This window comes from Heterodontus francisci, chromosome 12 (assembly GCF_036365525.1).
Source record: "Heterodontus francisci isolate sHetFra1 chromosome 12, sHetFra1.hap1, whole genome shotgun sequence".
NCBI lineage: Eukaryota > Metazoa > Chordata > Chondrichthyes > Heterodontiformes > Heterodontidae > Heterodontus > Heterodontus francisci.
The window spans coordinates 63353517-63497695 of NC_090382.1; the positions used below are offsets into that span (position 1 = coordinate 63353517).

The 144179-nt window shown below is 42.9% G+C and overlaps 1 protein-coding gene across 2 annotated transcripts; it reads right to left on the minus strand.

Moving 5' to 3' along the window:
- Positions 1–3558: 3558 nt before the first annotated feature.
- Positions 3559–119912, minus strand: slc23a1 (solute carrier family 23 member 1). 2 transcript variants are annotated; one of them, XM_068043514.1, is made up of 15 exons: positions 119781–119912; positions 73502–73585; positions 66834–66956; positions 65641–65798; positions 59454–59542; positions 53693–53760; positions 49893–50074; positions 36380–36500; positions 28089–28245; positions 25883–26030; positions 25393–25498; positions 15943–16072; positions 14973–15116; positions 11911–12006; positions 3559–4616 (listed from the first exon to the last, which is right to left on the minus strand). In XM_068043514.1, the coding sequence occupies exons 1-15, from the start codon at positions 119811–119813 to the stop codon at positions 4369–4371; spliced, it is 1887 nt and encodes a 628-aa protein (XP_067899615.1). In that variant the 5' UTR covers positions 119814–119912; the 3' UTR covers positions 3559–4368. The 2 variants fall into 2 exon arrangements, with proteins under 2 accessions (XP_067899615.1, XP_067899616.1); XM_068043515.1 differs by lacking the exon at positions 119781–119912 and adding an exon at positions 79195–79318.
- Between the last annotated feature and the right edge of the window lie 24267 nt (positions 119913–144179).

Genomic DNA, 144179 nt, shown 5'->3' on the forward strand with positions numbered 1-144179 from the left:
GGCTGGAGCTGAGATGATTGACCTCCAACGAGCACAACCATCTTCTTTTGCGCTAGGTATGACTCCAGCCAGCAGAGAGTTTTCCCCGATTCCCATTAACCTCAGTTTTGCTAATGCTCCTTGATGTCATACTCGGTCAAATGCTTCAACTCATTCTCCTCTGCCTCTTCAGGACATTGTGTGTCCTTCGCCTATCCTCATCCTCTGCATATGAAGGCCTGGGGCTCAAGGTTGAGTATTTGTTGGGGAAAGAGTACTTGACCTCATGGAGGTATCTATTCGTTCTCACTCATTTTTGTGCTGGCAGTTCTCTAGAGAGCAAAGGTGAAGCATAGTTGTCCTTTTGCTGAATTTCCAGACTGCACCATTTGATGCTGACCAGAATCTGTGAGCGGGTTCCAGTCCTTGAAAATTTCCCCTCGGCAATGTTCCCCACTGCCAGCCTTTGCTGCTCAATGGTTACAACATCAATCTCTTCGGAGTCATTGGAGTGCAAAGAAACACTGCTTGCTGCCAAAGAACTTTCACCATCTGAATTTGGATCTTCAGTCTCTTGGTGTGGTGTCTCTGAGAAGGGGCTGATACTCTCCAAAGCAGAACCACTGAGATCCTGGAAGAACTGTGACTCAGTCTCAGACATATGGGGACTGGACATAGGGAGTGCATCTTCTGAGGTGCAGTACTGCATTGCCTTTGAAATCTCCCATGGTGTCGAACCAGTCGGGTTCATTTGTTGCAAGTCCTGGACTGACTGAATGCAGGTACCATTGGCTTCTTCTGCTGTAATGAGTATCTTGGTGATCTCATGGATAGTCATAATGTTGAGGTCCTTGCATGCTGGTCGTCCTGCCACCGCTGGTCCACTCATGTCTACCAGGTAAAATATTTGTGGCATCCAAACAGACTTGCCGTAGCTGCACTGCTTTATTAGCGTGCCACTGCAAGGGATGGGTGACCCATTGTATGCGGTTAACTTTGCAGTTGTCAGTTGTATTAATTTCCAATGACCCTGGTATATATCTTTCAGAATTCGGACTGGTAGGATATTTGCATTAGCTCCGATATCAAATCTTCTTCCTGAGTGTGTGTTTACCAACTTTGTTTGGGCACATGATAATAGCAGCAAAAACTTCCAGTTATTCGACTTCATTGACACAATGTGTCATGTTCACAATGTGAAATGCCTGCTGAGAATTGCTCCACTCAGTCTTTTCTCAGGTCTATTTTGCTGTGGATTTCATGTATCGGCTTGCATTTACACCAGTCTCTGGTGCTATCCTTGATGCTGTTGCTATGTTGCTGTACCTGTCTTCTGTTTGTTTGTGTCCGATTGTGACTTCTGGCTGTGTCTTTGAAGCCAGATATCTTGCATAGGTGGGCCCAAAGTGCTTTTGCTCCACATGCCTTGCACAGATCTTGAAAGGCAGGACAACTTGGCAGTGAGTGGGACCAACCACACTTAATGCACAGCTTGCTTGCTTTTTGAGACCTGGTTACTGTGCCGATACTGTCAGCTGCATCTAGTGCTTGCAGATGCAGTCGTCCAGCTACAATGGCTCGATATTTCCTGCCATCTGCCAGCAGCGCATCAATGCTGTGACCTTTCTCTCTCGCCTCCCCCTCACCCCAAAGAGGTCTTTTTGAAATGCTTCAATAGGTGTTGAGACAATCAGCATCTCAGTTTCTGAAAAATTGCATTCATTGCCTTTATTACAGCATCTACTGATGGATTGATCTATTGATTCCTGTGGCTGTTGGCTGTCGGACATCAGTTGCATCTAATGAATTCTAAAATTCACTCTTACCAGAAGCTGATCTTCTGGCACTTTCCATATTTTTGTAGAATGTTTCTGGCCCTCTTCAGATAAGCCGGAGGTATTGATTCTCTATAACCCTTCATTTCCAATTGCTAGCAGTATTTTCACAGCCCATTTCTCTGGTTCTGCAACCGCTTGGTCTATGAAGCATAACTGCATTCTTTGTTTAGAAAGTTTGAACTTGGATAGGATATCAATGGCCTTCCAGTTCATGCTCAGAAATTTGATATCTGTCCTTCTGCTGTTGTTTTGCTTTCTGTACTATATTTTAAAACTTTGTTCAGCTGTGTGTGCCTTCAGCACTGCTCTGATTAAGACTTTCCTATTTGTGGCTTAAAACCTGTGCTAAAACTTGTTCTATTAACTCTGCAAAGAATTTGTTTTCTAAGCTAGCTGCTTTGATGGATTGTAACTGGTGATTGACTGTTTTTTTTTCCTTTTTCAGAACTTTGCTTGTATGTTTACACAGTTGTTCAATAGGCAGTTCAAGCAGTTTGCCCTTTGCTTTGTTTATTACTAGAGTTTATTTATCTTCTTCATGCTTGACTGGTTTAATGATTTTTTTCAGCTTGAAAGCTTTAATGGAGACTTGGGGGGTTTCACATGCTTTTTTCACTATCAGACATTTTCTCCAATTTGCATACTTTTCAGGATTTTCTCCTTTTTATCCCCTCTTGCTCACACAGCCTTTAGAAAATGATTTTTTTTTTAACTCTTCAAAGGCTTGTTTTTTTCTAGACTGGAATTGCTCAACCACCGGCACAATGACTCACCCAATCGCTTGCTTTTCAGCCATGCTTCCATTCTATGGAGCATTTCTCAGCCTTCTTAGATATGCAGCTGTCTTTCACTCATTAGGTACTTGTTTTAAAGTTTCTTCACTTGTTTGCTCTTTTACCCATGGTCTTCGAGCTTGTATCTTGTCTTTTCACTACTGCTGCCATCATATCAGGAGTTCCTTTGTGTTATCTTAAGCAACACAATGAGGTACGTGGATTTCAGTTCCCAGAAGATCTCTCGAAGTTTTATTGAAAGCTAAACTAATAAACACAATACAGAGAAAACTATATACAAAACCTTTGTCAAAGGTATTACAGTGCAGAGAGAAGATGGCTTCTAGTCACATGACTACATCCTGGTACTTAGCTCATTAGCATATAGAGTTCTTAAAGGGACATCACTCTTAAAGAGATGACAACAAAACCCAATCGGCTTCCTTCAATTGGCCTTAAAGAGGCCTCAAGAAGTCACCCCACTATGCATCTCCCTCTCCTCATCCTGCCCCTGGAAAATGGCCAGGGGGTGCAGGATGGAGCCAGGCAATCAGCATGCAGGTTGGTGACACTATTTTTAGCACCCGCCTGCCACCGTTTCCAGCTCAGGCTCAAAATCCAGCCTAATGTGATGTAGTAACTGTCCAGAAAAGTTACTTCGTTCTCGAGTACAATAAACTGCGTGAATCTAAGGGTTTTCACTCAAAAAGGGTTCTTTGTGAAAAAAAAAATTCAAAATCTCAGCATATGTATATATTGAGTGGTAAAACCAGACAATCTGGAGAAGATAAATTTTAAAAATAACAGCATGCATTAAAATGTTTTAGTGAACGACTCATGTTTTCGGAAATTGTTAGACTGTTTGCCACTGACACGAAATCTACGAATGCATTATTCAAGAGAAGAACTTTTTTTCAAATCTACTAGGATATACAGGCAGAATTTATACAACTTAAAGACAAAAAAAGTGATGTGTTACATTCATTGTTTATTTTAAACAGTTTCAGTACATGTAACTACATAATAATTTAATAATCACTGGATAAAATCACTGAACATAGAGTTTCTAATCTGTTTAATTCCAGCAACAGGACTGCCCATTATTAAAAATGTTTAAAATGTTGCTACATAAAATTATATTTACAAATTTTAAACGTTTGAGATTATATGCAAAATATTTCCTTGGTAGGATAATTCCCTCAAACAGGTGAGATGTTGAAATTTTATCAACTGTAATGCACACTAGTCAATCCTCTAATATTTTGTCTTTCTAAACATTATTCTCCAGACTCTTGAAACCAACTGGATGTCAAAATATATATTTTGTTAAATGGAGAAAATTAATCTGGCATGCAGACAGTGCTTAGTTAATTTTGCCTGTCCCCACCCACTCCTGACCACTCCCACATCCAAAGTCTCCCTTTATGGAGTACAGTTGCCCTTTAATGTAGCATAGTGAGAAATATGGCTCTTCAAATAATATTTGACCTAGGCCTGAAGGCTCAAAAATCTATCTGTACTCTAAATAACCACTATCCTTGTTGACGCCATAGAAGTGTTTAATGTACTTATTTCTTTTCAAACTTAAAACCATTAAAATTAGAGACAATTAATAGTATACAAGATTATCTACTTGCTTTACTTACTGAAAAAGCATTTCATGTAAGTGATGCTAAAAAAAAAGTCTTGCTGATGACCCTACTGTAGGATCCACAGTGATAATACAATACTAGAGCAGCATATTAAAATGTGTTTTATTTCGCACCTTGAGCCAAAGCTCATACTTTGGTGCACACAGCAACATGGTCACCATTTTCTTTTGCATGTTCAGCCGAGTCAATATTGTGTTTTTTTCTTGAATAAAACCCTTTAAAAACTGGGCAAATAGGCATGCATTGTAAACACTGAACTTTCTTCAGTTGGTTCATCCCTATTGGAAAGTCATAGGTTTTCATATCTACAGATGTGTCACTATTTGCAAGTGCCCCTTCTTTCCATTGCACAAGTCCACGTTCCTCCTTTGTACCTAGTTAAGAAATATAATGTTTTACAAAACATTAGAAATGCATTACATACAAAATAATTTACATAGTGCTTTTAATATTGAAAATATCCCAAGATGTTTCATAACAAAGCGTGAAGGAAAGAGACTCCAAGCCATATGAAGAGAAATTGGCTACCTTTTTTCGACAAACAGGATTCTCTCTCTCCTCTCAAGACCAACCAGAAAAGGAAGGATAGGAGTTAAGCAGGTTTCCCAGATGAGCAGAAAATGGGAAGTGCTGTCCTGCAAACATGAGTGCTGAGACCTCTGTCATGCGAACAAGGAGCAGGAGTAGGCCACTCAGCCCCTCGAGCCTGCTCTGCCATTCAGTTAGATCATGGCGGATCTGATCGTAACCTTGACTCCACGTTCCCACTAACCAACTTAACATTTCACCCTCTTGCTTATCAAGAATGTATCTACCTCTGCCTAAAAAATATTCAAAGATTCTGCTTCCACTGTCTTTTGAAGCAGAGCGTTCCAAAGACTCGCGACCCTCTAAGAGAAAAAAATTTCTCCTCATTTCTGACTTAAATGGGCAACCCCTTATTTTTAAACAGGGGCCCCTCGTTCTAGATTCTCCCACAAGGGGAAACGTCCTTTCCACATCCACCCTCTCAAGACCCCTCAGGATGTTTCAATCAAGTCACCTCTTACTCTCCTAAATTCCAGCAGATACAAGCCTAGCCTGTTCAAACTTTCCTCATAGGACAACCCGCCCAGTCCAGGTATCAATATAGTAAACCTTCTCTGAACTGCTTCCAACACATTTAAATCCTTCCTTAAACCAGCACTGTACACAGTACTCCAGATGTGGTCTCACCAATGCCCTGTATAGCTGAAGCATAAACTCCCTACTTTTGTATTCAATTTGCCTCACAACAAACGATAGCATTCTGTTAGGTTTTCCAATTACATGCTGTACTTGCATACCAACCTTTTGCGATTCATGTACCAGGACATCCAGATCCCTCTGCATCTCAGAGCTCTGCAATCACTCAGTTAGATAATATGTTTTTTATTCTTCCAGCCAAAATGGACAATTTCACATTTTCCCATATTATACTCTAGATGCTCTTTGCTCACCCACTTAACCTATCTATATCCCTTTGTAGCCTCCTTATGTCCTCTTCACAACCTACTTTTCTACCTATCTTTGTGTCATCAGCAAATTTAGCAACCATACCTTCAGTCCCTTCATCCAAGTCATTTATATAAATAGTAAAAAGTTGAGGCCCCAGCACAGATCCCTGTGGTACACCACTCATTACATCTTGCCAATCAGAAAATGACCCATTTATGCCGACTATTTCCTTTTAGCTAGCCAATCTTCTATCCATGCCAATATGTTATCCCTTGCACCAGGAGCTTTTATTTTCTGCAATAACCTTTGATGTGGCACTTTATCAAATGCCTTCTGGAAATCTAAGTACAGTACATCCGCCAGTTCCCCTTTATCCACAGCACATGTTACTTCTTCAAAAAAAAACAACTCCAATAAATTGATTAAACACGATTTCCCTTTCACAAAATCAGGTTGACTCTGCCTGAATTTTAAGTGCCCTGCTCGAACGTCTTTAATAGCTTCTAATATTTTCCCTAAGATGTTAAGATAACTGGCCTGTAGTTTCCTGCTTTCTGTCTCCCTCCCTTTTTGAATAAAGGAGTTCCATTCACTATTTTCCAATCTAATGGAACCTTCCCCGAATCAAGGGCATTTTGGAAAATAAAACCAACGCATCAACTATCTCACTAACCACTTCTTTTAGCACCCTAGGGGACTTGTCAGCCCACGGCTCCAACAATTTGTTCAGTACCACTTCTCTGGTGATTGTAATTTTATGGAGTTTCTCCCTCCCTTTCTTTTCCTGATTTACAGCTATTTCTTGGATGTTACTTGTATCCTCTATAGTGAAGATTAATTCAAAATACTTGTTCAATTCATTTGCCATCTCTTTACTTTCCATTATTAATTCCCCAGTCTCACTTCCTATAGGACCAATGCTCAGTTTGTTAACTATTTTTAAAATATTGTTACAAGGTTTTGTTTTTGTATTATAAACTTAGAATTCTGTGTGTTTTAAAAAAGACTGAAAAAAGGATGTTCAGTGGACATTTAAGATACCTGAAAATAGTTGGAATTTTTGAAATGTTTTGAAAGGAAGTTCATAACTAAAGCTGAACTTTATGGGTGCTTTGAAAGGAAGTTGAACTTGTACAAGGACAGGAAAGCAAGCAATTTCAAGGAAACCACAGGGCAGTTCCTCAGAGCAACTACTTTGAGTGACAGAGGAGACAGTGCGTCTGGACATGTGACCATCTTCAGGAAGGTTTTTCCCCACTTTGGACCCTTTAAAAGCCTGTGAGTTGGACAAGGAGCAGGCAGTTGAAATCTGGCTGCGATCTGTCTGCAGATGGGAGAAACAGTCCTCTCTGTAAAGGAAGACTTGCATCTCTTGAAAAGAAATCCTGCATTGGAAATGTGGCTGTGATCTGGCTGGAGACAGAAAAAAGAACCAGGAAAAAAAAAGTTTCTTCTCTCTGTAGAAGACTGTTTTTCAGAGAAGAAACCCCGATATGTCAGAGATAGCAGATTCCAATTGCCTGCAGTCTTTGAAGAATCCCTGCCTCAAGAGTGGTTCCTGTTGCTTCCTGCGTTTTGAGATCCTGAAATCTCAAAGAAAGCTTCAACTACTAGACTGCTGCTTCAAAACCCAAGCTGATCTGTTGCTACACCTTTGCAGAAAAACCTGCGTGTCGCCTGCTGCAGACAAATTGCCTTGAATGCCTACCCATAGACTGTTCAACAAGCTCGCCTGGAGGGACTGCAAGTGACATCCGACTATTCGATTCGGGGACACCTCACCGTACTGAAAACATCCTACCATAACATTCACATACATATATGTATTTCGTTAGTAGCTAAGACTTATTATTTCTTTTCTAATAAATAATGTTGTTGTTTAAAGAAACCTGGTTTGGTGTGATTTATTCTGGGGGACAAAAAGAATGTTTAATTTGGCTATTCTTTGGTAGGTGGAAAACTTTGATATGTTGTGACCTGTGGAGTAGTGGGACTGAATTAACAGTGCATTACTCCCGCCTTGGTCATAGCAATATTTATAGAAACTATCTATTTTTATATTTCTAGCTAGCTTTTTCTCATACTCTAATTTTTTCCTCCATATCAATTTTTTTAGTCATTCTTTGCTGTCCTTTATATTCTGTCCAATCTTCTGACCTGCTACCCATCTTTGCACAATTATATACTTTTTCTTTAAGTTTGATACTATCTAACTTTTTTAGTTAATCATGGGTAGTGGGTCCTCCACTTGAAATTTCTCTCTCATTGGAATGTATCTATTCTATGTATTCTGAAATATCCCCTTAAATGTCTGCCACTGCATTGCTATTGACCTATCCCTTAATCTAATTTGCCAATTCACTTTAGCTAGCTCTGTCTTCATGCCCTTATAATTGTCATATACATAAATGACATGGGTGTAGAAATTTTCAGATATAGCTAATAAGCTGGAAGACTGCACCAAAACATAGGAAGACAAACAGGCTTGCAGAATGAGAAGATAAATGCCAAATAAAATTCAAAATAGCAAATTATGAGGTGGTTCATTTTAGTAGGAAGGATGAGGATAGTTATTTCTTGGAAGGTTAGAAGGTAAATGGGGTCATGGAGCAATGAGATCTGGGAATCCAGATACATAAAATTGCTAAAAGTAGAATGCAATTTGATAAGGCCATAAAAAGTCTAAACAAAGTGCAAGGGTTTGTTTCAAGAAGAATAAAATTCAAAAGCAAGGAGGTAGTTAAATTTATATGGAATCTTTTTGAAGACTGCACTTGAGTATTGTGCACAGGTCTGGTCTCCATACTACAAAAAAAGGACAAGGAAGCACTGGAGAAAGCACAGAAAAGATTTACACAGCTGTTCCCAGAATAGAAAGAAGGTATCTATCAGAAATATTAAGCAGGCTGGGACTCTTTACTTTGGCAGAAAGACCAAGGAGAAACCCAATTGAGGTCTTCAAAGTTACAGATAGGTAGAGAAAGAAAGAGTTTCCACTTGTGGTTGAGTCAAGAACAAGGGGCCATTAATATAAAATAACTATTAACACATCAAATAAAGAATTTAGGAAGCATTTCTTTACAGAGTGGTGAGAATGTGAAACTCCATCACACATGGAGGAGCTTAAAGCAGAAAACAATGATGCATTTAAGGAAAGGTTTGATACATGCATGAGGGAGAAGGGAATAGAGAGATATGGAGGTAGGGAATAATATGGGGTGGCACAGTGGTTAGCACCGCAGCCACACAGCTCCAGCGACCCGGGTTCAATTCTGGGTACTGCCTGTGCGGAGTTTGCAAGTTCTCCCTGTGATCACGTGGGTTTTCGCCGAGTGCTCCGGTTTCCTCCCACAGCCAAAGACTTGCAGGTTAATAGGTAAATTGGCCATTATAAATTGCCCCTAATATAGGTAGGTGGTAGGGGAATATAGGGAAGGTGGAGATGTGGTAGGAATATGGGATTAGTGTAGGATTAGTATAAATGGGTGGTTGATGGTTGGCACAGACTCGGTGGGCCGAAGGGCCTGTTTCAGTGTTGTATCTCTTAATAATAAATAAAATTGGAGTGGGGTTTAAATGATAGCATAGACCTATTGAGCTAAATAGCTGCTTCCTGTGCTTTAGAGTCTATGTAATTCGGATGGCTAACCAAAATTCTGGTTGAAAAGATGGGCTTCGAGAAGGCTTTCAAAAAGGAGAGAAAAGTGAAAAGATAATGAATATGTAGAAACATATTTAAGAGGGTAGGACTAAGGTGATGAAAACTCTGCTACCATGCTTGATGAAGTGAGGAAAGAGTCAAAGAACCAAGTTGGGAAGGGATGTGCCAAGCAGGCTGAAGGAGATTGCAGAGATATGGTAGGGCAATGCCATGGATAGATTTGAAGACAAGAATGAGGAGTTTGAATTTAATACATTGAGTGCCAAATCTGTGGAATTTTGTACAGAACAAAATATGAGCAAGAGTGCCTCGGCCAAATTGGAGTTCATGAAGGGTAGAAAACTAAAAAGGAGGGAACTGGAATAAATTGGGTATAAAGTTCATAAAAGCACGAATGAAGTTTAAAAACAGTGGAAACATTAAGGTAGGGGTGGAGGCAGACAATATTGCAAATATTGAAATAAGCTCTCTTGGTAATGGATGGGACAAAGAAAATTGAAAAGGATATGGAGAAAGGAAAAAGCAGTGGGATCAAAGTAATTGGGCAAATTGAAGAGCCAACACAGGTTCACTGTACCAAATGGCTTCGTGTTGTTGTAAATTCTATGACTGTCTGATAAGACCATTTAAATTATTCAGCACATTCCTTCCACAGACTATTCTATAATGAACACTGCAGAACTTTCCATCAGGTGTTTAGATGAGCTGGGTCAAGTGGCTCTCGTTCTCTCCCCTCCCTCCAAAAAACAGTAAAATATTAGGCAATTAAACTTACAACCTACATTCTTCATCCTTGAAGAGTTAACTTCCATGGTACAATCTTTTGGCGGTTGCAGGTCAGGATCTGCATTAATTTCCATCTGTGCTGACTACATTTACCCTCAGTCCCAATCCCTTATTACTCAAATCAAATTCCCTAATGGTTATCACTTTAGTAAAAAAAACTATATGCCTTTAACTGTTGGGCAAATGTCTGCTCCACATATCTATTTCACGGAGGGAATATTTTTCCTTGTAATTTTAAATCTTATTAAATATAGATTGGAGGAATCAAATATTGTTAGAACCATAGAAAAATTAGGGCACAGAAGGAAGTCATTCAGCCCATCGTGTCCGTGCCAGCTGAAAAAACGAGCTGCCCAATCTAATCCCACCTTCCAGCACCTGGTCCATAGCCTTGCAGGTTACAGCACTTCAGGTGCATGTCCAGGTACCTTTTAAAAGAATTGAGGGTTTCTGCCTCCACCACCTTTCCTGGCAGTGAATTCCAGATACCCTTTGGGTGAAAAAGGTTTTTCTTCATGTCCCCTCTAATCCTTCTACAAATCACCTTAAATCTGTGCCCCTGGTAATTGACCTCTCCGCAATGGGAAACAGGTCCTTCCTGTCTACTCTATCTAGGCCCCTCTTAATTTCGTACACCACAATTAAGTCACTCCTCAGCCTCCTCTGTTCCAAGGAAAACAACCCTAGCAGATCCAATATTTCCTCATAGTTACTACTTTCAAGCCCTCACAACATTCTTGTAAATCTCCTGTGTGCTCTCTCCAGAGCAATTATGTCCTTTCTGTAAGGTGACCGGAACTGTACACAATACTCCAACTGTGGCCTAACCAGTGTTTTATACAGTTCCAGCATTTCATCCCTGCTTTTGTATTCTATACCTCAGCCAAGAAAGGAAAGCGTTCCATATGCCTTCTTCACCACTCTATCTACCTGTCCTGCCATCTTCAGGGACCTGTGGACATGCACTCCAAGGTCTCTCACTTCTACCCCTCTCAATATCCTCCCATTTATTGTGTATTTCCTCGCTTTATTTTCCCTCCCCAAATGCATTACCTCACACTTATCCAGCTTGAATTCCATTTGCCACTTTTCCACCCACTCAACCAAACCATCGATTTCTTTATAGCGTCTATGGTTATCCTCTTCACTATCAACTGCACGGCCAATTTTTGTGTCACCAGCAAATCTCCCAATCATGCCTCCCACACTCAAGTCCAACGCATTAACATATACCACAAATTTGACAAAATTGACAAATCTTCAGTTACTGAATGGCATGTAAACCAGTGTTCGAATAATTGGCTTGTAACTGCAGTTGGATAGTCTTTACAATATATACACACACACAACATGGGAGAGTTGGTGGAGAAATAAATTTGGATGTGGAGGGGTTGAGTGAGGATGCAGTTGAACGTTGCGTTAATGACATGTGGCACAAGTCAAACTGAAAAAGATATGTAAAACATAACTCAAAAGCAATCACTGCAGGAAGAGGTACATCTTTCCTCCTTCCCCCTCCCCCACCCACCCTACCAATCCCAACTTCAAACTCTGGAATTGTCCCTGATGTTTCCATCACCACCCACCACAACACGAGACCTGGCTGTGATTATCGATCAAAGTGAAAGCATGCAACACCAGATGACTCAAACTGTAAGGATTTAACGGAAAAGTGGCTGCTTGTTTCATACAAATACATTTGAAATGTTAAATAAGATTTGGCTAAATGTGTAAAAAACGTGTACCTGGAATAGTATTATCCAAGATGAAAGCAAGGCACCCTCCAACAAACATTTCTGTTGTCAACAACACAGTCAAAATCTGATTAATTTCTGGAATGCCTGTAAGAGAAGAAAGTTCATGTCTAAATCTTATAAAATCATAACTAAAATGAAGAAATGCAGAGAGAGGATTCACTTAATATAGTACATGCATGCCTGCTGTGCTAGGAACTTAGAGGATTTTTTGCTGGATGAGTTCTGAGAAACCAAGGGCTGGATTTTCACTTCGGGGACAGGAAACAGAAGTCAGGACGGTTTCTGGGTCCCAAACCCACCCCCCAACCCGAGGGAAATGGAATTGAGTCACGATTTTTATGATGGGAGAGGGGAGGGGTCAGCCAGGGGTGGTGGGAAGGACCCTTTAATTGACGTGGATATGGGTTTGGCGGCCAACTGGAGTGCAGGCCAGATTGAAACTCCCCACAGCAGCCATTACTGTGGCCGCTGTTTCACTGCTGAAAAGAAAAAAAAGAGGACAGAGAAGATTGTTATTGAGATTTGGGCTGGATTGCTGTTTTCCATCATGTCTCAAGAGAGCCGGAGGCTGGAACCCAGGGCAGGGCATTCCCTTGTTTTTCAGTGACCTAGAGTGAGACTGGAGGCCATTCATTTCCTGGAGGGTGTGAGGAGGAGGGCACCCATTCAGACCAAACAAGCCTGGGCTGAAATCGCAGCCACAGTCAGCAGCAGAAGCATTGAAAGATGAACGTGGATCCAGTGTAGGAAAAAGTTCAATGGCCTCAATGACCTGGCAATGCTCTGGACTAGCCTCTGGCTATTCCCCCTTTAATAGACACACCAGCTGATGGGTCTCCTGGTGTATGCTGCTCCTGAACATGAGAGGAGTGTGCACCCATGGCAATTACTGACCACTCAGAATGGCTCAGAACCTGAGTGCTGCTGAGGACCTGCCAGCACTGAAACATGCAGCTTTTATTGATATGGGGCAGATGCCATTGGCCACAAAGGACATCAGTGTCTGATCACCCTCTCTTGTCCTTGCAGGCTCATAATGCCTGCAAGACAGCACAAACAGGTACCATACTTTCAAATCATAATGGCAATGGAAGAAGATCAAGCGATGGAAATAGCCAGGATTGCAGACCAGGAGGAAGTCGGCCCTGGCAAAATGGGCGCTCGTAGTGGAGATGATGACTACAGAGGACAAAACACTCATTAAGTGGGGTACATTACACTCCACCCCATCTGACAGCATGCCGAACACAGAGTTGCATTGAGAGGCCTCAACACTGCAGAGGCTTTATCGCTCCAAGACTAGCTCTCATGATCTCCTGCGTCTTCCATAGGTGCAAGTTATCCACCCCAGGAGACCTTATCCCTCTGTGGTCCCAGATGACCAGCAAGGAATTGAAGAAACGCCATCACACCATTCACTAGCACACAGATACATTCACCTCAGTGGCTCCTTGTGCACATTTAGTTAGTTCGGGTGGCACTGAGCAAGGATCACAGCAGTAGTGCGGTAGTGTTGGTCAGGGGCTGCAAGAAGTACTGAGTCTGTTACAAACTGCTGAATAGCTTGTGAACTGAAGTAACCTGAGCTCAGACACTGCTGAACTAAAGTAACCAGAGCTCAGACACTGGCCTGTGCTGGTAAAAACCAGTTGAACTAATTAATTTATGTGAAAGACAAGGGAGAGATCACAAGAATAGAGCCTTATTTGTACATGTAGTGATACCGGGGTCCTTGGGCCTGGGCCAATAAGGAGAAGATACGAACGAGGTGAGTAGGCCTAAACCAACAGGAAAGAGACAGCACAGCTCGAAGAGATAAGAAAGAGAATAAGTATGGAGAATCTCGGGCATAGAGCCAGCGAGAAGCTCCGGAGACCAACCATCGCGGAAGTGGAAGACCCTGCATCAGAAAGGCGGCAACGACATAAAAGAGAGAGAGAACGGAATGCCTGGCTAGTGTCAGCTCTCCCCTTTTTCGGGTATTATCCTTTGTTTTCGGTGACTAGGTCAGGGAAGGTCAGAGGAACCTAGTGGGTGTGCGTATCGATTCTAGCTAGCTTTGTCATAAACTGTATAACCCAGTTTGAGTGGCATGCTTTGTCTAACCAAGTGTATAAGCCTTATTCTTACATTGTACAACAATGTGAATAAAGTAAATTGATAGTTAAAGATAGGACTGAGTTTCCTCCTCTTTGTATTGAGCCATTAACCGTAGCCGGTGGATTAGGTGGAGGGTGGCTCTCCTGTAACCCTGATATCCCAAACACCCAGCCTGAGCCTGAATTAAGAGGACTTAGTCCCACGTGACGGCCAGGATCTAGTGGGCGAAGGGAATAAAGGGGCCAAAGGGGAGTTGGCTCCGCGCCACGGTTTACAGTAGTATCAGAGGTAGAGGGAGCTGTGGGCATTTCCCTGTGGATGAACAAGGACAGACACAGCCCAGCTCAGCTGAGCACAGATGCAGGGCCTCAGGAGTCACTGGAAAGGAAGTTCTACCCAGACCAGCAGCAGGAGATGTGCTCCCATATGTCAGAGTTCATTGAGGCATTGCAGGGTCATGGGCAGAGAATGGAGGTGTTCATCCAACTCACGTGTACCACAATGACTCAGGGCTATGAGAGCATGAGCTCCTCCATGGAGAGAGTGGCCAACTTCATGGAGAACCATATGTGGCAGCACTTGGAGTGCATGCAGGAACAGCGCATGGACATACACAGGGTATCTAGCCTTGACCAGTGGCACAGAGATGTTTTGAGGGTACGCCAGCTGGTGCTCCCCTCCAGCCATCTGGAGCACAGTACAGAGGGAGTGCTGCATTACCAGAGGTGCTATACTTCAGATAAGGCATTAAACCAAAGTCACATTTGCCACCTCAGGTGGGGATAAAAGGTTATGTGGCAGCTTTTGAATAGCACACGAATTCAGTGTACAACTTATTCTATTTAACATTAAAGGAACCATATGCCTTTACTTATTAGTGCAGCACTTTGGATCGTCCCTCCTACAATTACAATTTTTAGTAGAACCTGATTGTGTGTTAACTAGCTTACCTGTATTAATCATTGTAGGGTTTTCATCCAAGTAATTTGGTAGCGTTAAACCAAAAAACATGGAGAATCCCAAGACAAAGAGATTGCGGGCAGAATTCATGTCTACAAACTGAAGGTTGGAAAGTCCAACAGCTGTGATCATTCCTGGAAAACAACAAACATCACCTTAAATTATCAAAATGATCATACCAACAATTTCAAACATGATCTAAAATACATAACACAATTATAGCTGTTAAATGTCAAAGTTGCTTCCACCAAATCAGTTTTGCAAGAAAATTTATAGAATAATGGATGTCAAGGTGTTTATTCACTTAGAATCACTCAGTCCTGCATTATCACAAAAATGTTACAAATATAAGTGCCAAGAAGCCAACAATCTTTAGCTGCATTTACCACAAATTCAATGATACAAAAGGTTTCTTTTGACACTTAATGGGCAGGTCCGAGGGGATTTTTCCAATTGTCCACCATACCTTCAACAAATGAGTCAGGGAAACCTTGGAAAAAATGACTCTTTTACCAAAGGTACAGCAGACAAGGAGATGCACCCTCTCCATGTAATCTGAAACTAGTATAGCCAACTGTCACTTGAAAGGCTGAAGAATAAATATATATAAAGGGTTAAAGTATACATAGCCAAATGATTGCTATGGCATTTTAGTAATTTCTTCATGCTTCACCTATTACACATCCACATAATATCACAGCATTAATAAGTAAGCAGACATCAATATGGCTATAAACTTTATGAAGTTTATATGCAATTTCCCTGGCTGTATTTGTTGCAAGGTTATGACAAGTCACGATGTTAATACCACCTAACCTCAAAAGCACTATGAAATTTATTGGCAAAATTCATGGAGCCCCTCTGGCTTTACAGGCTCCTTGCAGTAAATGTCATCTTGAAAATATAGTTCATAAAACAAACCATGCAATATTATGTTACATGTTGGATACTTCAACTTACCAAACAAAGTACAGAACATGCCTCCAAGAATGGGATCTGGCAATGAGGCAAACAATGCAGTAAACTTCCCTACTGTCCCTAAGACCAACATAATAACTGCTCCATATTGGACCACTCGCCTGCTACCAACCTTGAGAAGCAGAACAACACTATTTAGAAAAGTTAAAACAATCGGATACCACTGATTTATGATGCTTAACTGCAAGAAAGAATGTAATTCTGCCAAAAACAAAACCAACTGAAGTAAGGCACTAAAGCCTCAATTTGATGTACTAAATTTCCATAAGAAATCTTAAGTTGGGTTTCAGTTTTCTAATGAAACCATTAATAACTCCTGATACAAATAAAGTGTTTATTGGAATGAAATGTTGAATTGAAAAAAAACAGTTCTGTGCTGTTAACAGAACAATAGCACAAATGTCAATGTTGATGAAACTTAAGAATGAACCTTAAACTTTAGTCAAGCATAGTTTTGGAAAAATTACAAAAGGTCAGATAAGTAAAGTTTACCAGTTTGTTTGTGCAGTCTTAATTGGCATTCTAATTAAAGAGAAAGTACTGGAGAGACAGGCTGAAGTAATCCTTCAATCATAAGTTGAGGTACTTAAAAAAAAAAGCAAAGAACTTTACATTAAAGAATGTTTGATAGAGTGAAAAGCATGTAAGTCTGGATAAGTTTAGAAGTTTAAAAAAGGAAAGTGAGTTTAAATGCAATCCAATAGTTGATGTAGTAATATAAGTTAGCTGATGCAAACAAAGTTATCAAGTAAGATGTTAGGAAAAGATGGCTAACAAACCAGGAAAAGTGACTTAACAGGTGCCTTATCAAATACATATCTACGAGGAAAATCAGATGGCTTCAATATCACAGCCAAAGTGCTTTCCTAGGCTATTGGTTGAATCATCAAACAGGATACACATGATTCAGATCAGTTACCAAAGGTAGTAGCTTAGCTCAGTTGTAGAACTTTCAGTTCTGAGTCAGGTCATGGGTCTAAGTCCAACTTCAGAGATGGAAACTACATCATCCAGAATGGTACTTCAGTACAATAGTATTGGAAGTGCCAACTTTCAAAGTTAGCAGTCAGATTTCTCTGCTATTTGAGATACTTCATTATGTGCACATTGGCTGCTGCATTTATACACAAGTCACTACACTTCAAAATAACCAAATTCTTACCTTCTATCTGAAGGCATACCTATGCAAAAATCCGAGTTTTGTAAAGCTTACGAACTAAACCTGGACCCTATGAATGATTATTTAAAAAGTATAAATTTTAATTGTAATTGTATTTACTTTCATTTCTCATCCCCTATAAGTTGTGCAGTTTCTTTGGCTGCAGAAACATGCCCCTGATGATTCAGTTTATTAAAACAATGAACAATTGCCAGATGGATCAGCAGGATCTAAGCTCAATCCTCATTCTGCATAGTGTTATTCATCTGCAGCTATATCATGGCAGATTTACTATATTTAAATCTCAATACTCTGATTGGGGTGGGCATGGATTTTGAATGCTATCCACTGATCCATGCTGGAAATGTGCATGTGGTGCTATTGGTTGGTATGTCATATTGAAAACATTACTTCACAAAAACTAGGAATTAAAGTCCATGGTTTCCATGAAGTTGTTAATTATGTAATTGAATAACATAGGGTATTTTGAAGGATGGGATATCAATTCTCCAAAGCTTGAATACATGATTCTAGATCTTGATACTGCATACAGAACTGCAGTGGCATAGATAGAGAAATTGTGCAATTTGATTCTTCATAATTTCTGTTTGGTACTCCAATTAGTCAAGTTATTATTAAACAGTTACAATAATTTTTAAGTAGCTACCATAGTCACTGACTGCATTATATGAGGGCTGAAAATAATGTTTGTTGGAGATTCTTGCTCCACATATAAAGTACTCGAGATTTTGTTCCATGCTGCAGAAATGCAATCATTAATCTAGTATTTCCACAGTGTGCTAATAAGTTGAAAGGTTGAAATATTGCAATATATTCACAAAATAAATTTTCAACTGGCATCATGAAGTCATTACAAATAATTAATCTACACCATGTTGAGGAGCTTTAACATGCAGCAGGTTCAACTTTTATATTAAAGTAATTCAATATAAATTATCAGTTAGCTTTTCAAAAAATCACCACCGAAGTGAATTGTTCTAGTTGCCAGATTGTTGTCAAGGGAACTTGACACACCAGCTGGATTCTGTTATTTCAGTGTATGTTCTTCACACCATTGTGTGCACATATAATGCTACTTAATAAACCCAAACCCTCATCTAACTGGTCTTTTATTTAAGAAAATATTTTCAAAAACTAATAATTACACTTGTATGAAATTGATGTTTACTGTGGAATATTCTTTTCAGACTCATTTGCCTCTAGCATTCCCTGCACAATTGCTAATAAAACAGAAATGAGACAAAGATCAAGATAAATCATTCTTCATCTTAAATTAGTTGGAAAGTTACAAAGCAGTAGTCAACGATTAACAGCTCATAGCAATTTCTAATTATATTATTTAATTTGCTTCGAAAGTATAAGCAGTGGCTGCATTTTGTTGTCTCTAGCACTGATTTGTAGCATAATTCCTTTGAAATCTGTCCTTTGGCCAATGAGGTTAAAACATTCAAATGATCAATATTAAATTTAGCCATTCAGAAAATCTACAAATGCAAGAGAAGTCTGAATAAATTTGGCCTCAGTATTAAATTCCAACATTTTAGGTAAAATATACATCAATAGATTATGTACTTCAGGATTGCAATTAGTTGAATAAGCACAGTTCACTCTTAAAATTTTATCGTCAAATTGCTCTACTCGATCTTTTTTCCAGTGATGTGCTTTATAAAAGTCAGTTAAATTACAAATAAATGTAGAATCCATTTAACAACTGTTTTTAATAAAAGCATAATGAGTGTCAATTGCATTATTAGCAGTATTGCTTGGAGGAATTCAGTTAACAGTTTTAAGGGATTTATTTTTGTTGTAATGCTTTTCCTGTGATTTTTTTCCCCCCTCCAGCCCGTTGACTTACTGTACTTGGATTTCCAGAAGGCATTTTAAAAGGTGCCACATAAAGAGGTTATTGCACAAAGTAGGAACTCATGGTGTAGGTGGTAACACATTAGCATGGATAGAAGATTGGCTGGCTGGCAGAAAAGAGAGTATGCATAAATGGGTCCTTTTCGGATTGGCAGGATGTGACTAGTGGAGTCCCACAGGGATCTGTGCTGGGGTCTCAACTTTTCACAATTTATATCAATGACTTAGATGAGGAAAGTGATAGTATAGCAGCTAAATTTGCAGATGACACAAGATAGGTAGGAAAGTATGTTGTGAAGAGGACATAGAGGTTGCAGACTGATATCGAGAGGTTGAGTGAGTGGGAAAAATCTGGCAGATGGAGTATAATGTGGGAAAATGTGAAGTTGTTCACTTTGGCAGGAAGAATAAAAAAAAAATCAGAGTATTACTTAAATGGAGAATGACTGCAGAATTCCGAGATGCAGAGGGATCTAAGTGTTCTAGTGCAGGAGTCACAAAAAGTTAGTATGCAAGTAGAGCAATTAATAAAGAAGGAATGCTGTCCTTTATTATGAGAGGAATTGAAAATGAAAGTAAGGATGTTATGCTTCAGTTATACAGGGCATTGGTGAGACCACATCTTGAATACTGTGTGCGCAGTTTTGGTCTTATTTAAGGAAGGATGTAAATGCATTGGAGGAGGTTTACTAGATTGATACCTGGAATGAGCAGGTTGTCTTATGAAGAAAGGTTGGACAGACTGGGCTTGTTTTCACTGGAGTTTAGAAGAGTGAGGGGAGACTTGATTGAAGTATTTAAGATCCTGAATGGTCTTGACAAGGTGGAAGTGGAAAGGAGGTTTCCTCTTGTGGGGGAGTCCAGAACTAGGCGGCACTGTTTTAACATTAGGAGTCACCCTTTTAGGACAGATGAAGAGAAATTTTCTCTGAGGGTTGTGCAACTTTGGAACATTCTGCCTCAGAAGGTGGCCAAGGCAGGGTCATTGTATATTTTTAAGGCAGAGGTAAATAGATTCTTGTTACGCAAGGGAATCAAAGGTTATCGGGGGTAGATGGGAGTGTGGAATTTGAGACACAATTAGATCAGCCATGATCTTATTGAATGGCAGAGCAGGCTCAAGGGACTGAATGGCCTACTTCTGCTCCTAATTCGTATGTTCGTATGTTCTCAGTGACCAAATGAACCATATAAATGGGAAGAGGGACATGGAACCCATCAGGTTTCTACAAATACATTGTTGAACTGATTGATTCTGTTAATCATTCAAGGGAAGAGTATCCAGTTTTTTTTCCCCACTGTGAAAAGCCTGGCTTCTGATTAACATCTTCCTATGGTGAAGCAACCAACATCAGAAACTAAGTGAAGAGAACATCAAATGCACTATACCATTGAACTAGTACATGATTAAATTGGCCAGAATCTACTGTAGTAGGGCATTCAATAGTGTCTGCCATTGGTTAGATCTTCCCCCTGCACCCTTCAGCTCAAAAAAAAACTTTTGCCTACAGGTTTGCTGAAGTTGTGCTGTTATCAGCTCACATTTAACAATCAGTCAATCAAACAACTGACAGGAGGCGGCTCCACAAACATCCCCATCCTCACCAATGGAGGAGCCCAGCATATCAGTGCAAAAGACAAGGCTGAAGCATTTGCATTCATCTTCAGCCAGAAGTGCCGAGTGGATGATCCATCTGTCTCCTCCCGAGGTCTCCAGCATCACAAATGACAGTCTTCAGCCAATCCAATTCATTCCACATGATATCAAGAAACAGCTGAAGACACTGGATACTGCAAAGATTATGGGCCCTGACAACATTCCGGCAATAGTACTGAAGACTTGTGCTCCAGAATTAACTGTGCCCCTAGCCAAGCTGTTCCAGTACAGCCACAACACTGGCATCTACCTGGCAATGTGAGAAATGGCCCATATATGTCCTATGCACAAAAAGCAGGACAAGTCTGACCCGGCCAATTACTGCCCCATCAGGCTACTTCCGATCATCAGCAAAGAAAAGTGACGGAAGGGGTCCTCGACAGTGCTATCAAGTGGCACTTGCTCAGCAATAACCAGCTCACTGAAGCTCAGTTTGGGTTCCACCAGGATCAATCAGCTCTTGACCTCATTACAGCCTTGGCCCAAACATGGACAAAAGAGATGAACACAAGAGATGCGGTGAGAGTGACTGCCCTGGACATCAAGGCAGCTTTGAGAGAGTATGGCATCAAGAAGCCCTAGCAAAACTGGAGTCAATGGGAATCAGGGGGAAAACGCTCCGCTGGTTGGAGTCTTACCTAGCACAGAGGAAGATGGTTGTTGGAGGTCAATCATCTCACTCCCAGATCACTGCAGGTGCTCGTTAGGGTAAAGTCCTATGCCCAACCATCATCAGCTACTTCATCAATGACCTTTCCTCCATCATAAATTCAGAATTTGGGATGTTCGCTGATTTCACAATGTTCAGCACCATGCACGACTCATCAGATACTGAAGCGGACAGTGTCCATATGCAACAAGACCTGGACAACATCCATGCTTGGGCTGATAAATGGCAAGTAACATTCACTCCACGCAAGTGCCAGGCAATGACCAGCTCAAGCAAGAGAGAATCTAACCACCTCCCCTTGATGTTCGATTGCATTACCATCGCTGAATCCCCCATTAACAACATCCTAGGGGCTACCATTGACCAGAAACTGAACTGAAGCAGCCACATAAATACTGTGGCTATGAGCAGGTCAGAGGCTGGGAATTATGCAACGAGTAACTCATCTCCTGACTCCCCAATGCTTGTCCACCATACAAGGCACAGTGGCGCAGTGGTTAGCACCGCAGCCTCACAGCTCCAGCGACCTGGGTTCAATTCTGGGTACTGCCTCTGTGGAGTTTGCAAGTTCTCCCTGTGTCTGCGTGGGTTTCCTCCGGGTGCTCCGGTTTCCTCCCACAGCCAAAAGACTTGCAGGTTGATAGGTAAATTGGCCATTATAAATTGCCCCTAGTGTAGGTAGGTGGTAGGGAAATATAAGGACAGGTGGGGATGTGGTAGGAATATGGGATTAGTGTAGGATTAGTATAAATGGGTGGTTGATGGTCGGCACAGACTCGGTGGGCTGAAGGGCCTGTTTCAGTGCTGTATAACTAAACTAAACTAAGGCACAAGTCAGGAATGTGATGGAATACTCTCCACTTGCCTGGATGGGTGCAGATCCAACAAACACTCAAGAAGCTCAACACCATCCAGGACAAAGCAGCCCACTTGATTGGCACCCCATCCACCATCTTCAACATTCACTCCCTCCACCACCAACGTACAGTGGCAGCAGTGTGCACAATCTACAAGATGCACTGCAGCTACTCACCAAGGCTCATTCAACAGAACCTTCCAAACCCAAGACCTCTATCACCGAGAAGAATAAGGGCAGCAGATGCATGGGACCACCACCACCTGCAAGTTCCCCTCGAAGCCACACACCTTCCTGACTTGGAACTATATCGCCATTCCTTCACTGTCACTGGGTCAAAATCCTGGAACTCCCTTCCGAACAGCATTGTTGGCGTTCCTACACCCAAGGATTGCAGCGGTCAAGGTGGCAGCTCACCACCACTTTCTCAAGGGTAATTAGGGATGAGCAATAAATGCTGGAATAGCCAGTGATGCCCACATTCCCCAAACGAATAAAAAAAACACATTTTATGCTGTCCTCTGAGGCGGATTTGGTGGCGTGCAGGGTGATATAATTAGGTGGGAGGTTTTTTTTTCAGATTCCCGACTGCGAGATATTTCAGAGGAACTAAGTCGGCAACACGTTTGTGGCATTGCATTCATTTAAACAACAAGAATACTCATTACCCTGCGCATAGTTACAATATAGTCCTACCAGCCATTACGTCAACAGTGAGCAATATGCCCATGCTACCCAGTTCACGAATGTTTTCACATAACATGCAACAGTCAAATTTGTTCAGTTGAGTCTCAAGACTGTGCTCTTCCTCTATTTAAACTTATCTGTTAAGCTAACGTCAACAATGGAATGGACGTTCGCCTCTAGGCTCAGCACCAGGAAAGGTGAATCATCCCGGGGATGGCAGCGACGACATGGGCGGGGCTACATGGAGGGCGGCACAGTGGCGCAGTGGTTAGCACTGCAGCCTCACAGCTCCAGGGACCTGGGTTCGATTCTGGGTACTGCCTGTGCGGAGTTTGCAAGTTCTCCCTGTGTCTGCATGGGTTTCCTCCGGGTGCTCCGGTTTCCTCCCACATGCCAAAGACTTGCAGGTTGGTAGGTTAATTGGCCATTATAAATTGCCCCTAGTACAGGTAGGTGGTAGGGGAATATATAGGGACCGGTGGGGATGTTATTGGAATATGGGATTCGTGTAGGATTAGTATAAATGGGTGGTTGATGGTCGGCACAGACTCGGTGGGCCGAAGGGCCTGTTTCAGTGCTGTATCTCTAAACTAAACTAAACTAAACTAGTGTTTAGAGATGATGAGGGGTGGGCGGGGAGGTAAATTGGAAAAAAATGCCATCAGACCAGTATGCCAACATCTTCCTGCCTCCTTCCATCTTTTCTGGGCCTATTGGTGGGGATATTGGTAAGGCAATTAAAGTCACTAAGAAGGCAATCAAGAGGGAATCCCTCTTTCCCGACAGGGGGGCATATTGGGACGGACTGCCTCAGTGGAACTAACAAGCTGTGAAGGCTTTGATCTGAAGAGCTGCAGACATGGCCAGGCTGAGAGGTTGCTTTGCAAAGCACTCCTTCTGTCAGATAGTAGTATCATTGCTTGGCAGGAGATTGCCAGCTGCCTAGAAGACATTTAATCTGACCAGCACTTCACCCACCAATAGCAGCACTAGCTGCCTTCTCTGAGTTACATATTCTGCATAGGGCAAAGGGAAAGGGCACGGAGATGCATGTGGAAGGCGACACCTCCAGAGGGTCCACAGGCAGATAACCAGCTATCCTGGCATGTGCAAGCACCAGTGCTTCAGGAGGCTTAGGTTATTGGCAGGTCACTGCTGGCATCTGCATCATGATGCAAGATCACCCTCCCAGTTGACCAGGTGGGCATACATTGTCAGGGCCCAACTGGAGGCTGACTGCCCCACCTCCCACAATCCCATTTCGCTAATTCTTGCCAAGTTGGACAATCTCTTCTGCAAGGAGAGGAAGCAGGGAGGAGGGATTGTTAGGCTTGTGCTCAAAAGGAGTGAAGGACAACATTTATGTCTGTATACAGTGAAGCATGGGTGCAAGAGTGCAATCGGCTGAGGGTGTGCATGAATGTAGTTAGCTCAGATGGGATGCGAGGTGCCTGCAGAGAGGGAATTAGTGGAGCTGCAAGGCGTGTTGTTCTGAGGAGTGCTGTGCAGGAAAATGTTGGGAAAGTCAGAATGTGGGGTTTGGCATCTTTAAGTGTTATGCCACTCATGCAAGATGACTTCCTAATGCCCTGAAAAGGTCTCCAGGTTAGAAGGGACACTAATGCTGCTCACTTCCTCGGCTAAGTCCATTCATGCTGGTTTGGTTGAAGGTGTCCTTTTCCTCCTGCCCTTAGGAGAGCTCACCACACTCCAGCCCCTCAGTTGGAGCTCCAGGTAAGAGTGGGAGACTCAGGGACCAGTCTTCCCAGGTCTTCTCACTATTCCTGTGGGTGCTGCAGCTTAAAAAAATCCAAGTCCTGGTAAGCTTCTCTGAAGCATGCTGTGGTCCTTTTAAGCAGAAATCCTTCCTCTGACAAAAAAAAAAGCCAGTCAACCTGCCTGTTGTACCCAATTGGTCGAGAAACCTGGAGGCAGGCTCTTAATTGATTTGCTCTGGCAAGGAACAAACAGCAGGCCCGCTACTCCAGCGATCAGGTTTGTGACCTGAAAACGGTTTGGGCATCTGATTAAAAAAAACCAAGGCAGTAAGATTCCACCCAGAGAGTCAAGATGTGGTCAAACACAATAAAAGTTTTAAATTGCAAACCATATTTGGTGTCAGAGGCAAATCATCTTACACCATTTACCCATGAAGAACAGCAAGCACCATTAGCCTTACTGTTATTTTGACAGTAAATTCTGGCCCAATATGCAAATAGAAATAATGGCAACCTATGCCCTGGTAAATATTGCACGGCAATAAATTCAGGTGCCGTACAATATCAGGCTCAATAATTCCACCAATCCTTCATGGTCAAATTACCTTTTCAACTGTGAATAGATACCTTCAAAAAGTAAAATAAAGCTAAATCATACAAATTTCGAACATCTTGAACCTAGAATGGTACTGATGAGCAAATTCACTCCCTCTTGAATAATTGATGTAACTACAAGGACGTAGGCAAGTGTCAAAAATGAAAAGTAAGGAAACACAGTTAAAAGGTGTAGGTAGAAGGTACTTTTGTTATCCCAAGGACCCCTATATTTGGGCTGGATGATGTAGAACCATTTCCTGTTCCAAGTAATCCTGCAATAATACATGATATTCCTTCAGTGAAGATCCCTCTGGAAGACAAAAAGTAGTATTCCAGGTTACAATCAGTCCTGTTTATAGAGAGGTAGAGTTAAAACTTTATTTTAAAAACAATAACAGAATTTGGTAACCTATTGAAGACTTTTTACAACTCAGGTTACATCAACTGCAATTGAACACTAACAAATGCCTCAATTTCTGGCAAGTGTTCACAATACTGAAAATTGCCTTGTCTAAAATAAACTAGTTATATTCTTTACGTTGAAAAACTTAGTTAATTAGGGTAATACCATATAGAGACAGCTCAATATTTCACTGATCTAATGTTAGTAATCTAACTTAAATTCAAACCAATTTTATACAAAATATAAAATCAGTGCAAGTGAGTCTGTATATGCTGTAGAAGAGAGGTGTACCTGTTTAACGCATGGATAGGTGGAGGTGGAGCCCCAGCCAACCTAGCACAGGCATAATAATCGCCTATGGATTCAATGATACCAGCGAGTGTTGCACTGAACATTCCCAGCACTCCAGCTACTGTGACCGTTGGTAAACCCCACTGACCTGCAAAAAAATCAAAACAGACTTCAGAAGAGTATTTAAATAATTTAGCAAAAAGAATGCATTAAAAAAAAGTTACATTTATGACCTCAGTGAGATTGTTAATGTCAAAAATACGAGATATGAACCATCAGACCCATTTAAGAGAATCACAACAAGATTTCACATTACAAAACCTCTATTATAACTAAACTAAAAGAAATCCCCATTAGCTAATTAGTACTTTGTATTTTGAGGTACCAGTTACTTACAAAGAAAGGTATTTTCTTTACTTATTAAAATACTTGAAAACCTCACACAACACTTATACTTTACACAGTCCTTTTTGACAGTGAAATCCTTTGTGGTTGAAAGTTCCAAACACCATCTAGTTGCAATGAGTTGAATCTCCCAGACCTTTCAAAAATCAATGTCCTCTTCGCTCACTTCTCCAAGCACTTCCAACCCGGACGTCCATGAATAAAGTGATTCCTGGTGTTCGTGCTGGTCTTCTACTTCTCTGCAAGCTTCAACTTTGAAAACAGGTTCAAGTCTTCATAGCCTTTTACTGTGTCAGGCTTCTGATAGCCTCTCTTGTGAGGCAGCAACAATTGGTTTCTTCTCTTGCTAAATTTATCTGGACTCAAGCTGACTGCACATTGGAACAGGACAAAGTCCAGAAGTCTGGTTTCACAGAGCCACCTGGGCCTTCCATTGTTCCCAGGTGTTAACAGCTGCTTGGTACATTTATATCTTTGGAATCACTGACCCCCTTGTTTATGACCCGAAGGTTTGGGAGGGTGAAATCCATTGGGGGAATTTTACGCTCTGGCGGGTTTGGAGACAGGCAAGCATAAAATAGGGTGGCGGGAGGGAGGGGTTCCCACCACCATTTCTTCTCCTCCAAAATTTAGTCTGGGGCGGGAGGGTCTGTGAATGGCTTTCCCGCCCCACCACCAATTGAGGCCCTTAACTGGGCAATTAGTCCCCAGTTAGGGGCCTCTTCCCGTTGCAGCCACAATTAGTCAGGCGGCAAGTGGTCCAGTCACTGCACTGGAAACACGGCCCGAGAAACCATGCAGGTTGCTTCCCGGCTCTGTTGGGGATGGGAGTGGGGAGGGGAGAAAAAAAAAAAGTGTGATGGCCCTTGTCAAAAGGCACTTAGTGCCTGAACTAGGGACAAGTCATCGGAAGGGGTTGCCCACTGAGGGCCACCCCCCTGCCCTTGCTCCTAATTTCCCACCCCCACAACACCTACCCGGCAAGAACCCTCCCGCCCCGAACTACCTGAGACCTGGCTCCAACAACATTCCTCAGCCTCCGGTAGGTGCATCTGCAGCAGCAGCCACCGCCCTGGCGCTGCAGCCAGGGAGGACTTCTAGTGACAGGGTTGTTGATCCTGTGGAAGACCCACCACTGTCCACTTAAGTGACTGATAGGCCCGCCAATTTTAGTGCCATTCGGAGAAGAGGTGATGTGGGGGTCTCAGCATTGGTTTCTCTGGACATCAAGACCCCCGCCACCAGGATAAAATTCCCCTTATTGTTCTTTAGTTGTTACCCCTGCAGTCTTTTATTTTGGAGAAAAATAAAGTCTTTGATTTGCTTTGTCCTTTAGCAGAGTAAATGTGAAGTTACTGACCTTCCAGACTCCATCTCAAAAACTTTTTAAAAATCACAATGTTACACAGTCCAGCGTTCATAACACATGTTGCTGAAGTTTAATTTCAAAGTATGTGGTTAACTTTAACCACAATATCCAGTTTTATAATATTTAAAAAGTAACTGCTCATGTTTAATTGTACACTATTCTTTTAACCTTTCATATAAAAACACAAAATAGGCTCATAAAATCAGCAGCCTGTTTTACATCACATTCAAATGAGGGTTTTGGTGGAACATTAAATAAAATTGTAATGTACAACAGGCTGTCTATTTTTCTATGAGTCCACTTCATGCTCCTGGCATAGACCAATTTCACCCCAGAGTTCTGGCTGTATAAAGGTAAGTTGAGGAGTTACTATGCATATTCTATTTTACCTGCACAATAAATCATAAACTATTCCCTTTTCCTGGCACTTACATGGATATGGCATACGAAACCAGGGCGCTGTTGACATTATTTCACCTCTGGCATCTGTTCGGGCTTTGAATCCATACTGATCAGGATTTTTTGGAAATACATCAGTGAGTGTTAAAAGGTAGCAAATTAGCCAGACAACCATGATGGCCATTATAATCTGAAAAGAAAGCAGAGACAATATTGCAGGTGAAAGTTCCTATTCTGGATTTATTTATAATACAGAAATCAATCTATAAAAAAGAACATGGCAAGATGACAATTTTTTTTGTTTAGATTCACCAGAGAGCTTTTCTTAATGCATTGTAAACTAGTTATATAGAACATCCCTAAACTGTCCAGTCTTGCACTCGTTTAGAGATTCACGCATTTTGGATTAAAAATGTAACTTATTTTGATACCAACAGCTCTTTGTGCTGTTATGCCAATGTGCTTTGTTGAATGTCTGGAGATCTGAATTTGTATTTTTTTTTAAAAAGACATTTATAAAAAGATGACTTTGATAGCAGCTTAGGATGGTCACCTAATTTGCAACACTGTATTCTACATGCAAGTACTATGAGGAAAGAGATTAAATGTTTGCTAATTCCCCAGCAAGAACCAAGACCCAGGAAGTTTAAGGGAATTGTTTGTTCTCTTTCTTTCAGCAAGAGAGAAATACTGCTAACTGTTATGTTTTGAATCACAGTGACTGTCATGTGACAAGCCCCTCCCCATCTGTGGTTTAAAGCTGGTGTTTTTCTCTGCAGCAGATGAGAAGCAACTGGACTCTGACAATGTACAGACCCAAGTAGGGGTCTCTGTCTTTCTCTCTCCATTCCAGCTTGAAAGATTGCAAAAATTGCAATTGACCTTTGCATACTTGGTTACAATCAGAAACTCCACTGCAGGAAATTATCAGGTATTGCTGTCTTCAGGTGACCACCGAACCAGTCATTTACCTCTTCAAATTAAAAGCCTCAGGACCATCAAATTCAGCCAGAAGCCAGCCGAATCACCAAACTCCACAGACTATATACCCCTTTTTTCTATGGATTCTAACTCAACCAATTTATCTTGCCCCACTCTGTAATCTATTTGTGTGTGTAAACTTTCAGAGTGCATGAGAGAAAGTTGGCGCATTATTATTTTATTAGTTCAGTTTAGGTTCAATAAAAAAAGTTAACCTCTTTCTTTGTTAAACTCAAGAAAACCTGTCCAATTACTTACTTGCTATGATCAGAACAAGAACCAGACACCTACTGAATTGGCCAGTACATCCACTTTAAGATGTAAACCTGTTGTGGTCAAACAAGAAGGGGGAAAAAAAAAGGGAAGCTCTTCGAACCCTCCTCACTTGATCGTAACAGTGCTGAAATAGCTTTGTGATCAGTCTCTTTTTGATCGGTCTCTCTTTTTGATCATAAATCTCGAAATTTCCTTGTTGTTGACAGCTTTTGGCATTCCAGTATAGATTTTTTAAAAATATTTGTATATTGAACACTAAAGACTTGAGTGTTTCACTCTTTTTGCTGAAATCTAAATTATATTAAAATTCTTATCTCAAAGAAACAGTCAGTGACTTCTTAAAAAAAACTATAGTTTTTTTGTGCTCAAGCTAAAGATTTACTTGGTCCAAGGCACAGCATAAGATTCTGGCCGCTTATATTCAGTTAGATGGAATCAATGGGCCAGAATTTACTGTAACTGGCGAACGAATGACACTGTTACTTAGACTTGCCTTTGCCCATTTAATTTTCCTGAGACTTTGCATTGCGAGTCAGAGAGATTGAAATAGCACAGCACCCTCTACAGGGACTCTGGGATCTGTAAACAGGGCAAGCAACTGTGCATATCCTTAACCAGAATAAAGTATTGTTAAATGAACAGCAAAAGAGTCTGAATTGGGAAGTGCAAGTTTTAATTGCTTTTATTCTTTCATGAGATCTGGGCGTCACTGGGAAGGTCATGATTTGTTGCCCATCCCCAATTGCCCTCGATAACAGAGTGGCTCGCTAGACCATTTCAGAGGGCAGTTAAGAGTCAACCATTTTACTGTGGCTCTGGAGTCACATGTAGGCTAGACCAGGTAAGAATGGCAGATTCCCTTCTCAAAAGGACATTAGTGAACCAGATATTTTTTATTAACAATCGATGGTAATTTCATGGAATGACCAGCTCTCAACAGGCCACTTGGTCTCTGGATTACTAGCTCAGTGACATTATCACTATGCCACCATCTCCCCCTTCACTATTTCACTTTGCGTACCCAAATTTGAGAGAATAAAGTGAGGGAAAGAAAAAGTGGATTGAGAAAGGAGGGAAAAAAAAGTTCAAGAGATTTTAAGCTCCAACTATTAAAAGCTGAAGGGATGAGACTCCACACTTACAATAGTTAATTTACAATGCCAGAGAAGCTGTTTATGCAGTAATTAAGAATTAGCACATACTGTTAAAATGCGACCTAGAGTGAAGTGGACAAGTTCTAACTTTCTGTGACACATTTAGCACATATCTACCATGCAAGTACAGGAACTTCATACATTTGAATGGGGAGTCAGATATTGAGATGTCTTTTTTTTTTGAGTAACTAATGGCAGAGCAGTGCATCTTGGACAACAACTTTAGAAACTGCATTTTTAGCCACATAACTGCCCTCACCTGAAGTTTGTGTGTGATTTGCACATAAATAATGGTGGTCCTCGCTAGTCTCATTGTCATTTTGACAAATTCCGGCCCATTGTTTATAAATAGTCCTACATCCCCTTGTACGATAAATTAAAAGATTTTAAAGAATTTTAGTGGCCCTCCATGGTAGGCATTATTGATGCCCTTAGTTCTGAATTAATGGTCAATCTGAAAAGATATTTTGGTCTGGATAAAGCAGGTAAGTTGAACCTTGCCTGTCTTGATGAACATTTCAGGATGGTCGAATCTTTTATAGCCTTAGTTTTTAAAACATGTGCTGGGACGATTTCTGGGTCCTGACACCAATGGTTTCTAAGGTCTCCTGGCTGTGCGATCTTCCCAGAAGTGGTCAATTAAGAGACCACCTTCAGGACCCCATTCCAAATAAGGACAGCAGGTGGGCTGCACAAGCAGGAGGGCCAATGAGAGCACCAGAAGCCTGGGGAAGCCGGCAGCCCCACCAGGAGAAGTGGACACTGCCACTGAAGGTGGGGGACGAAAGGACGCCTCAAGATGGAGGCATCCTTTGAAGACTTAAATGCTTAAAAATAAACTGAGGCCAAGGCTGCCAGGCCATCATTGTGGAGGGAGAGCCCCTCATTAGCATGGCCTGTAGCTACAGCTGTAGCCCAATGACACCTGCAGCTTTGGGGTTGAGGGGCGGGGAGGGGGGGGGGGGGGGGGTGGAGGGGAGGGGTTGGTGGTGTGGAATTAAAAAGGAGGCCTCGCTGGTCCCCTGGCCTGCCACCGGGAGGTCGCCTCCAGGCGCCTGCCAGAGTTCGGACTCGGGTGCTGGGGGGGGGGCCTATCCAGCTCCAGAATGATGCTGGTGACTTCAATTTGCCCCTATGTGGGCACTTAATTCCTGATAATTTGCTACCTGCTACTGATGCTGGTCTCACCCTGCCTGCGGCAAGATCGCTGAGAGGTGAAAATGTATTGGGAAGACCTGATGCGCACATTTCAAAGTTTCCTCCACCTGCCTCCAATGCACAACTGACAAGATCCACCCCCCCCATAGTTAGCAATCTTCCAAACTCGATGGACAACAATGTTAAAAGTCTTCATATGGATACGGAGGTGAATTATTCAAAAAAAATTTCAAAAAAAGTTATTAATAATGATTGCCTAATAGAACAGCAAATATATAAAACAAAGATCTTAGCATTACATATGCACTCAAAAAATAAATCCAATATCATAACTGTAAACTCCCCAGAAGAGAACACAGCAAATGTGTTCTGGAGGAATGGAGAAAACCAGGGGCTGGACCCAGGTATACTTTTACCACAGAGAAAGATACAGAGGTGGAGGGGGAAGCGAAATTCAGATAGTTGCATATGGGGATGGCTCCTGACACACTCCCACCTCCAGATGAGTTTCCTAGGGCGAGCTGCCATGGGTATTGGCAATCTGTTCCATGGAGGTGGGCAGCCAATTAAGGCCCCAATTAGGAGCCATGTTTGGAACCCACATTGGGCTGGCTGCCTGCCAAATCTGGAGCCCAGAAGCAAATTGGAGGCAGTCCCCCGATGACAGGCTGAAGGGCTATTGGTGCCTCCTCTCGCAGGCCCAATGAATGAGCTGCAGGTATGACTATGGCCAAAACCATTCCTGTGGAGGAGCTCCACCTCCCCACCCCCCCCCCCCCCCCCCCCCACACTGTTGGCCCCAACTATGAGCCGCCAGCTCCTGAGAGTGCCACTATTTTGAGACTTCCTTGTGCTCGCTTTTCTGCTTCAGCAACATCCACCTCTCCTGGTGGGGCTGCCAGCCTGCCAATGCTGTGAGCCCTCTCTTTAGGTCTCCTGCCTCAGAAACCTGTCTGCTGTCCTTAATTGGATGTCAAACACAAAGGCAGCCAATTAGGACCCACCTGATGTAAAATTGCACTGGTGGGCATCTTGACAACAAGCGCAGGCTCAGGACATACATATGATCATGGCACCGGGTTCGCGATGCCTGTGGGAAAATTCTTCCCCTAGTTGGTTTTTCTACAGGAGAGCAGAGGCAGCCAGTCAGGGAATACAGACGCCAGCATGAAGTTTGAGGCAATCAGATGAGAAACTGAGGGAGTGAGTCTGGTAGCCAAGGTGGAGAGTAGCAGCTCGGACTGGTGTGATGGAGCACAAGTACAGCATGAGGCTTATGGTGATTACGAGTGGAGGTGGAATTAGACAGCACTTTGGCATGCTGACATGTCTTATATTCTTCGTTTAATTTAGGTACAAAAGGCAGCTAGCTAAAAAATGCCACAGGGGAAATAAAAAAGTGTGCAGAGGTTAAAAAGATATTGCTGCAATTTCTCAGATGCATATACCCATAAAAAAAGAGAAATGAAAAAAAAATAGCATTTTTGGAATGACTGAAGATGTGTTGGGTATGTTTGATTTATTTTTAATTCACTGAGTATTTTATTCACATTATATATTGAATTTAATTTTCTTTAACAAGTACCTAGCAGGGTGGTGAGTAAATGTAATTGAAATTGAGATGAGGGCATAAAACCCAAGTAAAGTATAAAGGAGGAAATGTTATACAGATTAAAGGAATGAGGACATTGACAGAAACTTAAAGTAAATATGCATAATGATTTACATTCCACTATTTGAAAACTTCTTTTCAAGCTGTATTGCTTGGGTTTGCCTTTGTGTGTGGATAGTATAATTAGATATGTAACTTGGTAGGATCTTCAGTTAGAAGCATTATAAACATCATGATTCCACTTACCCAGCCTTTCATGCCCTGAGTAATATTAAATGATCTAAAGGTTAGGAGAATATCTAATTAGTTTCTGCATGCTTTGTCAAAATCAATTGTTGCATTGTCACAAATGTCTGTTTTTATAAAGTGTGGAAGAGCACAGTGGGCGGCACAGTGGCGCAGTGGTTAGCACTGCAGCCTCACAGCTCCAGGGGCCCGGGTTCGATTCTGGGTACTGCCTGTGCGGAGTTTGCAAGTTCTCCCTGTGTCTGCGTGGGTTTCCTCCGGGTGCTCCGGTTTCCTCCCACATGCCAAAGACTTGCAGGTTAATAGGTTAATTGGCCATCATAAATTGCCCCTAGTAGAGGTAGGTGGTAAAGAAATATAAAGGGACCGGTGGGGAATATGGGATTCGTGTAGGATTAGTATAAATGGGTGGTTGATGGTCGGCACAGACTCAGTGGGCAGAAGGACCTGTTTCAGTGCTGTATCTCTAAAACTAAAACTAAAACAGCAGACCATGTTGTAGATTATCAGTATCAGCATAGATGACTTTGACTTCTGCATTGTGGACATATGTTCCCCAGGAACAACCTGCAAGAGGACCAGACTCCTACATCAAATTCAGAATGCTGCTAAATCAAAGAATGAAGATCAGCACATCAAGATAGGATGCTAATTTGTTACTCACAATAAGAAAACATCCCTGAAAAATATTTCTTTTCTAGCCCCCTCCCATGATGCCCTGGGCTCTTTTATATTATTCTTGCTGTAAGCATTCCTGGGTAGGTACAGCAAAGTTAGATGTAGAGCAAGTCACTCTTTAAAGGGCTGAGGGGAGGGGAGGAAGAAGCCAAGCAGGTTTCTTAAACTTGAATACTCAGGATCATGCTGAAAAGTCTGTATGCATGAACATGCAAAGATAGATTTAATGTTGGGCTTCCTATAGTAAAATGGTCTGCTGATACTTGTTGCTTAAGAGTCAACAATGGACAATTGGGTGAACTACTGAAGAACAGCTAATGTCTGTGGAATCATTCCAGTACATGTTAAAGCTTTGAGGAGTCAGTTTTGAGGAGAGATGGTGGGGTAGTGGGGCTGCTAGCAAGGTGTAGCTGTAGCTGTTGTAGCCAAGCATTATAATTAAGATATGGAACATCTAATATAGGCCACAACTTTTAACCTTTGTAAGGGTGTAAAACAGGCGACCACACCACACCACATTTTTCTTGCCATCAAAATGAACTGAAAGGTCAGCCTCTTGCCACTTTACAATGTTGAAGTTAAAATTTCTAGCCATAGTGTCAAACCAATGCAAAAGTAATACCCAGAAATGTTATAAAATCAAAATACTGCTGAGGCTGGAAATACTCAGCAGGTCTGGCAATATCTGTGGAGAGAGAAGCAGAGTTAACGTTTCAGGTTAATGACCCTTCTTCCGAACTGGCAGATATAAGAAATGTAAAAGATTTTAAGTAAGTAAAACGGGGGTGAGCCAAGAGATAACAAAAAAAGAGAAGGTGTTGATAGGACAAGGTTACAGAATAGCTAACCAGAAGGTCATGGAGCAAAGGCAAACAATATGTTCATGGTGTGCTGAAACACAAAGCATTAGTACAGATAGGTTGTTAATGGACTGAAAACTGAACAGCCACAAGCACAAACATGAAAAAAAAGTGAGTAGGCACAGTAGAAACAAACTAAAATAAAACAAACAAAAAAGAAAAAACACTAAAAATAAAAGTAAAATGGGGGGCCAGTCATGCTCTGAAATTATTGAACTCGATGTTCAATCTGGCAGGCTGTAGTGTGCCTAATTGTTAAATGAGATGCTGTTCCTCCAGCTTGCATTGATGTTCACTGGAACACTGCAGCAATCCCAGGACAGATGTGAGTACGAGAGCAGGGTGTGTGTTGAAATGCCAAGCAACCGGAAGTTTGGGGCCATGCTTTCGGACTGAGTGGAGGTGTTCTGCAAAGCGGTCACCCAGTCTGCGTTTGGTCTCCCTAATGTAGAGGAAACCACATTGTGAGCAGCGAATACAGTATACTACATTGAAAGAAGTAAATCACTGCTTCACCTGAAAGGAGCATTTGGGGCCTTGGATAGTGAGGAGAGAGGAGGTAAATAGGCAGGTATTGCAGAGAAAGGTGCCGTGAGTAATGGAGGAGTGGACCAGGGTGTTGTGGAGGGAACGATCCCTTCGGAATGCTGACAGGGGAAGGGAGGGGAAGATGTGTTTGGTAGTGGCATCGTGCTGGAGGTGGCGGAAATGGCGGAGGATAATCCTTTGGATATGGAGGCAGATGGGGTGGAAAGTGAGGTCAAGGGGAACCCTGTCGCGATTCTGGGAGGGAGGGGAAGGGGTGAGGGTAGATGTGTTGGAAATGGACCAGAATGGTCGAGGGCCCCATCAACCACACAGTGGGGGGGTAATCCTCAGTTGAGGAAAAAGGAAGACATATCAGAAGCACTGTCATAATGTGGCTCAAGACTTTGTATAGAGTCTGAAAATAAAGTCATTTGTTAAATTTCAGCCCAAATGCCTTCATAAGCATAGATGTAATTAATCATATTTGTTTTTGGAAAGCCAATGAGACTTATTTACATAACTTAAATTGCCTGTAAAGTAAAAGGCTTTAAAATTGATTCTGGGGGAATATCTATAGAAGTTAATAATCTAAAAATTGCACTTGAATAATTTAACTTTTTTTTTAACCTATTATCTAAAAGATCCAATTCTCTAGATTTTCTTTTTAGATGTTGAGTTTGTGACAAACTCCAATGTTTATATTCCAACACTGGAAGATAATTCATAAGGCAAGAAGAATTCTTCATAGATTTCCAAACACAGTGGTAGAAGGCAAAATTGGAATCAGACCAGATATGATTGGTTACTCTTCGATTGGAGTATCATTTTTACCGGAAACATTTTGAAGATTTGTATCTTCATTGTTGTACATCCACGTCCACGTTTAAAGCCAGGCATTAAAAAATTCACGTTCCGCAGGTACTGAGCAAACAGTACGATCAAAACTATAGTTCTAAGAAAGAAAGAAAAAATGCATGTTTTTATAAATGTGATAAACATACTAATGTTACCTGTAAACTTATTTATTGCCTGGTGGATGACTGAAGAGCAGGTATTTTGTACTGCAATAGAATATGACTGGCATTCAAACCCATTTACTTAAAACCAAAGTGCATTTTAATCTAACTTGTACATAAGTTTCTGCATTGGAGGGATGCTAATTAGCAGCATAATTGCTGTTTTTACTGTTAATAATCTGTGTAATTATACCATAATTTTGAAGTGAAAAATGAATGACATTTTAGCATATTGAAGAAATGTGAAGGATGATACTTCTGCATCTCTGCAAGACCCACAATTTTAGATTGTGATGGTGTGGGGATTATCCTGCCCTCACTTCTGACAGCCCCTGCATCATTGCACAGAGGCAATCCATTTATTTCATGTCATTTGCTGGGTGAACACAAACGCTGGTAGGGCTGTACAATTAGTTGTAGAGGAATCACATCAATCAAATTCTGAATGAATTAGAAAACTAAGAATATATTGGGTTCATCAGATACATTGTTTTATTCTTCACTTATGCATATGTTGGCTCCATTATATACAAAGATGATTCCTGCGTGAACGTTAGGTAAGGTCAGAAGCACTTCGTGCAGTGGTGTCACTCAGCTGAAAACCCTGCCAGGTTCACAAACAAACAAAGGGTCATTTGGGAAAGACAATGGAGGTTGAGTATATTTCTGCAAAGGATCAACACCCTGGTTAGGAAAACTGTAATGGAAGAAAGGTAACAAATAAAGGTTGGCTGCAAAATTAATTTCCTCTACAGTTCTTCTGAATGTGTATTAAAGTAAGGATGGTACTGCTGATAATGGCATATTTTCTATTCTGCAGTCAGTGCTGACAACTCATGACATGGTCACATGTAGTTTCGAGCCAATCTATTGTGCTTTAATGTAATTTTAGTATGGCATCTCTTGCTATGCCAGTACAACATAACATTTCATATCTCTAGCTTCATAACCTCTATGGATGGGATTAGCCAACTCAACTGCTGATCAGTGGAGTCTCAGAATAGAAACATAGAAAATAGGAGGAGTAGGCCATTCAGCCCTTCGAGCCTGCTCCGCCATTCATTATAATCATGGCTGATCATCCAACTCAGTAACATGTTCCCGCTTTCTACCCATATCCTTTGATCCCTTTCACCCCAAGAGCTATATCTAACTCCTTCTTGAAAATATACAATGTTCTGGCCTCAATTGCTTTCTGTGGTAGCAAATTCCACAGACTCACCACTCTCTGGGTGAAGAAATTTCTCCTCATTTCAGTCCTGAAAGCTGTAGACAGCAGAGGCTAACATCAAGTCTCTACAAAGCATGATGGGAAAAGAGGCCAACCTCACACAAACACATTTGCGAAAGGAAAATAGCTGAGGTTGTGGTTTTATGAAGGTCAATCTGTTATGAAGAACTGACAGAGCAGACCCTAGGTATCAAGGGTCATCAGACTTGTGGTTATCAAGGATGCTATATCAAGAATGAATAAGGGAACAATGGAGCAGATGTTTCCTGTTTACAAGACACTTGGATGAATGACCTTAGAATCATGAGGGTCCTAGATGGTGATGTAACCTTCTTGAACATTCTGGAGATCAGAGGGAAAAAAACCAAAGGCGGGGGGTTTGAAGCCCCAGCAGTGACAACCTGGGACCAACCATCGCAAGGAAGACCCTGAGTTCGGCACTCAGGAGACTACAACCCATCGGAGGGAGCCTGGCCAGTTCACCTCTCACAGGTAGTATTTAAGTCCAAGTCGTGAGTCTTGCGACCTATTGTAAGCAGTAATAACCAAGAATAGTGTGATAGAGATAAATGCAAAGTTTATTAATTAAGCCCTTGTATGCTTTAAGTGATTTTAGTACTAATAAAGTGAAGTTATTCAAGACTTTGGTTTTAGTGTATCTTTGTCTGTCACGTCAGTTGATACCCTACAGAGAAAAAGGGTCAACATTTTGGCGTCCCTGGGTGGGCACAGTTAAGTGATTGCTTTAAATTCACACCGTGTCTGAATCACAGACGTTACGGACAAAATCAAAACGGTAGGGAGTTAAAGTTAACCAGTTGATAGGCAAGAGTAAACTCTGAAAGTGAGCCTTGAGGGGTGTTCCGCATACCTCCTGAGCCTTGACGAGGAGGGACCGGACAGGAATTTAGTGAGCAACAGACCGCCATGGGAGGTTTAAGAGGCAGTCAATACACCTCCCTTCCGTAGAGTGCCGCCGCCGGACCCCAACCTCGGTCACCTCCCGTGCCTTTTAACTAAATTGAGAGAGAGTAGGAAATGACGAATAACCGGCCAGAATGAGAAATGGTGCTCAGAGAGTACTTAAACCATAAGTGGCCCGAATATGCCAAGAAGGCGTTGGCGGGTCTGGGACCTGTTGGACAGAAACATTGGGAAGAAGCGCAGCTAAGCCAGGCAAAGCGCATATCTAAATTTCAAGTGGCCACTGCATGAGAGAATTATGTGAAAGAGAGGCAGAGACTGTTAAAAAAGTACAAATTATATGAAAACAAGAATTAGAAGCCTCAAAACGGGAAGTACTAGGACTATGTAACCAAGTGTCTGAGGTAGAACAGAAAAATCAAATGAACCTGTTACACATGAATCAGTTCCAGGCTCAAAGTGAAAAGGCACATCAGGAGAAGGAATGAGCTGTTAGTGAACATGATATTGCTAATCAAAAAGTCGCAGAAATAACTGAGAAATGTGCCAGTCTACAGGCAGCTATAAAGGTCCTACATCAGACCGGTAGAGATTGTCGACACCAAACTACCGACCATTCAAAATGTCAGCATGAGATAGACAAGCTGAAGTCACAACTCCTGATTCGAAAGGGTTGAATGTGTGCATTTGGGACTATAGAACAAGGTGGGGACAACGGAGAAAATAATGTGAACTGGCGAGAATTAGACGAGGCGGCCCGTGAATGCAGGGAAAGGGATGGAGAATATGAGTGGAATTGGGATCCTCCACCCCCATGGACGGAGGGTACAACACCCTTAGCTCCACCAGAGGAACCTGTCCCGATGAATCCAGTTAAGATGCATAGGATGGACCCGAACACGACTAACGGTCAACAGCTGATCAAATACAGCACACCATACACGGTGGCTCAGTTATCCAAAATATTTTCTTTTTAATTCATCCATGGGATGTGGGCTTCGCAGGCCAGGCCAGCATTTATTGCCCATCCCTAATTGCCCTTGAACTGAATGGCTTGCTAGGCCACTTCAAGTGCATGTAAGAGTCAACCACATTGCTGTGGGTCTGGAGTCACATGTAGGCCAGACCAGGTAAGGACAGCAGATTTCCTTCCCTAAAAGGACATTAGTGAACCAGATGGCTGATATCCAAATATCCAAAAAGATCCAGTATTTGAATTCTCTGCAGATCCCCACAATCTTTTTGAGTGGACGCGTCAGCAGAGAGTCCTCCATGGCCTCAATGATGAAGAGGAGAAAAAACTCCTGCTGATGTGCCTTAGTTCTGCCATCCATTCAGCCCTATCCAATCCCCAGAACACAGGAGGGGGAATGCTTGATGAGATGAAAGCGGCCATACTAACAGCTGTAGGGTACAATAGAGGGGACCCTGTAGAAGGTTTAAATAAATGTAGACAAAAGGAAAGGGGAGCATCCCACAGCCTTTGCTAACCGCTTGTGAGTACATTTTAACAAGGTATACAGACCGAATTTAGACCGGCAGCAATTAGGCGTACCACACACTGCCCAATGGACCAGGACACTGGTGTCACAATCCACTGAAGGGGGTAGAAAGGCATGTGAGGCTTTTGACCCAACCGATGCCATACACACACAAAGAGGCCTGGGTACTAAGGCACCTGATGCAACACGGGACAGGGAGGTCCGAGAGATTGGGAAAGTAAATACGAATAAAGAGAGGCAAATGCACCCAGTTAAGAGCCAGAACGGAAGGCCAGTATGGAAGAATGAGGGCCGGGGCAGAAGAAGGGGAAATAACAGAAAGAGAACCCCCACCCTGTATGATGCCACGATAGGCAGAGGTAGGGATCGAAGTCAAAGTGCTAATCGGGACGAAAACGCAAGACAACAAGGGAACGCCCCAGGGGACCAGTGTTACAACTGTGGCCGTACAGGCCACTACACTAGGGACTGCCGAGCACCGTGCCAATACCTTCAGGGACAGGGATCCGGTCAAACTCGTAGAACCTTTCCGTTGGAAGGACCCAGAGGACAGGGACTGGCACATGTCTCTATGACCCCAGCCACGGAAGCAAATCACCCAAGTTTCTTATACCCTCAGCTCTCAGACCTAGGTCCGAGTGCATGATGGTGTCAGGCTTCTCCAGTATGGGTGTGTAGCGCCAGATGGGATAGTGCGGGGTGACCTCTAGTGGATGGCGAGGTAGTAGGCCGCCCGCCGAATTTTTGTGGGACACAGGAGGTTCCCGCACCACCCTAAACATATCCAAAGAAATAGATCTACCCTGGTGCACCAAACAAACCATAGTTTTGAGTGGCTTCACTGGCCACTTAGAGGGGAATTGAAACTACTCCCCTAGAATTTAGGCTTGGGGATTTACCAGCTATATTGGTAAAATTGCACCCAGAAGCAGAACATATCTTCGGCTCTGACTTGATGAGAAAATGTAATTTATCATTTGATCCAGCAAATTGCTGCATTTGGCAAATAAGAGAAGTGGCGGAGGCTCCAGTGGAAGTCCCCACTGGAGCGTACCCCGAGAGAATTTGTACAATTGGGGAATTTTGGGTCAACGCCGCCGATATGACGGACGACCCAGAGGCACAAGAAATCATTATTAAATATATATGTGTCTGCCTTTGCAAATCATAAACATGACTGTGGTCGGATGGTAGGGGAAATTGACATAGATGGCCCCGATCCGAAACCACAGAAGCAATACGGATTTCCTAAACAAGCAGGAAGTGAAATTTTAAAGGTAATAACAAGTTTGTTGCAGCAGGGAGTTTTGCGCCCTGTGGCATCTACAAACAATTCACCGATTTGGCCAGTAAAGAAGTCAGATGGATCCTGGCGACTGACAATCGACTACCGGGCATTAAATAAAATCACTCCACTGACCGCGCCTACAGTCGCGACCAGTCCTGAGATCATGATGAAGCAAGCCCCACAGGCGCGGTATTTTACTGTCCTAGACATCAGTAATGGGTTTTGGTCCATTCCCCTAAAACGAGGAGTGCCAGTATAAATTTGCCTTTACATTCCAAGGCCAACAATGGGCGGCACAGTGGCGCAGTGGTTAGCACCGCAGCCTCACAGCTCCAGGGACCCGGGTTTGATTCCGGGTACTGCCTGTGTGGAGTTTGCAAGTTCTCCCTGTGTCTGCGTGGGTTTTCTCCGGGTGCTCCGGTTTCCTCCCACAAGCCAAAAGACTTGCAGGTTGATAGGTAAATTGGCCATTATAAATTGTCACTAGTATAGGTAGGTGGTAGGGAAATATAGGGACAGGTGGGGATGTTTGGTAGGAATATGGGATTAGTGTAGGATTAGCATAAATGGGTGGTTGATGTTCGGCACAGACTCGGTGGGCCGAAGGGCCTGTTTCAGTGCTGTATCTCTAAAAAAAATACACTTGGACCTGTCTGTCCCAAGGGTTTCACAATTCTCCCTCGATTTTCCACCAGAGACTAGCGCAGGGGCTCGTTAATTTTTCTTGACCTGAATGTTTAATCCAAACGTTAATGATCTTCTCCTCCAGACCAATACTAAAGGAGAACACCTGTAGCTCCTTCGCAAATTACTTGCCCGTCTTACTTTTTTGGGTCTCAAAGTTAACCCTAAAAAGGCCCAAATCATGAAATCCCAGGTCACATATTTGGGGACTATGATAACCTATGGTAAGCGAGAAATTGAGGCTTAACGCATTGATGCGATATTCAAATGACCCCTCCCCGGGGATATAAAATCTCTTCGATCATTTTTAGGACTAGTAAGGTATTGCCGCAACCATATTGATGGTTTTGCTACTAAAGCCTCCCCATTATCTGAACTTCTTAAGAAAGGTGCCCCATGGCAATGGACTGAACAACATACTCAGGCCATTTTGGAAATGAAGCAAGCCCTAGCCAAAGCCCCTGCCTTGCAGGTGTCAGACCCAGCACTCCCTTTTGCTCTGGAAGTAGCTGCAACGGAATCTATTGTTTCAGCAGTCCTCTTACAGGAACGCCATGGGAAACTTGGACCAGTTGCATATGTGTCCCGACTCCCATAGAGCAGGGATTTTCTGTCTGCAAACGACACCTTCTGGCAGTTTTTTGGACAGTACAGCATTTGGCTTACATCATTGGTCTGAGCCCCTTAACAATTCTCACGGAACATACGCCCATTCAGCTGCTGCTGGACGGCCGGATTAAGGATGGCACTGTTAATCAGAACCATATAGCCCGATAGACTCTGATGCTACAGAGTTGGGATATTGCAGTAAAAAGAAATTAAAGCACCCACCTTTCTGGCTGACAATCTCAGCTACAGCGGTGAGCCGCACAAATGTCAGGTGTTGACAGCAAATGATCCCAAGGGACCATTTGTGTCAAAACAAAATGGGGGGAAAGCCTGGGCTCGGAGACAATAGCAATAATCAGACCCTAAAAATTTTTGTTGATGGATCCTCCATGGTGGAGGATGGAATTAGGAAAACAGGGTGCGGCATCTATGTAGAAGACCATCAAGGTACACAGTTAGCAGACATAGCTTTAAAATTGCCAGCTAAAATGAGCGGTCAGACTGCTGAGTTAGCAGCAGTAGTGTATGTGGTTAGTCACCCTGACAGACTTCCCCCGTCAATAGATATATATTCAGATAGCATGTATGTGTGCAACAGTTTAACTGATTTCTTGCCCTTATGGGAAGCAAGAGGCTTTGTATCAGCCGTTAGTAGACCCTTTCTGTCTGCACCTCTCCTGAAATACATTATCCAAACAGCCTAGGGGCAAGAATATGGTATAATTAAAGTAAAAGCACACCACAGATCATCCCCTGCAGGGAATAAATGAGCAGACGAATTGGCTAAACAGGGTGCCCGAGACGGAAAATTGTGGCAACCCCCAATGGGGGAGCAGATTGACGCAGTCACGATCAACCAGACCAAGACTGAGGACCTTGTACAGGCCCAAGGCATGGATAGTGGCTTAAAGCAAATCCTGCATCATATAATAATTGGAAGGCCAAAATACAAGTTAAGGATGGACTCGTCCTTAAGGATGGGCGGTACGTAGTACCGACCCCAGACTGCAATCATGTAATTTACCAATGTCATGATATCCAGGGGCACCAGGGAACAGAAACGACCACTGATCGAATTAAAAGCTTATGTTGGTGGCCCAATATGGACGGGGATGTGAAGCATTATGTGGACAATTGTTTGGTCTGTGCTCAAAATAACCCAGATCGTTACACTAACAAAGGAGAACTTAGACACACCAGACCAGTAAATGGAACCTGGACAAACCTACAGAGAAACTATGTAGGTCCTTTGCCACCATGCAAGAGGGGGAATATAAATATATTCTGGTGGTCATTCACACCTTTAGCAAATGGGTCGAAGCATTTCCCACCAGGACTAATGCAGCTAAGATAACGGCCAACATACTGGTACAGCAAGTGTTTACCAGATGGGGACTGTCGCGTAGCATTGAATCCGATCAGGGTACCCATTTTATTGCCCAGGTCAAGCAAAATGCGATGACCTTATTGGGAATAAATCAGAAATACCACATAGCTTACCATCCACAATCCAGTGGTATAGTAGGAAGGATGGATAGAACTCTGAAAGGTATGATCCGGAAACCTGTTCAGCAAAACAATTCTACACGGAACATAGCCCTCACCTTTGTCCTAATGCTGGTACACAACACCGTATCCAGTTCAACAGGTTTTACTCCTCATGTCCTGATGACAGGATGCCCCATGAGAGTAATTGAAGCCCCCTTCTGGGACTCGATCTATCAGAATCTGACCTAACAGCTATCAGTCATGAGGAAGCTGTTAAACAGTTATTGGAAAATGTCCAGGCTGCACAGATGGCTGCTGCAGTCAGAATGGGACAGAGAAAGAAATATAGTAAAGTATATTTCAATGGCAAAGTGAAGCCTGTCGTATATGAAATTGGACAGGACGTCCTGCTCCAAGTCTATCAGCCCGGCATATTTTTGTCTCCCAGATATTACAGCCCCCACTCCATAGTGGACAAAGCTAGTCCCTCAGTGTACAAAGTCCTGCCGGACTCTGGGAAGACCGGATGGTATCATGTAAACCAATTGAAACTGTTCAGCAAACAGAGTAACCACCATCATGTGTTGCTGGATGCGTGCGAAGCATCATCTCCGGCCCCTATCCCTGTGCCATTGCCACAAGTGCCGCAAGCAGGGAAGGCAGGGGACGTTCAAGGGACCCAACAACAACCACCCCTGAATCCGGAACAAAGGCGGAGAGGGCCTAGGCAAGCACTGATCCCCCCCCGACCTGGACTCGCTTGGTGGGGAACGGTCGTTTAAATCACCTGGATGATGATATTGATCTCAGCTAGGTTAATTGGCTATAAGAAACTGTAAAGAACAGAAATTACCTTGTGACCTACAGATAAGTGAATGAGCCATCGCAATGAAGTTGTTAACTGTGTTGGTGGTGTGTGAACTGCTAAATACGAAATCCACCGGATCAAGGTCTGATCCGGCCCGTGCTTTTAGAAAAACAACATATGTAGGGGTCGTGATATCCGGAGAACACAAAGTAGTTTCAACCTGTGATGCATCAGAAAGTAAGGATTATCCATATCATGGACCATTCCCAGGGTCACAGCTGGAATTGTGGAGGAACCACAAGCAAGGCTTTGGGCATGGCACTAGGACTCCTAATAATCCCCAGGGGTGAGATAGGACTAAATGTCTCTCAGATAGAAAATATAGGTATTAAACAAGAAATATGGATGAGTTATAAAAGGACATCCTGCCTAACACTGTGGAAACAGAAGGGAGAATGGTGGGTACCACACTGGCCAAATGCCACCAAACAGACAAGATAGTTGTTTGCCCCTACTCCATATACCTTAGCGAGCAAGCCCTATGGGGATTTAGAGCGGGTAAAGATCTGAATTGTACCCTGGAAGCTAGGGCCCTCATTGATATTACGCAGGTCGCTTACAAGGGAAAAGGGGAGTATTGTGTTACCACCTCATTAAAAGGAATACCAATATGGCACCCAGACTTGTCCAATTACGAACACCCCTTTGCTTTAGACCCCAAATAGCAGGCAGGATAGGCCAAATCAAGCAGGTTGATATACATAAGAGGGAAGAAACTATGATTAATGCCTCGGAAGAAATTAAACAGAGTTTAGGAAGGTATTTCGAAAAATACGAAACTGACATTCGACTTTTACCTGAGAACTTGAATGGATCAACAAACAGTTAGATAAAACTCACCAGACATTTGTCAAAGTCATTCAGGAAGCCAAGGGAACTGAGTGGAAGATTGAAACAATTAGAGTAACCAACTGGTGGGATAATATTTTGAATTGGGGCACCAACATACAGATACATCTACAGATAAGGATTGTTTCGCACATAGTTACCATTGTCATGATTATGTCCCTGTTGCAGTTGACTTAGAAACAAACAAAATAGGAGCAGGAGTAGGCTCTTTGGCCCTGCTCCGCCATTCATTATAATCATGGCTGATCATCCAACTCAGTAACCTGTTCCCACTTTCGCCCCATACCCTTTGATCCCTTTAAACCCAAGAGCTATATCTAACTCCTTCTTGAAAACATGCAATGTTTTGGCCTCAATTGCTTTCTGTGGTAGCGAATCCCACAGGTTCACCACTCTCTGGCTGAAGAAATTTCTCCTCATCTCAGTCCTGAAAGGTTTACCCCGTATCCTTAGACTATGACCCCTGGTTCTGGACTCCCCCACCATCGGGAACATCTTTCCTGCATCTACCCTGTCAAGTCCTGTTAGAATTTTATAGATTTCTTTGCGATCCCCCCCTCACTCTTCTGAACTCCAGCAAATATAATCCTAACTGACTCAATCTCTCCTCATACGCCAGTCCAGCCATCCTAGGAATCAGTCTGGTAAACCTTCGCTGTACTCCCTCTATAGCAAGAACATCTTTCCTCAGATAAGGAGACCAAAACTGCACACACTATTCCAGGTGTGGCCTCACCAAGGCCCTATATACTTGCAGCGAGACATCCCTGCTCCTGTACTCAAATCCTCTCGCTATGAAGGCCAACATACCATTTGCCTTTTTTACTGCCTGTTGTGCCTGCATGCTTACCTTCAGCACTGGTGTACGAGAACACCTAGGTCTCGTTGCATATTCCCCTCTCTCACTTTATAGCTGTTCAGATAATAGTCTGCCTTCCTGTTTTTGCTACTAAAGTGGATAACCTCACATTTATCCACATTATACTGCATCTGCCATGCATTTGCCCACTCACTCAACTTGTCCAAACCACCCTAAAGCCTCTCTACATCCTTCTCACAACTCACCCTCCCACCCAGTTTTGTCATCTGCAAATTTGGAGATATTACATTTAGTTCCCTCATCTAAATCATTAATATATATTGTGAATAGCTGGGGTCCGAGCACCGAACCCTGCGGTACCTCACTAATCACTGCCTGCCATTTGGAAAAAGACCCATTTATCCCAACTCTTGTTTCCTGTCTGCCAACCAATCCCATGCGCTTGAATTTTACATGCTAATCTCGTGTGGGACTTTGTCAAAAGCCTTCTGAAAGTCCAAATAAACCACATCCACTGGCTCCCCTTCATCAACTCTACTAGTTACATCCTCGAAGAATTCTAGTAGATTTGTCAAGCATGATTTCCCTTTCGTAAATCCATGCTGACTCTGTCCGATTCTACCACTGTGCTATGATATAAAATCTTTGATAATGGACTCTAGAATGTTCCTCACTACCGACGTCAGGCTGACTGGTCTATAATTCCCTGTTTTCTCTCTACCTCCCTTTTTAAACAGTGGGGTTACATTAGCTACCCTCCAATCTTGAAGAACTGTTCCAGAGTCTAGAATCTTGGAAGATGACCACCAATGCATCCATTATTTCTAGGGCCACTTCCTTAAGTACTCTGGGATGTAGATCATCAGGCCCTGGGGATTTATCAGCCTTCAATCCCATCAACTTCCCCAACAACATTTTTCTACTAATACTGATTTCCTTCAGTTCCTCTCTTTCACTAAACCCGGTGTTCCCCAACATTTCTGGTATGATATTTGTGTCCTCCTTTGTGAAGGCAGAACCAAAGTATGCATTTAATTGGTCAGCCATTTCTTTGTTCCCCAGAATAAATTCCCCTGTTTCTGACTGTAAGGGACCTACATTTGTCTTTACCAATCTTTTTCTCTTCACATACCTATAGAAACTTTTACAGTCAGTTTTTATGTTCCCCGCAAGCTTACTCCCGTACTCTATTTTCCCCTTCTTAACTCAGTCCCTTGGTCCTCCTTTGCTGAATTCTAAACTGCTCCCAATCCTCAGATCTGTTGTTTTTTCTGGCAAATATATATGCCTCTTCCTTGGATCTAATGGTATCTTTAATTTCCCTTATAAACCATGGTTTCGCTACCTTTCCCGTTTTACTTTTGCGCCAGACAGGAATAAACAATTGTTGCAGTTCATTCCTGCGCTCTTTGAATGTTTGCTCTTGCCTATTCACCATCAGCCCTTTAAGTAACATTTCCCAATCCATCATAGCCAACTCATGCTTCATACCTTCGTAGTTTCCTTTATTAAGATTCAGGACCCTAGTCTCAGAATCAAATATGTCACTCTCCATCTTGATGAAGAATTCTATCATCTTTTGGTCACTCATCCCCAAGGTGTCTCATACAACTGGATTGTCAATTATTCCTCTCTCATTACATAATACCCATTCTAGGATAGCCTGTTCTCTAATTGGTTCCTCAAATTATTGGTCCAGAAAACCATCCCATACACACTCCATGAATTCCTCCTCTACAGTATTGTCACTAATTTGATTTGCCCAATCTATATGCAGATTAAAATCACCCATAATTACAGATGTTCTTTCATTGCATGTGTCTCTAATTTCCTGTTTAATGCCATTCCCAACATCACGACAGTTTGGGGGTCTATATACAACCCCCACTAACGTTTTTTGCCCCTTAGTGTTTCTCAGCTCTACCCATACAGATTCCACATTGTCAAAGCTAATATCCTTCCACACTATTGTGTTAATTTCCTCTTTAATCAGCAATGCAACTCCATCGCCTTTTGCTTTTTGTCTGTCCTTCCTAAATACTGAATACCCCTGGATGTTCATTTCTCATCCCTGGTCACCCTGCAGCCATGTCTCCATAATCCTGACTATATCTTGCGTGTTTACGTCTATTTGTGCAATTAATTCATCCACTTTATTGCAAATGCTCTGCGTGTTAAGGCACAAAGCCTTAAGGCTGGTCCTTTTAACATTACTTGTCCCCTCCCCACTATTTTTCACTGTGGCCCAGTTTGATTCTAGCCCTCAATTTCTATGCCCATCCCTTTTCTTATTCCCCTTACTGTTTTTTGTTCTTGTCTTTGATCCCCCCTCCTCTGACTCCTTGCAAAGGTTCCTATCCCCCTGCCATTTTAGGTTAAACCCTCCCCAACCACTCTAGCAAATATTGCCCCTAGGACATCAGTCCCGGTCCTGCCCAGGTGTAACCCGTCCAGTTTGTACTGGTTCCACCTCCCCCAGAACCGGTCCCAATGTCCCAGGAATCTAAAACCCTCCCCCTCACACCATCTCTTCAACCACATATTCATCCGATATATCCTGCTATTTCTACTCTAACTAGCACGTGGCACTGGTAGTAATCCTGAGATCACTACCTTTGTGGTCCTACTTTTCAATTTACTTCCTAACTCCCTATATTTTGCTTTTAGGACCTCATCTTTTTTTAAAGCTTCTGTCGTTTGTTCCAATGTGTACCACGACCACTGGCTGTTCACCCTTCAGAATGTCCTGTAACTGCTCGGAGACATCCTTGACCCTAGCACCAGGGAGGCAACATACCATCCTTGAGTCTCGTTTGCGGCCACAGAAACATCTATCTATTCCCATTACAATTGAATCCCCTATAACCATTGCATTCCCACACTTTTTAACTCCTCCCCTGTGCAGCAGAGCCAGCCATGGTTCAAGATATGGATCTTTATTTTCCTTGTCCAGAGAATCGAGTACATTTGTTCCTTTATTAAAAGATGTTTCAAATCATTGCAATTAATTATTTTGCTTAAGGTAGTTATGTAAAAAATAAAAGTGAATTAAACACTGCACTTACAACATGGAAATGCCCCAGTGTGATCCAGCTCTTTCCCCCGCTGCTTGAAACACAGACAATCCGATCAGGGAGACTGTAGGGGTGACAGTGAGTGGTCCAATGTAACCAAGCAGTGCTCCTGGAAGACCCACAAAGCCAATCACCACTTCAACCAAGCTGGATATTATAATTGCACCTTGTATCTGTATCGTAGAGAGAAATAGTTGGAACAAAATAACGCCTTACAGAAATAACTTACTGCTCAAATATACGCAACAGAAGCATTAATTACACCACCGTATCGTTATTAATATAGTACTAATTCAACATATAGGTACAGTATAATATTGGAACTGATGGAGTAATTATCCTGATATGTTCTTATGTTCAGCTAAGAAATAGGAGCAGGGGTAGGCCATTTGGCTGCTCAAGCCTGCTCTGCCATTCAATACAATCAACACGGATCTGATTGTGGCCTTAATTCCACTTTCCTGCCTGCCCCCGCACCCCACCCCCCCCCCCCCCCCAATAACCCTGGACTCCTTCGTAGATCAAAAATCTGTCTAACCCAGCCTTGAACACATTCAATGACCCAGTCAACTCTGCTGTCTGGGGAAGAGAAGAGAATCGCAAAGATTAACAGCCCTCAGAGATGGAATTCTTCCTCACCTTCATCTTAAATGTGAGACTCCTTATTTTGAAACTGTGCCCCCTAGTTCTAGATACCCCCACGAGAGGAAACATCCTCTCAGCATCTACTCTGTCAAGCCCCCTCAGAATCTGATGTTCCAAAAATATCACCTCTCATTTTTCTAAACTTCAATGAGTATCGGCCCAACCTGCTCAACCTTTCCTCAGAGGACAAACTCTTCATCCCAAGAATCTACCTAGTGAACCTTCTCTGAACTGCTTCTAATGCAAGTACATCCCTCGTCAAGTAAGGAGACCAAAACTGATCACAGTATTTGCAGTCGCACCAATGCCCTGTACAGTTGTAGCAAGATTTCCCTAATTTTATATTTCATCTCCCTTGCAATAAATGCCAACATTAAATTTGTATTCCCAAGTACTTCCTGTACCTGCATGCTAACTTTTGTGATTCATGTACAAGGACACCCAGGCCCCTCTGTACCGTAGCATTCTAGTCTCTCCATGTAAATACTATTCAGCTTTTCGATTCTTCCTGCCAAAGTGGACAACTTCACATTTTCCCACATTTATACTCCATCTACCAAATTTTTACTCACTCACTTAACCTACCCATATCTCTTTGGAGACACTGTGTCTTCCTCACAACTGCTTTGCTGCCTATCTTAGTATTGTTTGCAAATTTGGCAATAACTTAGTCCCTTCATCCAAGTCATTAATATAGATTGTAAATAGTTGAGGCCCCAGCCCTGATCCCTGTGGCACTCCACGAGTTACAGTTTGCCAACCATAAAATGCCCCATTTATCTAGTTTCCTGTTAGCCAATCCTCTATCTATGCTAATATATTACCCCCAACACAATGAGCACTTACCTTGTGTCGTAACTTTTATGTTGTGGCACCTTATTGAATGCCTTTTGGAAATCCAAATACACTACATCCACAGGTTCCCCTTTATCCATCCTGCTTGTTACATACTCAAATCTAATAAATTTGTCAAACACAATTGCCCTTTTATAAAACCATGTTGACTCTGACTGATTGCATTATGATTTTCTAAATGTCTCTGCTACTACTTCCTTAATAATGCATTCTAGCATTTTCCCAAGGACAGATATTAGATTAACTAGCCGAGAGTTTCCTGCTTTGTCACCTCCCCCCACCCCACCTTTTCTTGAATAGACATATTAAAAATATTACAGTTCCTCTATTAGTATCGTGGTGAAACTTAGCACTCATGAGAACTGCTTTTCGTAATAGATAAATTTTACCAGTCATGATCTAATCTTCCCATGATACAATTCCTTGATGCAATTTACTCAATATCCATGTGAACAGCAGTTACAGTTTCCCATTCCTGTGAGACCTCAGTGGTAAAACGAACAACTGCTTGCCCTACATTATTTGCTGTGTTTGTAAAATGTGTGCAAACATGCTGCTTGTTTCACAATCTTTCCAGACAGTGGGGACTGGAGTTCACCAGAGGAAAGATGAAAAAAAAACAACAGCAGAAAATGGGACAGAGAAAAATGCAAAGTATAAATTAAAGAAAATAGAAACCAAGATAGGAATGAACAGCAGCTAAGAAAACCAGTCAAGGAAGGCAGGAATGGAAGTAATACAAAGGCATTATAATCTTGTTTTAAAGAGTATGGCACAACTGTGAAAAGACATACAGTTTCAGTATTTCCTTTTTTTTTGTCAATTCCCCTTTTGTTCATTGAAAAATCCAGAAGGGAATAATGTCTTTATCAGGATATTGGAGTATTGTTTTTACATGACAAGCAGTGTTGTCACTGCTAACAGGGATGTTTATCCGAACAGTTATTGTAAAAACTCATGTGAATATTATATACTTCAACTGCTCCATTGTTTTCGTTAAAAATAATCCACATCGTAGTGTCTAAATAATTCAAAAACAGTCATCCTTTCAAATCAAAATGATGTTATTAAATGGCATTTAATACCACCATTTCTGTACTTGTTAAACAAATAATTAAATATCACCACATGGTGCTTACAAAACTCAATGGTTGATGGATAGGGAAAACTTATATGCTGCTGTACATATTAGAAAAAGATAGTTTTATGTGACATGGGACAGCACATGAAGCAGCCATAATCCTTCACAGATGTTATTTCAGAGGCTCAGATTGCAAGAAGATGGTATTAGCCCTTAAGAATCTTGATTTCACATTATTCTAAAAATATATTTTTTTCAATCATTGGCTGAATATTTTCTACAGGAAGTACTAGTTACTTCAGCAGTCATCTTTTATCAAAGATCAGGAAGAAAAACAAAGTAATATTTTTGTTTGGCTTTCTCATCAACAAACCTTCTGCACATTTTATGTGCAGAAATAATCTGCATAAACAGAAGCAGCATCATATCTTCATTACTGACATTTAAATATTACTTTAAAAGGTTTACTTCACAGGGCCCTTTGTGCAATGGTACTTTCAAAGGATTTTCAGCTATTCAAAACCAATTACTAATAATAGGAGTCAAAAAGACAATTACTAATAATGAGTCGAAGTAACACCAGCAATGTATGTCGACTTGTAGTTTGGCTTTTGTACCAATTTTTAAATCCTATCATTTAGAAAAAGCAAATATTTTAAATTAAAGTTCTTATCTCCTTCGGTCTTAAAACATATAAAAATAGACATAAGTATTAGCTGAAATGAAAGCAAACAGTTCAACGTGACCAGATGCTGATCAACAGAAAATAGAGAGGCACATGTTTTCTTAAGGTTACCAGAACAGGTAAATTGTGTATTTGATTTTTTTTTTAAATAGAAAGAGGACATGTATGTTGGAAAAGTAATATCTTTAAAAAGAAAATACTTCTAGAATTGGATGCTTTAAAATGTTTAACCTCGTTAAAACTGTTATAAATATTGGCCTCAATTTTAGCACCATCCACCGCCCCCACCCCCCCCCCAAAAGAAAACACTCTGACAGGCAGGAAAAGGTCAGGCGAGATTCCACCTCCAAGCAACCACATTCCCAAACCCTGGACAAGGTTCTTGTTAAAAGCAAGCACAGGCCTACTGGAGATTCAAAAGTGGAGCAAAGGCTGAAGTATAGGAGAAAAATGATGTGTTCTATCCTTTGCACTAGCAGTCTATTTTCTTGTAATCATGGAAAAAAAGCATTTTTGATGCTTTACTTCTCTCATCCTTGGATGCCATATGTGTGTTGTGTTGAAAGGCAGGGTCCAATTTCCATAAATTTCCTCTGTAAAAAAAATCAAGGATACAGTGAGTTAAATTTCAATAAGGATTAGAAATTAATGGTGAAAAGTTAATGAAGTTCAGAAACCATCTTAAAAGCAAAATATTGCAGATGCTGGAAATCTGAAATGAAAACAAAGTGCTGGAAATACTCAGCAGGTCTGGCTGCATCTGTGGAAAGAGAAACAGAGAGTTAATGTTTCATGTCTGTGACCCTTCATCAGAACTATTTCAATGGGGGTGGGGGGGGGGGAGGTGTAGGTGGGTGTAGGTGTAGGTGTGCGACCTGGAGACCTGTGTGCTTCCATTATAATAAGCAGGTCATCTAAGAGCTGACTGCCGGAAATTAAAGGGAAAACCTGTCGGATTAATCAGGGCACATCCGCTCAGTGAAGGAGGAATCCTGGAGGAGAGCACAGCAGAGCAAGCTGTAGCTTTAACTGCAGTAAAAGTGCTACCCAAGAAGTTTACTATTGCATGTGCAGGAAAAGTGAATAGGATTCCTGAAGACGATCAGGGTTTTGTGTTTGAAGAGAAAGTAACCCCATGCCACTCGAGTGGGGCAAGCAACCCCATAGTAATTCTCAGGGACACAGGGGCCGCTAGATCCCTTTTACTGGGAAAAAGGTCTGACCTCTCCCCAACACTCCCACCCCACCCTCCCCCACCGAGAGTGCAGAGAACACCAAAAATGGAAAATGGTGGCGAATGGATTGGAGGGCAGTGCATACCTCCACCTGTAGACCGGGTGCAGCTGGAGTGCAACCTAGCTTCAGGACCGGTGACTGTAGAGATTGTCCCTAGTTTGCTGGTGGACAGGGTTGACCTGCTCCTAAGTAATGATCTGGCGGGTGTGAAGGTGGTAGCCCCCCCAGCAGTGGCAAGAGACAGGGCAGTGCTAAGAGATGGTCCCCTGCAACTTCCCTGAATGTATAATGAATCAGGCCATGATCAAACCAGCTCCCACAGAGGAGACTGCATTGGCACTGCAGGCAGATGACTATGAGGTCTGTCTGTCTGAGACTTCCTTTGGAAAAATCAAAGACGCAGAGAATGAGTTAAAAAGATCTTCCCTAGATGAGGCTCAGCGAGCTGACCCAGTATTGAGAGTTTGCACAGGCTGTCCAGTCTGAAAGTGAAGCAGAGGGAGTCCCGAACTGCTACTATTTAAGGAATGAGGTACTGATGAGGAAATGGAGTTCTCCTGACAGACCTGAGAGCAAGGAGTGGACAGTAGTTCACCAGTTCAAGATGTCGCAGAGGTACCAGAGAGAAACAGTAAAAATGGCCCTTGAGGGAATGTTTCACAGATCTATTAACTCAATCTGGTTCTAACACTTAGTTAAATATTATGGTCTAGTTTTGTTTTGTTGGAGATATAACAGAGAAGCAACATAACTCCAATAGAATGTGCTGGAAACTTTCTCCTGAGCAATCCTGCTCCTTTGCACTTGCTCCCCTCAGTTCTGGGATTTCACACTGGAAGATGTAGAATACTACCATCCAAATATTAGCTTGTCGCTGTAAGGTTGGTAGCCGGTCGCTGGAGCTGATAGAATTCTGATGACTGTATCAGCTCGCACTTCTCTTGTCCATTACTAATAGGCCGAGGAGAACACAGCTACTGAAACTGTACAAAGTCCCCTTGAAGTTTGCAGATGACACAAAGGTTGGTGGAGTTGTGGATAGTGATGAGGATTGTCAAAGGATACAGCAGGATATAGATCGGTTGGAGACTTGGGCGGAGAAATGGCAGATGGAGTTTAATCCGGATAAATGTGAGGTAATGCATTTTGGAAGGTCTAGCACAAATGGGAAGTATACAGTAAATGGCAGAACCCTTAGGAGTATTGACAGGCAGAGAGATCTGGGCTTTCAGGTCCACAGATCGCTGAAAGTGACAACGCAGGTGGATAAGGTAGTCAAGAAGGCATACGGCATGCTTGCCTTCATCGGTCGCGGCATAGAGTATAAAAATTGGCAAGTCATGCTGCAGCTGTACAGAACTTTAGTTAGGCCACACTTAGAATATTGCGTGCAATTCTGGTCGCCACACTACCAGAAGGATGTGGAGGCTTTGGAGAGGGTACAGAAGAGGTCTGCCAGGATGTTGTCTGGTCTGGAGGGCATTAGCTATGAGGAGAGGTTGGATAAACTCGGATTGTTTTCACTGGAACGACGGATGTGGAGGAGGCGACATGATAGAGGTTTACAACGTTATGAGTGGCATGGACAGAGTGGATAGTCAGAAGCTTTTTCCCAGGGTGGAAGAGTCAGTTACTGGGGGACATAGGTTTAAGGTGCGAGGGGCAAAGTTTAGAAGGGATGTGCGAGGCAAGTTTTTTTTTTACACAGAAGGTGGTGAGTGTCTGGAACTTTCTGCCAGGGGAGGTGGTGGAAGCAGGTACGATAGCGACGTTTAAGAGGCATCTTGACAAATACATGAATAGGATGGGAATAGAGGGATACAGACCCCGGAAGTGCAGAAGGTTTTAGTTTGGAAAGGCATCAAAATCGGCGCAGGCCTGTTCCCATGCTGTACTGTTCTTTGAGATTTCAGTGGCTGTACATGCCAGTATACAAAAGACCAAAGCCTGCATAAGACAGAAGTTTGACTGCCCAAAAGTCCACAAAGATGTGGTGGAGTACTGCAGGAATTGTCACATGTGCCAGTTTGAGGGGAAACCCCAACCTACAGTGAAACCTACAGCCTCAAGTCCTGTACTGGTGTTAGGAGGACCCTCCAGCAGAGGGCTGGTGAACTGTAAGGGACCCCGCCAAGAACAAAAAGGGAAAAGGCGGGCACAAGGCTGGAGAAAGGTTAGAAAAGGAAGGGGAAAAAGTGACCAAGAGGGCAGGTTAAAAATGACATGCAGGAGGAATCTCGGTTGAAAACCATTCCTGTCCAATCAGTCAACCCTGACTAGTTTGAAATGTTAGACCCCACATCCTCCTGTGTAAATGCAGACACTACAAGCACCCCACCAGAGCTGCTAACAGCATTTACAGGACACTGCAGAGACAAAGTAAAACCTCTAGGGTGCAGAGAAACCATAAGGGTGATGCCTCACCTAGTCAAAGTGCCATAGCTGAACGCAATAGAGTATGCACAAATACCTGCAAGCAGGAGTGTCCCAGAGGACAAAGGGGAGATTAGCAAAGAATCCTCTCCCACAGTCTAAAAAAAGAGAACCACCCATCCCCTGAAGTCAGAAGCCTTTGCATCACTCAGCAAAGCACTGAAAGGAAAAATAAAGTTCAGTATAGACCCGCCCACTACTGACACTCAAAAATAATTCCAACTCGGCTAAATAAACCTATCCATCTCAAAGACACCCTAGGCAGTCAAGGAAATGGGCAAACTGAAGAAAAACCTTCCCAAAGAACCACATGTTTATTAGGATACCAAAAAAAGGGCAGTTTAAAGCAACACTGCTACCAAGAAAAGCCAGGCTGTAATAAGTCTTAGGATTTATGAATGAATGTGAATGAATGAGAGTTGCATGCTCTTTCCTGTATTTTATTTTTCACTCTGCCCTTTTTAATGAAATGCACTTTTCTCAAATCGCATTTCATTCCACTGTGTATGGAGGTCATGCAGGCCCCCATCTACCAAGAATGAGGCATATTAATTTTGTCGTAAGAACATTGATTTTAAAAATTGTCACTGGAGTGAAGAAAGACTTATTTTTAAAAAATCACCAGACACTTGACTGGAAAAGCATTTTGCATACTAACAGACAGTTGCTTGGAGGGATAAAGCGGCTATTCCCTGCTCCAATTTAACCCACAATGGACTTTGAGCACCAGGTATGGTGTGTAAGAAGAGACATTCCAGGGTTGGTTAAAACAGGAAAATCCACAAAACAGACGTGGTCAGACCAGCTAGTCACATGACTAACCTACTTGGCAACCTGGGTTTTTCGGAATTGTACAAACAGTTTGAACTCAAAGATTGTTTTGCTCCTGGAGTGAGAAGACCGCTTCTGTCTCCTCCCATCTCTTTCTCACAAGCCTCTGGACCCACTGAAGACACATGAACCACAAGAGAGAAAAGTCTCCTACATCGAACAAAGTTTAAGAATAATATTGGGGCCCAACGAAAGGTAAGACCTTCCTACAATCAAGGACTCTACAGCGCGCTCGAAGAACAGTAACCAAAATCCTCTTCAGCTATTGCCTCAAACTTATCCACTATTTCTTCTGGTCTTTTCTGTCTCTATCTGAATGAGTGTATCACGCATGCATGCGAGCGTGGGCGCATCGCGTATCCATAGGAGTTAAATGAATTCGAGTTTAAGTTTAATAAAGTTCAACCTTTTTTCTTTAAACCTAAGAAAACCTGTTTGGCTATTTCTTTTCCTTATAATTGAAAGTTAGTGAAGAAAAGATTCATTAAAGGGGAACTAAATAAAATGGAGCGTTTATAATTAAACCCGGTTACGCTAAGACCAGGTGAAGGCTGAGAGGGAACCCTAGACTCCTTTCTCACTTGGTCATAACAATTAGGAAACGACCAAGTATTCAGATTTGCTAGGGACAACACCCTCAAGATACATATAATATAACGTAAATTTACATTAAGATTTTCAATAATATAGCATTGTAATGTAAGGATCCCAATACGAGACAGATAAATGATTTGAATTAGGTCCGGGGGTGACGGGTGTAGTGTGATTGGGGGAAAGAAAAAGTGAGGCAGTTACAAAGGAGTGTGCAGGTATGCAAAATGCTTAAAAAAGTGCAAAATTTTCTGAATAGGCAACACACTCAAAATTCTGTTCTCTAAATGTATTTGCATAATCAGTATATCCTAGAATCGGGAGGGGGGGCAGAGATGGGGGGGTGGAGAGGGGGATTTTACCCAGTTACAATTATTTTATGGACATATATAAAAAAAAAAATCTACCACACCGAACATAAAAATTCCTAATTTTACTGATGCCAAGATTTACCAATGGCACCCGTCCAGTCCAACACCAGGGCTTAGCAAACACTCTAATGGAGTACACAGTATGACAACAATATCAAGTAATGCATTGAAGGCATAATTTGTAAGGCTTAATAGAAATCTAATTTTTCTGGCCAAGAGGCGTACAAGAAGTTCTAATCTAATTCACACAACGGTTGGTCTGACTGCTTCTCAAACTTAAGAGCTCACTGCAGTGCTTCTTTTCTATGTATATAAATTGCAATAGAAAGTTTTGGAAGAAGCTGTAATATCCAACTGTGTGCAGTCAATAGAAGTTGGCCAGCACAGCTGAGGCAGTATTATTCAAAATGTTCCTTATTCATGCCAGTTAGATGCAATAAGAGTGCAACATGATTTACAGTTCTATCACAAAGACAGGCAGGAGCCTAGAACTGAGCTTTGAAGCATTAAGCTAAAAATGCACATAAAATACCTCAGATACCAATGACACTTTGTTTGCGAAAATGCCCAAGTAACTCATTGTGTGATGGTTTTTTTTTTAATTTCTGAAATGAAAGCACTGCACTGCCAATCATGTACTAATATCAATACATTAGTCATAACACACAAATCAAATCTACAAGGTAATAAAGACTATACACAATCTTAAAATTACACTAATTGGATTGAGACATTAGAGGAATTCCATCATCGCTGATTTGTATACATTGGAAAATAGGAGCCAGAATTTTTCAATGTTTTGCTTAAATAGAAGCTTTAAGTACCTTCAGTTGGACACTTCCACTTGTCCAGGGCAAGGATAGCTCTGGCAGGAACAAGAAATGCAAAGGCACTTGCTTGAAATAGGGGAAGCCTAAGCAAATCAAAATTTAGAAAAAAAAAGTTAGCATAATTAATTAGTCAAGATGGATTTTTTTTAAAAGCCATGATTTCAGCAATCTTTGTGGGAAGCAAAGGTTACACCTTGAGTACCTTGATGTCCTGGGTGATTTGTGGGATCAGCATATGATGAATTAAAACAGCTTTCTGCTGAGCATGGGATGTATTTTGTAAGCAGGCCTAAGGCAAGCAGGTCTTTTTCAGATGAAGGGCTGATGGGTGAATTTCTCACATTCTATCCATGTCTTTGATGGTCTGGAAGATTTAAATCAGATTACTATGTTGATAGTAATATGATTCTGTAGGGTTTGTGAAGTCAGTGGGCTGAATTTTACAGACCTGCAAACTGCCCCCCCCACACCCTCCTCAGGGGTTGTGGTGGGGGCAGACAGAAAATGCCTCCAGGAGAGGCCCACCATGGACCTTGACGCTGGGAAGGCTGGCCCCGTATTGCTGGTGGCGGCAAGGCCTCATGGTGGCTCCCCCTGCCAGTTGGTGATGGGAGCCCAATTTCAATGTTAATTAATGTAATACCTGAAGTAATGACTGTCGTACTCCCACCATCGGTCCTGGACTGATATTGATGCCAGTGGCCAGCACTCCAGAGGTGGAACACTGGTGGGACGGGGAGGGTGGGGGAGGCAGGAACAGGTACGTTTTCCAGTGCAGTAGGGTGGGGAGCAGGGTTAAACTCATCTGATTGGTTTGGGGGATGGTGGGAAGGGGTAAAGTTTAAAGTTTATGAACGTTGGGGGGGGGGGGGGGGGAAAGGGGGAGAAGGAGAGAAGAGGAGGAGAAGAGGTCAGGTGCACAGCATATGTTTTTTGGGGGGGTGAAGCAGAGGGCAAGGAATTAAATCTCTGGCTGTTGGGGGGGTGGTGGGAGAGGGGCAATGTCAATTAATTTAAATTTGTTAAAAATCCATTCTCCTTTAAATATTTAAAAGCAACAATAGGGCTCAAAGCCTTTAAAAATGGCGTCAGAGCCTGCACAAAAAGACAGCTGACACCATTGCCGTGGACGGACCACCAGCCCCCATGTCAAATTGGGGGGGGGTGGGAAGGGAGGGGTTGGTCCACACCGGCCATTTAAATGAGCCGTCACGTTTAATATTGCAGAGGCACTGCGAAACGCGACCCGCACGTGCGGGCTGCCATTGTTTACGTCCGCTGCCTATTACAGCAGAAGTATCAATTTCAGCCCAGTATAACCATGAGGCTTAAGAGGGCCATGTAACCATGGTAACAGACCAAGTTGTTTGTCTTATAATTAAATGTTAGAACTAGATTTTTTAAATGCATTCCAAATAAATGTCAGATTTGTCAGAAGTAAGGGTATAAACAAGTAGGTCAGCACATTGTCCTTGTGCCTCTGATGAGCTCATAATCTTTTCCGCCAGATTGAGATGAGCCGTAAGTGAAATAAGTTTGGTGACCAGAACCCAGTTCCTAAGGAAAAAGGCTCACAATACAAAACAGCTACCAATATACTAATTTCCTTCAGGTGACTGCAGATTCAAAGTTAATCGTATACTCAAGCTGGAACAAGTCAATAGATAACAGTCATCAACTTATTTCTTCATATTTTCAACAATTCACTTTAAATAATAAAAATGCTGAATTTGTTAAACACATCCATTGTAATTTTTCACCTCATTTTTATATCTGTTGTAGTTTTAAAATAAATCCCATTATTTGGACTGTAGTTTTATTTTGCATCTTTTTACAGCATCTCAACACCAATTGCAGTTGAGAGCAGAAGACAAATAGAAAAGACAGTTATAGACCAAAAAAATGTAGAGAAACACAGCCAACTTTGAACAGTGTGTGTTGTCACTTAGGCACAACACTCAACAAAATTGACAAATCCTCAATAAAAATGTTATTCTTTCATGGGATGTGGGCATTGCTGGCTAGGTCAGTATATATTGCCCATCCCTAATTGCCCTCGAGAAGTTGGTGGTGAGCTGCCTTCTTGAACCGCTGCAGGCCATGTGGGGTAGGTACACCAACAATGCTGTTAGGAAGGAAGTTCCAGGATTTTGACCCACCGACGGTGAAGGAACAGTGATATAGTTCCATGTCAGGATGTTGTATGGCTTGGAGGAGAACTTACAGGTGGTGTTCCCATGCACCTGCTGCTCTTGTCCTTTTAGGTGGTAGAGTCACTGCTTCGGAAGATGCTGCAGTGCATTTTGTATATGGTACACACCTCTGCCACTGTGTGTCGGTGGCGGAGGGAGTGAATGGGGTGGATGGGGCGTCAATCAAGCAGATTATTTTATCCCTGGATGGCGTTGAGCTTCTTAAGTGTTGTTGGAGCTGTACTTATCCAGGCAAGTGGAGAGTATTCCATCACTCCTGATTTGCGCCTTGTAGATGGACAGGCACTAGGGAGTCAAGAGGTGAGGTACTCGCTGCAGAATTCCCAGCCTCTGAAATGCTATGGCTACAAAAGCAGTTATGGGGCTGGTCCAGTTCAGTGTCTGGTCAATGGTAACCCCTAGGATGTTGACAGTGGGGGATTCAGTGATGGTTATGCCATTGAACGTCAAGGGGAGATGGTTAGATTCTCTCTTGGAGATGGTCATTGCCTGGCACTTGTGTGTTGCAAATGTTACTTGCCACTCATCAGCCCAAGCTTGGATATTGTCCAGGTCTTGCTGCATATGGACATGGGCTACTTCAGTACCCAAGGAGTCACGAATGGTTCTGAACATTGAGCAAATCAGCGGAACATCCCCACTTCAGACCTTATGATGGAGGGAAGGTCGTTGATGAAGCAGCTGAAGATGGTTGGGCCTAGGACACTACTCTGATGAACTCCTGCATTGATGTCCTAGGACTGAGATGATTGACCAACAACCACAACCATCTTCCTTTGCGCTAGGTATGACTCCAACCAGTGGAGAATTTTCCCCGATTCCCATCGACTCCAGTTTTGCTAGGGCTCCTTGATGTCATACTCGGTAAAATGCTGCCTTGATGTCAAGGGCAGTCACTCTCACCTCACCTCTGGAGGTCAACTCTTTTGTCTATATTTGGACACAGGCAGTAATGAGATGAGGAGCTGATTGGCCTTGGTGAAACCCAAACTAAGCATCACTGAGCAGGTTATTGCTGAGCAAGTGCCACTTGATAGCACGGTCGACGACCCCTTCCATCACATTGCTGATTATCGAAAGTATACTGATAGGACAAATCTGATCAAGCCAATTACTGCCCTGCTTTGTGTGTACAGGACCTAACTGGACAATTTTCCACATTGCTGAGTAGATGTCAATATTGTAGCTGTATGGGAACAGCTTGGCTCGGGGCACAGCTAGTCCTGGAGCGCAAGTCTTCAGTACTATTGCCAGAATGTTATCAGGGCCCATAGCCTTTGCAGTATCCAGTGCCTTCAGCCGTTTCTTGATATCACATGGAGTGAAATCGGTTTGACTGAAGATTGGCATCTGTGATGCTGCAAACCTCCAGAGGAGACCATGATGGATCATCCACTCGGCACTTCTGGCTGAAGATGGATGCAAATGCGTCAGTCTCATCTTTTGCACTGATGTGCTGGGCTTCACCCATCGTTGAGGATGGGAATATTTCTGGAGACTCCTCCTCTTGTCAGTTGTTTAATTGTCCATCATTCATGACTGGATGTGACAGGACTGCAGAGCTTAGATCTGATCCGTTGGTTGTGGGGTCGCTTAGCCCTGTCTATTGCATGCTGTTTCTGCAGTTTGGCATGCAAGTAGTCCTGTGTTGTAGCTTCACCAGGCTGTCTCCTCATTTTTAGGTATGCCTGGTGCTGCTCCTGGCATGACCTCCTGCACTATTCATTGGATGTCAGCCAATTCATTAATTGCAGAAATCCTCTCAGGTTTTGGGTTTATGTGGGAAAACAGACAATAAAAAAATTCAGAACTTAGATTAAATTTGCTTTGAAAATTTTGAAAGGTAAATATTTTGAATAAATTGTAGTAGAATGCTTTAGAACGATACCATTATTTAACCTTTGGTACATACACCAACTCATTAGCCATCGTTAAAGTGACATGGTGCTCATGAAAATATTTGTCAATTCTTCATTTTTGAGAAAGAGTTGATCAATGCATCATTTTGTCATAGGGCTGGCTGGCTGAATGGACATCATCATGGACACATAGCAAAAAGTGTGTGCGATTATATATTTTATATTATTTAATATAAATTTATCATTTAATATAAATTTAATATATGCACACACACAAGCAAACTTTCAAAAAATTTTGAACATTTGCACCAGCCATTTTGCTCTGTGTTCTTGGTTTATAAATAGTTTTCACTCTCAGGTCTTGTACATCATTTCCCAAGATATTCTACAATACCCATAAATGCAGTGTATGTACAAACATTCTGGGCTATTGAAAACTCTGCTTTAATGCTATGTTCTGTTTATTTATTTAAAAAAATAGGTGTGTGTGTGTAAAGTGAGAACAGAAGAGTAAATGAGAGCATGCAAGAAAGCAAGCAGCAAAAACAGGGAAAGAAAGAAACGTGTTACGACCAGGTGAGAAAGGGGTCTAGGGTTCCCTCAGCCTTCCCCTGGTCTTACTGTAAAAGGGTTTAATTTTAAACAGCATGCTTTAGCTCCCCCTTGGTGAATCCTTGTTCACTGCTTTCCAACTATAAGGCAAGGAAACCAGCACAAATAGGTTTTCATAGGTTTAAAGAAGAAAAGGTTGAAATTTATTAAACTTAAACTCTAATTCAGTTAACGCCTTCGGATGCACAACGCGCCCACGCTACCATGCATAGGCGATACACACATGCAGATAGAGAGAGAAAAGAAAATAAAGTGGAAAAGTTTAAGGCAATCTCTGAAGAGGGTTTCCATTACAGATCTTTGAGCTCACTGTAGAGTCTTTGATTGTAGGTAGATCTTGCATTTCGTTGGGGCCAAGTGTTCTTCTTAAACCTTGTTTGCTATAGGGGCATTTCCTCTCTTAGGATTCAGGTGTCTTCAGTGGATTTTGGAGTTCCGTGACAGAGATGGGAGCAGACAGGAGAGGCTGTGACAAACCAGCCAGGAGAGGTCTTTTCAATCCAGGGGCAAACAGACACACTCAGTTCAAACTGTTTGCACAATTCAGAAAAACCCAGGTTGCCAAGCAGGTTAGTCATGTTACTAGCTGGTCTACCACGCCTGGTTTGTGGATTCTCTGATCTGAGCCGACCCTGGAATGTCTCTTCGTACACACACAATACCTGGTGCTCAAAGTCCAATATAGGTCAAATTGGAGCAGGGAGTAGCCCTTTTGTCCTTCCAAACACTGGCTGTTAGTATGCAAAAAAGCCAAGAGCCTGGTGATTTTTTAAAGAGTCCTTTCTTCACTTCAGCAGTTTGAAATTTAATGTCCATATGGCAAAATTAATATGCCTCATTCTTGGCAGGTTGGAGTTTAGCATGAAAAAAATGATAGCCAATGCGTATACTTTGTCACAATTGGTATGTAGGTATACACAAACAAATAAGTGCCCAATTTTATTTAGCAGTGCTCATTAGGAAGGAAAGAACATTGACCAAAAGGTCAGGCGTATCCTGGTCAACATCCCTTCCTCCACCAAGAGCAAATTAAAATCCCAATGGGAAATTGATTGATGCATTTGTCTCAAAGAAGCAGTGACTATACTTAAAAAGTAATAAGTAAAATGCTCTGGAATATCCTGAAGGTCCAATATGAAAGCAAGTTCTTTCATACAAGATTTGTCAGAAAAAGTGATTCAGTTCTACAGCAGTCGATAATTTTCCTGGAAGCAGCAGATCACCAAACTGATGAACAAGTGATAAAATATGGCACCCAAAAATCAGGAAAACAATTCAGTTACTAAAAAAAGCACACAACTAGAGCAAGATCTCAAAACCAGTGTCAGGTAAACAAAATAATTAATAAACCCGAATCAAGTGAATAATTCCTTAAGCATCCATTAAAGTTTAATCTTCCACTAACTTTACAAATTAGATTAGAGAATATACACATTATCAGAGATCTCAAAAGAAAAAATAGTTCACATTATTCAGATGATTATAGACATTACAAACCTGCATCCAAATGTTGTCTGAATAAGAGTGGTAATTCCCACACATGTGAAGATAGTACCAATCAGCTGACTAACTGTGTGCTGATCTTTTCCAACACAGAGTGATTCAGCTAGCAGGAAAGGTACAGCTATGGTTCCACTAAAGCAAGTCAAATAATGCTGTAAAAACAAAATTATAAGATTTTTAACCATGTTTTATCAGTAGGCAATTCTCCCAAGTGTTTGAACAGAAAATGTTTACTACAGATATTATTATTTTTTTTTAAATTGAGATGCACAAGAAAGAGATTCAGAAAAACACAATGTTTTCACATTTTTTTCCCCCTTTAGGTCTCTAAAACAGAAAATGTGGCAATTCATACAAAGGAAATGTGGCTACTGCCAGTAGATGTCACACTAACAGTACTTTATTCATGCAACAGCAATAGGACATATGGTCATATGAAAGAATAGCAGGTTACAAAGTCTCAGTATCATGCTAAACCTACAAGTAGATGTGACTAAATAAATTCACTTCCAATATCCCTTGTGATAAAGTAGTTCACCTCCAGTCATCATTTATCCCTAAGGATCCAATTGAGATGAGAAAGCTATTGAAAATTGTGTCAACTTTCAACCTCCTACTCCATAGGGCAGTATGTTGGTACATTAGCAGAGAGCACCACAACACAAATCTAAGAATTTTAGTAGCTCCTCCATCAGGGTAGAATCACTTCCGCTTCCTGTCCTGGCAGACGGGTGATGCCAGTGATATTTCTCCTGAGGATGTTCTAAATAGTTTCATTCCTTCAATCCCCTTGAGAATTCTTCAGGAAAATACGTAAAGCAAGGGCATTTCAGGATTACAAAAAGTCAGGTAGGGGAATAAGCTGGAAAATAATCACGAAAGACTGATCTGACTGATGGACACAAATCCAGTGGGGGACCAGCTTAAAACAAAAAGCAACACGTATTGAAATTTTAATGAGATTACAATGTTACTAATCGGATGGAGTGCATTTCTACAGACAACATATGGATGTTCTAAAACATGCACATAGAAGTAAAAGAAGCATTCAATACACAAGCTAAACTAGAGACCCTGACCAAAAAGATGTCTTGTACTTGTGATAAGGATTTTAGTGCGTAATGTGATTTTTTTTAATATAAAAGACGTTACACAACTATTATGCAAGCAAACAAAAGGGAAGATACCTGAAATCCAAGCAAAATGCAAAGGTACCAGGGAGGAACATCTTCTATTTTGTAGATCATATCAAAACCACCACTTGTAGGAAGTGTGGATTGTACTTGAGCATTTGCGATAGTTATATCATCCTGAGAAACACATGAAGCACAGTAGTCATAATGTAAGAGCTTGCGAGTAGAAATCATATTATTGTAAAGTTTCAATTCATAAACCATTATACTATGATTAATATTCATGTCCAATGCATTTCACATCTAATAATGTTAAATTGCAAAAAGGTGAATTTCCAACATAGGATTTCTGTTAGGAAGGAATGGAATTTTATTAACAGAACACATGACTATTTGAAGTTTTATATTTTGCTTGCCCACTACCCTTCCTGAATACAGCATCTTAAACCTGGGGTACAATTCTAAAGGCACTGCCAACATTCAGTTCTTTGCCCACATGGTCATCCTTTAAGTGTGAGCCTAAATTACAAGATAGTTGCCATTTAACTGGGATCAGTGAACATAAGTCAACCAATCCTGCCATCCAGGGATAACTGGGTGGGGTGGAATGACGTGATAAGCTAGCCAATTTTGTCTTCAAGACACTAACAACACATAAGCACTAAGGTAGGGATCATTGTGTGCCAATTTAGAGTAGGATAGTGGCTGCATTTCCCCCATCTCAAGAATACTGCAGCCAACTATAATGCACCAATATTCACTATATAGTTCACTGACTCCCATAGCTACCTTAACTACACTTCCTCACACCACCCCCTGCTTGTAAAAGGAGTCTATTCCATCCCCCTAGTTTCTTCAGCACATCTGTTCTGACAATGCAATCTTCCACACTAGTGCTTCCGATACATCATCTTTTTTCCTCAACCATGGCCGTTCCATTTCCCACACTTCTGCTCTTACCCCTTCCCTGCCCCCTACCCCCAGGACCACAATAGGTTTCCCCTTGTTCTCACCTTCCACCCCACCACCCTCTGTATTCAACAAATTATCTTCTGCCATTTCTTCTACCCACCTCCAGTATGTTGCCACAACTAATACATTGGGCTGGAATTTACAGCCCCCCGACCCCCAACATCAGGGGTCATGACAGGTGTGGTGGGGGGGGACCGGCCTGATATTGCCAGTGGCGGAGAGGCCTTGTGGCACCCCCACCCGGTGACAGAAGCAGCATTAAACAGTCAAATAAAGGTAAATGAATGAATGAATGAATGACTTAGCCTCTCCCTCCATCTGTTCCGGTGCCATATTGGTGGCGGCCGGCACTGTCATGCCTTCGGATCTCCATTTGGAGATCTGATGCGGGACACTTGTGGGGGACTGTGGGGTGCGGTAGGAGTAGATAAGTATTGCAGTGCTGGGGTAGCGGTGGGTTGGAGGGGATAGTGGGAAGGGGTCGCAGTTGAAAGTTAAATGAACTTTGGCAGGGGTGCGGGGAGTGGGGGAAGGTCAGATACACAACAAGTATTTTTGGGGGTGAGGGGGTAAGGAATGAACTGAATGGATATTGAAGGGTGGGAGAAGGGATAGAAACATTTCTTTAAGTTTATTAAATTTAAAATGCCTATTCCTTTAAATATTTAAACAAAATGCAAGGGCTGAAAGCCCTTTAAAAATAACGTCAGCACCTGCACAGTGGCGTTGGAGGCCGTTGCCAGGGCAGACCACCTGCCGCCTCCAAGTCATTGGAGGAGTGGGGGACGGGGGTGGGGGGGTTTGGGCAGTCCACACTGGCCATTTAAATGAGCTGCCACGGTGAATATTGCAGTGACTCCGCGACGAGCAGTCTGCGCAGGTGGACTACCATCTTTGAAGCTCGCTGACAATCAATCCAGCCCATCATTTCCTCCCCTCCCCTTTCAGCCTTGCAAAGAGTGTTCTCTTCACGACAGTCTGGTCCACTCCTCAACCATCCCTAACACCACCTCCCTATGCAAGTGCAGTAGATGCAACACCTGCCCTGCTCCCTTTTCACTGACCAAGGCCCAAACACTCATTCCAAGTTAAACAGGCAATTTACTTGTACTTCTTTCAATTGTACTCGATAGTCATGAGGTCATCTTCTCTATATTGGGAAGACCAAACACAGATTGGGGATTGCTTTGAGGTACACCTGCATTCAGTCTGGAAACGTGCTCCTGAGATTCTGGTCGCCTATCATTTTAATTTGCCACTCCACTCCCACTCTTACACTGTTCCAATGAAACTCCATATAGTTTTGAGGAACGGCACCATATCTTTTAATTAGGCATTTTACAGTCTTCTGGTCTCAACACTGAGTCCAACAATTTCAGATCATGACCCTTGCCCCTGTTTTCTTTTTGTCGTCTTGCTTTTGGAGGGCACGTATTGCTGGTGATTCTGCTTTCCGATTTACATCTCCTCTCGACCCACCTTTTGTTTCTTTACTTTGCTCATTACCAGCCCCTCTTGCCTTATATCATCCATTTTCTCATTTAATTTCTCCTGCCTTACATCGGATCAGATCTTCCTTCTTGTTCATTCCTCCCCTTACCCCCATCCCTGACTAGCTTAAAACCTGTTGTTACATCTCCAAGTACTCCCAGTTCTGACAAAAGGTCATCAACCTGAAACATTGGGCTGAATTTTACTGGTCCCCGGGGTGCCACATCGGATCAGCTCCCCAATGTGGTCTGGGCATCAGGGCATTTTAAATTGATGGTGGGACTGGAAGCGGACAGGCTGCCCACTCCAAGGAGGCAAGCAGCCAATTTACATACTTGAAGGCCAAATTAGGGGCCATTTTATGGTGTCCTCAACATCTTGCCAATGCTGGTCGACACCCACCCCCCTCCCCACCATCCCATCATGTGAGGAGGCCTCACAGTAGAAGGAAGGGTGATGGGGCAGGGAGTTTCATGAAACCAAGAGGGGGCTGCAGGCAGGGAAGGCAGCACCTACAGCCTCAATGATTTCCCTGAAAGGGATTCCCCCTCCAGCATTCAGCCCTTTGATTATTTAAAATATTTTTCTTCACCTACCTGCTGTACCCCCCAGGTCTTCTGCCTGCATCAGCAGTGACCACCTCTCCCGATGTCCCTGCTGAGGCTGCTGGCCGTCTGATTGGGTTGGTAAAAATGTGGACCCGAGTCCTGTCCCTTGTTGAAGCAGGGTTCCTACCCTGCACCCTGTCCCCCACCAACCCCCATTTCAACCACAGTGGTGGAACCTCTGCCACCTCTGCAAAATTCTAGCCATTAACTCTCTTATTCCACAGATACAGCCAGACCAGCTGAGTATTTCCAGCATTTTTCTGTTTTTATTCCATAGACTTTCCCATCTACTACTTCAGGTACTTCCTCAAAAAATTCAATGCATTTCACTAGACATAACCTGACTTTTACTAATCCATGTGCAGCTAATGTTGTACATCCTGGCTTATCCCTACAGACTCTTGTAAATGCTGTAAGTAGCCTAGTTAGATCTTCCTGTTGGTTTGCATCTAAATATGAAAGCATAGTGCCCAATCTCCCTAGCAATTCAGTGTTAGCTAACTGGATAGTTGGAGGTTCTATTTGAGAATTGTCTAGGCCTCCTTCCGTCTCATCTTCACTGTCCCTACTACCCGACATACCTGTTCTTGTTAATCCTCCTCCCAGAGATAATATTGTTTTATTGATTCTTTTCCCAGCGATCTGGGATATCAAATAATTTACTACACCAATTCTCTTGACCACTTTACCATGCTTTTACTGGTTCACCCTGTAAAGGTATCAATACCAACACTTCACCCCTGGCCGAAACGCTCGGGTCTTAGCATGCCTAACTGCCTATTTTTTTCATATTGTTTTGGGAAGCTTTACGGTGTTCCTGAGCCACTTTGCAGGCTGTAGTAAGCATTTCCCAGAATAGATACATAATCTAGTACAGAGGATTCATCCCTCTGATCCAAAAACCTTTTAATTAGTTTTAGAGCACCTCTTATCTCATGTCCATCATCTAATTCAAAAGGTCTAAAATCTGTAGATTCATTAGGTGATTCCCTAGCAGCAAATAAAATAAATTCTAGCCCTTAATCCCAATCATGGGGATATTCATGACAGAATGCCCTACTCATTGTTTTGAGAATCTGACGATACCTTTCTAAAGCTCCCCGTGTCTGTGGGTGGTATGCTGAAGACATTAACTGTGTTATATCCAGTTACCCATAACTTCCTGAAAAATTTTAGACATAAAATTGGAACCTTGATCCGACTGAATCTCAATTGGTAATCCATATCTAGTGAAGAACTGTGTTAACTTCACTACCACTACTCTGGCAGAAATTGTTCTCAAGGGAATGGCCTCTTGGAACAGAGTAGCCCTTTCCATGATAGTGAGTATATACTGATGTCCTGCTTTTGTTTTTGGTAAGGGTCCTACAGAGTCAACCAACATCCTACTAAATGGTTCCCCAATAACTGGTATGGGAATTAGAGGTGTCAGTTTTATGGCAGGTTGAGGTTTTCCCACAATCTGGCATGCATGGCACTTTATTTACAAAACTGCACCATGTCCTTGGAAAGACCTGGCCAGTAAAAATGTTGACTTAAACGTCCTTTGGTCTTCTGATCCCCATATGTCCTGCTAGAGAAATCCCCATGCGCTAACCTTAATAGTTCCCAGTGATACTTTGGCAGTGGCACTATCTAACGAACAATCATCCAGTTTTCGTCCGCAGCTCTATGAGGAGGTCTCCGCTTCCTCATCAGAACCCCATTTTTAATATAATAGCCTACTGGAACTCCTTTTGCCTCAGCTTCTGTTAGAGCTGTTTGTGCCATCTTGTTCAACTCTGGATTAGCTTGCTGAGCTGTGATCAGAGAAGACTTGTTTAATATTTCATTTCGATTATCTAAATCCCCAAAGATAGTTTCAGATATTCAGCTATCTGACTGTGGTGCCAATTTTACTTCAGACAATGGAACTTGTTTAGTCATTGCTCAGGTTACTACACAAGGAGGAAAAATTCCTGGAACCTTTTCCCATAACTGTTCTGTCTCTAACTTCACTTGGTTTTTCTTAACTACTGGCAAAGCTACCACTTGTGCCCCTGCCAAATCATTCCCCAGGAGTAGATCAACTCAGTCTATTGGCAAGCTATGGACAACTCCAACAGTTAGTTACTGTTCCAGACATTAGGTCACACTCAAGGTGCACTCGATACAAAAGGTACAGGTATATACTCCCCGCCAATACCATTCACCAAAACCTTAGCATTCAGTGTGCTCTCTGGTGGAGGTGTTATGCCTTTCCCCAGCGAAAGAGTTTGAGTAACTTCTGCATCCTTAAGTATAACTATAGGTTTACCTTCCTCACTTGAGGGATAAGAAGTTACTTTTCCTTTCAACAAGAATTCCTTATAACTCTCAGGTATCTTATTCACAACCCCTACACTCACAGTAGTGTTTGTACTTGGCCTTACAGCTGCAATCAGAGCTACAGCCTGATCTGCTGCAGTCTCGGTCAGGGCCCCTTTCACTGTATAGGCTTTGTGCCCCCCAATAAGTTCCATGGGTTTACCTCAATTTCCAGCATTCTGCTTGAAGATGTCCCATCTAGTGATGAAGGTAACATTTCGGCTTGCGGACCTCACTTCCACCCTCAGCACCTTCCTTTGTGGCCTGAGGAGGAGATCCTGGGGCATTTACATCTGTCCCTTCTTGTCCCCCAGCCACTTGCCTTCCTTTCACTATCCCATCTTCTATCCTTCTTGGGTTTGTGGGGGTGATGGAAAAATGGCTTGGGCTTATACACAAGCTCAAAATCAATCAGCGATTTTCACTGCCTGTCTGGCCATTAAAACCTTCTGGTTCTCTACATGAGTTCTCGCTGTTGGAGGGAGTGAATTTTAAATTCTTCCAGGAGAACTAATTTTCTAAAAAGTTCTCACACATGAATTCTATCTTTAGTGCCCATATCCAAGGATCAAAATTAATTTGTTTTACCCTCAAATTCTATACAAGTCTGCCCAGATAATCTCCAGAGGTTCCGAAACTTCTGTAAGTAAGCTTCAGGGACTAACTCATATGCAATGAGAATAGCTTTTTTTGCCATCTCAATCTGCAGAAGCCTCCTCAGAAAGCATGGTATAAACTTCATGAGCTCTGCCCATCAACCTGCTTTGCATAAGCATTGTCCACACTTTAGGAGGGTGTCAATGCCTTGAAGACGATACGGAGGTGGTTAACCAGAATAACGGCACTGGAGAATCTGGGATTATTCTCCTTAGAGCAGAAGGGGTTAATGGGAGACCCAATAGAGGAATTCAGAATTAAGAGGGGTTTGGATAGAGCAAGCGAGAAACTTTCCTCTGTCAAGTGGGTCAGTAACTGAAGCTCAGATTTAAAATAATTGGCGAAAAGGAACTAGAGGGGAAAAAGGAGAATTTCCCCTCCCACCACCACAGAGGGGTGTTAAGATCTGGAACATACTACTTGAAAGGGTGCTGAAATCAGATTTCATAAGGATTTTCAAAAGTTGATTGGACATTTACTGGAAGAGGACTCATTTGCAAGGTTATGAGGGAAAAGCTTCTGTGTGGGACTAAATTAGACAGCTCTTTCAAAGAGCTAGCACAGGCACAATGGGCCAAATGACCTCCTTCTGTGCAGTAAGAATTCATGATTACCAGAACAGTAGACAGTGTCAAGTTTGCATCTTACCGTGTCACTTTTATTGTGAATTCTTTCATCAACAGGTATGCTGATTTCAGGCATCTCTTCATAAGCAAGACCTGGAATTCCATTCTGGATCAGAGAATTTGAACATGATTTAGATATAAAAATCAGCAAAGACAAAAAATATATAAATCAGTTTTGTGATGTATTTCAATATGCACAGTTTTGCATCATGTGACTGCTGTGCAATAAATGTCCTTCACAATTTTTCTACATTATAACAAGTGTCAGTTTTTTAAAAATGCAAGGAAGAATTTAACAGCAATTCATTGCAATAGTACATGCAGTAAAAAAAGTCCTAAAAGCAGGAGCCATTATTACATGGATTTTGGATACATCCCATCACATTTCTACAAGTGTATTCCAAGTTAGAGAGATGTGGTGCCCAAATAAACTACCCAATATTCCAATTTCTTTTACGTTGAACACTTGACACCTAGAACTGAATTTTCATTCTGGGATCGGCAGCCCGTCGCCTGGAACATTTCCAGGTCCTGACCTTGCGCAGCTGATGCAGTGTTTTGAAATGTAAGAGGGCCTAATTGGCTGGGGTAAGCCTGGTGCCCAATTAGAGGCCCCAGAAGCAGGCTGGAGGTGGGACCGAGTTACAGAGGGTGATTTTAAAAGACAAGCGGTCACCATGACTGGTCTTGCCATTGCCTGCAGGTAGGGAGCAGCAGGGAGATCAGAAGGCCAGTGCTTGCATGGGCATGCACCCCTGGGCAGCACTACATTTTGCTGATGCCTCCCTTGAGGCGTTGACAGATTTCAGTGGCAGAGAGGAGTGATGTTCTCCCCAGCATTCGGAGAGACCAAGAGGGCTTGGATGGAGGTGAGCAGAGGTCAGCAGCCAGGAACTCACTAGAAGGATCAGAGTCCAGTATAGAAAGAGGTTCAATGATCTCTTGTAGTCTAATAAAGATGAGTGGCCAGCAGGACTGGACTAATTAGTTACCAACTCTAAGCATGCGAGCGGACCTCACAGAATATCCATAGTTCTCCCTAACATTCTGTTCAAGCGTTCAGTAGCAAAACTGAGATGGCAGCCACCCTCACATTTGGGGTACCATACAGATGGGGACATCACTGAGGGGTACATCAGCCCACATGTATATAATCTTGGAAAAGCTGAGGGATGACAGCATACTTAGGAATCATTCTCCTCTCATCCTTCAGGTGAGAGCCCACAATGCTTGGTGAGATGGCCAGAACAAGTTGTGGTGTGGCCCAGCTACACACCTTGATGCCGATGGAGGCAGTAGTGTTGGAAATCGCCAGGGTGCCTCCAAGGCATTCAGTGGGGGATAGTGAGATGGGAAGATAGGAAGCTATGACCAGCAGCATCTTTGGATAGCTCTATCTTGGAGGTGGTGAAGGGTATGGAGAAGACTCCTGCCCAATGCATGCTATGAATTTTTGACTGCTGTCATCTGAGGGGATCATTGCACTGGGGCACTTGTTGAATAGGATGAGTCCACTTTCTTGTGTTTCCCAAAGGACAGTTGCAGAGGGGAAGTTGAATGCACCTGCCCAAATCAGTGCTGCTATCCTTTGTTGCGGCTGGGTGGCAGGAGGGGGGTGGGGGGGTGGTAGTCTCCATAGAACCAGCACCATCACAGACACACTCACCTCGGTTGGGCCCATGTAGCACAAAAAGGGGAGCACTGGGTGGACATGGATGGAGGATGGTGATGATAAAAAAATCAGCTGTGGGCAGTATCCCTCAGAGGATGGAGGGCAGACACAGCGATACTTCGCTAGACAAAGATGCTGGGCCCGGGTGTCACAAACAAGGAGGGTCTTCCTAGAGAACCAAAGGCAGGGAATTTCCTGTTTTTCAGAGTATCCGGAGGCCTTGAGGAGACAAGGGAGGCACTGGGAGGAGTTCATGCAGTGCATGTGCTCTGTCATGACTCAGGGATTCAATCACATGAATTCCTCCAATGAGAGATTGGACAACCTCTAGGAGAACCAAATGCAGCACCACTCAGTGGGTGCAGGAGCAGCACGCCGATGTGGACAGAAGTAGTGAGACGCTGTGTAGCATACACCACTCAGTGGTGCTGATGGCACGGAGATGCTCAGAGTGGATGTCAACTGCATCCCAGTTGGTGGCCTCATCCAGAAATCAAAATGATGCGAGGATAGGCTGAGATAGTCGAAATGGCCAATAGAGGCCATCCCTCAGGGGGCACCATGCATAACCCATCGGCCCCTCAACTCCTTCAACTGAAAACCCAAATATCTGTCAAGACCTCGTGACAGAGGCAGTCCCTGCAATGACACAGGTGCAGCAGGACCCCCACCCCCCCCACCCCACAGGCACCTCCAAGAGGATGGAAGCCACAGGTATCTTAGCCAGAGGCAGAGACTAGGAATCGGGCTGCCTCCACCTCATCTGTCAGAGGAAGAACCCCATAGAAAAAAAAAGGGGTTACAGAAAGAAAGGCAACGCCATAGAGCTCACTGAATGGGTCGTTGGGTGCTGTTCTGCACATTCGTATGCCATTTTGTTAACATATTTAATATGTTAATCAATTTGATGTTTGTTAATATTTCAGGTCAGAAGGGGGATAGATTGAGGGGGACATGGTGCCCTGGAAATGTTATATTCCTATGCCTTGTGATATTCGGGAATGTTGGCGGAGGAACCCTCATTTCCCATACTCATGGCTGCCAATGGATCTCTCAGTTTGATAGTGCTCTCTGCTGGAAGGTGAGTTTTGGGGTCATCAGCCACAAGGGCTCAGGGGTTGATCAGGTGAAATGCTGCTTAATCAATGTGACCCTTGCAGATATGCCAGCCTGCAGTTTACCCCAACGTCTGGGATGACATGGTTGGGTGCCCTGGGCTGCCTGGTCCCCAGTCACCTTGAGTGAGCCCCTCCTCCTCTGCCTAGTCCTGAGAGAGAGTAACATTCCAGTTCCTCCTCTTCATTCATCTCCAGGTCTCTTTGCATCGTCATGTTGTGGAGGGTACAGCAGATAACCAAAATACAGGACAAGCAGATGATACGAAACATTCTGGCTGGACTGTATTGGAGGGCACCACCTGACTGGTCAAGGCAATGGAAGCACATCGCCCAAGATGCCAATGGTCTATTCAATATAGGTCCATGTCAGGAAATGGCTCTGGTTATAGCACCTCTCTCCATCTGTGGCTGGGTTTCAGGAGTTCTCTCTTTAGGGGATAATCCTTATTCCCCCAGCAGCCATCCATGGAGTGAATGTGGGCCTGAAGAGGTGTGGCACCTAAGACTGCTGCAAGATTTTTTTAAAAAGTCATGACAGCTGCCGAGGAATTGGGCACACATCTCTAAGATTTACTTCCTATGGACACTAACCAGCTGGACATTCAATGTGGGGTATCTCTTTTTGTTCAGGAATCTGACTGGCCCCTCTGTCAGTGCCTTGATAACTACATGGGTGCAATAGATGATGCCCTGAACCTGAGGGAATCCGTCAATGGCAGGAAAGCCCACAGCCCTGTGCCAAAATGGATGTAATCCCCAACCTCCTGAATATGGCATCTGTGGCCTGCCTGATGAGCTCCCAATTGAGATGCCACCTCAGTCCACTGCTTATCCCTGGAATGGCCCGGTTGTATAGAAATTTAGGGCAACAGTGACCTTGATGACTACAAGTAAGGGACTGTAATGGAGGCCATGAAGCCTCAGATCATTGTGGATCAGAGCACAAATATCCGTAACCATCTGCCTGGATAGGCACAGCCTCCTATCGTACTGGCACTGTCATTTGTAGGTAGCTGGCTGTTCGGTAGTAAGCCCAATGTGCTGGGTAGCCCGTTCTTCCACCTGCTGTGTTTCTCTGGGCTCCTGCTGTCCAGGAGAATGCATTTGCTGAAGTTCATCCTGGCTGCCCTGTCCAATATCAGAGCAACCTGTTCCCATCTAACTTCCCTCAGTTGGCAACTTTTTGCTCACCAGAACCTCTACCACTCACCACTGACAAATACAAGTCTTTCAGTTCCAGCAATGGCAACTCTGTGGCACTTTTGGAGCAGCTGAGCTTTATTTTGGGCTTCTGTAGTATGTTAAATCAGCCTTTCCAATAGCCCTCACGGACCCCCACATTGTTCGTGAGCTCTACACCCTGTCACGTTCCAGACATGATGTTTTTCCTTGCCCCGATATTGAAACTTACAAATTGGTCCCGACAAGCCTTTCAATGAGCTCAACAGGCAATTAATTGGAGGTGCTCACATTTCCTGCACCATCCTTCCCAGCATCGCTTTTAAAATTACTTTGTGTTCCAGAGGTGACGGGACAGTACCAATCTCCAAGAATGTGATCTTCAAATTGCACGTGCACCTACTTTCGCTCCCACCAGGCTTCCAAAATCCAGCCAGATTTTCGAGCTGTGCGAGTGAATAATGTGACACGGCCTTGGTCAAACTATTCTCTACCCAAGTTAAAAAGGAGAAATTTATGCAAGCATAGTTTGAAAATAAGCTACTCATGAGTTTTTAAATTACTGATCAAATTCTTGTCTCAAGTGTCGATGGGACTTTCAGCTCTTTTCTAATATTAGAAACTTAATGTGCTCCAGGTCACTTGAGCTCCTATAAACTTCAAAGTCATTTGGACTTGTGCCAGTTGTGGACTTACAGCAACCAGTTCAAAGCCAAAGTGATGCAGGACTTTGAGTTCAAAACTGTAGTGATAGAAGTCTATCGCCAAGTTGGAGACATTAACTCCAGATGTTGAATTGATGCCACTTTTCACTGCAGTTATATTGCACATTATGTTGTTGCAATATAAAAATTGGTTCATAATGGTGAAACATGGGCAGTATAATTGTACAAAAAAAGTACCTCTCACCCCAAGCTTTCATTACCTTCCCCTGGAAAATGTGTGCAATAACCCTCGCTCTCATCTTGGATTATTCCTATCTGATTATACTATGATCAGGTTATCATTTATGTTACAGACGTGCCTCCAATTGCTTGGTAGTTAGAAGAAAAAAAAGAGTGATTATTGATAAGATAACCTCCTGAGAGGTTTAGTTGTCTTCCCGAAAAGTAACCAAAGAAAAAAAAAGGTACTGCAAATGCTTACTTTGTCCACCTATATTTTATTTACAGCAAGTCCAAACAGGGGCATGTGCTTCCCATTGCTGAATTTAGGAATGCTATGTTCAACTTTTGTCTATTCTGATCACTTCTCACTGGCTTTCTAACCACAGTTCTGCAAGTTAGAAATGATCCCACAATGCAGTAAATCACTTCCAAATTGTAGCAAACTATAGATGCATAAATGCAAAACTTGAAGTTTTGAAGGAGAAATTGAACATGCAAAATTCACACAAATCAAATGAAATCATTTTAGAAAAACAATAATGACAGTTTACTTTTAACACAAACTTTCTCAAATAAAAACTCAGTCCTGTCCCCAGAGGCCACAGGAGGAATCCAAGTGATGTGACCTGAACTAAGTTACAGGCTAGAATTCCAATTCCCAGTGTGCAGTAAAAGTACTGAAGAAATACAAAACAACAACTTCAAAGTTCACTTCATGACCTTTTTCATTTCACTATTTCGAAACAAAATGGATTTCCTACAGCTACCTACTTTGGGAATTATAAATTGTTTCAGCAAAAACAAATCCAGTTTAAATTGTTTCTTTAAAGCAATGTACCCAGAAGATGAAGTATATTACCTTTAAAATGTCCTTCATCCTGGAATGTTCTTGACCACCTAATTGACACAAGAAACCAAAAACAGTAGTGCTACAAGGGGCACTAACACACTTCACTCCATGCTGAAAAATGCATTTTTGCTCTTTTGGTAAAAAATTAACTTCTTGTTTGAACCTTTGAACTTTAACCAAAGTTCTTCATACATTAACTCAGACGAAGTTAGAGATCGTGACAATCTTAGGCTTTCAGTCTCAAATGGAAATAAGCTGATGTTGCCAACTTGTTTTTCACCTGTAACTAGCACGAGTGTAGTATGTTAAAATGCACCAATGCACTTCAGCTGGTCAATTTATGCTCACCATACACCCTTCCAAATCAAGGGTCATACCTTATCTACATGAAAGCAAACAAAACCCTGGGACAGAAAGGGGAACAAAACATGCAGAAAATAGGCACACCAATAATTGTTAGTGTGTATATATATATATATATATCAAGTCAAAAAGACTAGATTTATGCTAGTAGATAAAATTTAAAGCATTTTCAAAGCATGGCTGAACACCAGGTCCAAGAATGACATGACCTGCATTCAGTCATTACACTGCCACAGAATGCTTGGCTAGTGAGTGTCCAATAATCAGCCGGCTGGAGAAAGAAGCCAAGTGAACATCATGCACTTAGCCAAGATAAGATAAAATAAGAGAGCAGATTAACCTCATCTACAGCTGTGTATCAGTGGCTATTTAGTATAAGAAGCAGACTTCTAAACTCCATCTGCCCACCATTTCTGATGTTTAATAGGCGAGGCAATTTAATAAGTGGCAGTTACCTTCCCCTCCCCACCCCCACCCCCCCACCCCCATCACCCACTCCCCGCCCCTATTTTTAGTGATTTTTTTCCCCCTTAAATAAATGAAAATGTACTTAGTTGCCAAACAGAGCTATCAAACCCTACTAAATTACGTTCCAGAAACTAAGTCTAGATGTTCCTCTTTTCAACCACTTAATTTTAAGTGCATTTTTTTTTATCATTCATGGCATGTGAGCATCACTGGCAAGGCCAGTATTTGTTCCCTATACCTAATTGCCCTTGAGAAGGTGGTGGTGAGCTGCCTTCTTGAACGCTGCAGTCCATCTGGTATAGGCACACCCTCAGCACTTTTAGGAAGGGAGTTCCAGGATTTTGATCCAGCAGTGAAGCAACAGTGATACAGACCCAAGTCAGGATGGTGTGCATCTTGGAGGGGAACATGCAGGTGGTGGTGTTAGCATGCGGCTGCTGCCCTCATCATTCTAGGTAGTAGAGTTTGCTGGTTTGGGCTGTCGAAGGAGCGTTGGTGAGTTGCTGCAGTGCATCTTGTAGATGGTACACACGGTTGCTACTGTGCACCAATGGAGGAGAGAGAGTGAAACATTTAAGATGCCAGTCAAGTGGGCTACTTTGTCATTGGAAACATTTTGAACTTTGAGTGCTGTTGGAACTGTACCCATCCAGGCAAGTCGACATTATTCCATCACACTCCTGACGTGTGCCTTGTAGATAGTGGACAGGTTTTGGGGAGTCAGGAAGCTAGTTATTTGCTGCAGAATTCCCAGCCTCTGATCTGCTCTTGCAGCCACAGCATTTATGGGGCAGGTCTAGTTGCATTTCTGGTCAATGGTAACTCCCAGGATGTTGATGGTGCTTTTAAGTCACTTGAAAGGAAATGGGGAAATAATGGTGTAAAGCCTTACTCCCAAAAGCCTTGGTGTAATTATCTACCTGCTGTGATGTCGGCAGCCCACAGTACTGGCCATGTGCAAATAGATTTAAATACTCACTCAAAGAGTTTTCTTTTGAAGTCAGGTGGAGTTTTTTTTTTGAACTATTCGTTCCTGGGATGTGGGTGTCGCTGGCTAGGCCAGCGTTTATTACCCATCTCTAATTGCCCTCGAGAAGGTGATGGTGAACTGCCTTCTTGACCGCTGCAGTCCAGGGGAGGCAGTATTGTCACTGGACTAGTAACCCAGAGACCCAGGTATTGCTCTGGGGATATGGGTTCGAATCCCACCACAGCAGAAGGTGGAATTTGAATTCAATGAATAAATCTGGAATTTAAAGCTAGTCTAATGATGGCCATGAAACCATTGTCGATTGTTGTAAAAACCTATGCCCTTTAGGGAAGGAAATCTGCTGTCCTTACTTGATCTGGCTGACATGTGACTCCAGACCCACAGCAATGTGGTTGACTCTTACATGCCCTCTGAAATGGCCTAGCAAGCCACTCAATTCAAGGGCAATTAGGGATGGGCAATAAATGCTGGCCTGGCCTGCAATGCCCACATCCCATGAAAGAATATATATATATATATATATATAAAAAAAAGTCCATGTGGTGTAGGTACACCTATAGTGCTGTTAGGAAGGGAGTTCCAGGAATTTGACCCAGGAACAGTGATATCGTTCCAAGTCAGGATGGTGTGCATCTTGGAGGGGAACATGCAGGTGGTGGTGTTAGCATGCGGCTGCTGCCCTCATCATTCTAGGTAGTAGAGTTTGCTGGTTTGGGCTGTCTAAGGAGCCTTGGTGCATTGCTGCAGTGCATCTTGTAGATGGTACACACTGCTGCCACTGTGCACCAGTGGAGGAGGGAGGGAGTGAATGTTTGTGGATGGGGAGCCAATCAAGCGGGTTGCTTTGTCCTGGATGGTGTCAAGCTACTTGAGTGTTGTTGGAGCTGCACCCATCCAGGCAAGTGAAACAGCATTCTTGACTTGTGCCTTGCAAATGGTGGTCAGGCTCTGGGGAAACAGGTGAGTTACTCGCCACAGGATTCCTATCCTCTGACCTGCTCTTGTAGCCATGGTACTTATGTGTCTACTCCAGTTTCTGGTCAATGGTAATCCCCCAGGATGTTGATAGTGGGGGATTCAGCAACTGTAATGCCATTGAAAGTCAGGGGGAGATGGCTAGATTCTCTTTTGTTGGAGATGGTCATTGCCTGGCAATTGTGTGGCGCGAGTGTTACTTGTCACTTATCAGCCCAAGCCTGGATATTGTCCAGATCTTGCTGCATTTCCACATGGACTGCATCAGTACCTGAGGAGTCGCAAACAGTGCTGAACATTGTGCAATTAGTGAACACCTCCACTTTTGATCTTATGATCAAAGGAAGGTGATTGATGAAGCAGCTGAAGATGGTTGGGCCTAGGACACTACCCTGAGGAACTCCTTCAGTGATGTCCTAGAGCTGAGAGGATTGACCAACAACCACAACCATCTTCCTTTGTGCTAGGTATGACTCCAACCAATGGAGAGTTTTCCCCAGTTTCCATTGACTTCAATTTTGCTAGGGCTTCTTGATGCCATACTCAGTCAAATGCTGCCTTGATGTCAAGGGCAGTCACTCTCACCTCACCTCGAGTTCAGCTGTAATGAGGTCTGGAGCTGAGTGGCCATGGCAGAACCCAAACTGAGCATCACTGAGCAGGTTATTGCTGAGCAAATGCCACTTGATAGCACTGGTCGACAACCCCTTCCATCACTTTACTGATGATTGGGAGTAGACTGATGGGGCAGTAATTGACCAAGTTGGACTTGTCCTGATTTTTGCATACAGGACATACCTGGGCAATTTTCCACATTGCCAGATAATTGCCAGTGTTGTAGCTGTACTGGAACAGCTTGGCCAGGGGCATGGCAAGTTCTGGAGCATAGGTCTTCAGTACTATTGCCGGAATGTTGTCAGGGCCCATAGCCTTTGCAGTATCCAATGCCTTCAGTCGTTTCTTGATATCACGTGGAGTGAATCGAATTGGCTGAAGACTGACATCTGTGATGCTGGAGACTTCAGGAGGAGGTAGAGATGGATCATCAACTCGGCACTTCTGGCTGAAGATTGGTGCAAATGCTTCAGCCTCATCTTCTGCACTGTTGTGCTGGGCTCCCCCATCATTTTGGATGGGAGTGTTTGTGGAGCCACCTCCTCCAGTTAGTTGTTTAATTGTCCATCATTCATGACTGGATGCGCCAGGACGGCAGAGCTTGGATCTGACCCATTGGTTGTGGGGTCGCTTAGCTCTGTCTATCGCACGCTGCTTACGCTGTTTGGCATGCAAGTAGTCCTGTGTTGTAGCTTCACCAGGTTGACACCTTATTTTGAGGTATGCCTGGTGCTGCTCCTGGCATGCCCTCCTGCACTCTTCATTGAACCAGGGTTGGTCTCCTGGCTTGATGGTAATCGTATAGTGGGGGATATGCCGGGCCATGAGGTTACAGATTGCAGTTGAGTACAATTCTGCTGCTGCTGCTGATGGCCCACAGCACCTCATGGATGCCCAATTTTGCACTGCTAGATCTGTTTGAAATCTATCCCATTTAGCATGGTAGTAGTGCCACAGAACACGATGGAGGGTATCCTCAATGCGTGGATGAGACTTCATCTCCGCAAGGACTGTGCAGTGGTCACTGATACCAATACTGTCATGGACAGATGCATCTGCGGCAGGCAGATTGATGAGGATGAGATCAAGTATATTTTTCCCTCTTGTTGGTTCCCTTACCACCTGCTGCAAACCCAGTCTAGCAGCTGTGTCCTTTAGGACTTGGCCAGCTCGGTCAGTAGTGTGCTACCAAGCCACTCTTGGTGATGGACACTGAAATCCCCCACCCAGAGTACATTCTGCACCCTTGCCACCCTCAGTGCTTTCTCCAAGTTGTGTTCAACATGGAGGAGTACTGATTCATCAGCTGAGAGGGGGCGGTAGGTGGTAAATCAGCAGGAGGTTTCTTTGCCCATGTTTGACCTGATGTCATGAGACTTCATGGGGTCTGGAGTCGATGTTGAGGTCTCCCACGGTAACTCCCTCTCGACTGTATACCACTGTGCCGCCACCTCTGTTGGGTCTGTACTGCTGGTGGAATAGGACATACGCGGGGATGGTGATGGTGGCGGTGGCAACTGGGACATTTTCTGTAAGGTATGATTCTGTCAGTATGACTGTGTCAGGCTGTTGCTTGACTATTCTGTGGGACATCTCTCCCAATTTTGGCACAAGCCCCCAGGGAGGGGGGCTTTGCAGGGTCGACGAGGGTGGGTTTGCCAGTGTCGTTGCCTCGTTCAATGCTGTGCCAGTCTGTCCTGTTTCATTCCTTAATGACTTTGTAGTGGTTAGATACAACTGAGTGGCTTGCTAGGCCATTTCAGAGGGCATTTAAAGAGTCAACCACATTGCTGTGGTTCTGGAATCACATGTAGGCCAGACCAAGTAAGGACAGTAGATTTTATTCCCTTAAAAAAAACAAAGTGATTCCTGACAACGTAGCTCCTCACTGACGTCATCAGGCTGCGCCGTGATGCGCACATGCGCAGACGGTCTCCTGCTCTCTACGCATGCGCTGCGTTCCGGCTTGCCAGGACTGGTTAGCGCATGCGCCGATGACGTCATCGCGTGACGTGGACTTCCTCGGGCAACGCGCCTGGTGTGCCTCTGCGCATGGGCTTTATGCAACTCCAACGGGTATTCACGCATGCGTCAAAGCTTCGGCGCGAGTTTCTGAAAGTGGAAGTAGGAGAGGTTTCGTCGGGCATTTTCTCGCATTTTATCACAATTATTTAGTCATTTTGGAGATTTCAGTCTGCTTCATTTTTATTAGACAGAGGAGATTGCTCCAAGGTAAGTTGCTCTGCTGTTGTAAGTTGCTCTGAAAACATTTCCATTGTCTGGGGCACTGCATGTGCTCCAGTCCACCGCACTGCACTAAAATCCTTTCCATTGTCTGGGACTGTGTGCAGGCAGTGCATGTGCTCCAGTCCCTGTTGTAAGCTGCTCTGAAAACATTTCCATTGTCTGGGGCTGTGTGCAGGCAGTACATGTGCTACAATCCAGCGAACAGCTTTCCATCTAAACAGTCACTTTCGTTTTTGTAACGTTTCAATGGAGTGCATTCTGTATTTCTTATCTCATCTCATGTCTATATTGCCTTCATGACACCAGCCATGAAGGCTCACATGCAGGCCTTTCCTGAACTGCTGTTCATGGATGGAACGTACAAAGTGAACAAATGCGGCTACCCTCTGTACCAGGTGATGGTGCAGGACAATGTTGGTAGGGGCAGGGCTGTGTTCTATGCCATGGTGAGGAATGAGACGACTCAGATGTTGGACGAGATTGTGGGTGTTTTTGTCGATTTGATGGGATCCAGTGCCTGCCGCGTGAGATCAGCCATTGTGGATAAAGACATCAATGAGATCAATGCGATAAGGAAGCATCTCCCAGCTGCCACTGTTCTCCTCTATCAGTTCCATGTGATGCAGAGCATGAGGAGGAAGATCAGCAGCTACCCACTGAATGGTGAACTGAGGGATCAGTTTATGATCTGCAAGGAAATGGTTCATGCATCTTTGGAGGAGAAGATCACAAGTTATGTAGAAAGGATTGAACATCTCTACCCACCCCTGCAGGACTACCTGCTTACAAACTGGATTCCACAGAAGGAGATGTGGGCATCATGTTCACGCGGTAAAGTCCTAACGTTTGGGAACAACACCAACAATCGCATTGAGTCAGAGAATGGCAAGATAAAGCACCTGCTCCACTCCTCTTCATCCATGAAGGAATGCATCTCAGCGCTGATCTTCCACAATAGTGTCCTGGATCGGGAGCGCTTCTATTCCACATTCCTGCAGGGAGCCTCTTTCAAGCGCATGGCAGAGGCACCAGCAGATCTACAATCATTTTACACAGGATTCACCAGTCATGCTGTAAAGCTGATGCATCAGGATCATAGCCACATTCATCGAGTACACGTCAAGGAGCAGGATGAAGGCACAGTGACTGTGATTTCTGGTGCCAAACAGTACACATTGCAGATACATGATGGCCAGGCTACCTGCAGCTGCGTCTTCTCCATTCAGACTTTGCTGCCCTGCAAACATGCAATTGTTGTGCAGAGGCATCTGGGTCTGTCTTTGGAGAGGCTTGCCCCCAACTGCCACTGGCGTGCATCTCAGACACCCACGAGGACAGGCATGGCTGCTGCCATTGTGATTACAGAGGAACAGCCAAGGCCCCTCAGCTACAATGAAAAATATTGCTTGCTTTCAGATCAATGGTACCAGCTACAACAGGCCGATCTGCAGAGTGGAAGGGCATCATTCATGCGGAAACTGGACTGGCTGCGGCGACAGGCTGTCCGCTGGCAGCAAGGACTGGCTCATGAGATAGAGCCAATTAATTTGCCCAACAATTGCCCGGAGGCACCTTCGGAAGGAGGTGGCCACGCGCTGGACATCAGTCGCGTGCCACAATCCATGGATCCTGAGCGTTTCACCCCCTGGCCTAATGATCTGATGGACTATACATACGCCTGCCTGTTCAAAGCTCCACTTCCCCCAACTGCGGTACCCTCTCCCTGCTGTTCAGTTACACAGCCACCTGTTCCTGCACCCACAGTGGAGCAGTGGTTAGCACCGCAGCCTCACAGCTCCAGCGACCCGGGTTCAATTCTGGGTACTGCCTGTGTGGAGTTTGCAAGTTCTCCGTGTCTGCGTGGGTTTTCTCCGGGTGCTCCAGTTTCCTCCCACAAGCCAAAAAGACTTGCAGGTTTGCAGGTAAATTGGCCATTATAAATTGCCACTAGTATAAGTAGGTGGTAGGGAAATTAGGGACAGGTGGGGATGTGGTAGGAATATGAGATTAGTGTTTCTTCTTTCTTTTGGGCCTCCTTATCTCGAGAGACAATGGATACGCGCCTGGAGGTGGTCAGTGGTTTGTGAAGCAGCGCCTGGAGTGGCTATAAAGGCCAATTCTGGAGTGACAGGCTCTTCCACAGGTGCTGCAGAGAAATTTGTTTGTTGGGGCTGTTGCACAGTTGGCTCTCCCCTTGCGCCTCTGTCTTTTTTCCTGCCAACTACTAAGTCTCTTCGACTCGCCAGGATTAGTATAAATGGGTGGTTGATGGTCGGCACAGACTCGGTGGGCCACTGTTTCAGTGCTGTATCTCTAACTAAACTAAACCATCAGAGCCGTGCACATGGACACACAGCCACCTGTTCCTGCACCCATCAGAGCCGTGCACATGGACACACAGTCCACAGGTCACTGAAAGTGGCAACGCAAGTGGATAAGGTAGTCAAGAAGGCATACGGCATGCTTGCCTTCATCGGTCGGGGCATAGAGTATAAAAATTGGCAAGTCATGTTGCAGCTGTACAGAACCTTAGTTAGGCCACACTTAGAATATTGCGTGCAATTCTGGTCGCCACACTACCAGAAGGACGTGGAGGCTTTGGAGAGGGTACAGAGGAGGTTTACCAGGATGTTGCCTGGTCTGGAGGGCATTAGCTATGAGGAGAGGTTGAAAAAACTCGGATTGTTTTCACTGGAACGACGCAGGTGGAGGGACGACATGATAGAGGTTTACAAAGTTATGAGCGGCATGGACAGAGTGGATAGTCAGAAGCTTTTTCCCAGGGTGGAAGAGTCAGTTACTAGGGGACATAGGTTTAAGGTGCGAGGGGCAAAGTTTAGAGGGGATGTGCGAAGCAAGTTTTTTTACACAGAGGGTGGTGAATGCCTGAAACTTGCTGCCAGGGGAGGTGGTGGAAGCAGATACGATAGCGACGTTTAAGAGACATCTTGACAAGTACATGAATAGGAAGGGAATAGAGGGATATGGGCCCCGGAAGTGCAGAAGGTTTTAGTTTAGGCAGGCATCAAGATCGGCGCAGTCTTGGAGGGCCGATTGGCCTGTTCCTGTGCTGTACTGTTCTTTGTTCTTTGTTGATTCGAGATCTACAGATGTAATGGTATGTAGGGCATTTGTCATCATTTGGGATGCCTAGTTGTGTATTAGTTTGGGTGATGGCTTGTTCTTTCTGCTGCTCTCGCCTTTCCTCTTCATTTTGTTATTGTTGGGTCTCAAAATGCTGGGATCCTTCCCACAGACTCTGCCTCCATCTGGTTTGGTCCAGAATTATGGTCTCCCAGGAATTGATGTCAATGTTGCATTTCTTCATGTTGGCTTTTAACACATCATTGAAGTGCTTCTTTTATCGTCCTCTTGTGCATCTGCCCTGATTGAGCTGGGAGAAGACTACCTGCTTTGGGGCCCTAGTATCTGATATCCAATCTATATGACCAACCCAACAAAGCTGATGGTGGATAATCATAGCCTCGAAGCTTGTGAGAGAACATTAATATTGGTGCACCTGTCCTCCTACTTCCACAGGCAGCATTAATTAAATGACTCCAGTGCTTTTGAGGTGCCTCCCACACGTTGTCCATGTTTCAAGTCTCAGCCCCATACTGCAAGGTAGGGATCAGTACCACATGGTAGAACACGAGCTTGATGTCACGGGCTGGAATTTTGCCATTGTTGGTGACTCAGAGTTCGGGGAGGTGGAAGCAGGTGAAGAACTCGCTCCTGCTCCGCTCCTCGCTGCCACTGCTATCACACGCGAGGCAGCCAATTAGCGGCCCGGTGGCATATTTCTGCATGAAAAGGGTGTGCGCGGGGCAAGAGCAGGAAGAGGTGGCTGAAAGCCATTTAAAAAAGGCTAGGAGTAAAAGGTTGGAGTAACTGCTGCAAAGGAAAAACCAAGAGACTGAGGATGAAAGGACTGGAGGAGAACTTAAAGTGCCCTCCAATCCAACAGTTAAATAGAACCCCACCAAAATCTGCTTGCAGCAATGAAAGGGAAAAGTAGCCGCATGGCCCCCTGCTTCTGAGAGGATTCCTTACATGTCCTCCTCCAGGCGGCTGAGGCCAGGCAGGAGATCCCCTTCCCATCCGATGGAAGGAGGAGGCCTCCCAGGTCACTAAGAAGTTGTGACTGGAGGTAGCAGATGAGGTCAGTAGCCATGGAGTAGTTAGGAGGACATGGCTCCAGTACCGCAAGTGGGTGAATGACCTTCTGTGCTCTGTCAGGGTAAGGGGCATTCCAATCATCTCAGTCATAGCTATACAGCTCAAACAGGCCCTTCGGCCCATCGTGTCTGTGTTGGCCATCAAGCACCTCTCTATTCTAATCCCATTTTCCAGCACTTGAAACATCCTAGCATGCAAGGCTACGGGCCAAGTGTTCATCTAAATATTTAAATGTTGTGATTGTTTCTGCCTCTACCACCCCTTCAGGGAGTGCATTCCAGATTCCAACCACCCTCTGGGTGAAAAACATTTTCCTCAAATCCCCTCTAAACCTCCTGCCCTTTACCTTAAATCTATGCCCCCTGGTTATTGATCCCTCCGCTAAGGGAACAAGTCTCTTACTATCTAGCCTATCCATGCCCCTCAAATTTTGTATCCTCAATCATGTCCCCCTCAGCCTGCTCTGCTCTAAGGAAAACAACCCAAGCCTATCCAGTCTCTCTTCATAGCTGAAATGCTCCAACCCAGGCAACATCCTGGTGAATCTCCTCTACACCCTCTCCAGTGCAATCACATCCTTCCTAAAGTGTGGTAACCAGAACTGTACACAGTACTCCAACTGTGGAGTAACTCGCATTTTATACAGCTCCATCATAACCTCCCTGTTCTTATATTCTATGCCTCGGCTAATAAGGGCAAGTATCCCAAATGCCTTCCTAACCACCTTATCTACCTGTGCTGCTGCCTTCAGTGATCTGTGGACAAGTACACCAAGATCCCTCTGACACTCTGTACTTCCTAGGGTCCAACCATCCATTGTATATTCCCTTGTCTTGTTAGTCCCCCCAAAATGCATCACCTCACACTTCTCAGGATTAAATTCCATTTGCCATTGCTCCACCCATCTTACCAGCCCATCTATATCATCCTGAAATCTAACGCTTTCCTCCTTACTATTTACAACACCAATTTTCATGTCAGCTGCAAACTTACTTATCATACCTTCTATATTCACGTCTAAATCATTAATGTACACTACAAACAGCAAGGGTCCCAGCACCACTCCTTGTGGTACATGACTGGTCACAGGCTTGCAGTCGTAAAAACAACCCTCGACCATCACCCTCTGCCTCCTGCCACTAAGCCAATTGTGGATCCAATTTGCCAAATTGCCCTGGATCCCATGGGCTCTTACCTTCTTAACCAATCTCCCTTATCAAAAGCCTTACTGAAGTCCATGTAGATTACATCAACCGCTTTACCCTCATCTATACGTCTAGTCACCTCCTCGAAAAATTCAATCAAATTACTTAGACACTATCTCCCCTGACAAAGCCATGCTGACTATCGCTGATTAATCCCTGCCTGTCCAAGTGGAGATTAATCCTGTTCCTATCTTTTGTGACACGGGAGGGTTAATGGGTGCTGATGCTGCAAGGTCGAAGCCATCCACGGTCAGTGATTGGCTGCAGCCATGCCTTGGGCCGTATAATGGGCACATCTGGTGATGCAGTGGTCCAGATGTGTTCCATCCATGCACTTCACTGGCATTGGTTTGGAGGTGCAGCACTCAGCCCAAGGGGTGAATGGGTGATCTTTCAAGTAATATGTCTTACTTAATTGCTTTGTGTTCATACAGGAGAAGAGGGCACAATTCCCGAGAGGTCCCACACTGGTGGCAGCATGGCCAACCTGGCATATTTGAGCAGACTTGAGGAGGATGCATTAATGCTAGCAGGGGAGGATGGAGGATACACTATAGCTGATGGCGAGCTGGGCGCACCTGACCGAGACCGAGAGAGTGTTCCCAGAGTGCAGCTGAGGGGGCGGGGTGCGTCTGGTGCAGCAATTGTTTCAGGCACTGAAGGATGCTCTCAAATTTAAAAATCATACAAAAGTGCCCACAATGCAATCTATAACATGTCCTCCAGTCAGAAGTGCTGATCACAACTGATCATAAATTCTCCCTGCAGGTGAAACACAGCAGTGGCCAGGAAACATCTCCAGGGCTCATCCGTCCACCGAGGAGGATGAGGATGAGGATGAGACCTCACAGGGTGCAGTGTCACATCCTCACCCCAAGCGCCAGCTCAGAGAGATTCACCACAGTTGGGATGAGTGTCTCCTCAGATACGTGGTCAGAACCTGGTGGTAGCACCACGCAATTGCCGGCCCAGGTGCCATAGGCAGTATCGGCTGCTGCCTCTGTTGGTAAGCCAGTTTCTTTTGCTTTGAACTTGGGCCATTCTGCCAGGCACAGAAAATCTCGTGCTTGCGATCAATCAGTTCATTTATATCCTGATCATTTTCATCAAAACAGTCCTGATGTTTCCTGAGAGAAAATCCAAATGTATCTTTGCAGGCATTGATGATATTGGACTTAAGGACATCCCAAGTGCTATGGATACTTCTTCTGTTCTTGAAGTTTGAAAGCTTTTCCCAAATACATCATTAAAAAATCAATCAGTCTCTTTTGATTGGATCCTTCAGAGCTTGGACGTTGATCTTTCGTGGACATCTCTTCTGTTGCATCCATCGTTTGGGAGCTAGTTTGTGGACATGATTGAACAAATAAGTTGGTGATCAGTCCAGAAATCATCAGCTCCCATCATTGCTCTGGTGGTGCAAACATCTTTGATTACATCATCGTCCAGGCCTGGAATTGCAATCAAGTGCCAGTGTTTGGACAGTAGGTGTTGTCATGATGTTTTGTATTTGTTCTTCTGGTCGAACAGGGTATTGATGATAAACCCATGTTCTGCACAATTGGTAAGAAGAATGCAGTCGGATTTCACATTTCCAATTCATTCCTTGCCGATGGTTCCATTCCAGAGATTGGAATCTTTTCCAACTCTGGCATTGACGTCTCAGAAGAATAAGCCTGTCCTCCATTGGAACCCGACAGAGATCTTGGTCAAGTTTGGCATAGAAATCTTCCTTGGTGATATTCCATCTTTAGAATTGAGAGACACTCAAGAATTCAAGTTACAGGAATCACTAGCACTGCTATTTTACATATGTGAAATTATTACTCAATTAAAATATTCCATGTTCATTATCACCGTCTCAACCAGCTACAATCCAGCTCAAAACACTAAGCATAATCATGAGATTATTTTGAAATGCAGAACTACAACAAACACTTTTGATAGGAGAAAGCTTGAAGATTTCACCACGACTTTCAGGAAATGATTAAGATGGGAGCTATCACCACGAGTTTCTCAACAAATTTTGCACAAGTGTTAGCTTGTAAATTTCTGCATTAGTGGTCTAACAAGCCATAAGAATAGCAGTATGACTAAACTTACAAGTGAAAGTTAGTTGCCTCTAATTTAATTGTTAATATATTTTATAAAGGTAGCTAGTTTATTCCCAAGTCTAACCATAGCCCTGGATACAAAATAAATCCAAAAGCACAAACATGAAAAATTAGATTGTGTTTTTTTAAATCCACCCAATAAGAGGTCATTGCCACTCAAAATGTTACAAACCTATCATTTCATACTTGATGTGGCAGGATTTACAGCTACTGAGTTTTACGTTATTTTAATGCCTCCTCTTGTTTTGCAACCTGCAGTGAATTTGAAATGTTAGCAAATCTGTAATACGTTGGGGCAGTTGATGTTAACACAGGTCAGCATTATCGAATCATTTGCATGGATACTTCCTGTTAGAGAGATTTCTGTATTTTTCCTCCATTTCATTTGTTAGTATTCACAGTATTGCCAGGAATTTGAGCAGCATATTGTGGATTTAAACCATTCATAGGTAAACAGTTGCTTCTCTGTTAAACCACCAATGCGACTGAAATACAATAGCCTGGACTTTCCAGTAGTAATGGTCGTAAAACAATCAGCGTTATCCATTACATCACTGAAACTGACAGCAGCTTCAAGTCCATACATGCACAGAATAATGTAGAAATCTAGAAGTTTCTGACAGCGATTCTTCGCTTTTCAGTCACGATCCAGGGATTTAGTTTCCTGGATTGGTTTCTAGCGAAGGTGGGACCTGTACAAGTTGGACGGGTTGCACCTGAACCGGAACGGGACCAACATCCTTGCTGGGAGGTTTGCTAGTGCTGTTGGTGGGGTGGGGGAGGGGTGGTTAAAACTAATTTGGCAGGGGGATGGCATACAGAGTGGAGGTACAGTAAGGGGTGATACACAGTCAAACAGACAAAAAACTGAGTCAGTCAGTCTGGAAGGCTGAGAAAATATAGACTTGTTAAGGCACAAGCAAATAATGCAAGGCTGGATTGCATCTATTTTAATGCAAGGAGTCTTACTAGTAAGGCAGATGAATTGAGGGCATCGATTAACACATGGGAATATGATATTATTGCTATCACAGAGACATGGTTGAGGGAAGGGCAGGACTGGCAGCTCAGTATTCCAGGGTATAGAATCTTCAGGTGTGACGGGGAGAGGGTATAAGAGGTGGCATTGCACTGTTCATCAAGGAGTCAATTACTGCAGTAAAAAAGAGGGATGATATCTTAGAAGGTTCCTCAAATGAGGCCATATGGGTAGAACTTAAAAACAAAAAAAAGGGGGCAATCACTTGGCTGGGAGTGTACTACAGACCTCCAAACAAACAAACAGTCAAGGAGAGATAGAGGAGATGTAGACAAATCTCAGGTGTAAAAATAATAGGGTAATAGTAGGGAATTTCAACTTCCCCAATATCAACTGGGATAGTCTGAGTGCAAAAGGCTTAAAGAGGGCGGAATTCTTAAAATGCAAACAGGAGAGCTTTTTGAGCCAGTACGTAGAAAGTCTTACAAGAGAAGGGGTGATATTGGACCTAATGCCAGGGAATGAAGCCAGACAAATGGTAGAAGTGTTAGTGGGAGGACCATTTCAGGGATAGTGATCATAACTCGAAGATTTAAGGTAGTTATGGGAAAGGACAAAGAAGGACCGGAAATAAAAGTACTGAATTGGGGGAAGGCAGATTTCAATATGATAAAACAAGATCTGGCCAAGGTGGACTGGGAGCAGCTATTTGTAGGAAAGTCTACATCAGACCAGTGGGCGTCATTCAAAAAAGGAAATAGCGAGAGTTCAGGTCCAACATGTTTCCGTAAATGTGAAGGGTCGGACCAGCAAGTCCAAGGAACTCTGGATGTCAAGGGATATCGAGGATTGGATCAGAACAAAAAAAGAAAGGTTTATGGCAGATTCAGAGCGCTGAAAACAGCGGAGGCCCTAGAGGAGTATAGAAAGTGTCGGGGGGGTACTTAAAAAAAAAAAGCAGTTAGGAGAGTGAAGAGGGGACATGAAAAAACACTGGCAGGCAAGAGAAAGGAAAATCCTAAGGCGTTTATTAAGTATATCGAGGGCAAGAGGATAACCAGGGAAAGAGTAGGGCCCATTAGGGACCAAAGTGGCAATCTGTATGTGGAGCTGAAGGACTTAAGTGAGGTTTTAAATGATTGCTTTTCATCTGTGTTCACTGTGGAGAAGGACGATGTAGGTGTAGAGATCAGGGAGGGGGACTGTGATATACTGGAACAAATTAGCATTGAGAAGGAGGAAGTATTAGCTGTTTTAGCAGGCTTAAAAGTGGATAAATCCCCAGGCCCAAATGAGATTATCCCAGGCTGTTATGTGAGACAAGGGAGGAGATAGCAGGGGCTCTGACACAAATTTTCAAATCCTCTCTGGCCACAGGAGAGGTACCAGAGAACTGGAGGACAGAAAATGTGGTACCATTATTCAAGAAGGGTAGCAGGGATAAACCCGATAATTGCAGGCCAGTGAGTCTAATCTTTTTTTTCTTCTTTCGCGCATCAACATGAGCAGAATTTCTTATCCACAGCTGTTACAAAAATTTCTAAATTCACTTGTAAAAGCCCTTCAAAACACTCCCACAGGGGATGCTGAGACCAAGTGGGCCCACATCAGAGACGCCATCTATGAGTCAGCTTTGACCACCTATGGCAAACATGTGAAGAGAAATGCAGACTGGTTTCAATCTCATTTTGAAGGGCTGGAACCTGTCATAGCCACTAAGCACATTGCACTGTTCAACTACAAGAAAGCCCCCAGCGAGTTAACATCCGTAGCACTGAAAGCAGCCAGAAGCACTGCACAAAGAACAGCCAGGCACTGCGCAAATGACTACTGGCAACATCTATGCAGTCATATTCAGCTGGCCTCAGACACCGGAAACATCAGAGGAATGTATGATGGCATTAAGAGAGCTTTTGAGCCAACCATCAAGAAGATCGCCTCCCTCAAATCTAAATCAGGGGACACAATCACTGACCAACGCAAGCAAATGGATCGCTGGGTTGAGCACTACCTAGAACTGTACTCCAGGGAGAATGTTGTCACTGAGACTGCCCTCAATGCAGCCCAGCCGCTACCAGTCATGGATGAGCTGGACGTACAGCCAACAAAATCGGAACTCAGTGATGCCATTGATTCTCTAGCCAACGGAAAAGCCCCTAGGAAGGACGGAATTACCCCTGAAATAATCAAGAGTGCCAAGCCTGCTATACTCTCAGCACTCCATGAACTGCTTTGCCTGTGCTGGGACGAGGGAGCAGTACCTCAGGACATGCGCGATGCCAATATCATCACCCTCTATAAAAACAAAGGTGACCGCGGTGACTGCAACAACTACCGTGGCACCTCCCTGCTCAACATAGTGGGGAAAGTCTTTTCTTGAGTCGCTCTAAACAGGCTCCAGAAGCTGGCCGAGCGCGTCTACCCTGAGGCACAGTGTGGCTTTCGTGCAGAGAGATCGACCAATGACATGCTATTCTCCCTTCATCAGATACAGGAGAAATGCCGCGAACAACAGATGCCTCTCTACGTTGCTTTCATTGATCTCACCAAAGCCTTTGACCTCGTCAGCAGACGTGGTCTCTTCAGACTACTAGAAAAGATCAGATGTCCACCAAAGCTACTAAGTATCATAACCTCATTCCATGACAATATGAAAGGCACAATTCAGCATAGCAGTAGGGAAACTATTGGAAAAAAATTCTGAGAGACAGGATTAATCTCCACTTGGAGAGGCAGGGATTAATCAGGGATAGTCAGTATAGCTTTGTCAGGGGAGATCATGTCTAACAAACTTGATTGAATTTTGAGGAGGTGACTAGATGTGTAGATGAGGGTAAAGCAGTTGATGTAGTCTGCATGGTCTTCAGTAAGGCTTTTGATAAGGTCCCACATGGGAGATTGGTTAAGAAGGTAAGAGCCCATGGGATCCAGGGCAATTTGGCAAATTGGATCCAAAATTGGCTTAGTGGCAGGAGGCAGAGGGTAATGGTCGAGGGTTGTTTTTGTGAGTAAAAGCCTGTGACCAGTGGTGTACCGCAGGGATTGGTGTTGGGACTCTTGCTGCTTGTAGTGTACATTAATGATTTAGACATGAATATAGGAGGCATGATCAGTAAGTTTGCAGATGACACAAAAATTGGTGGCATCGTAAATCGTGAGGAGGAAAGCCTTAGATTACAGGACGATATAGATGGGCGGAGTAGTGGCAAATGGAATTTAATATTGAGAAGTGTGAGGTAATGAATTTTGGGAGGACTAACAAGGCAAGTGAATATACAATGGATGGTTGGACCGTAGGAAGTACAGAGGGTCAGAGTGACCTTGGTGTACTTGTCCCTAGATCACTGAAGTCAGCAACACAGGTAGATAAGGTGTTTAGAAAGGCATATGGGATACTTGCCTTGATTAGCTGAGGCATAGAATACAAGAGCAAGGAGGTTATGATGGAGCTATATAAAATGCTAGTTAGGCCACAGCTGGAGTACTGTGTACAGTTCCTGTCACCGCACAATAGTAAAGGATGTGATTACACTGGAGAGGGTGCAGAGGAGATTCACCAGGATGTTGCCTGGTTGCATTTCAGCTATGAAGAGAGACTGAAAAGGCTCGGGTTGTTTTCCTTGGAGCAGAGAAGGCTGAGGGGGTCCTAACTGAGGTATACAAAATTATGAGGGGTATTGATAGGATAGATAGAAAGAAACCTTTTCCCTTAGCAGAGGGATAATAACCAGGGGGCATAGATTTAACGCAAGGGGTTTAGACGGGACGTGAGGAAAAATGTTTTCACCCAGAGGGTGGTTGGAATCTGGAATACACTACCTGAAGAGGCAGGAACCCTCACAACTTCTTAGTATTTAGATGAGCACTTGAAACACCATAGCATACAAGGCTACGGGCCAAGTGCTGGAAAATGGGATTAGAATAGATAGGTGCTTGATGGCCGGCACAGACATGATGGGCCGAAGGGACTGTTTCTGCACTGTATAACTCTATGAATCTATGACTGCAATAATTAAGCGAAGGCTTGAATTTTACCACCCCACCCCAAAGAGCAGGCTGAAGGCAGGGGCATAAATTGGGTGGGGCAGTGGCTGGTGCTATGCTCATCACCTACCTGCCTCTGCTCATACCGTACCAGCAGAGGAAGTGGTGGTGGGCAGCCCGTCTGCCTTTGGCTCAATTGAGGCCCTTAAATTGGCTAATTAATGGTATTTTACCAGTGACTGATGGACCCCTGGGGTTGCCACCTACTAAAACCTAGTAGCCTCCCTATGGCCTCACTTTGTGAGGGGGGGGGGGTTGGGGTGGAAGTGGGGGGGGTGGGGAAGGTGGGGGTGGTCCCTCATCAGGCACCCCCAACCTCCAGAAAGTGCCGCCCCCACTGGAAGACACTCCTGATCAACCCCTTTCCCCCCCCTTATCAGGGCTTGCCTGATTGGTGATCCCCGACCCCACTTACATGCACTCAGGCATCCTTGATGACTGCTGTAGTCCCAGCAGTTGCCACCATTCCCAGTGGCGCTGCTGGGACTGAAGAGCTACCAGCCCTCTGATTGGCAAGCAGCTCTTGGAAGCGTGACATCCATCTTCGAGGGTCAGGAGCTATGACTGCAGGCAGTTAATTACCCAAGGACCAAAAAATACATTCTTGGCTTCCAAGACAGGCGATGGCAAGCTCGCCACCAACTATCCAACCAGTGGGTGGGCCACCAACTCTGCATTAAATCTTGGCTTTGGTCTCACTGCAAAATCCCTTGGAAAAAGTTACACCTTGTTCAATGAGGTGAAACTAGGTTTTTAAAATGGTATACGAAGTTTATAATTACTGAACAGCCTCACTGGTCCTGAAAAAGAGTAACTTTATATTTGTGTGATATCAAATATTCCATTATAAGAAATCCAACATATTTTTTAAATAGTTTTAAGTTTGATTTTGTTGAAATTTTAACTTCTAACCTAATTCACTCAATTATTTATTTCACGACTTGAAAATTTAAAAAAAAGAGAAGGATAAAGTGCTGTTAACTTCCTGTCTGTGAGAATACTTTAGTGTGATTGGCTGCTTATCATCCAGCCACCATCTATATCAATGTATTACTATTAATTGTACATTAGCATATGCACAAATTGCCTTCAAATGTAAAAGTGAGAACTGAAAAATGAATACAAATCAAAAAGATGTTATGATGAGTGACCAAAAGCTTGGTCAACGAAGTGGGTTTTAAGGAGCCTTAAAAAAGAAAAAGTGAGTTGGGGAAGCTTAGGGAGGGACTGCCAGAACATGGGTCCAAGGCAGCTGAAGTTCATGGTAACAGATTGAATGTCTAAAAAAGTTAATTTGCAACTTAATGTAAGTGTCTCCTCTCAGCACTGCTTAGCTATTCAACAATGCTGTGGAATACACATTCAAAAAGCTGAGTTCTCTCATTATTCAGTTTTTGGTTGACAGCTGCCACCCTAATTGCTAACATTGGATTTGGTAACCATTTGGGAGCCAGCTTAATTCAATCAATGTATTATATTTTGTGAAATAAATCACAACAAAATGTAAAAGTGTTCAGTCAGCAGATTAATTAGCAGATGGGGAGAAGTTTCATATTGGAGAGGTATACAAGAGTGGAAAGATTTATCAGATGGGTATACCAAAAAGGATTGATATCAGAGGTGTGCGTTAGTGATTTTATGTTGACTCATAACTTTGGCATTTAAATGAAATCGGACAGAAATGCATTAGCGCAAACTTTAATTAGCTGTACAACAGTCCTTGCACTTTAAAACATTACAATCATTAATCTGTAACTTATAATTTCTGCTTTGTTGATTATAAAATGAATGTTAGGAAAGTAAGTGGTAAGTCAGATGCAAAGAATCTGCAAAGGGATATAGACAGGTTGGGTGAGTGTGCAATTAGGCGTCAGATGGAATACAATGTGAGAGAAGTGTGAAGTTATCCACTTTGGTAGGGGAGAGAAAAAAAAGAATATTTTTGAAGAGAGAGAGACCGGGAAATGTTTGCATTGAGGGACCTGGGTGGCCTTGTACATGAAATCAAAGTTAACATGCAGGTACAGCAAGCAATTAGGAAGGCAAATGGCATGTGAGCTTTTGTTACAACGATATTGGAGTACAAGAGTAAAGTAGTATTATTATACAGGGTATTGGTGAGGCCACACTTGGAGTATTGCATGCAATTTGGTCTTGTTGTCCAAGGAAGGATATACTTGCCCTAGAGGGAGTGGAACAAAGATTCAATAGACTGGTGCTTGGGATGAGGGGATTGTCCTATGGAGGAGAGATTCAAGTAGACAATGCCTATATTTCTTGGAGTTTATAAGAATGAGAGGTGATCTAATTGAATCAAATTCTTAAGGGGCTTGGCAGGGTAGGTGCTGAGAAAGTGTTTCCCCTGGCTGGGGAAATTTAGAACACAGGGCCACAGTCTCAGAATAAGGGGTCAGGCATTTAGGACTGGGATGAAGAGAAATTTCTTCAGAGGATTGTGAATCTTTGGAATTCTCTACCCCAAAGAGCTGTGGATGCCCAATCATTGAATATATTCAAGACAGAGATCAATAAATTTTTGGGTACCAGGAAAATTAAGGCATATGGGGAATAGGTTGAGAAGGTGAAGTTGAGGTAGATCAGCTATCTTATTTTGAATGGCAGAGCGGATCAAAGAGTCAAATGATCTACTCTTATTTCTTATATGTTATGCTCTTGCGTATAATCACAATGTGTATATAAATCTTGCATCTAGTGTACACTGTCGTCATTCTTTGTTACGGATGCAAAGCAATCTGATATTAAAAAATCTTATGTCATAACTTAGTCAGCAAGACCTCCAGAGCCATCAATTCTTGCTTTAAATCTCCCACAGATCAGAGAAAATTGGAAAAAAAAAAGATTCCTCCATTAGAAAACTGCTACAAGGCAGGTAATTGCTTCCAAAACACAACAACCCTGAATGCATCACTTCCCTGACCCACACAAGGACCCAAACCTCATGCCCATCTAAGTCTTTTGCCACTGCCCCAATCAGCTCACAATGCAAGCCAACTAAAAATCAATAAATGCCACAACTGATGAGCTCTGAATGTCCCTACCCTCCCATGCAAAATACCAGCTGAATCCCTAGCAACGTCAGCCATACCGATAGAAACACCAATCCTACCTGCTGGCTCCAACTGCATCCTGTGCTTCCAATACAAGCAAAATTCTAATCCCTGTTGTCAGAATGAGCATAGTTACTAAAACTTGGATCCAGCCAGCAGCTCTAATGACCTCCACCAATGGAATTGCTGACCCACTAGACAGCCAGGGAACCTTATGCTTAAGAAGCTGATTATGCCCCCTCCTTATGTCGGAGTGTTTTTAACAATCTTAGCACAGTTTCCCTCCCACCCCAGCCAAAAAGGCCTACGAGCTTTTATGCAATACTTACTTGACTCTGACCACCCCCTCATTAGGTGCCCCTCTGTACTCTACAGAGTGAACCAGGCTACCATGCTATGTTCATGGATACTACATGCCCTAATATTTCAACTTCTCTGTTAGATCTTAATGGCCTCAAGATTTTCACTGACCCAGATATCTAAGTTATGGTAATGTGCCAGGGTAAGATATATTCTTCCCTAAAATCATCTTTGGTTACTGAAAGTTAATCTGTGCTCCACAAAATCTGTTCCATTTATTTGTAAAGTGGCAGAACATTGCAGAATAAAATTTTGTGTAAGACTTTAACTCCCAGATAAATTCATTGAAGAAAAATAGATAACAGTCATGAGGGCCAATGACAGGCTTCACAAAACCTACAGATATATCTGCACGTCTGCTGAGGCTAGCCACTAGAGAGTGAAGAACCCCTGCAAAAACAGGCTAATGTAAATGTAATAATTAGCAGCAAGGTAATGCACTTTAATCGCTGTGGCTCAGCACTATCCGTTCCACATTTAGAACCTCCATACAACTCAAACACCCTCCACACCACCATTCCCCAAGGAAGCCCGACAGAAGAAAAAAAATTCCCTCCCAGTTCACCACAAATGATGGTTCTTTTACATATTTTGAGCACTATCAACATATTTGTAAGACCATAAATACTATCTAACCGAGCCAAATCCCAGGGACCATCCCTAAGGTGCGTACAGCACACAAAATAACCAGTGTACCAGTATATTCCTCTGTAAGCATCAGTGTAAACAAAACTATTGACCTCAAATCTGTACTAAAACAAAAATGAACTGGAAAAAAGTCTGGGATTTCCTCAATTGGAACTTAATGTATAATCAATCCACTGACATCTAGTTGGCCCAAGCAATGTGGATTTGAACAATGAATATTTAAGTAAGCAAGGTTGACAGCTAAGTATTACAAGCAAAGCTACAAGAAATCAGTGAATGAACAGGAAAAAAAGTCTACAAAAAGGATAATTTACTGTTTCAAGCTTCAGATGCTCTCTAGTTACAAGAAGTAGCCCAGCAAATGTTTCATCCAGCACTTTTTAGTTCCTCCTTTGCGGTAAACAGAGAGTTACATTCTTAGAAAAATCATCTTATGTCAGCCAAATTCTTAACAGGCTCCATAAACTAATACAAAAATACAATTAGAACCAATGACCCTGAAAGTCCTCTTGTTTAAATTCATAACATAAGTAAAAATCAAGTTGAGAAATGGCCTTTGACCCATTTTATATATCCATCTAGTCAACTCATTAAGCTTAGCATTCAACTGCATCATGAACTCCAATAACCTCCTTACTGCCACAATTTTAGTTAGTAGATCATTCCAAATGGTTTACCACTCAAGTAATTACATTTTCCAAGATCAGTTTTAAAACTACTTTCCAGCAATTAAAATATAACTTTAAAGATAGGTGATCATTCATCGTCAAAGCAATAATGTTTTGACATTTGACAGTAATGTTGATGCATAACATTTAAGATTTAATTGGAAGATCATTGGAATGCAAATGCGAAACTAATCACGTTAATAAAACGTTAGTTTAATGCCTGTATTTGCAAATAAAGCAATTGTAATATCTACTAATGAACAGACCAAAATAAACTAAAGCACATAATCTAAAAGGTACACCTCAAATGATAATGTTTTTCTCAGACCGAGCATAACATTTAAAAAGCGCCTCTAGGTTTCAACAAGAAAGTGAACTCATCTTAGATCTGGGCTACCAGAGTTATAACTTCTAAGCCAAACACAAAATAGTTATCATAAAAAGTGAATTTCAGGTGAATACTTTAGCTTGTTCAATGATCTTAACCTGAACTATTTCCTTGGCCCCCTCCAATATCTCTTCGACTGCTGCCCTTCATTGACATCATCTGAAAAACACAGCACCTGTTTCCACATGTACACAAGTGGCACCTAGCTCTACCTCACCACCACCCCTCTCAACCCCTCCACCATCTCTCAATTTTCAGACTGCTTGGCCAACATCCAGTAAAGAATGAGAAGATGTTTTCTTCAATTGAATATTGGAAAGACCAAAGGCATTGTCTTTGGTCCACGCCACAAATTCCCTAGCCAGCTCCATCCCTCTCCCTGGCAACTGTCTGAAGCTACACCAGATTGCTTGCAACCTTGGTGTCATATTTGACTCCAAGATGAGCTCCCAATCACATATCCATGCCATCACTAACACCACCTAGTTCCACCTTTGTAACATTGCCCTACTCCATCCCTGCCTCAGGTCATCTCTGTTGAAACCCTAATCCATGTTTTTGTTACCTCTAGACCTGGCCACTCCAATACCCTCCTGGCCAGCCTCCCACATTCTATTCTCCATAAATTTTAGATCATCTGAATCTCTGCTGCCCGAACTCACACTGTCCCATTTACCCATCACCCGTGTTCACTGACCTACAGTGGCTCCTGGTTAAGCAATGCCTCAATTTTAAAATCCTCATTTTTGTTTATCAATCCTTTCATTGCTTTATACCTGCCTATCTCTATAATCTCCTCCAGCCCTGCAAGTCTACCCTCTTGAGAACCCCCAAATTTAATCTGTCTACAATTGGCAACTATGCCTTCAGCTGCCAAGGCCCTAAGCTCTGGAATTCCCTTCCTAAGCCTCTCTTCCCTCCTTTAACACTTCGTAAAACTACCTTGTTAATCAAGCTTTTGCTCATCAGTCTTAATGTCTCTTTATGTGGCTCATCTTGTTTGATAATGCCCCTTGGGGCATTTTACCACACTGAAGGCACTGTATAAATATATGTTTTGTTGTAGCTAGATAGACCATACTATTGTTTTAAAGATTCATACTCATCTGGTTAACCCAGAAGTTTATAAAGATTAATTGAACACTGCTTTGATTTCTTTGCATTAGTAAGGGCTGCTTCAGGAAGCCAGCTGATTGCTCTCCAAAATATTAAACAGTCGTGGCTTCATAATTACAACAGATGTTTGAAGTATGAAGAAACCTAATAGCTTGAAATTGGGTGTACATCTTAATATTTTTCAAGGTAAGGGAGTAGAAGTAATTAGTAATACTTACTGCCTCTATTTCTTTTGAACACCTATGGGAAGACTGAACCGTTATCATACTCTGCATTCTATTCACTATCAGCAGTATTGGACACTTGTAACCAAGTAATTTTACTAGTCTCAGCTGTTTCATAATATACTTGTAGACAACAGAAGCCTTCTTTTTAATCCAATTATACTGCTCTGAACTTGAGAACAAATTAACAATTACTGAATATACATTGTTTCAGGCCAATTACTCCAATTACCTGTCTTTTCTAAATTAAATAATAATGACCAATTTACTCCAATTGGAAGCATTAATTTTACAAGACACTGAATGCATCTGTACTCATCAAGACCATCCATCAATTATGTAAATTTCCCCCATGGAATATGAAAGAAAATCATCAGTTCTCCAATATCAATTAATTAATCATTTGGGAAATTATGCCTTCATAATAAGCAGCTCTAATACAACTTTGTTCTTCTCTTATAACTTTAAAGACCCTAATTTTTGGTAGTAATGACAGTGAAATTGTTAGTATTCACAGTCATTACTCGCTTGAATATGACAGAAACTTCTGGAGTCTGCACATGCGCAGTTAAATATGGAAATCCAGAAGTTGCTGTCACTGATTCTACTCTTCGCCATAGGATGAGCTATTGAGATGCCTCCCCGCCCCGCCCGCCCCCAGACTGCAATCAATTAGAAATCATTGAGCTGACACGTACCTTCACTCTTATGCTCATAGTCATGCTTTATAAACCCTTGAAGAAGTTCACCTTGTTGAATGAGGTGTAACATGGTTTTTAATGGCAAAATAAATTTGTAATTACTGCTAAACAGTCTCATTATCCCTGAAAGAGTAATTGTATATTTGTTGAATGTTAACTTTCTCCATTATGATAAGAAATTCCACATATTTTTAAAATTATATTGTATTTGAAGTTTGTTTATGATATTTTTGCATCTATCTTAATCCCATGAGTATGTCCCATCCTTTACTTCACTATCTGCAATTTGGGGCGGCACAGTGGCGCAGTGGTTAGCACCGCAGCCTCACAGCTCCAGCGACCCGGGTTCAATTCTGGGTACTGCCTGTGTGGAGTTTGAAAGTTCTCCCTGTGTCTGTGTGGGTTTCCTCCGGGTGCTCCGGTTTCCTCCCACATGCCAAAGACTTGCAGGTTGATAGGTAAATTGGCCATTATAAATTGCCCCGAGTATAGGTAGGTGGTAGGGAAATATAGGGACAGGTGGGGATGTGGTAGGAATATGGAATTAGTGTAGGATTAGTATAAATGGGTGGTTGATGGTCGGCACAGACTCGGTGGGCCGAAGGGCCTGTTTCAGTGCTGTATCTCTAAACTAAACTAAAAGTTCAAATTAGGTGTGAAGGGATGTCTGTGAGAATGCTTCAATGTAATTGGCTCCTTACCCTGCTTGATGGCATCAGTGCTGTTGGGCGCCAGGAGATCCCCTTGACTCGAGGTCCAATTCAAACTGACATGGGAAAGGGAGAAATACAGACTGCAGAGACCGCTAGCTCTTTGAGGTCAGCGGCAATCACCATTGTTTTGCCAATGACCGTGAAATCCAGCCCATTAATTTTACTGAACATGGTGAAAAAAATCATTTAAAATGTATATATTCTGGACCCCTAACTACTCCTCCATTTACCATCCAGGGGTGACAACCTTTAAAAACGCAAGAGCTGCAAAAATATATTGGATACAGAATAGAAGTACAAGTCTGAAATATAGTAAGTTAGAATGCTCAGTTTTACTGTCACTCTGGCTGCAAATATTACCATGCAAGAAATTTTGACACATGATGTATTTTAAGATTAAACATCTGATTACACTGAAGTTGTGTGTGGTGAGTGTGAGCATGTTTCATCAGATAGTAGGAATGTAATATATGTGAGTTGTGCACAAGATTTAAAACACTATGGCCCCAAAGTGGCCCTACAATGCATTTGGGCAATGCTTATTTCCTGAAGAAGCTGATGCTAGCTCTTATGCCTGCCTTCTATTCCAGCCCCACAAGATCAGAAGTTCTGAGAGGGACAGACAACAAGGTGAAGAAAACCTTAAAAGGTAAATGACCTTTACTTCTCACACCAAACATGAGATTCTTGAGGCTAGAGGTCTTGCAGCTACTTTATTAGACAGCAAACAAAAGGCCTCACAGCAGCCTGCCATAACCTCTTGGGATGGAAGTGTGCAGCTCATTATACTGGTACTCAATTAACATTCTGTCATACAGCAGAGGTGTCATGCACCATGGGTGTAGAGGTTAGCCTTTATCACCCAGAAGTCACCCTAACATTTGCTTCTTTGAGTCAAATATTATTGTGAACAAATATTGCCGTACAATGAAGGCTTTCTGACAGCTACCTGCGCAATGAGCACTGAATTGCACAGAATCATGGAATGGTTACGTCAGAGAAAGAGGCCATTCAGCTGTTGTGTCCATGCCGCCTCTCTGCAAGAACTACCCAGCTAGTCCCATTCCCCTGCCCTTTCCTGCAATTTTTTGCTCTTCAGATAATTTGAAAGCCACGAATCAGTGCCCTCCAACAAACTCTCAGGCAGTGCATTCCAGATCCAGATCTCTGCCTAAAATGTTTTTCCTCAGGTCACCTCTGGTTCTTCTGCCAATCACCTTATATCAGTGTCCTCTGGTTCTCAACCCTTCCACCAATGGGAACAGTTTCTCCCTATCTACTCTATCCAGATCCCTCACGATTTTGAACACCTCTATCAAATCTCCTCTCAACCTTCTCTTCTATAAAGAGAACAACCCCAGCTTCTCCAATTTATCCTCATAACTGAAGTCCCTCATCCCTAGAACCATTCTCGTAAACCTTTTCTGCAACCTCTCTAATGCCTTCACATCCTTCCGAAAGTGTGGTGCCCAGAATTGGATGCACTATTCTGGTTGAGGCTGAACCAGTGTTTTATAAAGGTTCAGCATAACTTCTAAAATAAAAGCAAAATACTGCAGATGCTGGAAATCTGAAATAGAAACGAAGAAGGGTCACTGACCCGAAACGTTAACTCTGCTTCTCTTTCCACAGATGCTGCCAGACCTGCTGAGCATCTCCAGCATTTCTTGTTTTTATTTCACCATAACTTCCTTGCTTTTGTACTCAGTGCCTCTATTTATAAAGTCCAGGATCCCACATGCCTTAACCGCTTTCCTAACCTGCCCTGCCACCTTCAGTGATTTGTGTACATATACACCCAGGTCCCCCTGCTCCTGCATCGGCTTGAGAATTGTATACTTTATATTATATTGCCTTTCCTCATTCTTCCTACCAAAATGTATCACTTCACACTTCTCTGCATTAAATTTCATCTGCCACGTGACCACTCATTCCACCAGCCTGTATATATCCTCTTGAAATCTCTCACTATCCTCCTCACAGTTCATAATACTTCCAAGTTTTGTGTCATCTGCTGATTTTGAAATTGTGTCCTGTACACCCAAGTCTAGATCAAGAAAAGTGATAGTCCTAATATGGACCCCACTATAAACCTTCCTCTAGTCCGAATATCAACCATTCACCACTACTCTCTGTTTCCTGTCACTCAGCCAACTTTGTATCCATGCTGCCACTGTCCCTTTTATTCCATAGGCTTCAATTTTACTGAAAAGCCTGTTATGTGGCATTTTATCAAACGCCATTTGGAAGTTCACATACACCACATCAACCCTCATCAATCCTCCCTGTTACTTCAACAAAAAACTCAATCAAATTAGTTAAACATGTTTTGCCCTCAACAAATCTGTGCTGGCTTTCCTTAATTAATCCACATTTATCCAAGTGACTGTTAATTTTGTCCCAGATTATCGTTTCTAAAAGCTTTCCCACCACCAAGGTGGGTGGCCTCTAGTTGCTGGGTTTATCCGTACACCCTTTTTTGAACAAGGGTATAGTATTTGCAATTCTCCAGTCCTCTGGCACCACCCCTGTATGTAAGGAGGGTTGGAAGATTCTGACCAGTCCCTCCACAATTTCCAGCCTTACTTCCCTCAATAACCTTAGATGCATCTCATCCAGTCCTGGTGACTTTATCAACTTTAAGTGCAGCTAGCCTTTCTAACACTTCCTCTTTTTCAAATGTTAGCCCATCCAGTGTCCTAACGACCTCCTCTTTCACTACAACTTGGGCAACATCTTCTTCCTTGGTAAAAGTAGGTGCAAAGTACTCATTTCATACCTCAGTCATGCCCTCTGCCTTCATGCATTAAACCCCTTTTTTCATCCCTAATATGCCCTCCTCTTCTTTCTGCTACCGTTTTACTATCTATATGCCTATAGAAGTCTTTTTGATTCCCTTTTATGTTGTCTGCCAGTCTGTTCTCATACTGTCTCCTTGCTGCTCTTAATTTTTTTTTCACCTCCCCTCTGAACTTTCTATATTCAGCCTGGTTCTCACTTTATTATCAACCTGACATCTGTCATACACACCAGTTTTCTGCTTCCTCGTACTTTCTATCTCTCTCTCTCTATAGCTTTTCACATGATTCTGTGATGATTGTTGCACATGAACTGAACATTCACAAATGGAATCCTTTCTGACTCATTTAGGCAGTAGTTATGCTCATTTAGCACAGATTCTATCCACTCCCTGGTTGATTGCTCAGGCTGGAGTAAGCTGTACACAAGCTTAGTGTTCGTTTGAATCCTGAGATAACATGCGCACACCTAAGCATCATATACTATTACAGTTTATTACACTTCCAACAATATAGGTTTTTTATTTTTTATGCAGCATAGGAAATGAAGAGAGAATCCTATTCTTCCTAACCAAAATAAACTATTCTAAATAAAGGTAATTCTCCTGGGAGAAGCACACAAGTTGACAGTAGTATGGGGTCCATAATGCTTATAATATTGGAACACTTAAGAGAGATCATGTGTACAGCAAAGGCATGCATTCTGTTTCTTCTCCATACATAAACTTGGACCAACATTACTGCCCTGTTTGCTTCAGCTTCATTTCAGACGTCTGTCAAAGCTTTCAGCCAACATCCCAGGGGTATGTCCTGTCCCACTGGCAGGACAGACCCACCAGAGGTGGCGACACAGTGATATAAAGTTTGAAGGGCATGGCCCTGGGAGCCCTTACCATTGAGTCTGGACACCAACACTTGGAAGAGCACTGAGGTTAACAAGGACACAGAATGTCCTCTGGGTTGGGGACTTCAATGTCCATCACCAAGAGTGGCTGAGTAGCACCACTATTGACCTAACTGGCCGAGTCCTAAAGGATACAGCTGCCAGCCTGGACCTGCGGCAAGTGGCAAGAGAACCAACATGAGAGAAAACCAACTTGAATTCGTCCTCACCAATCTACCTGTCACAGATGCACCTGTCCATGACAGTATTAGTAGGTGTGACCACTGCACAACCCTTGTGGAGGCAAACTCCCATCTTCACACTGAGGACACTCTTCATCATGTTGTGTGGCACTACCACCATGCTTAATAGTATAGATTCAGAACAGATCGAGCAACTTAAGACTGGGCATTCATGAGACACTGTGAGCTATCAACAGTAGCAGAATTATATTCCCCCACAGTCTATAACCTAATGGCTGGCATATCTCTCAATCTACCATTTCCACCAAGCCAGGGGATCAACCCTGGTTCAATGAGCATTGTCAAAGAACATGCCAGGAGCAGTACCAGGTGTATCTAAAATGTGGTGCCAACCTGGTGAAGTTACAACACAAGACTATATGCATGCTGAATAGCGGAAGCAGCATCTTATAGACAGAGCAAAGCAATCCCACAACCAACGGATCAGATCAAAGCTCTGGAGTCCTGCCACATTAGTCATGAATGGTGGTGGACAATTAAACAAATAATGGGAGATGGAGGCTACATGAACTTCCCCATTATCACTGATGGAGCCCAGCACATGAGTGCAAAAGACAAGGCTGATGTATTTGCAACCATCTTCAGCCAGAAGTGCTGAGTGGATGATCCATCTCATACGCCTCCTCCTGAGGCCCCCAGCATCACAGAAGCCATCCTTCAGCCAATTTGATTCAATCCACATATTATGTACCATCTACAGGATGCAGCAACTCACCAAGACTCCTTCGACAGCACCTTCCAAACCCACGACCATCACCACCTAGACAACCAAGATCAGCAAACACATGGGAAAGCCACCACCTGTAAGTTACCTTCCAAGTCATACACAATCCTGAATTGCAACTTATCCCACTGTTCCTTCACTGTCGCTGAGTCAAAATCCTGGAACTCCTTCCCTTACAGCACTGTGGGTGTACGTATACCACATGGACTGCAGTAGTTCAAGAAGGTGGCTCACCACCACCTTCTCAAGTGTAATTAGGGATGGGCAATAAATGCTGGCCTTGCCAACGACTCTCACATCCCAAGAACAAATTTAAAAAAGGCTCAACTGTCTTCAACTGCTTCATCTTTGAGTTTGAGTCTTTGGAACTCTCTTCCTCAAAAGGCGATGGAAGCAGAGTCTTTGAATATTTTTAAGGCAGAGATAGATTGATTCTTGATAAACAAGGGGATAAAAGCTTATTCAGGGTAGGTGGGAATGTGGAGTCGAGGTTACAATCAGATTAGTCATGATCTTATTAAATGGCAGAGCAGGCTGAGGGGCTGAGTGGCTTACTCCTGCTCCTAATTCGTATGTTCGTATCATTGACCTTCCCTCCATCATAAGGTCAGAAATGGGAAGTTCACTGATGATTGCACAATGTTCAGTTCCATTTGCAACTCCTCAGATAATGAAACAGTCCATGCCCGCATGCAGCATGACCTGGACAACAGTCAGGTTTGGGCTGAGAAGAGGCAAGTGACACAAGTACCAGGCAATGTTCATCTCTAATAAAAGAGCGTCTAACCACCTCCCCTTGACATTTAATGGCTTTGTCATTGCCAAATCCCTCACTCTTAACATCCTAGGGATCAACATCAACCAGAAATTTAACTGGACCAGCCAGATAAATACTGTGGCTACGAGCAGGTCAGAGGCTCAGTTTTCTGCACTGAGTGGTTCATCTCCTGGCTCTCCAAATCCTGTCCACCATCTACAGGGCACAAATCAGGAGTGTGATGGAATACTCTCCACTTGCCCGGATATGAGCAGCTCCAACAACATTCCAGAAGGTCTACACCATTTAGGACATATAGCCCACTTGATAGACTGTCATCACCCACCACCTTAAACATTCACTAACTCCACCACTGGTGAAAGTGGCAGCAATGTGTACCATCTACAAGATGCCATAGTAGTTCACTACGTCTTCTTCAACATCACCCCCAAACCTGCAACCTCTACCACCTAGAAGAAGAAGGGCAGCAGGCGCATGGGAACACCACCACCTGCAAGTTCCCCTCCAGGTCACACACCATCCTGACTTGGAAATCTTGCACTGTTCCTCCAATGTTGCTGGGTAAAAATTCTAGAAATCGCTATCTAACATCACTGTGGGCGTACCTACACAACACAGACTGCAGTGATTCAAGAAGGCAGCTGATCAGCACTGTCTCAAGGGCAATTAGGAATGAGAAATAAATGCTGGCCTAGCCAACAATACCTACATCCCATGAATGAATTTAAAAAATTGAGGGATTTATCTGTCATCATCCAAGAATCTGGAAGCAGATTCAATAGTAACTTTCAAAAGGGAATTGGAGAAATACTTGAAAAGCAAAAATTTGCAGGGCTATGGGGTAAGAACAATGGAGTGGGACTGATTGATAGCTCTTTCAAGGAGACACGATGGGCTGAATTGCCTCCTTCTGTGCTGTATGATTCTTATATGGATAGCAGTTGTAGAAATATCCGCTTCAGTTGTGCTGATCAGTATCTGGTATGGAGGGAAGGTCTTACAAGGAAAGGCTGAGGGACTTGAGGTTGTTTTCGTTAGAGAGAAGGAGGAGGAGAGGTGACTTAATAGAGACATATAAGATAATCAGAGGGTTAGATAGGGTGGATAGTGAGAGTCTTTTTCCTCGGATGGTGATGGCAAACACGAGGGGACATAGCTTTAAGTTGAGGGGTGATAGATATAGGACAGATGTCAGAGGTAGTTTCTTTACTCAGAGAGTAGCAGGGGCATGGAACGCCCTGCCTGCAACAGTAGTAGACTCGTCAACTTTAAGGGCATTTAAGTGGTCATTGGATAGACATATGGATGAAAATGGAATAGCGTAGGTCAGATGGTTTCACAGGTCGGCGCAACATCGAGGGCCGAAGGGCCTGTACTGCGCTGTAATGTTCTATGTTCTATGTTCTATAATCTATATCGCATTGCTCATGTCATGACAGATACCATTTGTCCAGTGACTGTGTCCCCACTAGCTGATTTCCTTGGTCTGCACAATAGTGGCAAGTTAAATAAAATTTCTACTACATGCTAGCAAGCTTTTCATATGGCCTGATGTACTCCTGTAAATACTGGTGTTTCTCTGACGACACCTCCTAATTGTGAACATTTTTTGTCTTGATTGACTTTTTGTTTCTTTGGTTCATTTTGACCTTTGAGCAGACCTATGGTTCCCTTCAGGCAGCCAGATTTATGGAGCCTTCAGGTATATATTTTTTTATTTTATTCTTTGTTCCTGACATGGTATCATTAATCTTTTTTACCATGCTATTTTTGCATTTCTTCTGTTTACAACATGCCAAAAAGTTAAGTTCTATGATAGGTTTTATGAACTAAATAAGGATCCTTAATCAAAAGATATAAACAGAAAAATAAGGATCTCAAGCTCCTCACAGCAATTTTTCTTTTACATTCTGGAATCATCAAAATTAGCTCCAGCAAATTAAACAACTGTGGCAAAGCACATCTGCTAGAAATGATAAAAGAACCAACAAAAGGCTTTTACTATGATACATTTATTTCCATCATAGATTCTTGGCTTGAAGTAAAAAGCAGGCTATAACTACTCTCCGTAATAAGCATGGTCAGTAATTGTTACTATTTTTCCTTATTTGCTGGTCATTTTGATTTGGTGTTATGTAATAATAAACCTTTACCAGGGTGGGGGCATGAGAGGCATCATTTTTAAGCTAAACAATGAATGATTTCAGAGTAATATTTAAAAAGTTTATTGTCTGTGTGTGTAATTGAAATAAAATATATCTGGTAAGTTAATTTCTATAAAGCAAGTGAGTGGTGCTGCTTGTAAAAAATAAACAAATGCAATTCAATAAGGAATAAGTGCATGATTTGTCCTACAGATAAGAGACATGATACAGGATTCATGCACTCAGATTGTACTCTCCATCTACTGGGTGAACACACTAACATTTCTGCGTCAGTCACTGTCTGAACACTAGGTTAGAAAAGACGAACAATCATCCCTCACTTAAAAGAAAGAAAGACTTGTATTTCTATTGCACTTTTCACTCAAAGTATTTTACAGCCAATGAAGTACTTTTGAACTGTAGTCACTGTTGTAAAGCAGGAAATGTGGCAGCCAACTTGCAAACTCTCACGAACAGCAATGTGATAATGACCAGCTAATCACAGAATCACAGAATTGTTACAGCGCAAAAGGAGGCCATTCGACTCATCGTGTCTGCACAGGCTCTCTGAAAGAGCAATTCTCTCAGTCCCGTTCCCCTGGCTTCTCCCCATGACCCTGCACATCCTTCCTTTTCATATAACTGTCTAAATCCCTTTTGAATGCTTCAATTGAACGTGACTCCACCACGTTCTCAGGCAGCGCATTCCAGACATTAACCATTTGCTGCGTGAAAAAGTTTTTCCTCATGTCACTTTTGCTTCTCTTACCAAATACTTTAAATTTGTGCCCTCTTGTTCTCAATCCTTTCACGAGTGGGAACAGTTTCTCTCTATCTACTCCGTCCAAACCCCTCATGATTTTGAATATCTCTATCAAATCACCTCTCAGCCTTCTCTTCTCCAAGGAAAACAGGCCTAACTTCTCCAATCTATATTCATAATGGAAATTCCTCATCCCTGGAACCATTCTAGTGAATCTCTTCTGTACTGTCTCCAATGCCCTCATGTCTTTCCTCATGTCCAGCGCCCAGAATTGGACGTAATACTCCAGCTGAGGTCGAACTAGTGTCTTATACAAGTTCAACATAACTTCCTTGCTCTTATACTCTATGCCCCTATTAATAAAGCCCAGGATACTGTATGCTTTATTAACTGCTCTCTCAACCTGTCCTGCTACCTTTAATGACTTATGCACATATATACCTAGGTCCCTCTGCTCCAGCACCCCCTTTAGAATTGTGCCCTTTATTCTATATCGTCTCTCCATGTTCTTCCTACCAAAATGAATCGCCTCACAATTCTCTGCATTGACTTCATCTCCCACCTGTCGGCTCATTCCACCAACTTGTCTATGTCCTTTTGGAGTTCTACACTATCCTCACAGTTCACAATGCTTTGAAGTTTCATATCATCTGCAAACTTTGAGATTGTGCCCTGTACACCAAGGTCTAGGTCATTAATATATATCAGGAAAGGCAAGGGCCCCAACACTGATCCCTACGGAACTCCACTACAAACCTTCCTCCAGTCTGAAAAACATCCATTAACCATTAATCTTTGTTTCCTATCACTCAGCCAATTTCATATCCAAGTTGCTATCATCCCTTTTATTCCATGAGCTACAAGTTTGCTCACAAGTGTAGCACTGTACCAAATGCCTTTTGAAGGTCCATGTACACCTCATCAACAGCATTGTCCTCATCAACTCTCTCTGTTACCTCCTCAAAAAACTCCAGCAAGTTTGTTAAACATGATTTTCCCTTAAGAAATCCATGCTGGCTTTCCTTAATTAACTCGCATTTGTCCATGTGATGTTGATTGAGAGATAAATATTGGCCAGGACACTGAGGATAACTGCCCTGTTCATAGAAATAGTGCCATGAAATTTTTCATGTCTACCTGAGAGGGAAAACTATACCTCAGTTTTACATCTCATCCAAAAGACTGAACCTCTGACAGAGCAGCACTCCCTCAGTACTGTCAGCCTTGATTCCATGTGCTCAAATCCTGGAGGGGGACTTGAACCCAGAACTTTGTGACTTACAAGCAAGAGTGCTACCAACTGAAGCATGACTGACACCCGAGAAAGCAAACTGAAATGGGAAACTGAAGAGAAGAATGTAACATCTGGCCTCCATTGTCACTAAACTGTAAGAAATAAGAATCATAGAATCATAGAAAGTGTACGGCACAGAAAAAAGCCACTTGGTCCATCGTGTCTGATCTACCCAGTCTGATCCCACCTTCCAGCATTTGGTCCATAGCCCTGCAGGTTACGGCACTTGAAGTGCATATCCATACACCTTTTAAATGAGTTGAGGGTTTCTGTCTCTTGCCCTTACAGGCAGTGAGCTCCAGACCCCCACCACCCTCTGGGTAAAAAAGTTTTTTCTCATCTCCCCTCTAATCTTTCTACCAATCATTTTAAATCTATGCCCCCTAGTCATTGACCTCTCTGCTAATGTAAATCGGCCCTTCATATCCGCTCTATCCAGGCCTGTCACAATTTTGTACATCTCAATCAGATCTCCCCTCAGTCTTCTCTGTTCCAAGGAGAACAACCCCAACCTATCCAATCTTTCCTCATAGCTGCATTCTTCCAGTTCTGGCAACATCCTCGTAAATTTCCTCTGTTCTCTCTCTAGTGCAATTACATCCTTTCTGCAATGAGGGGACCAGAACTGCACACAGTACTCAAGTTGTGGCCTAACCAATGATTTATTCTGTTCCTTTCTCTTATATTCTATACCTCAGCTAATAAAGGAAAGGATTCCATATGCCTTCTTAACCACCTTATTGACTTGTCCTGCTACCTTCAGGGATCTGTGGACATTCACTCCAAGGTCCCTCACTTCCTGTACACCTCTCAGTATTTGCCCATTAATCGTGTATTCCTTTGCCTTGTTTGACCTCCCCAAATGCAACACCTCACACTTCCCCAGGTTAAATTCCATGTGCCACTTTTCTGCCCATCTGACCAGTCCATTGATATCTTCCTGCAGTCTGCAGCTATCCTCCTCGTTAACTACCACACGGCCAATCTTTGTATCGTCTGCAAACTTCTTGATCATGCTTCCTATATTTACGTCCAAATCATTGATATATACCACAAAAAGCAGGGGACCCAGTACTGAGCCCTGCAGAATGTCACTGAAAACAGCCCTCCAATCGCAAAAACTTCTGTCAACAATTATCCTTTGTTTCCTGCTACTGAGCCAATTTTGTATCCATCTTGCTACATTTCCCTGGATCCCATGGGCTTTTATTTTTTAAACAATCTGCCATGTGGGACCTTGTCAAAAGCCTTGCTAAAATCCATGTAGACCACATCAACTGCACTACCCTCATCAATCTTCCTCGTTACTTCTTCAAAAATTCGATCAGGTTGGTGAGACAAGATGGTTCCTTAACAAATCCATGCTAACTATCCTTGATTTATCTGTGCCCATCGAAGTGACAGTTTATTCTGTCTCTCAGAATTGATTCCAAAAATTTGCCCACTACTGAGGTTAGATTGACTGCCCTGTAATTATTCGGTCTATCCCTCATTTCCTTTTTAAACAGAGATACAGCATTAGCAGTCCTCCAATCCTGAAAAAACAAGCAACTTCAGCCTCCTTTTAGTTTATGGATAGTCAAAATGAAGCCTCAGGGAAAGAGCAGGTAAGCAGAATTCAATTGGATAGTGCTGACATAGTGTTACTGGTGGCACATGTACAATAAGCCAAATGAACTCCTTCAAACTGCTCAAACATCCTTGATCCTATCCCCACCTATTTGGCAGCCACTGAACGTGATCTCTGTAGAACTGTATTTAAATGGGATTTGAGCAACTTTAAAGCCTCAGCCAGTCTTCACTTACAGAACTGGGTTGGCATACATCCAAATTGAGTCAACATGTTATTGCTCTTGCTAATTAGTTAGTTGTCTTTGGTCCAGGTTGTACGTTTGCTAACTCAGGCTCCATAATCAATCTCAGGCTCTGTAATCAATCTAGTTTGTCATCAAGAACATTCAGTTTTCTATAAATCAACAATCAGTGTGAGCTTTTTTCATGGGTATTTTCCATATGAAGGTGCCCAATTTTAAAATTGTTCCACAGCATTAAAATTTGAACTCAGAATGGTTCTGGAATCAAATCAGTGCTAAGCTCCCAGTGATTAAAGAAACTGCAACTACACCAAAAATTAACCTGGTTTTTGGACAAACTCTGGTTTTGTACTCAAAACTATCTCAATCTCTACCCCTCAGAGAATTGCACGAGGAAAGTATCACTATATTTATGCCTGAGAAGTTGCAAATCTTATCTGTATTATATTGCCACATTGGATGTCTTTCTCTATTTTTTTCCTTTTGTGGCTACAATGAACCATGGCAAAAAAATAAGACCTGAAGCTGATTTTGTCTTTGTGCTGTTGTATCTTGGAATTTAAAAGAAAATCAAGTTAGTATTTTTTGAAGGTTTTTCAATTGTGCACTTTTAAAGTCTCTAAACTTTTGATAACGTGCATGATTTAATAAATGAAAATAACAAGATTACACATGGATATAAATGTTTGTCTCAATGTCTATAAGTTTGATGCAATACCTGAATATCAGAAAATTGGGTTCAAAAGTCAACTGCCCAATAGTGACATAGATTTTACAGTCAATGGTAAGCAAACGGTGCCAGTCATTCATTACACTTACACTTAGCCACAGACTTTCAGACTGTGTATCTCCTTAACCAATCCAATTGAAGAATTCTCCCTGAGATAGCAGAGTCTGAACCAGGAAGCATAAGTTAGAATATGATTCAATGCCAAATCATGTGTAAACAGCCAAATAACGAGAGGGAAAGAAAGGTGGGATTAAGAAAGAGATTAAAGAGACCAAAAGAAAAAATAAAAGGCTTTTTCAATTTTTAAAAAATTCCAACAATAACTAAAATCTGATGAAATAAGACTCCACACTTGTATAGGTTAATTTTTAGTGGCAGAGAGGCTGTTTGGTAGTAATTAAGTCCATCTCTCCCTTTATAAATTTACTTATGCTGGAATGGACAAGCTCTAACTATTTCTAGTGGATTTAGTAGGTATCTATCATGTAAGCACTGCAATTTCACACTGTTCCACGTATTGGAAAGCTGGGTCTCTTAATGATATAGTATTATAGCAAAGCTTCTGGAGGAGAAGGACACCATGAGCAGCAATTTCCTGATTTTCGCATTTAACTGTACATGTGCAGTCATCTGCAGTTGCCATCCGATTTGCTGTTTAATAATGGTGAGTGCTGATAGCCTCACCATTATTTCCAACACAAAATCTGGGCCATAAATGGAAGCAAATGGAATGTTTAGTTTAGTTTAGAAATACAGCACTGAAACAGGCCCTTCGGCCCACCGAGTCTGTGCCGACCGTCAACCACCCATTTATACTAATCCTACACTAATTCCATATTCCTACCACATCCCCACCTGTCCCCATATTTCCCTACCACCTACCTATACTAGGGGCAATTTATAATGGCCAATTTACCTATCAACCTGCAAGTCTTTTGGCATGTGGGAGGAAACCGGAGCACCCGGAGGAAACCCACGCAGACACAGGGAGAACTTGCAAACTCCACACAGGCAGTACCCAGAATTGAACCCGGGTCGCTGGAGCTGTGAGGCTGTGGTGCTAACCACTGCGCCACTGTGCCGCCCGTGTTGTTGTTTATTGCAAGGGGAATGCAATATCAAAGTAGGGAAGTTTTCTTACAGTTGTACATGGTGTTGGTGAGACCACATCTGGAGTACTGTGTACAGTTTTGGTCTCCTTACTTAAGAAAGGATATAATTGCAGTAGAAGTAGTTCAGAGAAGGTTCACTCGACTGATTCCTGGGATGAAGGGTTTATAATATGAGGAAAGGTTGAACAGATTGGGCCTGTATCCTTTGGAGTTTAGAAGAATGAGAGGTGATCATATTGAAACGTATAAGATCCTGAGGGAACTTGACAGGGTGGATGCTGAAAGGATGTCTCCCATTTAAGACACAGATGAGGAGATTTTCTTTTCTCTCAGAGGTTTGTTAGTCTGTGGAATTCTCTTCCCCAGAGAGAAGTGGAGGCAGGGTCATTGAATATTTTTAAGTTTGAGTTTGATAGATTCTTGAGTGACAAGGAAGTCAAAGGTTATAGCAGGTAGACAGGAATGTAGAGTTGAGGCCACAATCAGATCAGCCATGCTCTTATCGAATGGTGGAGCAGGCTTGAAGGGCCGTCTAGCCTACTTCTGCACCTAACTTGTATGTTCGTATATTCATCAATAGTTTGGTGTTTGCTAAGAAGAAGATTATCTTGTCAAAGTTCAAATAATTAAAACCTTATTAATACATTAAAACCTCCATTTCATTCATTTTGGTTGATTCCTGAAGTATTTTAAATTAAGAGACATTAACTGTTTTGTGTATTTGTTTTTTGTAATACTGAACACTAGAAAATTTCATGATATGCTTGAACAAAGTAGATAAGGTAAAATCTATGTACTTTGCAATCTGCAGCAAGTACTCATTATTCTTCTCAAATGACATACTCTTGGCAGCCAAATGATTTCATTTAAACATGTTTTCCAAATGTCATTTTGACATACAGCATCAAAGATTTGCCTTTTCTTTTTTGTGACTATGGAGTATGACTGTTTTGACAAATGACAATGTTTCCATTATAAACAAGCCTTGATCTTCCAAATGAATCTGCATATACATATTACATGATTTGCAACTGCAATTCAGTTTACTAATCGCATTTAACCTCATCAAAGTTGTACTTCTAGATTACAAGGATGACACAGGTCTATATTTCTAAAAGCACCAAATCACAAGAACTGCAGTAAATGAGTTTGAGTACTATACAATTTTAATTATGTCTTCTTAATGAGTTTGTTTAATTCATGATGAAGATTTCAAAACTCTTTACCTCATGCTGGATCACTTCTGAAGTGCGTTTCATTTTATCGTTTAATCTCTATCCTTTTCAAATAGTGCCACAGTGAAGACCCAAAATACCAATCAGCTTCAGTGAAAGCTAAGAAACACTGGGTATTGAAATTAGATGTCGACACATTCGTACTAAGAGGGAATGAGAAAGTTAATAATTTTTGAAATAGTGTGAAGGACTTTAACCGATAGACTGTGAGATCTGATACCACAAAGTGAAACTATTACCACGATTATCTTAGATAAACCTTGTTATCTTTTCATAAAGATACATTATATTGACACGTGTGTATTTCCAATCTGAACCATATTTGTGTTCACAAATTTCAAACTAAAACACTGTAAATATATCTGCTGGCTTTCCAGCAAATATGCATACAATTGCTCACTAATATAATATAAAAACCATTTTAAAAATCATGTATAACCTATGCATGTTACTCTCTGTAACACCTTTCATGTCAACATTTCATTTCAACATTTTTAGTGAAAGCTGTCTTAAATGCTTATAGTCTAGGTCTCCTAACACTGGTGGCACTGTGGTAGGAGTCACCTATGAGCCCTTAGGCCAGAACTTTATGCCCCTCCCACCTCCCTCCAAAGAGCAGGATGGTGGTGGCGGCGGCGGCGGGGGTGGCGGTGCTTCGAAACACAGAGCTGTAAGTGCTTACAATCATTATTAAACTATATAAATATAGAATATTTACTATTGTTATTGACAAGTGGGTGATGTTGTGGCTGATTTTCACTGTTCACCTCCCAACTGACCACAGACAGTGTTTCTGTGTTACTTATGTTTCAACCACTGTGTTTTACTTGCCAAAAAGACAGACTGTGACAGGTTTTCCTGTAGGTTTAAAACAGAAGATTAACTATTTATTAAACAATATTTGTTCCCCGAAATGTACGCAACACCACTCACGCATGCATTCATTCTCACACGTACTCTCATGAGAAGATAGATAGGAGGTAAAGGGTAAGAATTCAACGTGTAAAAGTCTGTTGTTCAAGGAAAACCTGTGGGATCCTCTCAGAAGGTGAATTTTGCAGTTGCAGGCCTGGTTGCTGGTTATCTTGTAATTGCTGGGTGGTTGTAGCCTTCTGGCAGTCCTGTTTGGGTTGAAGACAGTGTTGGTAGCTTAGTCCAATTCTCACAGGTAGAAGAGTAATTTTTAACAAAGGCACTCTCTTGTCTCTGCTGTAGCTAGTTTCCAACTTGTCCCTGTAGGGTTCAACTGTGTTGGCTGGAACTGATCTCTCTCTCTTTCTGTCAGCCTTGCTATAATTCGAGATGCCTTTAGATATTTTTTATATGGCTGAGGAGAGACCCAACTGATGTTGATGTCTGAAGTTCTGTACTGGCAAGACTCCCTTTGTTCCTCAAAACAATTATCTTTTAAGGTGAACTTACAAATGTTAGTTTTGCCCATGTGGCCTTAGGTTTCAGTTCTTGCTGGGCTGTACATTGGCCTTAGATGGCCTCATTTTGAGGATATGAGGGCTGGTCACACTCCATTGTGGTGAAGATTAGTTGGGATGAAATATCTGGTGAAGACCTTTGCCTTAATTTGTTTGAGTGCAGCTCACATCCATGTTTGATTAGCTGTCTTGTTTCCATGCAGACGGGATTGATTGGTTTTCAGTGTTAGTAGACAACGGATGTGGATTGCAGTGCAGGAGGTGGTATGAGTCATGTGACTTGTTCTCCATTTTGTTGACAGTACCAAGCTTTTAAAATTGTTTGAATTTTTATAACCTTTCAGTTTGTTTCTTTATATTCATCGCTACACTTCTCATGAGCGTGATACTGTTTAATTGTTAGTAAACTTAATTCAATTAATAAGGCTTTTAATGTTTTACATACTTTTACAATCAGCAATTACAGTCCAAATGCTCAAAATGCTTTCAAAAGTAAATTATTAGCATTGATCAGTTAGCTGCCATATAGACTGAATGCAACAGCAATAATGGTGGGAAGGTGGTATTAATTTACCAATGTGTGCTGCTTCATTAATTTATTTTGATTTGGTGTGCCCTTATTTATATAGGACAGTATTTTATGCAGTAGGTGCAGCTCCCAGCACCAGAACCAAAAAGGTAGGGGGAACCCGGCCTCTGCATTTCTTCAGCCCCCCTGGAGTGATCCACCGGTCTTCTGCTATCAATGTCTAAGGAGTAGAGAACCCCGTCCCTTTACAGAATTAATAGGGACTGGGGATCCTGCCCCTAAGAGCTGCCAGCCAATCACAGAGCTGGAAACTCACCAGTATCAGCAGCGCCACTAGGAGCGATGGCCACTGCTGGTATTACAGAGGCCTTGGACCCAGGCCCAGCACTGGACGCCCGGAGAAGAGGTAGGTGAGGCAGGGTCACTGGGCCCAGTCCAGAACGCCCCGGTGAGGGGTGGTGGGGTGTTGGACGTTTGGCTCAGGGAAGGGGGGTCCCGGGGGTACAGTTGTTCCCAGTAGGAGTCCTCTGTGGGCCACAAATTGCCCACGGAGGAGGGAGCCCCCCCAAGCCTGCAGGGAGGGTGTCTCATTTTACAAGGCGTCCTCCCCGCGCAGCAGAGGACCCCACCCCGCAACTGGTAAGATCCCAGCATGGTGGGAAGAGGTCTTTAATTGGACTCTGGGCGGGAAGGACATCATCAGCCTATCCTGTCCCCAGGAAAACCAGAACCGGGAAAATCAGAACAGGGTTCAGCTGTGGACAATTCTGCCTGATTCTCCACCCCCCGCCACGAAACCTAATGTCGGGATGAGCATAAAATCCAGCCCATTGGGTGCTTGTTGCTCCATTCCTTCATTATTTCACTGGTGCTTGCTACAATATTAATTTATTGATTTGCTGCTGTTCCGTTGCTCTAAGAATGTATTAGTTGACTGGTGCCTGCTGCTCCATTAATCAATCAATTCACTAATGCCCAATGCTTCATTAATTTATTGCTTCGTTGGTGTCTTCGGTGCTTTTTGAATTCACTGTCGCCTGCTTCTCCAGTAATTCAGTGGTGTCTGCTGCTACATTAATTTATTAAGTTGCCAGTGCCTTTTCCAGTTCTTTTTAGTTTATTCTTGGCTCCTTCGGCTCTATGACCTTATTCATTCAATGTTGACCAGTGCTTATTCACTGGTGCCTTTGGTTTCTGTCAGTTGAGTTTATCTGTTGCAATTGCTTAGTGTCAAAAAACCACATTATGTTGTCATTTAGGGTCTCCAGTTTATAGCATTAATTTCCATGCTATTAGCAGAAGTGCAACTGCAGCAGAGAGCTGGAGAACTGGAAGTGGAGTCCCTGTGCCAGTTCTTTTTGGAGATATAATTGTGGAGTCCTCGTTGTTAATGAGCTGAAGTACTAATGTTCATTTCATGTGAGAGCTTCATTAAGGCCCCAGATTCAAAGTAAAAATAATGGCTCCAATATTGCTGTGTAATGATGTGAAGCTGTCAATATGAGTTGTCAATATTTTGTGAAACTGATAGCAACTTCTGGCACACAAGCACATTTAAATGCAGAAATCCGGGAGTTGCTGTCAATGATTTCCCCGCTCCTCCGCTGGGTATTCTGTTGAAGTCCTCGTAGATGGAAATCAATTAGAAATCACTAAATTGAACTGAACTTCTACTGGTTACTCTCTTATTCAAGCTGCAAAAACCCTTGAAAAGGCCCATTTCCTGTACTTGTGTCCTCACGCCTTCCCCTCCCTCCCAGAACCTCGACAGGGTTACCCTTGTCCTCACTTTCCACCGCACCAGCCTCCACATCCAGAGGATCATCCTTCGCCATTTCCGCCACCTCCAGCGTGATGCTACCACCAAACACATCTTCCCTCCACTGTCAGCATTGTGAAGGGATTGTTCCGTCCGTGACACCCTGGTCCACTCCTCCAATACCCCCGACACCTCTTCCCCTTCGCATGGCACCTTCCCATGCAACCACTGGAGGTGTAATACCTGCCCTTTTACCTCTTCTCTCCTCACTATCCAATGCCCCAAATACTCCTTTCAGGTGAAGCAGTGATTTACTTGTACGTCTTTCAATTTAGTATACTGCTCACAATGCAATCTCCTCTACATTGGGGAGACCAAACGCAGATTGAGTGACTGCTTTGCGGAATACTTCCACTCAATCTGAAAGCATGACCCTGAACTTCCAGTTGCTTGCCATTTCAACACTACCCCCTGCTCTCATGCCAACATTTCTGTCTTTGGCCTGCTCCAGTGCTCCAGTGAACATCAACGCAAGCTCGGGGAGCAGCACCTGATCTTTCAATTAGGCACTCTACAGCCTTGCGGACTGAACATTGAGTTCAATAACTTCAGAGCATGACTGGCCTTTTTTTAATATTTTATTTTTTAACCATATGCCTGCTTTTCGTGTAGTCATGTAGCTGCTCATTATTCTGCTATTTACAGTCTGTCTTGACTAATACTTTGTCTTTCACCACAAGCATTAGCACATGCTTTGCCTTTGTCCCAGGCCAGCTTTGTTATTTAATCTCCCTCTGCCCTATCAGACACCTTCCCTTTTGTTCTCTCCCCCACCCCCTCCCCCTCCACTTGCTTAAAACCTAATTCTTTCCTAACCTTTGCCAGTTCTGATGAAAGGTCACAAACCTGAAACGTTAACTTTGCTTCTCTCTCCACAGATGCTGCCAGACCTGCTAAGTATTTCCAGCACTTTTTGTTTTTGTTTGAGAGTTCCAGCATCTGCAGTGTTTTGCTTTTATTTACTGGAAAATGAGGGTAACTGGGTTTTTAATGGTGTACTTCTTTCAATAATGTTGAGAAAGGTGAAATCCACACCACAGCGCTCACTAGATCTTTGTGGGCAGCTTTCGTCGAGGTCAGTGGTGAGTGCTGTCACTTTGCTGCTGGTGCAAAATCTGGGCCATTAAATCAAAACCACTTGCTGAATGGATGAAATGGGGGGAAGAGAAGCTTCATGGCAGCATAAGGTCTTAGATATCTTTTGGTAAGGCGTTTGTGTTATGTTCACAGTACAAATTTAGTTCAGTGCTCCTGGTGAATATTGCTCTCCCCCGAGTTACTTACAGTTTGGGCCCTACATTTATCACAAAACCTTGGCAACTGTCTATTTGCTCAGCCATTCCCTCAACTCCATCTTCAATACCATTGTTATCAACAAAATCTTGAATGTCTCCTATCTCAACCATTCCCAGGTATGTTTCCCATCTTTGTTCCTTTAATTCCAAGGGGTCCAGTCTTCAGCATGACTGCCACATCATGGTTTAGCCATCTATTGCCTCACCTGGCTGGACCACATCAATCTCTATCATGCCTCACTTCTTCTGCTGAAAGCAACCACTACTCTACGATCATTCTGGTTTGTGTAGCTAACCCTCAGTTTATTATTTCTTTCTTTCAACAACAAGTGCAAGGTGCTCATGAATTCCTTTGTCATCAAGAAGAAATCATCATTTAGCTGCCTCTGTTGGTTCCTGTCTTTCCTTTGCCCTCCAAATCAATCCTGCCACCACAACAACCCCACCTCAATCCTGAACCTGTAGTTTCTCTTCCATCTCCACCATGTCATCTCTGACCTCAACTGTCCCATAAGTCCCATTTCAGTAGTTTAATGGAGGATTTTTTATAGGTCATTTTTGACCATTCATAAACCTAATATTTCTTTTAAAGCACCTGAATTTCCTGTTAGTGGTGGTATATTTTGAACAAAGTCTAGGAGTGGGCATTCTGTCAGGAATTCACCTATCTTTTTGCCAATCCTAGCATAAGAAATGAGAATTTGCTGTTTTTAATTCTTTGGATTTTAAAATAGTGCCATTCTTTGGACATTTTGCAAGAGAAGGAGACTGCAGCACAAGACTTCCCATTCACTATGGGAATTCCAGTTCAGCATTAGAATTTAAAATGACAACTCTAATGCAGCACCCATTTTGTTACCATAGCCATGACATCTTCCCTCCCCGGCTTGTTCACTCGCCTCTTCATTTCCTGATTGAATTCTGTTGCCACTGCCTCTTCTCCAAATGATACAACTCCATATTGAAAGAAATTTCAGCTAATTTATTGCAAAAAGCAAAATTAAACAGAAGCAAAAATATAAATCAAATGAGAATAAATATCTTCATCAACCTTCACAGCTACACCAAACAGTCTTCTATGATTAACCTATCCAATCCTTTCATGATTCATCGTTCCTTTCAGCAGACAGGTAGAGCATGAGGTGCAGGCCTTTGATATCTGGATGAATATTGATCCTTCTGTCATTACAGAATGGCATATCAATAATTTAATTAACTATAGTGCCAAGGACTAGCAGGACTTCAACATAAACTCATATTTAAATAACACCTTTAATGTAATAAAATGTCTCAATTTGTCTCTGTATTTCACACAGAGGTATTAAAGCATGGAAGCTTTATCATAGGAAGTAGTAGTTGAGGAATAGGCTATTGCATTTTTTAAAGGAAGAGTCAATAAGCATTTGAAGCAGAGGATGATGCTGGGCTACGGTCAGAGAGCTTGGCCATGGGATTACTTTTGGATTTCTCTAGCAAAGCATTGGCACAGAAAATGTAGATTAATTGGCCTCATTCTGTACTATAAATTTTGGTTCTTTTGCTTCATTGCCTGTATTTTGCACATTACGTGATGACCCCCAAACTGTAGTGGTGACGTTGGGAATGGCATTAAACAGGAAATTAGAGATGCATGTGATAAAGGAACATCTGCAATTAACAGACTTTAATTAGATTAGATTAGAGATACAGCACTGAAACAGGCCCTTCGGCCCACCGAGTCTGTGCCGAACATCAACCGCCCATTTATACTAATCCTACACTAATCCCATATTCCTACCAAACATCCCCACCTGTCCCTATATTTCCCTACCACCTACCTATACTAGTGACAATTTATAATGGCCAATTTACCTATCAACCTGCAAGTCTTTTGGCTTGTGGGAGGAAACCGGAGCACCCGGAGAAAACCCACGCAGACACAGGGAGAACTTGCAAACTCCACACAGGCAGTACCTGGAATCGAACCCGGGTCCCTGGAGCTGTGAGGCTGCGGTGCTAACCACTGCGCCACTGTGCCGCCCCAAATCTGCATATAGACTGGGCAAATCAAATTAGTCACAATACCATAGAGGAGGAATTCTTGGAGTGTATACGGGATGGTTTTCTGGACCATTACGTTGAGGAACCAACGAGAGAACAGGCCATCCTAGACTGGGTATTGTGTAATGAGAGAGAAATAATTGACAATCTAGTGGTGCGAGATCCCTTGGGGATGAGCGACCATAATATGATAGAATTCTTCATCAAGATGGAGAGTGACGTAATTGATTCTGAGACTTGGGTCCTGAATCTTAGTAAAGGAAACTACGAAGGCATGAGGCATGAGTTGGCTATGACAGATTGGGAAACGTTACTGAAAAGGATGATGGTGGATAGGCAATGGCAAACAGTGAAAGAGGGCGTGGATGAACTGCAACAATTGTTTATACCTATCTGGTGCAAAAGTAAAATGGGAGAGGTAGCCAAACCATGGCTTACAAGGGAAATTAAAGATAGCATTAGATCCAAGGAAGAGGCATATAAATTTGCCAGAAAAAACAACAGACCTTAGGATTGGGTGCAGTTTAGAATTCAGTAAAGGAGAAACGAGGGATTGATTAAGAAGGGGAAAATAAAGTACGAGAGCAAGCTTGCGGGGAACATAAAAACTGACTGTAAAAGTATCTATAGGTATGTGAAGAGAAAAAGATTGGTGAAGCCAAATGTAAGTCCCTTACAGTCAGAAACAGGGGAATTTGTTAAGAGGAACAAAGAAATGGTTGACCAACTAAATGCATACTTTGGTTCTGTCTTCACAAAAAAGGACACAAATATCATACCAGAAATGTTGGGAAACACAGGTTTAGTGAGAGAGAAGAACTGAAGGAAATCAATATTAGTAGAGAAATGGTGTTGGGAAATTTGATGGGAATGAAGGCCAATAAATCCCCAGGGTCTGATGGCCTGCATCCCTGAGTACTTAAGGAAGTGGCCCTAGAAATAGTGGATGCATTGGTTAGCTTAGAGATACAGCACTGAAACAAGCCCTTCAGCCCACCGAGTCTGTGCCGACCATCAACCACCCATTTATACTAATCCTGCACTAATCCCATATTCCTACCACATCCCCACCTGTCCCTATATTTCCCAACCACCTACCTATACTAGGGGCAATTTATAATGGCCAATTAACCTATCAACCTGCAAGTCGTTGGCATGTGGGAGGAAACCGGAGCACCCGGAGGAAACCCACGCAGACACAGGGAGAACATGCAAACTCCACACAGGCAGTACCCAGAATTGAACTCGGGTCGCTGGAGCTGTGAGGCTGCGGTGCTAACCACTGCGCCACTGGTGGTCATCTTCCAAGATTCTATAGACTTTGGAACAGTTCCTACAGATTGGAGGGTAGCTAATGTAACCCCACTATTTAAAAAGGGAGGTAGAGAGAAAACAGGGAATTATAGACCAGTCAGCCTGACGTCGGTAGTGGGGAACATTCTAGAGTCCATTATCAAAGATTTTATATCATAGCACAGTGGTAGAATCGGGCAGAGTCAGCATGGATTTATGAAAGGGAAATCATGCTTGACAAATCTACTAGAATTCTTCGAGGATGTAACTAGTAGAGTTTATGAGGGGGAGCCAGTGGATGTGGTTTATTTTGACTTTCAGAAGGCTTTCGACAAAGTCCCATATAAGGGATTAGCCTGTAAGATTAAAGCGCATGGGATTGGGGGTAGTGTATTGCAATGGATAGAGATTAGGGGTAGTGTATTGCGATGGATAGAAAATTGGTTGGCAGACAGGAAACAAAGAGTAGGGACAATTGGGTCTTGTTTTCCGAATGGCAGGCAGTGACTAGTGGGGTACCGCAGGGATCGGTGCTAGGACCCCAGCTATTCAGAATATATATTAATGATTTAGATGAGAGAACTAAATGTAATATCTCCAAATTTGCAGATGACACAAAACTGGGTGGGAGGGTGAGTTGTGAGGAGGATGTAGAGAGGCTTCATGGTGATTTGGACAAGTTGAGTGAGTGGGCTAATGCATGGCAGATGCAGTATAATGTGGATAAATGAGAGGTTATCCACTTTGGTAGCAAAAACAGGAAGGCAGATTATTATCTGAATGGCTATAAACTGAGAGAAGGGAATATGCAGCGAGACCTGGGTGTTCTCATACACCAGTTACTGAAGGTAAGCATGCAGATTCAACAGGTGGTAAAAAGGCAAATGGTATGTTGGCCTTCATAGCGAGAGGATTTGAGTATAGGAGCAGGGATATCTTGCTGCAAATACATAGGGCCTTGGTGAGGCCACACCTGGAATATTGTGTGCAGTTTTAGTGTCCTTATCTGAGGAAGGATGTTCTTGTTATGGAGGGAGTGCGACGAAGGTTTACCAGACTGATTCCTGGGATGGCGGGTCTGACATATGAGGAGAGATTGCTTTGGTTAGGATTATATTTGCTGGAGTGCAGAAAAGTGAGGGGGGATCTCATAGAAACCTATAAAATTCTAACAGGACTTGACAGGGTAGATGCAGGAAGGATGTTCCCAATCTTGGGGGAGTCCAGAACCAGGCGTCATAGTCTAAGGATACAGGGTAAACCTTTCAGGACTGAGATGAGGAGAAATTTCTTCAGCCAGAGTGTGGTGAGCCTGTGGAATTCATTACCACAGAAAGCAGTTGAGGGCAAAACATTGTATGTTTTTAAAAAGAAGTTCGATATAGCTCTTGGGTCTAAAGGGATCAAAGGGTATGGGGCGAAAGCAGGAACAGGTTACTGAGTTGGATGATCAGCCATGATCATAATGAATGGTGGAGCAGGCTCGAAGGGCCGAATGGCCTACTCCTGCTCCTATTTTCTATGTTTCTATGTTTCTATGGTATTAAGCCCTTTGTGTGTGACCTTACCTCTGTTACTGATCCTTTTAATTCTCCTCTGTCATGTCTAGCTGATACACCCCTGCAGCTGTATTGAATCGACAGTAATTCCTTAGTGATTACTCTGCACTGGACATCTAGCAATTCTCTCCATTGCTTTAATGTCATGTTTATAGGGGGTATTATTACCGTGATGTGGCCTTGAAAGCAAGCATGATTGAATATGCACATTCTTCTTTTAATTGGTGCCTAACTAGTTCCTATCAAGCGAAAACAAAATGCCAGGTTTCTGCATTAATATGCTTTAAACCAGATTATCCCTGGAAAAATTGTAGGAGTGTGAGAAAAATTCGTAAACGCTCCAATCTGCTAACATGAATCACTGCACTTTAACTGTTTGAGGAAACTTACTCTCCTATCTCTTTCCAGAATAATCCTATACCCACTAAATTGACATAATTGTTCACGTCAATTTACTGATTAATATATCGCCTGGATGACTTTAAAAATGTACAGCCGCACAACTTGGCTCCTTAGCGGCAGTAGGTTTGGTGCTGCAGGTATCAACATTGGTGAAAAATGGCATCCATGCTGCTCCTGCCCACTTCTGGCATGGCCCATGCCAAATGCCATGCTGTTGGGGGAGTTACGTGCGTGCAGCAGAAGTACGCAAATTGTGATATCAGTCAGTGTCTCATGCTGATTTGATGCCCAACCTGACATTTTTGACCTTTCCATAGAGTCATTAAGGCACAGAGAGAAACCATATGGTCCATCAAGTTCATGCCAGCTCTCTTTAGAGAAATATAACCAGTGCTATTCTCTTGCTATTTCCCCGTAGCCCTGTAGATTTCTTTCCCTCAAATGCCCATCCAATTTCCTTTTGAAATCATTCATTGTCTCCACTTTCACTGCCCTCAAAGACAGTGAGTTCCATAAGAACATATAAAACAGGAGCAGGAGTGGAGCATATGGTCCATTGAGCCTGCACTGCCATTCAACATGATCATGGCTGATCTTGGGCTTCAACTCTACTTTCCCACCTGTTCCCCATATCCCTTGGTTCCCTGAGAGACCAAAATTCCATCTGTCTTAGCATTAAATATATTCAACAATGCAGCATCCAGAATCCTCTTGGGTTGGGAATTCCAAAGATTCATAACCCTTTGAGTGAAGAAATTTCTCCTCATCTCAGTCCTAAATGATCCCTTATCCTGATACTGTGCCCCAGGCCTTAGACTCCCCAGCCAGCGCAAACAACCTTTCAGCGTCTACCCTGTCAAGTTCCTTCTGAATCTTCTAAGTTTCAATGAGATTACCCTTCATTCTTCTAAACTTCAGAGAATATAGACCCAATTTACTCAGCCTCTCATTATAGGACAACCCTCTCATTCCAGGGACCAATCTTCGCTGTACAGCCTCCAGTGCAAGTATATCCTTCCTTAAATATGGTGACTAAAACTGCACACAGTATTCCAGGTCTGATCTCACCAAATCCCCGAACAATTGTAGCAATATTTCCTTATTTATGTACTCCAATGCCCTTGCATTAAAGGCCAACATACCATTTGCCTTCCTAATTGCTTGCTGCACCTGCATGCTAACGTTCTGTGTTCCTTGTACAAGGAAATCCAAGTTTGATTAGATTAGAGATACAGCACTGAAACAGGCCCTTCGGCCCACCGAGTCTGTGCCGAACATCAACCACCCATTTATACTAATCCTACATTCCTACCAAACATCCCCACCTGTCCCTATATTTCCCTATCACCTACCTATACTAGTGACAATTTATAATGGCCAATTTACCTATCAGCCTGCAAGTCTTTTGGCTTGTGGGAGGAAACCGGAGCACCCGGAGAAAACCCACGCAGACACAGGGAGAACTTGCAAACTCCACACAGGCAGTACCCGGAATCGAACCCGGGTCACTGGAGCTGTGAGGCTGCGGTGCTAACCACTGCGCCACTGTGCCGCCCTCTCTGAACATCAATATTTACAATTTTCACACCTTTTAAAAAATGTTCTGCTCTTCTATTCTTACAACCAAAGTGAAGAACCTCACACTTCCCTACATTATACTTCATCTGCCACCTTGTTGCCCACTGACTGAATCTGTTTACGTCTCTTTGCGGCCTTTCTGTGTCCTCCTCACAGCTTGCATTTCCACTGACCTTTGTATCATCAGCAAACTTAGATACATTACTCTCTGTCACTTCGTCTAAGTCATTAATATAGATTGTAAATAGCTGAGGCCCCAGCACTGATCCTTGCGGTACTCCACTAGTCCCAGCCTGCTAACTGGAAAATCATAAAAATCATAGAACGTTTACAGCACAGAAATAGGCCACTTGGCCCATCATGTCTGTGCTGGCTGAAAACTGTTGCACCCTTTCTAATCCCACCTTTCATCATTTGGTCCGTAGCCCTGCAGATTACGGTGCATATCCAGACTTCTTTTGAATGAGTTGAGGGTTTTTTGCCTCAACTACCCTTCAGGCAGTGAGTTCCAGACCCCCACCACCCTCTGGGTGAATAAGTATTTCCTAATCTCCCCTCTAATTTTTCTACCAATCACTTTAAATTTATGCTCCCTAGTCACTGACCTCTCTGCTAAGGTAAATAGGCCCATCTCCTCCACTCTATCCAGGCTTCTCAAAATTTTGTACATTTCAATTTCCCCTCAGCCTTCTCTGTTCCAAGGAGAACCTTCCCAGCCTATCCAATCTTTCCTCATAGCTGCATCTTTCCAGTCCTGGCAACATCCTCGTAAATCTCCTCTGTACCCTCTCTAGTACAATTACATCCTTTCTGTAATGAGGTGACCAGAACTGCACACAGTACTCAAGTTGTGGCCTAACCAATGATTTCTACAGTTCCAGCCCCATTAATACCTACTCTTTGTCTCTTGTCTGTTAATCAATTCTCTAGCCATGCTAATATATTACCTCCAACTCCATGAGCCCTTATCTTGCCAATTAACCTTTTGTATGGCAGTTTATCAAATGCCTTTTATAATCCAGGTATACTACATCTACTGGTTCCACTTTATCTACCCTACTAGTTGCATCCTGTAATAAATTTGTCATACACAATTTTCCTTTCATAAAACCATGTTGACTTTGCCTGATCATACTATGATATTCCAAGCGCATTGTTAAGACTTCCTTAATAATAGATTTCAACACTTTCCCAACAACTGATGTCAGGCTAACTGGCCTGTAGTTCCCTGTTTTCTCTCTCCCTCATTTCTTGGATAGTGGTGTTAAAGTTGCTAATTTCCAATCTGCTGGGACCATTCCAGAATCCAGGAAATTTTGGAAAATCACAGTGCATCCACTATCTCTGCAGCTATCTCTTTTAGAATCCTAGGATGTAGGCCATCAGGTCCTGGAGATTTGTCAGATTTTAGTCCCTTAAGTGTTTTCTTTTTCTCTACTGATATTAATTACCTTAATTTCCTCACTCTTTTTCGACCCTAGGTTACCCTTTATTTCTAGTATGCAACTTGTGTCTTCTATTGTGAAGACAGACACAAAATATTTGTTGAATATCTTTGCCATTTCCTCATTCCCCATAATAATTTCTCCGACTTCTGCTTCCAAGGGACCAATGTTTACTTGGCTACTCTCTTCCTTTTTATATACTTGTAAAATCTCTTACAATCTGTTTTAATATTCCTAGCTAGTTAGCTCTCGTATTCTATTTTTTCCTTTTTATCATTTTCATTTTCTTGGCCCTTTGCTGATTTTTAAAACACTTCCAATTCACAGACTTGCTACTATTCTTTGCAACATTATGAGCCTCTTCTTTTAATCTAATGCTACCTTTGAATTCCTGAGTAAGTCACGGATGGATCTTTCTTGCTGAATTCTTAGTTTTCACTGGAATGTATTTTTGTTGAACATTTTGAGTTGTTTCTTTAAATGTTTCCACTATTTATTTACTGCCATATCTTTTAGTCTATTTACCCAATCAACCTCTCTCCTCATACCTGCGTAATTGGCTTTGTTTCAGTTTATGATTCGTGTTTGTGATTGGAGTATATCGCTTTCAAACTTAACGTTGAATTTAGTTGTATTTTGATCACCATTTCCCAGCAGATCTTTTACTATGAGATTACTAATCATTACACAATGCCAAATCTAAAATAGCTTTATCCCTAGTTGGTTCCAGTTCATAACCACTTGCAGTGTAAAAAAGTTCTTCCTCGCATCCCCCCACATCTCTAGTTAATGCCCTATTTTAAACATGCACAGCTAAGCATGCATTCAGCAGCATCAGGGACATCCCCACCCCCACCTGCATTATTAAAAGGCATCATCCAGCTTGGAGGTTAGTTGCTTTTTATTATCTGCTTGCTCTTGCTGAGTTAGTGGAAGTGTTGGGTTGCTGTAGAAATTCAGAATAGTTGATAAAGTTTTCAGGGAGTGGTGCTGGATATTGAGAAGGCTTTGTGTGCTTCTGTGCTCCTGTGAGCACACCACTTCTTCTCAGTCATGGGAGCTATTGTTGCAGTTCCCCTTGGGCTGCAATATCAGAGGCAGATGGAACAGAGACAGCACAGAAAACAAGCTGAAGGAAGAGGGCTCTCAGCAAGAGGCATGGTCTTCAGGGAGCACTTATCCTGCAGGCATCTAAGCCAGGAGCAGTGTGTTCGGTAGCTGCACTTCACCAAGGAAGTGATCACAGAACTGTGCCACTTCTTGGAACCAGATCTGCAGTCTCAGAGCAGGACAAGGATGATGCTGCCAGTGGCTGTAAAGGTGACAATCAACGTGAATTTTTTTGCCAGTAGATCCTTCCAGGATGGAGTAGGCAACATAGCAAATATCTTGCAGTTCGCTGTACTTCGCTGCATCCAGGAGGTCACAGAGGCTCTGTACAACAGGAGAGGGGACTTCACTATTTTCCCTCTAAACAGAGAGAAGCAGGAGGAGTGCACATGTTGATTTGCCAGGATAGTGGGCTTGCAGGGTGCCACTAACTGCACACACGTGGCTTTGCGGGCACTGCATCTCAATGGCGTGCTGGACTGCAACCACAAAGGATACAACTCACTCAGTGTGCAGTTGATTACGTCCAGCACATTGTCATAATTCATTCATCCTGCACCAGTCTGTTATTCCAGCAATCTTCCAGCTAACACATCAAATCAGAGGGCGGCTACTCAGCAACAAGGGCTATCCATTCTATACCTGGCTAATTACTCCCCTCCACAACCCCATCACACAGGATCGGCCCTCATACAATGAAAGCCATGCTGCAATGAGGAATGTCATCAATCAGACCATCGGCATGCTGAAGCAATGGTTCTGCTGCCTGGACCACTCTGGTGGAGGCCTCCAGTATTCGTCAGAGTGGGTGTCCCGATTCATGGTGGTCTGTTGCATTCTCCACAACCTGGCCATCATGAGGCAAACACCACAGCAGGAGGAGCAACAGGAAGTGGATGAGGAAGGGAGGAGGCAACTGGCACATCTACCTTCCAGGCGCACTGTCCATGAGTGCATCATCAAACTCCTGTTCCTTTGAATGAGACCCCAAATCACAATTGTTCTAAATTTCCTCACCTTACTATCCATTTTATATGGACCATCACAGTATTTTTATTTAGAGATACAGCACTGAAACAGACCCTCGGCCCACCGAGTCTGTGCCAACCATCAACCATCTATTTATACTAACCCTACACTAATCCCATATTCCTAGCACCTCCCCACCTGTTCCTATCTTCCCCTACCACCTACCTATACAATGGGCAATTTATAATGGCCAATTTACCTATCAACCTGCAAGTCTTTGGTGGTGAGAGGAAACCGGAGCACCCGGCGAAAACCCACGCAGACACAGGGAGAACTTGCAAACTCCACACAGGCAGTACCCAGAATTGAACCCGGGTTGCTGGAGCTGTGAGGCTGCGGTGCTAACCACAATCCCGAAATAAAAAACACCACAAAATATCAATTCCATACCAACTTTATCCAACAACATATCCAATACTCCAGACAATTTTCAACTAATCATCCTTGTGCAGTCCCTTAGTGCCTGTCTTCCGGGTGCCTTTACCTGGCCTTGTACTCCTACACAATCCCTAGTGTCTGCAGCATGGTCGGTGGAGGCTGTTGACTTTCAATGGGGGAGATTGTAGATGGTCTTGCAGGATTACCTTGAGCAGCTCTAGACCTTGAAGTAAAAGCAGAAAATGCTGGAAATACTCAGTAGGTCAGGCAACATCTGTGGAGAGAGAAAAAGAGTTAGCGTTAATGGCCTTTCCTGTGATTGACTTAGTTTCTAACTCTAGAAATGAATTCCAATTCCTCACAACTTCCTGTGTAAATGTGGTGGATTATAATCCTAGCCCCTTCAAACTTATACAATGTGGCATGTGATGTTGCTGTTCCTTAGGAACAGACCTGCAGCTCACACTCACTATAACTAGTTCATAGCACCGCAGCCTCACAGCTCCAGTGATCCGGGTACAATTCTGGGTACTGCCTGTGCGGAGTTTGCAAGTTCTCCCAGTGACCGCGTGGGTTTTCGCCGGGTGCTCCGGTTTCCTCCCACAGCCAAAGACTTGAAGGTTGATAGGTAAATTGGCCATTATAAATTTCCCCTAGTATAGGTAGGTGGTAGGGGAATGTGGGATGTGGTAGGAATATGGGATTAGTATAAATGGGTGGTTGATGGTCAGCACAGACTTGGTGGGTCGAAGGGCCTGTTTCAGTGTTGTATCTCTAAATAAAAATAAAAATGAAATGATCGCAGGGAGAAAAACACCTCTCAGTCTTAAAGGCACACAGATCTCCTTAGTTTTTAACAGAGGTAAAAAACACTTCCATGGCAACTTTCATATTCTATTTTCTCTTTCTTTATCAGTTTATTGTCCTCCTTTGCTGAATTCTAAAATTCTCCCAATCCTCAAGTTTACTACTTTCTTTTGCAACTTTATTAGCCTCTTCCTTTGATTTAATACAATCTTTAACTTCTCTTATTAGCCACGGTTAAATCACCTTTCCTTTTGGGTTTTTGTGCCTCAAAGAAATGTATATTTGTTGTAAGCTATGTATTAATTCTTCAAATGCTAGCCATTGTCTGTCTACCATCATACCTTTTAATGTAGTTTCCCAATCTACTATAGCCAACTTGCCCTCTTACCTTCGTAGTTTCCTTTTTTAGATTTAAGACCCTAGTTTCGGATTGAACTATATCACTTTCAGACTTAAAGTAAAATTCTATCATATTATTGTCATTCTTCCTTAAAGGCTCCTTTACAACAAGGTTATTAATTAGCCCTTTCTCATTCCGCAATACCAGATCTAAAATAGCCTGTTCTCTAGTTGGTTCCTCAACATACTGTTCTAGAAAACCATCTTGTATACATTCCAGCAATTCATCCTCCACAGCATTAGTGCTAATTAGGTTTACCCAGTCTATTTGTAGATTGAAGTCCCCCATGATTACTGTATTACCCTTATTACAGCCACCTCTAATTTCTTGATTCATACTGTGCCCTACATTATCACTCCTGTTTAGTGGCCTATAAACAACTCCTACCAATGTTTGCTACCCTTGCTGTTTCTTAGCTCTACCCAAATTGATTCTACATCTTGATCCTTCAATCTAAGATCCTCTCTCACGAATGTACTGATTTCATCCTTTATTAACAGCAGCACCCCAACTCCTTTTCTTTTTTTTGCTATCCTTCCTAAATGTTGAAAAACCTTGAATATTCAGTTCCCAACCTTGGTCACCCTGCAGCCATGTCTCTGTAATGGCAATTAGATCATTCCTGTTTACTTCTATTTGTGCTGTCAATTCATCTACCTTGTTGCAAATGCTGTGTGCATTCAGATAGCGTTCATTCAATTCTGTCTTTTTTATTATTTTCACAACTTCTAGCTTTATCTGCTAGTGCAATCTTAAGGTTGTATGCTCTGTCCCTTCCTGATACTCAGATTATCAATTCCCTTATTGAACAAACTAGAGAACAGGCCATCCTAGACGGGGTATTGTGTAATGAGAGAGGAATAATTGACAATCTAATTGTGCGAGACCCCTTGGGGATGAGCGACCATAATATGATAGAATTCTTCATCAAGATGGAGAGTGATGTAGTTGATTCTGAGACTAGAGTCCTGAATCTTAGTAAAGGAAAATACGAAGGCATGAGGTGCGAGTTGGCTATCATGGATTGGAAAACGTTACTTAAAGGGATGACGGTGGAATGGCAAACATTTAAAGAGCGCATGGATGAACTGCAACAATTGTTTATCCCTGTCTGGTGCAAAAGTAAAATGGGAAAGGTAGCCAAACCATGGCTTACAAGGGAAATTAAAGATACCATTAGATCCAAGGAAGAGGCATATACATTTGCCAGAACAAACAACAGACCTGAGGATTGGAAGCAGTTTAGAATTCAGCAAAGGAGGACCAAGGGATTGATTAGGAAGGGGAATATTGAGTACGAGAGCAAGCTTGTGGGGAACATTAAAAACTGACTGTAAAAGTTTCTATAGGTATGTGAAGAGAAAAAGATTAGTGAAGACAAATGCAGGTTCCTACAGACAGCAACAGGGGAATTTATTATGGGGAATAAAGAAATGGTTGACCAACTAAATGCATACTTTGGTTCTGTCTTCACAAAGGACACAAATATCATACCAGAAATGTTGGTGAACACAGGGTTTAGTGAGAGAGAGGAACTGAAGGAAATCAGTATGAGTAGAGAAATGGTGTTGGGGAAATTGATGGGATTGAAAGCCGATAAATCCCCAGGACCTGATGGTATGCATCCCAGAGTACTTAAGGAAGTGGCCCTCGAAATAGTGGATGCATTGGTGGTCATCTTCCAAGATTCTATAGACTCTGGAACAGTTCTTCAAGATTGGAGGGTAGCTAATGTAACCCCACAATTTCAAAAGGGAGGTAGAGAGAAAGCAAGGAATTATAGACCAGTCAGCCTGACGTCGGAAGTGGGGAAAATTCTAGAGTCCATTATCAAAGATTTTATAGCAGCGCATTTGGAGAACAATGGTAGAATCGGACAGAGTCAGCATGGATTTACGAAAGGGAAATCATGCTTGACAAATCTACTAGAATTTTTTGAGGATGTAACTGGTAGAGTTGATGAGGAGGAGCCAGTGGATGTGGTTTATTTGGACTTTCAGAAGGTTTTCGACAAAGTCCCACATAAGAGATTAGCCTGTAAAATTAAAGCGCATGGGATTGGGGGTAGTGTATTATGATGGATAGAAAAGTGGTTGGCAGACAGGAAACAAAGAGTAGGGATAAATGGGTCTTTTTCCGAATGGCAGGCAGTGACTAGTGGGGTACCGCAGGAATCGGTGCTAGGACTGCAGCTACTCACAATATATATTAATGATTTAGATGAGGGAACTAAATGTAATATCTCCAAATTTGCAAAATACACAAAACTGGGTGGGAGGGTGAGTTGTGAGGAGGATGTAGAGAGGCTTCATGGTGATTTGGACAAGTTGAGTGAGTGGGCTAATGCATGGCAGATGCAGTATAATGTGGATAAATGTGAGGTTATCCACTTCGGTAGCAAAAACAGGAAGGCAGATTATCTGAACGGCTATAAATTGAGAGAGGGAAATATGCAACGAGACCTGGGTGTTCACATACACCAGTCACTGAAGGTAACCATGCAGGTCCAACAGGCGGTAAAAAAGGGAAATGATACGTTGGCCTTCATTGCGAGAGAATTCGAGTATAGGAGCAGGGATGTCTTGCTGCAATTATACAGGGCCTTGGTGGGAACACACCCGGAATATTGTGTGCAGTTTTGGTGTCCTTATCTGAGGAAGGATGTTCTTGCTATAGAGGGAGTGCAGCGAAGGTTTACCAGACTGATTCCTGGGATGGTGGGTCTGATGTATGAGGAAAGATTGAGTCTGTTAGGATTATATTCGCTGGAGTTCAGAACAGTAAGGGGGGATCTCATAGAAACCTATAAAATTCTAACAGGACTTGACAGGGTAGATGCAGGAAGGATGTTCCCGATGGTGGGGGAGTCCAGAACCAGGGGTCATAGTCTAGGGATACAGGGTATACCATTCAGGACTGAGATGAGGTGAAATTTCTTCACTCAGAGTGGTGAACCTGTGGAATTTGTTACCACAGAAAGCAGTTGAGGCCAAAACATTGTATGTTTTCAAGATGGAGTTAGCTATAGCTCTTGGGGCAAAAGGGATCAAAGGATATGGAGGGAAAACGGGAGCAGGTTACTGAGTTGGATGATCAGCCATGGTCATAATGAATGGCAGAGCAGGCTTGAAGGGCCAAATGGCCTACTCCTGCTCCTATTTTATATGTTTCTATGTTTCTATTATTATTTCAATTAATGTTATACTAACCCCAATTAAAATTCCTTAGTTTAGATAAGAGAAAAAGAAGAAATGTTCACCAACCAATCACTTACCTTCTTTGCTGTAACGTTACACATCAATTTTCTTTGGAATGATCTGAACCCATGGACTCATCCCCCTAACTCTTCAAACTTTCGCCACTGTCTCTAGATTACCTTCTATTTCTGGGAAGCAACTTACGTCTTCTACAGCTACTGGAGGTTGGAAAAGGAAAACCTCCTTCCCCCTGCACCAAATTTCCACGTGAATCAAATTCCAACCTTTACACTCTGACTATGTCTTACTCAGGTGAAATCTCCTCTCTGTGCAGCCCTTATTCCATGTGGTTTGAAAACCTGGCTGCTTATGTAGGGCCTCTGATGAGACAGTAGCTAGCTTAGCTTCCTGATACAGTAATTAATACCTATTGAACCAACTGCTTGGCCAGATTCCTTCACATAAAGATGTTTTCCTTAACATTTGTTCTAAATATTTTACATTATGTCTTGTATCTACAGCCTTCATTCTTGACCACTCAACTACAGAAACGAATCTGCTTCTGCCGAACATGTCTCATCCTTTTATAATTTTTAATACTTCTATCATTTAGCCCCATAATCAGTGTTATTCTAACAAGAAAGTCCCAATTTTTCGAGTCTTTCTTTTTATTTGTATTTTTTTCATAATATGTAGCATCCTGATGTACCCACTATAAAGCCTCAATATCCTTCCTGTACTGGAAAATTCAATACTGCGCACAGTATTCTCTAAGGTTTTGTTAAAGTTTTATACAAATTCATCATTATCTCATGGCATTTATAATCTCTACCTGTATCCCGAACTTAATTCGTTATTTTTACAGCCTATCAACCTGACTTGCTCCCTTTAATGTCCTGTGAACCTTCATAAACAGCACTGAGCATACTTCCATTCAGAGTATAATTACCAGTGTTACTTTAGGTCAACTCATTAATGTTATTAATGAGGTTCACACTCTGATGGGGAAGATTGGATCTGATGGCAATGTTTAATGTGATAGCAGCAGTGAGACAGAGAGCAGGGATGAAGGTCAGGTCTTAGAACAGGGTTGAATCTGACAGTGGGAATATTAAATTAGTGTACTGATTGCAGGACAGTCTGACCTTTTATTCAAAAACTATTGCTAGGTCTGATTGGAATAAATACCTTCTTGATTTAATTCCCAGAAGAATGCAAAATGAGTTTCTCTCTATTACTCAGTAGCACACACTTAGCATCCTTTCAGAGGGTTTTATTTCTTCCTTTATCATTTACCTTTCAGCAATTTGTCCATGGGAAGAGGACTCAAATTACAGCAAATTTTGCTGTTGGGAGAAATTTGACAAAACTAATTTGCATTCCTAACCAGTTTATTCACTTAGTGATTTCATTCTACTTTACTCCAGAGGAAAATATATCCCCTATATTTTTTTTTAAATTAAGGGACTCAATTGGATAGTCCCTGAAAACAGGTGTGGGGATCATGATGCTCGATTTACCAACACCCATCCACTGTAATGCAGGCAGCATGCCACCTTCATACTTTCTCTTCATTATTATGATTGCTGCATGCAGCCAGCACTAATCAAGCTGTTCATTGGCTGCACAAATCAGCAGGGGACTGAATATTGTTACTTGCTAGTCCCACTTAATGTTATCCTGCACTGCTCACAACAAGCCTGCACTTCTTAAAGAGGAGGAGCGTTGTGGCTGCTTGAGCTGCTGACATCATTCGAAATAATGAATAATGGCTAACCTCGGGAGAGAGTGTGCACCAAGGTTTTCTGATGCTGGAAGACTTGGTGGTGGAGGTGGAAAGGAAAAGAGATGTTCTGTACCGCAGGGAGGCAGGAGGCCCGCCAGACAAACAATGAGAAGGCAGTGGGACCAGATAGCCACGGAGGTAGATGCCAGGAGTTTAGTCCCAAGGACCTAGATGAAGTGCTGCAAGAAATTTAATGACATCACATGAATGGTCAAGATCAGTGAATGCATCTGCAAATCCTTACCAACTTCACCACTAATCTCAACCACTACTCAATTCACACCCATTACTCACCTACCAACAATCTATTTCAATCAGGACTAATACCTAACATTCATATGCTTCACCTCACTCTCATACACTTAACACTGTTGCAAGCCTCATACTAACATTTCCTAACTATTAAACCATATCAACCACATTACCCAAACGTATTGCATAACACTCACTTAACCAGAGGAGGAGAGACTCCCTGAATGTTCTAGCTCCACTATCGGAAGGGCCATTGCAGATAACCACATGCTCATACATAGTCATCCTTCTCACATTCCACTTCATCCTCATCCCACAATAACTTTTGACTTACTAGTTGCAGAATGTATAAGCATGCACCTCTTAGTTGCCCCTCTCCCCTCACCACAACCTTACCCAATGTCCTTTTAGATACTCAAGAACTGCAATCTGCCCAGCCAGGGAAGAAGACCAAGAGCTCAGTGCTGTTGAAGACACACCATCACTCTATTTCACACTCACAGCTACCAGTTCAGATACTGGCAATGCGCGTATCTTAGAGGAGAGTATAGAGGTGGGATCTGCACATGGTGAAACACCGGGCACAAGTGCACTGCAGCCAGGGCAGGGGGCCAGGATAGTGCAGATGCCAGCTCGCCGGAGATCAATTTCTGCTGCAAAGGAATCAGATAAGGGATTTGATGGGTCAGGCGACAGAAGGAGGCTGATTGGTGTACATAACAAAATGCGTGATATCCTGGAAAGCCTGTCAGAAAGTCTGTGTTCAATGTCAAAGAGCATGGAGGAATCCAGCACCAACGTGGCTTCATGCAGAGCTTGGAGCTCATCCTGTCCAGCAAGGAACTGGTGGCTAACTCCATCAAGACACTTGTGGGCCCAGCCATGATGAAATGTGTGATGGCCAATGTCTCAGCTTCCATTGCAGCATAAGTAGTTTTCACCAAATGGCTGAATGGTGCTGGGGAAGCTCAGTTTGCTGCCATCATGGCTGTGGATAGCAGTTCAAAGGGGCTTGCAGAGGATTATAGCAGTCCAACAATCTGTCCTCCAACATAGTTTTAGGATTCCTGAGATGCCTCCCCAGGAAAGTGTCAGTGGCTCCATGGACCATGAACCTGCTGTTCTCTCTCAGGAGGACAGGATTTGTCATCCCATCGCTTCCACTCCACTAGAACCCTTGCTGTTGCCTGTCAGCCCTCAGCCAAGACTACTGCCACCCATGTTGAGATGGTGCAGTCTGAAACCAGGCCTTCTGGAACAAGAACTGCTCGAGGGTATCCTGCAAGGCCATCTGCACAATGGAAATGGACAACAGTGATTAATTTCATTTTGCATGCAAAAGGGCATGCTTTAATCTATACATTTGGATTGGAATGTGTATTTAGTGTTGGCTTTTTGTTTTGCATTGTGGCCAAGAGAATGATATGATGGTCAATGGAAAAGGTAAGGTAAGGACTGTGGGACCATTGTTCAATGGGAAATAGAGCTTGAGGTTACTGGTATAGCACTCAAATTAGTTCTTCAGGTACAGCCTGGGCAGAAAGGAGCTGGCTAGGTTGCAGCCTCCTCTTCCCCTTTTCTGCCTTCTCCTCCTCCACATTTTCCTCTTCCTTCTCCTCCTCAGCTTCTCACCTGTTGGGCTGGATTTTCTGGGCCCTCCCTGAGGTGGGATGGGAGGCGGGGGGAGCCCACAGAATCGTAGCATGGGGCAGAAGGCCCATCACCAAGTGATTTTGCTGGAAAGGGATAGGCTGAAAAGGCCTTCCCACCCAGAGACCAATTGAAGCCCTTAAGTGGCTATCAATGGTGCAGATGCCTCTGCCACATGCAGAGGGTGCCTTGTATTACAAGGCGCCCTCCCTGCGGGCTTGGGGGGATCCCTCTTCCACCAGAAATCTGTGGCCCATAGAGGACATCCACCGGCAAAACCTCCACCTCCACCTCCACAGAGGACATGTCCCCCTGGACATCACACCTTACCCTCCCACATCCCTCGCTGGGGCCTCCCGGACTGGCCCTGGCGACCCCGGATCACTTACCT

Excerpts from the sequence above, each read along its gene's own strand:
- slc23a1 (XM_068043514.1), bottom strand. The coding sequence starts at position 119,813 with ATGAAACGCACTTCAGAAGTGATCCAGCATGAG. Across the intron at positions 50,075-53,692 it reads GGCATCCAAGGATGAGAGAA|ATACAAGGTGCAATTATAAT; the intron begins GTAAAGCATCAA and ends TCTACGATACAG. Across the intron at positions 26,031-28,088 it reads GTTTCGTATGCCATATCCAT|GTCAGTGGGGTTTACCAACG; the intron begins GTAAGTGCCAGG and ends ATTTTTTTGCAG.